We start from the raw sequence: 141,413 nt of genomic DNA, 5'->3' as shown, positions 1-141,413 counted from the left end.
GAATGTAGCCCATCAGCAGTAAGGATAACCAAAGGTGATGTGAAATTAAAAGCAGCTTTCATGAAAGCCACCAAGGGGAAGTGTTTATATCTGTGGGGAGCACATCTGGTCACTACATAACATGGGATAATAACAGTGAAAGAGATTAATGAGTAGGGTTAAATGGGCAAATTATGCTGAGTAGCCTTAGACTGAGCTCTACAAGCAGGTGGGACACATAGTGCCCAGCCCAGAGCACCCCTTCAGCAGCAGGTTGGAAAGCCCTGCTGTATAACTGGGTTTGTGGCACAAGATTTGTGACTGGGTGACCAATCTCCTGTGAGCTGAATGTAATGCTGTTTGGTCCAACAAGAGAACAAAGTGGTAAAAACCAACTAACACCAACAGCGATAAATCCCTATCAATAACTGCACCGGTAGGGTGGTTCTGTATCAGAGAACACAGCAACCAATAATGTTTCCAAAATCTATAGTATGGCACTGCATTAGAACTTTACTTCTGATTAATGTTAAGTGAAAGTGCAGTACATTATTTGTCCTGATAGATTCCGGGGCTCCTGCGAACAAATACCAAGGAAGCTGTGAAGCTGTCACGCTTTGTAAAGGCTACTAAAAGGTTATAGAGTTGGTTGCTACCGTTCTGAGCTCAGTTGTGTTTTTAAGGTGTTTCCTTTCTCTGAGTGATATGTGTTTTAATTGGTGTCTGTAACTTCCTGGTGTTCCATAGAGCACCAGAGCAGGTTCTTACCCACGCTGGTGCCATATTTTACTGTCGAGTCTTGATGGCAGCATCCCATGGAAAACATCTTTAATGCCCCCAGAAGCACAGCAGCTCTGCCACCTGAGCTGCCTCCAGATCGTGAAATACAATGATGGAGGGAGGGCGGAGGGAGTCATCACATTTAACCCATGGCTGCTGCATTTTTCATCCTTACAAGGGCGTTAGATGCAGTAAAATGAGCTCTGGTGGAAGCGTGCATCTCCCTGAAGTGGGCAAATGATAGGCTAAGAGAAAGCGAATGAAAGGTAAGATTAATAGCATTTATCGTGGCAGATAGACTCGCAGTTTGCTAATTAAAGATGTTAGAACATAGAAGCAGCCAAGGATCAGTGGCTTTTAATGAGGATGTTGTAGGGTGATTTAGGTCTAATTTTCTGCCTAATAAGGCTGGTTTAAAAAGTAATTTTGTTGGGATGTGACTCTCCTAAACCTGTTCATTATCAGTGATGGGACTTCACTTCAACACTCCAGGAAATGTTGTGTTTAATTAATATTGTGTCGGCAAGTGGATATGCTGACAGATGAGAAAAAAATTGATGAAGAACTTTCAAGGACATTGACTTCATTACGCAGCTTCATTATAGCCTGAATAACTGGCTAAATATGTCACTGGAAAGATAATGTCCCGCTTTTAACTCTTCTCTGTGTGTTGTTTGTGTGAGGAAGTAGGGCATGCTCTCAAAGTATCTGTTATTGGGGGAAAATGTAATATCAGGGAATCCATTCTGGAATAGTTTCTCATTTTCTTTATTAGATTTCCAACCGATGGTGGAGCATTTAGAGCAAAGTACTGTTGATTAATTACATTAATTTATTAATAATTTTGTTTGACCAGAAGAATTTACCAAGTGACGTTCTTCACCATAGGGTACTTTTGCACGGCACCCCTGAGACAAGGGTAGAAATGAGTTTAAAAGATGTTGTTTCTCAACACAAAATACCATCTTAAGGTACATTGACTGGTCAGAGCATGTGTTAATGGAGATTTATTTACCTCTATCAGGCCACTGTGTCAACAGAAGGGCAATGAATATTTGTCCATTTAAAGCCTGTAGACTTACATACAACAAATGTGCACTAACTTTATACATCTGGGCTTACTGGAGTCAAATTAAGTGCCTGAAAATGTTCTAAATACTTCACCCTGGTACAGAGGAGAGGTCACAGCGGTCTGAGAGCATCATAGCAAAGCTGCATATAGACATGGAATAGTTCCTTACTCCATGATGAAAGAGGAGGTCCTGACTGTTACTTGAGCCAACAAAGATCTTACTATGTCCCATGAAAAACTCAAGTGCCTGAGGAAATGGCAGCTAAATCTTTTCCTCTAGGCTTAGAAGAGGAGCACTAATTCCAGCCCTTACAGAGCAGGCTGACCTGTCGGGCTCCCCTCCTGCAGCATCTTTTGGCTCTTTAAGGATTATCTTTGCAAACAGACTCTCATCTTTGCCATAGCTACAGTGGAGCTGTGAGAAAGTCACCCTAGGAAACAATTTGACGAGGAGAGACTACTAAGTTTAATTAACCTTTGGACCAGGGGCTGCTGTAATAGCAGAAAATACAGCAGCAGGACCCAACTGTGACCTTAGAGAAGTCAGACTGTGATCCACCAATCCGTAATGTGAGATGTGTTGGAGCCAGAAAAAAACCTTCATATCTGATCTTTTAGACAGACTGGGAGAGAAAGGGGGGGGGAAAGCATTGAACACATGGTCTGGAGCAATGTTTACCTGGAGGATACATAAAGGCATTCAAAGGGTGTCTTACTGGCTTTCTCAAGAAAAACAGGTCAAGCAGCAAACCGCTGACTTTGCCTGGGTTTCAATTACTCCTTCTTTGAGAAATAGGAATGGGTAAAGAAGGGGAGGAAGAAAAAGAAAGAGCAACCTTTGAGGCTGAAAACAAAAGCAGGGAAAAAAAGAAGTGTTTTCAGCCCTAATCATTAGGATATCAGCCAAGAGACGCGGGCCAGGCGGGGGAACAGGGAGAGGCGCTGACTGCAGGCGACAGCTGGAGTTTATCTGATGCGTCAGCTCTCTTTAGCACCTCCATTTTGTGGCTGCTGTCACCTTCAGATGACGACTTTTCTGGGATGGGATTCACTAAAGCATCCTGCTATATCAAGGCTTTGTCCCCATTACTATATATGCCTTAACGTCCTTATTCCCCATTGCTACAGGGGGACAGGAGAGTGTCTGTGTGTCCACAGTCCTCGGGCATGTGCTCCACTTGGCCCACACCCAGCACCTTTTGAACTCTACCCACATGGCAGTTACCACTAATAATGACTCATTATTTTTCTACCCTCAGTAATAAGGCAGGCAACACTCAGACCAACTGTTCAATAAAAAGAGTAGCAGATAGCATCCTGTCATCACCACAAATCTGAATGCGCTCTGGCACCTTATGCTGTCTGGAGAAATTCAGTAATATATCCCAGGTTTAGGAAAGAAGAAGGGAAGAATGAGAGCCATCAATCCACGCTTAGGTTTGCCTCGTGTATAATAACCTCCCTAATGGGTTGTGGTGGGATTAGGACCTCACCATTTCAGTATGGCACAGAGTCAGCTGTCAGCGGAGCACAGCCAGGGGGTGGCTGTGGTTAAACACCTGCAGGCACAGTCGTGTGGTCCTCACACATCGCCATGGGAAAATGGCATACAGAGCTCTGTGCATCACCTTCACACACGCCTTGGAATAATGCAGGGATTTTGTTCCTTAGAGACAGCAGGAAATAGCTGGGAGGTGGCACTGTAGGGTGCCATTGGATGTGCCGTTATCACCTGTCAGGGATCTCTGATGGAAACACTGTTGATGGAGTAGCAGCAAGGGCCAAACAGCTGTGAGATGAAAGATCAAGGTCTCACCCACCCTGACCCCCACAGCTTCTCCTCTCTGCTGTTGCAGGGCAGCATCAGGGCCACGTACCTTCAGTAGCAGGAATTTTCTGAATTGCTCATTTTCAGCATTTTAAATGGCATGACAAGCACAAACCCTTAACTGTAGAGGAGACCACCCAGTTCATTCCTTCATACTTAACTCCATTAAAACACTACTTCCCCTTCTGGCTGTCAAAGAGGACTGCACATTTACTTGGGTACCCATTACAGATAATGTAACTCTTCAGCTGGAGGAAAAGTTTATCAGAGGTTTAATGTTAGGCTCATTGCAGGCTGAGAGACACGTAACCTCTGCCCATGTGGACATGTTGATATCAGCTCAGTCTGGCATCACGCGCTGTTTGAACAGTGGGCAGATCCCTGCAGTGTGGGGAGCAGAGCCAAACCTTTGCTCCCATCCTGCTCAGCTGTGGGATGCTCATCTCAGGCACTGCCAGCTCCCATGGGTGGCCAGGACACGGCATTTTGTTCTGCCTTCTCTATTCATGTTCCTGAGCTTGCCACTTAATTATTCTCTGACAAAGGGGCTAATTAATTCATACGCAGGGCAATTAAAACGCATTGTGCGTGATCAGTTTTGCAGACGCGACAATGAGGTAGCACAGAAACCGTCCCTGAGTAGGAGAAAAAGCACATTCCCACTTGCTTTCTGATCTCAGTTCAAACCTGTGGATGGCAAAGAATCTTCAGGGCACATGAAAAGCTCAGACAAAGCTCAGGCTACTTGGAGGAAAACGTATTTTTGTATCTTTATGCCAGCCCTCCAGGGTAAAGGAGCAGATGTGTGTTTGGAGGTGTGCATCTGGAAGTATGGAGGGTAGCAGCACATGTATGTCAGCAGCACTTGCTCCCACCAGCAGCCTGTTGCTCGTTTGTGTGGTTTCTTGAGGATCTCAATTGAGAATTCACCTTCAGGGTTGGAGCAGCACATCAGCTTCATAAATCACTGAGTCCCTCCCTTTATGAGTATCTAGGTGGGCTTTTGGAACCAAATGCCATTAGAAATTTGGTTATTTGTAGCCTCTATTCTGTTGCAATGCAGAATTATATAATTGCCCAGTACCCACAAGCTGAATAATTCGCAACACCAAAATCTAAAGCGTGTTCTGATTAACATCCCAGATGCATGAAGCATTCCAGTAAATAATGGAAGATGCATTTCTTGCTCCAGAGAACACAGTCTTAAAAGTATTAATGTTGATTCTAGACAAACCTGTGTTTGTTTGCTCACTAAAATCTTGTGCTGAATACTTTATAGCACCCACAGAGCTGCAGGGGTACTGTGTGCTGCTCCTCCTGCCATGCCATGCAGCACAGAGCAAGGCTGCATTCAGGGCTCCCCCTCACCCTGCAGCTCAGGAATTGTGGCAGTAACGTTCCTTAACAATGTTCCTTAACAGCATCTCCAACTTTTCCTGCTGGTCCCCAGTGGGTTTCTATCAGGCGAGGGCTCTGGACATTAATACAAATCATATTTTATGTTGCTCACAGGACACAGAGATAATCAGAAAGCTATCTTCATAAACAGAGGGTTATTCATAATCCCTCACATGGCATTTCAATTATCAGTCTGATGACGATGTGACATTATGGATGAGGTTGTGATTAAATTTTCTTGTGTAATGACCCTAAGTAAATCTTTGCAATTTTCATTTTGCTGAGATTTAATATAGATTGGTGGCCGGTTGTTTGGCCCCCGTTTAATCCAAAATCGCTCATTAAATTGGGACCAGTAAACATCTGATGATTGCATTTCATGGGCTGAGCTATGAATTTAGCATATTAAATCTACATTCCAGATGGATATAAGCATCTGTTCTCATTATGGTTATTGGTGTTAATCTGAAACCCTGACCTGTTTCTCCTGACATTACTCGTATTAAATTCAATCCCAAATTCTAACAAATATTGGCACGAGGACACAAGGTAGTTAAAATACCTTCACGTGAACGTAATCCAGGGAAAGGTTAACTGCAGGAATTAGGGGACAGACAACACGAAGCGCTCTCTCATTCTCAGAAGGCGGCTCTGACTGCTGCAGCATGTAAAGCAACTGCTTTTGTTTCCCAGCATAATAACAAAATACCCTGAAAAATCCCAGCAGCCAATTCCATTGGACCGTGCCCTTTGCTAATCACCCTCCTTGAGATGGATCCGTTACCGAGTGGCACATCCCTAGTTAGTAAATCTGATTTGTCACTACATCTCAGCAGAGTTTGACCCAACGTCTTATGAGCACCCGCCTGGCTGCTCCTTCAGAGCCAGTCGGCTGAAAGTCAAATTAATCGGTGACTTCCAAAGACCATTAGGAAGAAGGTATTTGTTACAGGACTGCTGAGAGCTTCTCCGCACTGAATGATTCATGTTTATTGCAGCCCGGGCATTTATTTATTAGATTGCTCAGTGTAATGGGAAATTTAAAATGACACACATTGTATTACAGAGAGGCTTAGCAAAATATTATCTCCCTGTTATTGTAAATCAAACAATTCTCAATGTCAGCTTGGATCACCTCTGCCCAACAGTAGTTTTTTCCAGGGGTTATTTGGTTTCTGAGGCTTTTTATCTTTCCTTTAAGCAAACTCTCTCTCTTCCCAGCCTGGCATGGGGTGCTGGCTGCTCTCCTGAGCTGAGTTAGGTCCATAATCCATATCCCAGCTCCAACAGCTTGATCAGTGCAGAAGACACTGTGTGGTCCCATAGATCCAACCCCACTGCTGCTTTGGAAGAGCTCGCTCCTGCTTGTAAAGAATTCAGCCCTGCAGTCAAACCCACTTCATAATGGGAGGAAAGTCTGATCTCTCGTGTAGCATCTACAATAAGAGAGAGGAGGAAAGGGCTGCAGCATTCAGCAGGTGAAAGTACCAGTCAAGGTGGGTGTTTACAGTCATTCGCAGTTGTAACAGAAGGACGCAAAAAAAAAACCCCACATCCCTGCCATTAGTAATTAAGCTTACATCATTCATAGTAGAGCCAGTGTGTATATGCAATGAGGCCAATTATTTCCAAAGCGGTGTCTAATTTAAAAGAGTTTGATTCATGCCAATGCACAGACGGGCTCACCCTGCTCCCAGCCGGATGGAATGGCTGCAGTCCTGTGGGAACAGGGCTCTGTTCTGAGGTTCCAGGGTTGGTTCTGCTCCTCAGTCACTGCAGGTCCTGGAAGGAGGAAATGCTTCCTGATGTGCTCAGCCTGAATTGCTCCCAGGTGGGAATGTTGATTTTTCACAGCCTTGTTTTTTCACCAGCTTTTTGTATGGGTGCTCCCCATATGGGGCATGGCATCAGTTTGGGTGTGGGGATGGCACTGTGGGGTCACAGCCACCAGCTTTGGAGTGGGGAATGGCTGGGAGGGGGGTCCTGGAGGAGCTTCTCTGGCAGAGAGCAGACTTAGCCATGGAACAAGGCAATATGTGAGTGCTTTTGTCTTTATGTGTAATGGTGCTACTCGCTCGCTGCTGCACAGTGCTGGCAGACCACGACCACAGACTTACACATCAATGTGGATGAAGGCATCTCCCATCTCCTTGAGACTATCACAGCACAGCCATGGGGAATGCAAAGCTAGAGAAGATCAGCACCCATTCACACCATTTAAAAAGGAGGAAGAGACACTGCAGGCCAAGGGGGGCAGTGAATTCCAATCAGCTTCCCAGTGAAAGTTTGCAGAGGGGGTGATACAGGAGGGCAGCTCCAGGAACGATCCCAGCTCTTCCACCACTATGGATCACAGATTTTAATTGTTTGTTAACTACTATAGTCACCCGTAAGTTAGCAAAGCTGGAACCGTCTGACATAAATCACATGTATCAGCCCAATAAATCTTCTCTTGAAATGACAGCTTTGCAGACAGCACTAAATGAGAGCGGCCATCGCACAGACCTGTGCTTACAACTGCCGGCTGCAAACCGGTGACAGATCTGCTGAGACCAAAACACTTGGCATTCTGCTAATGTCTGTCATTACCGTGATGGATACAGCCCCTCTATCACATTCTGCAGTTGTCTACATTTGCAGAGCTTTATTAAATTACTGTGATTCCCAACTGTTATCCGGCATCAGTACAAGTATATGACCAAGAGCAGTCAGGGACAACTTGAAGTTTTCTAGACCTGGGGATGTGGATGGGTTGAGAGCCGGTTTCATTGAATTTTCTAGTTCTGTGCTAGAAAACTTCATGCAGAATCATCACTGATGTCGTTATGTCAATGAATGGGAGGTAGCAGCGTCCCCACATTCAGCAGCAGAGGGGTTTCTCACCCCTGTGCGTGTGAGCACAAGGACGTGTGCCACCGCAATGTGTTCTGCCCCACTGAAAGTCCTGTCTTCATGGAGACCAGGAGGAAGAATATACAGATATATTGTTTCTATAAATCCCCTGATATTATCTTTTATCGGCAGTAATAAATGTCCATATTAATTAACTTAATGGTTTTAACTGCAGTAATGACTTTGTATTAAACTAGTGTGCTTTCATGTCCCACATAAAAGCTGCAAGAATAAAATTCGTCTGCAGGATTTTTTTTTCAGCCTCCGTTGTGCTGAAACAAAGCAAACCCACTGCTGGAATATTCCACACTCCAAAGCAGATAAATCAAGTTTTGTGCCCATCGCTTCCATTCTGAAATAAAAGTATATTTTGAAATTGGAAAGTTTGGGGCAAATTACTGATAAAATGAGACCAAAAGTGGGCAACAGGGTTTTCTTGTCGTTGTTGTTTTCCCTCTATTTTGCCAGTAAGCAAATGAATCTGTACTCAACCCTCTTTCATCTGTTGCTGTGAGTATTCTGATTATTTCCAGAAATATCTGAAATAAATTCACAGGCTTTTGCAGTCATTTTGGAATACATTAGTGCCAAGAAGGTGTTGGCTACCAGTAATAGGGCAGGAAATACTGGGTGCAATTCAAATGGCAAGCAAATATCTATGGAATATCTTCCAAATTTCATTTACATTTTCCAGTCTGAACTTTCTTCATATAAAATGTGAACTTCTACAGCTGGAAAAGTGGAAACTGGTAAATGTCTGGACCAAAAAACCCCTCTAGGGCTCTTAACAGCATCTTTAGGTCTTGACATTTTTGATCCAAGGGCTGAAGTTGGCAGTAACAGGTCACAAAGCCAAGCCCTGTTCACTCTGGGGATATCACTTGGCATGTGAACCATTCCCTGTGGGAGCGCTGGTTATTCCACAAGCTTTATGTAAATATTTGTAAGTAGCACATCTGTCTGAATTACAGCCGTGCCCTCCTGGATTGCTAATTGTAGGTTTTAATTCAGCTCTGCCGACCAGCTTACATAAATTAGGGAGCTGGCAGTAAGCAAGCTTCAAGGAGATGGGATGTGCATCAAGGAGATGGGATGTGCATTCTACCAATCTGGGTAGAAGCATTTTTTCTCCAAAAACTGGCCTTAGGACTTGAATGTCTTTGCCTGACCCTACAGAAATGCCCCCAGAATTACCAGTAAGGAAGAAATTCACAGTGCATGCTCAGTCACCTACCCAATGCTGTATAGGAACATCGTCCTGCAACTATGGAAGTATCACCTGCCACCTGGCATCTGCCACCATAAACACCACAACATTTACTGCAATGTTAGAGGAAGCTCTGAAAGAGAAAGAGAAACCTGTGATAAACAGTGATCTATCTCTGGGCAGCTCTTTAGAAAGGCCAGTGTTCAGGTGGGAAGAGTTAGAACTGGATTTGGTTGAAAGGAAAGAAAGAATATGAGCAGGGGAGACTGGAAATCTGCTGGGATGACCAATCTGTTCATACACACAAGTGCCTAACCTGTAATTATCTAATGAACTCCAATAGTTGCTGGCAGCCTAACTTGTGTGGTGGCTTTGCCTTGTCTCAGACTCCTCAGATCTTCCAGGTGCTTGAGGAATGTGTCACTTCCTTGAAAAACCACAAGTGTTAAATTTGGAGAGTTGGCCATTTGGATCACTCCATCCGAAATGAGACTGCCATCTCCAAGCCTTAAAGCAAGATATTGTCTTAAATCCAAGTATCCAAACCCACCACTGACGCAATGGATCTGAACAGGGCTGCAGCCAGTTGAATTTTTGGCCTTTCTTTCTGAACCGCACGCTAAGGATGATGAGTTCATCCAATTCTGTGATGATTCAGATGCATCCAGGATGGCCGAGAGTCTGTCGAAGTAGCCAGGAGTCTCCCCATTGCTCCACTGCCATCGCTGCTGAAGAGCGTTGGTGGCACATCACTAAATTCAGCAACCAGACTTTCCAGAACAAAAGCTTTAGATTTGTATTTTGTTCTGGCTGGCAGATACTTTTTATGGAATCACTCGAGGGCCAGGTTAGAGTTCTGTATTTGTGCAGGGCTGTCATCCTCATAAATATTAAACACTGCTTCCAAGTGAAACCGCAGCTCCTTTTATTGCACAAAGCAATGGATATCCCAGCTGAAACCATCCTGCTTCCTTGCTGGTGCCTGCTGAAAAGTGACTGGGGTTCAAAATATTTATCAATGCTTTGTTGTATTGGGAGAATGCTCAGTGACAGATGGACACTCTCTTTAAAACCTCAACGTATGCAAATCTCCATACAAAAGAGCCCAGGATGTTTTTAATATCACACACTTGCCTCAGGACATGTTTTTAAATCCCCACTTACCAAGGGCCCTGGCTTTTTATCAGTCGAACGCCTTAAGCACTATGTCAGTGTGGACATCTGGCCGCGTGTTTAAAAAATTCTTTATTTGCTAAAATATTTAGTGATGTGACAGGGGTTTTAACTGGGGACATCAGGTCCAATGGCATATGTTCCAACCCAACTGCTCGGAGAGGAAAAAACTAACAAGGTAGCTGTTCGGAGCAGTCTACCATTTGGAGTGTACAAAGCCAAAAAAAAAAGGAGGCAATGGAGAGGACGTAAACCAGCACCAGTGCAGAAGCAAAGAGAATGGAGGTTAAATACATCAAAATGTCTCGCTGGGATTATCCTGATCCCTCTCCGTCACTCCAACGTGGAAGACTCATAATGATGTGTGAGGATTTTAAGGGCTTCCCCTTCATTCTGAGACCACTGAAATTGGCCAAAGAGGCTGGCTATTCCTATGTGGGAGCCAGAGCAGCCATGACTGGAGGCTGGGATAGATGAGAATGGAAGAAGCACATGTGGGAGAAGATTGCCAAGAAATGAGTGAATGACAAATCACAGGCAGGAAAGTATCACTGGTTTTCTGGGTTTCTTTCAAACTCCTTATATTTAACACTTAGATACTCAGCAAGGGGAATTCCTATGCAACACCACCTCAAGAGCAAGTCTCAATAATTCCCACGGGCTTGGGTGGTCCATCAGAACCCAGTCCATGAAAAGGAACGACAATGCCAGCAATGTCAAGCATTGGCTTTTCTTTGGTCCAGTTATTACTGGAGGTTGCCTTGTTGGGAATTGAACAGAAGGCCCTGAGCACAAACCAACACCCTATTGCTGGGAGTCTTCTGGGGCAATGGGTGCCAGCCCAGCATGGATCTAGAAGCCCGTTTCCTTCCAAGGCATTCATCTTATAGCATTAAAATTTGATATATAGTAGTGATTTCCAGCCTACTATGCATGCACAAGCCATGGTAAGCTTTGTGAAAGCCAGAATGTCAGCTAATTGTTACCTACCTGCTAGCATTATTCTATTCTCAATTAACATCCCTTATTATTAGAAAGTCACCGCATGTGAATTGAAATCTTAGGCATGTTTGCCTTCTGCATGGGCAGCCAGGCAGCCTAAACTGCTTAGAGAAACCCAGGCTTCCTCACCTCAGTGCTGATGCTTAATTCAAGGCTCATCATCTGGCAGTGCCTTAACCCTTTCATTGCTGTCATTTCAAAAGGAGTGGATGTGGCACTGCAGCTGCTACAAAATGATCGTGTGAAGGAAGGAAATGATGTGAGTCATGTCACTGTTGTCATGTTTGATGGCAAGGACTGCAAAACTACTTCATTTGAGGGCAGAAGTTTCCGCTTCCTTCATTCAAGAGGAACAATCAGCCAGTAGAACCAACCCACTCTCTGACCCTTTGTCTTGTGTTGATGTGGTACCTGTGTTTTATGTCACTGCATTATTCATGTTTACATCTGATTAACTAACACCCCTTGGGGTTTACTTGTATTCTATGCAGCTACAGATATGTCAGCATGCTGCAGAGTTTCGGGTCAATATGTTAGAATAGATGAGGCCACTATTTCACAAAATAATGCTGCCTATACTGGCTGGTAAATGTTGCATTCCCTCATTTCTCTTGCAAAATGAATGAGAAAATATGTCCAGTGGTTGAGCTGCATATTGCAATGATGGTGTGATGACGTAAGGCTAATCAACAGCAAAATGAATTTCAACTCATTTATGCAGGAAAGACAAAACTCCATCCATATTGGTATCCCATCTCTGGTGGAGACCAGAACCAGCTGCTCTGAAAAGTCCAATAAGCTGCAAAATGCTGATAAGTCAAGGCTGGGATGAAACCTGAGTACACCACCCCTAAAAGCAGGCTTGATTCCCAGTGCACGAGGCTCTTCTCTCTTCCAAAGCGCAGTCTGTTGGGATCACTGGGGGGGAAAATGTGACTTAAATTGAACATTATTAAAAGAAGGCACATGGCTATTATAGACAAGCCTGAAAGATCTGAGAGGAGATGGCCAGGCCCTTATCCATCACTCTGTGTGACTGCAGAGAAGGTTTCCTGCAGGGATAAGCTGTCTGCAGGCAGACACAGGAGCCAGTCCCCATATCCCCAGGCACTGCGTGGCTCCAGTGTCCCCCCAAGAACTTCCCACCTCTGCACCTGCTGTCTCCTGGCAGGGAAAGGTCTCTGCTTTCCCCATTTTCTTGTATGGAAAGAGACAAAATATCAGGACTAGAACCAAGGCTTATTGAGAGGATGAGACACAGCAGTAAGCACTGGGTGCTGTGCTGGCTTAAGGCTTGTTTTCCAAATGAGAAGGTGATGTAGCTCTCCTAGAGCTCGATCTCTCTTTAACAAACTCCTAAACTGTTTTGTTTTTAAAACGAGAAGTTATTTTCCTCCTGTGTACATGACTGTCTTTGTGTCATGTGTTTGTCTTTGCTGCATTTCTCCTGAGAGCTCTTGGTCACTCTATTTCTATGAAGTATTAATACCCCACCAGTGATATCTATGTGCCCAGATCTTTGTATATACTTTTCTTCTTTTTTTTTTTTTTTTTTTACCTTTAGATGTTCAACAGCATGAATATTCTTATTTTTTATTTAAAACTAATTTGGAGTTCTCTCTCTCCAAGGGGTTTCTAATCACCAAAAAGTGCCCGAGGCTAAAACTGATTGACAGGAAAACGTCGTGGCTTCTGAAAAGTAAATTGGCTATTGACAGAGCGGTATACAAAGGAAAATGCTAAATGCTTATTATTTATGAGCTATTAGGGAAAATGTTATTAGCATCTGTTTCCCACATGGGCAAAAACACCTGTCAGACATCAGGAAACTATAAAACGATGCACAGTTAATAGTTACTTTGTTTAAAAAGTCATTAAAATTGAATGTCAGCTCAAACTTAGGAAAACATTATTCTTCAAACAACTTTTAATCTCGCTGTTCAAAAACAACAGGCACAAAATATAATAAAAAAGACCTTGCCACATTTTAATTTCTGGGAGCAGAGAGGCAGAAAGGAAGACGGTGTTTGATTTGAAAGCCATGAGGCGACGTCTGGTATACAACAAACATGGTGTAGGAGGAGAGAAGAGGGAGAAAGGAATAAGTCGGCTCCATCCCACTGCAGCATGATGTGGGAAGGCAGAGCAAGGTCAGGACGTTGGTGTAGGGGGGGATGTTGGGGTCCCATGTAAACCTGTGCCTAGGTTGCATCCATCTGTCTGCCTGTCCATCTGTCTGTCTGTCTGTAGCCACAATGCTCTGCCCAGGTGGGGCTCAGACACGGAGCAGAGTTGGTTTCACTCCAGAGCATCATGTGGTTGGCCTGTTGTTGGCATCCCACCACAACCGCCTTAATGAGTTGCACCTAACGAGCCAACTATCAGCAAGCTCTTCTCCCTGGGAAACATCAGAGCTGCAGCACAGACATTGCTCATCTTCATTCAGGTCCAAACTGCTCTGTGTGGAGTGGGTCACCTCCTGGCCATTTGGGGCCAAAGAAAGGAAAGCTGTGGCCCAGATGTCCCATGATACCCAACCATGCTCCTCTCCCCCCATCTGCACTGCATTCAAACAGAGATCTGGCTGAATCTTATTGAATTTTATATCTCCAGAGTTGCAAAGAGCTGCATCATTTGTGGCACTGAGGGACGTGGTCAGTGGGCACATTGGTGATGGGTTGAAGGGTTTGGTGATTTTAGTGGTCCTTTCCAACCTTAATGATTTTGTTGTTCTCTGATCCTATGATCTAAAAATGCCTTGAGCATCTCTGAGCCCTGCATCAAATGGGATAAGGGAGAATGCAAGTATTTTGTTCTTCGTGCATTTAGGAGTGGTCTGCCAAAACCAAACCTAAATCAGGATCACTTTTTGTGAGAATTTTGGAAGGAGATTAAAATTCTATTATAGCTTTTTGTTGTTTTTCTCAAGGTGAGTCCTGCCAGCATTACAGATTGGATAACTGGCAAACAAGAGGTTTTGGGTTCTTGTTTTCATACAAAAGCTGCAGCATCTTCTGCTCTTCTATGTGCCGCCAACATTTATTTACCTAAGCAGCCATTTTCCTTTTAGCCATTCCTATCTGATTTTTCAAGCAGCTTTGCTCAGGAGGCAAACCTGGTCTCTGTGCTTTGCACACAGAGGAGCACACCGACAGCATTGCAGCACAGTACAAGCCATGGCGGTGGGACCGAGGGCGATTTCTGATGCAGAGAGGGATGACACTCCTCCCTCCAGCTTGGTCGCAACTTTAGCATGGGTTGTGAAACCAAACCCAGGGGGGTTGGATGGATGTAGAGCTGAAAGGTGAAAATATGCTTCAAATGTACTGTTTGCAGAGCCTAAGCAGCAAAATGTATATATAAGCCTTACTGTGAACTGCAGCATGGTCCATGTTCCCAAGACTGCCCAAATATCTGCTGTTGGAAAAGAAATAAACCTGTTGTGAATGTACAATCCATGTTGTCACTTTAGTGGGAATCTCAAACCTGGAGTCATACTTTGGGAAACATGAGGGGGAAAAAAGGAGGTTGTCTTTAAAATTCCCTTACCCCAAATAGCAGCGGTGGCAAACAAGATCTCCCTGATCCAAGATGCAAGGACAAACCCTGTGTGACACCAGTAAAAATGTCAGAGAGATACCAGGTAAAATACTGCTTGTCCATTTAAATTATTTAATGTTATTAACATTAATTACCATACCCTGAGTGATTCACACGTTTTCCCTCCCCTAGCTTCCCATGCTAAGTTTAAACATCTACATGTCTCCATCTATTCCCTCGCCCACTCCTCATCCCTCATTTCATGATCCCAGAGCACTTTGTCCCAGACCTCATCCCCTGCACCTCTTCCTCTTTTGCACCAGAGCCACCTGGTCTCAGTTCAGCACATAGCTGTGTGTCCCAGCTTCTGGCTGTCCCCACCATGGGGATGTTGGTGGCATCAGCTGAAGTCTGGCCCATGACAAGATGATGATGTCTTGAGGCATGAAACTGGAGGCATCTGACCCTCACTTCATTGTTACTTCCAATGGAACTGCTGTTTATTATGGGTAAGATTAAATGGGATTTCTTCTGGAGCTCAACAATTGAGGCAGCATCTCAACACTGAGGGAAACAGCATCATCACCATGCGATGGACTGAAGGTTCAGGCTGTGTCTGCCGGGTTGGCCATTGTAAAGAACCCAAGACCTAACAGAAATAGCCAAGTAGGGTGGAAGATGCACTTCAGCTGCATAGTTCATTATTAAACTAATTTCTGCAGTTGGTTGATAAGATCATGCCTTTGACCAGCACCTTGTGTGACCCCCTGGGGGGCACAGAGCAGAGAGGCAGGTGGGACATGATGCAGCACAGCCCCATTCAGAGGGGTTTGCCTTCTGGGAACCCCTCAGCTGGAGCACACCGACAGCATCATTAGCTGGGGGAGGCCTGATCCAAACCCAGCTGCCTTCAGAAGGACAGAGGCTCCCTCCTGCCCTTCCCACCTTCTCCTCCAGCACTTTCGGCTGCTTCTGCCTTACCCAGGTCTCCAGGCAGGAGCCCTCCTGGGTGAGGACTTCAATGTCTTTCTCCCACACGTTTGATGTGCCGTTTTCTCTTTGAAATGCAATGTCTCGCTCCTCTAATCCTCATCACATTTGGGAAGCTTCTTTTCAGGCTTTCAGATGGAGATGTCAGGGGAGTCGAGTTTAGAGGCCATTTTGAAGTTTTTGTTTTGAAAATGTAAATGCTTCTCTTTTTTTTTGCTTTTTAAGACACAAAGTAGCCTTTTTGGTTGTTTCTGGTTTTGTTTTGTTTGGGTTTTTTTCCCCTTGAGTTTGGGCTCTTTTCCTTGGGACTGTGTGCATTTCTCTTGCACTCTGGGTCTGTTTGCCTGTTCTTTCCCTCAGTGCTCAATGTAAAGCACGTGTAAACATACAAGTTGTCTGTTTGAGCATTGGGATCACTCCAAAAGAGCTGAACGTTCAGCCAACAGAAACCAAAACTGTGCCCACTAACGTACTAAGGAGTAAACAGTAGCCAGCAAAATATGAGATGACAGAAACCTGCTGTCATTTATATTCATTGAAAGGAACTCTAATTCTTGTGTCTCAGGAGCAATTGGCACTTGCTTGGTGGCACTGAGGGGTGTAGTTTAGTGGGCATGGTGATGATGGGTGGGGGTGGGTTGGGGTTGGACTTGATCTTAGTGATCTTTTCCAACCTTACTGATTCTGTGATTCTGCAGCACTGCTGTGAGGGATGGGAACTTTGTCTGTGCTGTTTCAAAACACAACAACAGCATGGCAATTATTTCCCCAAACCTTAATTTCCAAGCAAGGTATTGGTACGACTTGCTGGACTCAAGACACTGGTGTAAGACATTGGGATCAAAGTGCAAGTCATTGGTGGATGACATTGGTGCAAGGCATGATGCTCAGCCCCAGGAGCCCACCTGGACATGGCAACTGTATGGACTGAACTTGGGAGCTCACACTCAGCTTTTTTCCCCCATCCAACCTTTCCTCCTTCGAGCCCTGAAAGTTTGAAACATCTTTTGTATTCCAGAGGCCAAAGGGCCAAACTTGCCTTTAATTAAAATGCATATTCTTTAATTAAAGGCCCCATAACACATGAAGGGCATTCATTGAAATACGATGTGTGACATAGTCATTACCCTGCTGTTAATTACTAATTAATGAAGCTATTTCAATTAATAGCTTCCCCACTGTCACTCCAGCTTTGACAGGGCTCCGTGCTGAGAAGCTGTGGTGGAATCACAGGCGATCATAACTCCTGGAATGGCACCAAAAGGCATCAGCTGAATATTCATGTCGGCCGGCGTTAACACTTTTCAATTAAACATAATAAAGCAAAATCTCTGTCAAAAGTGTATATCAAACATGCCTTTCCCTCTACCCTGTTCTCTTCCAGCTTGTCAAAAAATAACTAGAAAGAAGGAGAAAAACAACTCTGCTTCTTTTTTGTGTGTGTGTTTTGGTTTGGTTTTTGTTTGCTTGGTTTTGTCCTCTGACACCTCAGGCTGGAGCATGATTTCCCCAGCAGCTCTGGGTGAGGATTTACTGCGTGTCCAGGCTGTGCTTCCAGCACACGCTCTCGTGGCTCATTTCTTCTTAAGGGCTGCGTGTGGCATCACTGCCCCGATTCCTCTCCGTTCCTTCACCAACACTGCTTTGGACATGGGCTGGCTGGCTGGTTTCCCAGCACCATGTTGGGCTGCTCAGGAGCTGCGAGTTTAAAGTCCAGAGGTGGAGGGGTCGTTTCCATTCACAGGTTATAAAGACGGAGCTGTGCCACCGAGGAACGAGGTAGGAAGCACTCGGCCATCAGCAGTCAGTTCTGAGTCCCGAAATAATGCAAAACTCCGCTGGGAACTCTTGGGCGCCACCTGCTTGAAGTTCTTCGTTTGGAAAAGGAGAAAGGAAAAGGAAAAAGGGAAAGGGAAAGGGAGAAGAATAAGGGAAAGGGGAAAGGGAAGAGGGAAAGGGAAAAGAATAAGGGAAAGGTAAAAGGGAAGAAGGAAAAGGGAAGAGGGAAAGGGAGAGGAAAAGGAAAAGGGGAAAGGGAGAGGAAAAAGGAAAGGAAAAAATGAGGAGGGGAAGGGGAAGATAAAAAGGGAAAGGAAAGGGAAAAGGGAAAGGAAAAGGAGAGAGGGAAAGAGAAAGGGGGAAAGGGAAAAGCTCACAAAACGCCCTCCTTACATCTGTATGGGAAATGATGGTGTTACCAAAAGCACTGAAGCTCAAACACTGCGTACATGTGCTCTCTGTTACAGGCATTCTCTACGCTTGCTAAAGTAATAGAGTGTTTCAGGAAATGTTAAGAGAAGTAATGCTTGAGGTGGGGGGTGCCCATGCCTGGAAATGCTAATCCACCCAACGCGGATGAATCTCCTGGAATAATCCTCTCTAATGCACAACCAGGAAATCAATTCTGTGATTTATTCTTTAATCCAGAAATCTCCAAGGAGGAGGAGGAGGAGTGCGAGGACAGATAGACACCAACAAAACAGGATAAAAGTGGCACTGTGTTGCATCGAAGAGAGGAAGGTGGGTCTGTATCAAGAGCGATGCCTTATTCTTGCTACAAGAAAGACATGGAGGTCCTGCAGCGTGTTCAAAGAAAGGCAGTGGAGATTTGATGGTGTTTCTTCTCAGGAAGAGCAGTGACGCAGTGGCACAGCTGCAAAGGGGGGAAGTGGGGTCACCATCCCTGGAATGTTCCAGAACTGTGGAGGTTTGGCACTGAGGGATGTGGGCAGCGGGCACAGTGGGGTGGGCTGGGATTGGACCTGGGGGTCTTAGAGGTCATTTCCATTGTCAGTGACTGAGATACTATGACTCCATACATGGCACTGCAGGGATGGGGGTTTGGGGTGAGCTCTCATTGGTCCAGGTATCTCCCAGCTTTTCCAAAGAGCAATTTTGCCTCAGATGGGCTGAAATGAAGTGAAATAAAAAGAGAAGTAATGATAACGTACTCAGCTGAAGACCTCTTGTCTGTTATCAGCCAATATCCTTGCTGGTGGTACTGTCTACTCAGGGGTTTTATTCTGTGGAATAGCCATAAATATCCAGAGCTTGGGGGTGTCAAAGAAAGCAAACGCTCCATCCTTGGAGCACAAGAATGCACGGGGACCTCATCAGTACCACAAACCCACTGAGCAGATGAGGAGAAGCACAGAACGATGCTCACACCCAGCGCAGGTTCACCCCACACCAGAGAACATTTACATCATGCAGGTACATGGAAGAGGTTATAAATCAGTGGGTCTGGGGAAGACTTGGTAGGGAAAAGGAACAAAAACAAGCAACATAAAACACATGAAAGGAATTTAACAGCTGCAACGAACCCCAGTGGCTGCACAGGAAAATCCCCTGGCAGCTACAAACCGCTCCTATAATGAGCATGCAGGACATGCGCGAGTGGCTTTCTAATTCTCTGTGTAAAATCCTACAGATAATTGCTACACGTGTACCTTCCCTTGTCTCCCATGCAAGGGGTTGTGGTTTTTTTCTTTCTTTCTTTCTTTTCTCTTACGGAGATGGAATTAAAAACAACTTATTAGAGAATAGTTGATGCCGAAGTGCCAGGGGATCACAGCTGGAGTTGCCTTTGGATGAACCAGAGTGAGTCACCAGGATGGGCAGGGCAGGGGAACACAACTGGGGAAGGGATTCAAGGGATCAGCCCAAGCTTTTCTGGCAGCTACTTCTACAGTCACTCCATCGGCTGCTGTTAATCCTTACAAAAATCTGGCAATTTGGAACCAGAATTTTGCAAGTGTTTCAGCGCTGCAGTAGGAGGCCAAATCCTATTACTGGAGAATGGAACTTGGGCCTCTCAGGAGCAAAGGCACTTTGGAAGATGTGGATTTATTGGAGTGGGGGGGTGGGGGGGGGTTGGTTCTTCTCATTTTCTTATTGGATTAAAGCCTTCCCCACCCTTAATCCCACACCACGGGAAGCTCTGTTGGTATGGAAAGGAACTGAAGCACAAAGCCCCATTACTGATGATTTTGGGCTATTCCAGGACTCTCTGTGCCACACGGATCCCATCCCCAGGGATCACCCTGGCCAGAGACACCCCACATCTGCAGGTAAATGATTCTGAAGGAAGAAATAAAACAGAGCACTGGAAAGGGGAGAGTGCATAAAGCTGCCTGATGCCCTCGGCTCTAACTCCTTGCTTCCCCACCCCCCCCCCCCCTCTCCCCACCAAACCCTGCTTCTTAATTACAAGCAGTCAAACTGTAAAGACCTTAATGGACATCTTAATTATCGCATTAAAGTTTGAGATGGAAAATTCCTCATTAGGTGGCATGCAGTAGGTCACGGCTGCAATAAATGGTGGCATTTTGCTTGTGACAGTGCCGAGCTCGGTGCCCTTTGCAGAACAGTGATGCCTTTGGGGCACATCCTGACCCTGGGGAGGTGCCAGGTGGGTGTCAGAGCAGGACTTTGCTGCAAGAGCATCTGCTTGTGTTTTCCATGAGGGATTATCAGTGAGAAGTGCTTTTTGATATCTCTTTTCCCCTCCAAAAAGTGCTGCTTTACTTTACTTTTACTCCTGTGTTTTGCTTTCTGCCTTGCTTGAATGATTACACTGATTTAGTGTTAGGCAAGCTGCAGTACAACAGTGCTCCTTCAGTGCTCTCAGGCCAATGCCAACTACTGAATGTGCCCTACACAACTTAAACACAAACCGACCCAGCAGTTCTAACCCACAACAGCAGTACAATGTGCCTGCAATTAATCAGCACGGCTGCAGACTTCCAGTCCCTTTCACACTGTGATGAGGAATGAGCAGGTTTTGGGGTGATCTGCAGCCACTCAGAGCTCCTCAGGCCAAAAGAGCTGAAGTCTAGCAGAGGTGGTTTGCATCTTTATAAGCAGAGAAGCAGGACTGGAAGGGCTGAAGACAAAACACACGCTATTAAATTGACTTCAGTATCATTTTGATAGCACTGAGTTGCACAGCCTCCTTTCTAAGCACGTGCAGGAGAAAATTAGCAGATCCCACAGTCCTCAAAGACATCTTCTGGACTACGTGGCTCTGCTCTTCAGTGCTCCTCATCCCAGCTCAACCAGCTGTGCCAGCTGTTCCAGGGCCAGGAGCAGCAGCTCTGGGCTGGCAGCAGATCCCACATCCCAAATCTAACAGCTCCCTCTGTTGGCATCTGCTCGAACCTTGAGGATGCACAAAAGTTGGCAATTTGTGCTGGTTTTTTTTTAACACAGACTCCAGCCAGAAGACAGTCTGTGTGCAGGGCATGCACCATCCAACAGCAGACTCAGTTCTCTTGCATTATCACTCCAACAAGTGATACCCTGATCTTCTCCCAGCACGGCCTCCCACCCCCTCCCCAGCCCCCAGGGCTCGGTGACACTGAGTGCACTCAAGCTCTGTCTCATTGAGCATCTCTGCATTACAAGGGCAACCACACAGCGTGCAAACAATTTGCTGCCTTTATTTTTGTAGGTCCTTCCATAACACAGTCTCTGATAGCGAGCTTTGGCAAGGCTGCTTAAACTAGTAATTGTACAGCTATGGAAAAGAGGTTCAATGCTTTGCTGAGAATATCTGAAGGTGGAACCTGGCCTTAGATCTGTACCTTATTGACCAGTTTACAGAGGCAGATAATGCAGACAACCCACCAAAGTGCTGGGTGAGCTGTGAGCGAAGGGTGGAAGAAAAAGCAGTGACTTACTTCAGTGTGAAATACCACATGGAAAATAGACCCTGCAAAAGCAGAAGCTGTAGGCTGGTAAATCCTTCTGCTCTAGAAATCCCGTGGGCTTTGCTGGGAGTACCACAGAAAACAGGCATGCAGAATCAGGCCTCGGATACATAAAATATAGAATTTGGTACTTAAATTTAAAAATATTTATAAATAACTTAAGACATTCAGGCTCAGAGACGTGAACAGCCAAGTATTTCCCCCTGACACAGGGAACAGAATGGATCCACATCCAGCACTATGGCTCCCCAGTGCAGGGATTGGCTTTACACCTCATGCAGATGCTCCCTGGAGTAGGAAGGACACAGCAGGGAGCACAGACCCATAGCACTGCACATGGCCAATTCTTCACATACATTCACAGCATACATTGAAATGGCTTTGCAAGATTCCTCAGCTGCCCCTGTACTATGAGGGCAGCACAGCCTCATGTCCCCCCGATGAGGGGTTTGGGCTTTGAGGTCTCAGCTGGAGCATGGTGAAGGCAGGGTGGATGGGATGTCCTGCCCAGGGCTACCAGCTACAGATCCTCACTTGCTCTGAAGGAAGCCTTGAATCCATCTCACAACCTGTTCTCACATGTACCCAGGTTGGACCTGCAGAGCAGATTGCAAAACGAAGGCACACGAGGGGCAGTTAAGGTCAGAGGTGCATTCTTTTGGATTTTGCTTTTAGTCCAGACAAAAAGCAAAGCATTGGAAATACCCCACGCAGTCCCAGGATGGCCAAGCACGGCCATCCCCACACTATGCGCTTTGTAAGCTGAGAATGCAAATTGCAGCCCCGTCCAGCAGGACAGCCACCTGTACACATACATGGCCCCTGGAAGGGACCAGGGCAAACCAAGGCCACCTTCTCACTATAGACTTTGAGCTGGATGGTCCCACCAACCACCAGCCGTGCCCTGAGCAAAACAGGAACTCTACATTTCTCTTCTGCTGTGGGTTTCATTCGGACCTACTACAAACACGGTCCCAGTCATTGTCATCCCATTAAAACACCCACAAAACAATAGTGTTCTTTGGCATTTGTGCATCAGCGGCACACAAATATGACACACTCCGCTCCTTCGACTCATTGCTACAGGTCAATGTAGGCAGAGTCTGTGTCCACCCTCTGGGCCTCTCCAAACACCAGGAACACACAGAGACCAACACTGTTGACAGCAGCCACCAGGTTGAAAACAGAAATCCAGGAGCCCGTTGTTTCCATCAGATATCCAGCCAGGTACACGCAAACCACACCTGGTCAGAGGGAAGAGATGGAAATGCAGAGGGGCTGCATCCTGCCTGCCCATGGGATGAGCTGCAGGGAGAGCCTTACCTAGCAGAGCTCCGCCTGTATTTCCAACACCTGCAAAGAGAAGAGAGGGGAAATGCCCTTTTGTTTCATCTCACAGGAACTGGGTATTAACAACATGAAGACATGCACATCTTCACCTGGCTTGCCAACCCAACCCATTCGTTCTGTGTGCACAGCAAAATGCCATGCAAATGGTGGGGCCAACCAACACTTCACCTCTCTGCTGGCAGCCATCAGACAAACGAAGCAGCTCAGCTGTGCAGCTCCATGCATGGAAGGGAGCTGAGGCTGAAGGCACAACACCTCAAACCCTGTCTGTCCCCACACGGCCCAGAGGATTCCTTACCAAACAGCAAGCCAGCACAGGACGGGGCCAGGTCTTGAACGTTCACTGAAATGCCACTAGTGAGAAAAAGAGGAGGGAAATGGCAGCTTTAATGGAGCAGGATTTGCTTTGTCATTGTTTGCACTGAGTTCAGCTGGTCCAACCAAAGTAAAGGATCCCAGATAATAGTGGTGAGAGAGGACAAGGAGGGAAGAGGCTGCAAGCAGAGCAACATAGAAGGATTCAGCTCCAAGCGCTCAGAGAGGATGAAATGCAATCCACCTCCTGCTTGGTGCACCCACAAGCTGCTCAGTCCTGCATGCCCCGCAGCACACAGATCAGAGGGCGATGCTCAAGGTTAGCACCAATGGTGGGACAGAAGCAGGCTGTTCACAGAGCCCCACCAGTGTGGGGTGGAAGCTGAGGGGCTGTGGGTACCTGTGGTTAAAGGTCTGAAGCCCAACAGAAGCTGAGGCAAACACTATAGCGTTGCAAAAACTGGATGTCTGGCCCAGGCACAGGGCAAAGACACTTGAGACTCCAGAGCCAATGACCTGGAGAAAGAGAGAAATTAAATACCTCAGTGAGTTTTCCATGAGCGGGTAGTTCAAGCTGCTCCCATGGCTTCAGCTCTCTTACCTGCATGAACTTACGGACGGTGACGGTTCTGTACCCTGGAAGAGAAGGAAGAGGCCAGTTAAGGCAGCTCAAAAGGTGTCCTTGATCCCAGCCAGGAGCACAGAGTGATTTCAGATGGCCAGAACTCATCTCTAGATGGATCTTGTGAGACCAAAGAGAGCTCCAAGAACACAGATGGGGCAGCACTCCCACAGCTGTCATATCAAGACAGCATGTTGTCTGTTTGCCGGGTCTTCTCCTTCCCAATACGCCTCTCTCACTCCTCCTCCCAGTTCCATTCCCACAATAAAACAAGAGCTGAGGAAAAGCCAGAAGGGCTCTTACCCTGATTAATTAAATGATCGGACAGAAATCCACTAAACAAGCTCATTGGAATTGCAACCAGCCAGGGAACTACATTGAACACCCAGCCCTGTAAGACAGCAAAAGACAAGAGAAAGCTGCTGTCAGAGCTTGTCTGCAAATGTTTTGCAAAAGTCTGCAGAAAGAAAACAAATGAAAGGAGCAGGACTTCTTACAGGCTTCTACTGCCTTCCCAGAGCACAGCCCCCAGGTCTGCATTGCCAAGCCAGGCAGCACTGCTATCTCTGTCCCTCTGCACACCCCAGCAGCAAGGACTGAGCATGGCAGTTTGGTGCTCAGCACAGTGATGTGCAGAGCCGGGGAGCTCTGGGAGCTGCGGGTGTAGCTCTGCCCTGCGGGTCAGCATCAAAGCTGCTGGCAGCATTTCCAGCAGTGGCTTCAGCCTCGTTAGCAGCATTAGCAGGGAGCTGAGGGAATGTAGCTGGATTTTGTAATACCAGGATTAGGTAACATTACAGCAATAACATGCCTTGGTCTACTTTCAATTCAGAGAGCTTGTTACATTTGTAATCACAGATGATTGCTGGTCATCTGGATTACTGCTGCTCAGAGGCATTTAGTGCCCAGATCCCACCAGGAGCTGAACTCGCTGTGTATTGGACTGCATTCATCTCAGCTCATCCCCTTTGCTCAGAGCCATACGGACACATCCCACAGCAGCAGAGGGATGCACAGAGGGCTGAGTGCTCCTGGTTTGAGCAATCCTGTTCTGGCTGCTCATGGAAACTGTACCAGGTCCCATCTGCATCTTTCAGCACCACAAATTTAACTTCTTGGTCACTTTCAGAAATGTACCACCATAGGGGCTTGCAGGTCTGTGCACCTTGTAGCAACAGCTGGGGTTACTCAGCACACTCGGTCCCACCACACCAAAGCCATCCTTGTCTCATCCCACTGCCAAAACACTACAGCATCTCCATCCACCCAGGTGGGCGGGGAGTGGGTGAAGGCATCTCACCTGCAGCAGGGGCATCTGACCAGCAGGTGACACAGTTTTACCACGGTAAGGATTATCCTTTAAAATCAAGCCCCGGGTTTATTAAAATATATGAAGCGATTATTGGATGCAGGAGCACTATATGGAGCATCTTACATAAGGGAACCATGCTATAAGGCAGAGCAGATGGTTAAATTACAGCTGCAAGCACATTACAAGAGGTGCACCCAGTCATGGAGTCACTGCAACAGCACAGTGCTATGAGACATGTGCTGCTCATTAGAAAACCACCCCACTCTCTGAAAGCAATGCAGGCAGCCCAGCTCGACCCCCACCCCCCCCCCCAACACCAGCACTGTGCTTACCTTGGACTCAGGGAATGTTTCCTTAAAGAAAGTCGGCAGCCAGGAGAGGAGAGTGAAAAATGTGCTGGCTGTGCACAGCTGTGCGACAATGACAGCCCTGGGAATACACAGCAGGGAGGGGGCAGTGAGCAGCAACGGCGATGCTGGGTGAGAAGGGCCACTCCAGCAGCACAATATTGCAGTTCCTGGTCTGTAAGTAAATCCCTCTGAGTGCTGCAGTTGCTTCCAGAGATCTTTCCATTCGCACCATGCACTCCCACACCCCTCTCTCCATGGCTGGCATCAGAGCACAGTTGTGGGCCAGGTTCACCCACCCTGCTGCAGTAGGTGTCACCGAGGGCTTCCTAAGGCCCTGCCATCAGCAGATGGCCCACAGTTATTCAGGGCAGTGAGATCTTCTGCCCCTGCCTTTAGCAGCCCCTGGGAACCCACTGCTGTGCTCCAGTGAGGCTCAGTGCCTCTCAGTGCCCAATGCACTCTCCCCCTCAAAGAAAAGGGCTGTAAAGAGATGCTTTTCCAACAGTGAGAATGCAGGGTCTTTGCGCTGCACTGCTTAGGAGCCCATTATTACAAGCAGCGTTTCTAACAAGTGTGTTTGGGAATGGTGCTCTGGAGGAGCACAGGACTCACCCAGGGAGCAGCCTGCAAACCTGGTGGTGTTTCCCAAACGTTAAAGGGCAAAGCACAAACACACAGAACAAACAAGCACACCAAGGTGAGAAGCCCTGGCAGGAGGATGCTCTCCAGCCCCACTGCCCTGGTACAGCGCTCAGAGCTCTGCCAGCTGCCTACCATATTGGAGCCTTCTTAAACAGCTGCTTCCAGGGCACTTTGCTCTGCTTTGAGATTGAGATGCTTCTCCTTAAATAGTCTAAGGGGATGATGAGATCTGGAAGGACAGAAACAGCCAAAGGAATGCTCTGATCAGCAATATACTGTGCAAGCCGGACCAGATTTGAAAGAATACTGTACAAGCACTTTAATCTCCTCTAACTCTAATTCTGTTTGCAGTACTGGCACTGGATGCTCATTTTAGGTTCACCAAGATCTTCCACAGCACCCACCCACAGCTCCATCCAGCCACCCTCACCATTTGTTGTATTTCTAGACAACAACTCTTTGGGCACCTCTGGATTCTATGCAGCACCAGGCACAAGGTGAGCTGGGCTCCTGCATCACATGTACACTAACAACACTGTATCCAGGTGTCATCATTTGCCCATGTGTGGATTTACACCCAGAGTTATTTGGAAGAGATATTCAGGATTAACTGGTTTGTAAAAGCTCTATGCATAGATGCTCTTAGTTGGGAATAATATCTTGCCCTGCTTTAGCTTAATCCACTTAGCAGATCAGGCTCTGCGTGGTGTTTTCACCGGTGCTTAAAGGAATGGAAGAGTCAGAGCGGACTCTTGACAGCAACAAAATACAGCATGGGACTGGGAACAGAAACTCAGCAAAGCGAAAGCTCAAAATCTTGTTTCTGGATTCAGCATCTTCAGGCAGACGCTGCCTGAACACAGAGAGACCCAAAGAAAACCCACCATGTAACACACCCTGGGCAATACAGGCTTGCTGAAAGCTGCCACCCAAGGCAGGAGGGCTGATTTTACCTTTCTCTGTCAGCAGGTACTTGCAGGTGCAGTAAACCCAGAGCAAAGTGAGCAAACCAGAGAAGTAGAAAACGCTCTCCCAGCCGTACCAGTCCAGCAACAGAGATCCTGCAGCTCCAATCACCAGCGTCCTGCAAAGCAAACCACAGGCTGGCTCATGTGCCTGCATTTTTTACGCCCTTAAACGAGTGATTAAACACAGCAAAATTGCTGTATGGCTTTTAAGCAGACCTTCCATTTAAAAAGAAAACTAGCAGGGATGGGAAAGTTCTATTATTGTCTGTCAGAGGACAGTGAGCAGTCTCGGGCTGACCCCTGCTCTTCCTACAGGATCAGGCTGCTTCCTATAGGAATGAAATGTTGCAAACGCTCTTCAAAGTCTGTCATGGAGAGAAAGTAAAACAAACAAACAAAAAACCAACACAGAAATCTTTGACATGCTCAAGAGCAAACAGCACACTTCAGAGAACACAAAGTCTTCAGCAGCGCATGCACTGCTGAGAGCACAGACAGCAACTGCCTGAGGCTTCCCCAGCTGCAGGCAGCATCCTCACGGACCCAGGCAACTGCCTGCACTTCAGGCTGGAAGTTTTGCCTCCAACTATTTAATGTCCTTTCATCATCAGGATGTCCTGAGACTGTCACTCACTGCTCAAAGCCATCTGCCTTCTGAACTTACCCGAACTGTGAGCCAGTTCCCACTGTGCTGTATGTGAAGGCTCGCTCGCTCTCCCTCACCCTCTGGGACAGCAGGCTGGCCAGGGATGGGAAGTAGACCCCTGTGAGCAAGGAAAGGGAGCTGTCAGGAAAGGGGGTCTCATAAGCAAACTGAAAGCAAATTTACAGGATCCATCGGGAGCTAAGCACTGAGATAACGAGGCAGGACTTAGGGTGAATTTGTAATAGGGGCATCACATAAACTAAAGGAACCCATCACCATGAAAGGTTTGCTTGTGCCTTCTCCATAATCCCACATCATCATCTCTGGATCAGATGGGTATTAAAGGTCCCTTCTAACACAAATGATTCTTTGAACTTGCACACACTCACTGCCCACGCTCAGGACGTGGCTCTCACCTTGCAGCAGTCCCATGAGGAACCTGGAGCAGGTCATGAAGACAAGGTGTGCTGATGTGATCTGGGTGAGCAGTGGGGTGATGAACGTCAGGAAGCCCCATGCTGATGCCGAGAGGAGGAGGACTTTCTCACCCCCTATTCTAGAAGGAAAAGAACATGTATAGAAAGTGAGCAGTAGGGCAAAGACAAAAGGCAAAGGCCCCCTGCCAATGTTCAAGCCTTCTTCCCAGCTTTGCCAGTTTTTAAAGCAAATTCTCCCCTATGTAGGGAATTGGACTTCCAATTGGGCTGCTGCTTTGCTTTATTTTTATTACCACAGTTACTGAACCAGTGGCAAAAACCATATGAGTCACCACTGGTGGTATAAAGTGGTCTTCACTGTCTAAAGGTGAACAGAAACCACACTGGTCTATGCGTCCACAACCACCATGCTGGTCTATGTGTCCATTAACACACCCACAGGTCTCTATGGCAGCTGTGTGGGATGGTTGGGGCACTCCCTCTGTTTGATGGGGATTATGCCTGTGCAAAGTCCTTTGGTTCATGCTGTACTATAACCATAGAACCGATTTTAAGATCCAGGCATCTGAATAAATAGTCAAAACTGCATGTGTACTTTCTGAATCAGGGCTATAGACCCTGGGCAGGGCTGATAGAGAAACCCATCAAGCCTTTCCCCACAAACAGGCTTCACCCTTTTCTCTGCTACTGTCCCAGTGTGTAAGGTGGAACTACTGAAACTTGAAATGAGAGGTCAAAACCAAGCTCTGTGCTACTGAGAAAGCCCAAACAGGGGAAAATAGAAACGGAAATAATAACAACCGAAATGGAATATGGAACAATGGAATAGCAATATAAATGGAAGTAACTCCCAGTACTGATCACTGATGTGTCCTCCGATGACCTGCGTCAAGCAGTAGCCCCAGAAGAAGCTGCTGAGCACAACTCCTGACTGCTTCTTGTCCCAGCCAAAGTGCGTGCTCAGGGCGACGGCGCAGATGGGCACGGTGACGCGGGCACAGTACAACAGGCACGTCCCCAGCAGCAGCATCGCTGTCCACACGCGGCACTCGAGCCTGAAAGGGGCAAAAAGAAGGTGGGGAAATGGCTGAGTGGATGTGCCTGGCAGAGCTGCCTTTTTCTGCCCCATACATAAGCTCTAGGAACTGTTCTTTCAAGGGTAACAAAGGAGAGGTCAGCACATGACACACCATGTTGGAAGCAAATATTTGCTGTTTGGCACTCCAACCCCATTCCCCAGGGGAGGTGGCACGTTACCCTTTATAAATGTGACACGGATGGAAGAGTGTTCTAGTGAGAGATGGGACACCATGGGGCTGAACAGCACAGAGCAGGGAGCAGAGTAACCCAGCATATAAGCAAGAATGGGTTTGCAGCCCGTGCTCAGTTTTGGTAGGTGAGCACCCAGCCCCAAGGTAAGTAAATGCTCCAGCAGGAAGGGCAGACAGGCTCTTGCCATTCCTGGCTCACTGGAATTCACTGTACTGGGGCACTGACCTCCATGCTTTCCACCCCACTGTCTGCATGGGAAACAACCTGTACCCCTTCTGTACTGAAACAACAACTTGTTCCTCTGTACCAGATTTATGACCAATGTAGGTTAATCCCACACAGCACAAGGCCATTGATAAACCTGTCTGTCAAGGAGGGAGACAAGGAAACAATGGGAAGGAAAGCACTCGGAGCCTCTGTGCTGCTCCAGGTGAATTTATTGCTATTTCCTGACAAGGCAAATAGGCAGCTCTGTGCCAGCCCCAGTGGGAGGAACTGGGAGCTTTGAAGGTTGGACCTGTCCTTAATGTGTTCACACACTACTAAATAGCACAGGAACTAGAAAACCTCACTTGTCTTTGCTGGAAGAATGAGTAGCCAAGGGTTGAGCTGCCTCTGTCATTTGAATCAGGTGACAGACACTCTCTTGCTCTTATGCTCTAAGAAGGATGTGTGCTGTAAGAGGGACATCAGCACTCCATACTCAGCACTGCTGAGGCTTCACCTTGAGTGTTGTGCTCAGTTTCGAGACCCTCACTACAAGAAAGACATGGAGGCCCTGGAGTGTATCCAGAGAAGGGCAGAGGAGCTGTAAGGGCCCGGTGGGAAGGTGGGTTCACTGTCCCTGGAGGTGCTTCAGACCCGTGGGCACAGGGTAGGGGTTGGACTTGGGGTTGTTAGTGGTCTTTCATCCAACCTAAGTGATTCTGTGATTTTATGATTCAATGATCACACTTTAACTTGCAGCAAAAACAAAGGCTGTTTGTTCATCACCTGCAGAGCTGTGGCTCCTATCAAACTCATTCTGCAGCCAGCCTGGAGCCCTAATCTCCCTCTTATCTGCGGTAGCACTATGCCGGTTAATAAGAGTCAATGAACCTGAACAATTGGGGTGACCCAGTAAAGCACCCGCAATAAGTGTCAGTATTTACTATTATTTGGCTGCTGATATAGTGCACATTTTGATCACTGCTCCATCGCATTTATACCCTTTTCCTATATTGTTATCAGTAGATGCTTCCATTCAATACAAGCATGGACCATCACGAGGACTGCAAATTACCACTTGCTCCATAGGCAGCATATCCAGCAAGGAAAATCCACTCTGGAAGTCTGAGTGTGCCCACACCCACCAGAAGCACGGCAAGAATTACTTCTCTCCAAGGACAATGACGTGCTTACATCAGAGGAAAGAGCTCTGTAAACGCATTTTCTCCTAATTATAGTTATCACAGAGGCTGCCGATGAGTCAATGTTCTGCTCAGTGCAAAACAACAACAGCAAAGGTTACAGGAGAAGCCTGGGTGAGCAGAAGGGAGAAGAAATAAAACTCTGCTTTAAGAACTAAGTAATGACAAATCAAGTGTAAGGTTTTGGAGACTACAACTGCCCTCTGAGACATGGAGCTTTACCAGCGTTAGCAAATTTACCTAAATTGCTTCCCTGCAATAATCTTTGCTGGAAATAACCAAACTGTGTAAGACTGAAGCACATCTAAGTCTAAACCTACAGCCTTGCTCTGCAGCTTCCTTCGTGCAAGGAGCAGCACCTGCAGCTGGGACCCAATTTGCAGACAGAGCAGCCATGCAGCTAGAAAACACTTCCTACTTCACAAACCTCCAACCACCACCCAGACAGACTATAATTAGCATGAGGACTGTAATTGAGCTCTAATGACTCTTTCTGGGTAGCTGTCTGTATGGCAGCAGGGCTGTGGTGGAGCAGCCCTGATGTCCAATGGGTCACTGTTTTGCTCAGAGGCACCCAGCAATTCCATGGGGGGTTTGGATCCCACCGTGCCCCATCCAAGGGCACAATGGCTGACAACAGTGTTTAAGGAAAGCCACAGTGGAAGGAGAAGCAGCAGCACAGGATGCCTTTATTTGCAGCCTGTTGTCCTGCTGGAGGAACTACTGCAGTAGGTGCCACAAAGCAAATATTGATTCAACTTTTATTTCTCCCCTCCCTTCCCTCAGCTGCTCTGTTTGCAGGCACTGCAGGTCACTGTTGAAATGAACTCGCTGGAATTCAGGCTATAAGGAGGGACAGACCCAGCTCCCAGCCACACCTCAGGGCCACCAAACCATGGGACAGCATCGCTGGCACCAGCACGGGGCCACATGGCAGGAGGATGACAGCTCCATAGCAAACCTCAGTCCCAGCTCAGCTACCACCAGCTTTGACTGACAGCAATCAACACAATTGCACCTGCCTGCCGTGGTGCAAGGAGATAACACCCAGGTGGTTATTTTGAACTCTGCTCAACAATCCTCTCACTTCTCTTTGTTTTTCCTACCAACATTTCCTCCCTCCCTCCAAAACCCAATACACGTATCCAGGGAATGCTCTTTCTTCCCTCCTCGAGCTGATGTTGTCATGCTGCAGACTGGCTCCACGCTGCTGATTTCTCGCTGTCAAAAGCAGCATTTGGGTTCAGAGGAGGCTTTTTTCCAGCCAGAGCACAGAGGACACAGGGCTTTTTTTACTGGGAAAGCTGCTGATTTCCTGTTCGCCTCCTGTGCACAAACTTCTTCTGCAGAGCCACAGATGGCAACAAAGTGGTGTTCAGCAAACGCAGCTCTCAGTTTATTCCCTCTCTTCATTTCTTGCTTTCGGCAAAAGCAAAGATGAAAACTAGATGTGAGCTGCTCATGAGCTGGAAACTGTTGTTTAGTCCAGGTGGAGGAGGTGGGAAAATGTAATAACAAATCACACACGTGCTTTGCACACTGATACGAGACACACATGGATCAGCTGTAATTGAAATGCACTTCTTACTTACATGTGCCATGTGAAAAGTTCTCAGCAAGGGCACAGTTAAGTGAGGAACCTGGATAATAAAAACAACCAGCAAAGAAAAGAAAGAAGCAATAAAAGCTACAACATGGGGCTGACAAAAGATGAGGGTGCAGAGCTTAGGAACGCAGCGTGATCTCCGGGGCAAGAAGTGCAGTCAGGAGACTGGAGGGCAGCACGTGGTCATGATACAGATCCTTTCATCTGTGAAGCTGAGAGAAACTGCTATAATAGTAATCCCTTGTCTTCAGGTGTAGCCAGAGGCTGTGAAAAGCAGAGTGGTTTCAGGAGCCATTTTCTTCACAGGACACACTGCCTTTTCTGTTCTCTGCTCCACTGCTGGAGGCACCGTACAAAACGTTGTCTCCATGTCACTGGTTGGATTTGCCCATGGCTTTCTTTCTAACTTATGGCTATAAATTTCTCTTCTTGGAGCTTCAGCCTTCCCATCAGTCCAACCAGAAGTCTCTGCTTGGCACGTTAAGATCTCCAGACAAAAAAAACCCGCTATCTAAACACCCAGGTGTGCTACAACTCAAGCAATCTTATCAAGATCCAAACAGATGAGAAAGACAATACAGATGATAACGTGTGATATCACAGCCATTGGAAACTTACCAAAAAGTCTGAGAAGGGCAGCTGGGGAGGTTGGGTGAACCAGGGGGTCCCCACTTGATAAAACCTCACCTCCATGGCAATTAATCGATGTGTGGAAGTGTCAAGAGCTATCATTCAATTGCATATGTTGGTCAAAAACTGTCCTCTACTCTGATTTTTAACCACCTCACCAGCCACGTTCTGCACCTCGACTACCCAGCTGCCAACCTGCCCATATAACCTGGCAGGGCGCTCCTCTCCCACTTGTTTGCTTGAGACCCACAAAGCATTCCCAAATGAGAAGCTATAGGTGTGTGCAGTTCTATATGGTCTGCATTCTCTAAAAACACATCTTTCTTGATAAATACTTCACCAACAGTCATCATCAACCTCCTCTTTTGTTTAAACCCCAACAGCTAAAAGTGGGCACTTTGGCCTAAGAGGAGTGCTGAATATTTTCATAGATATGTAGGATACCCTAAGTTGGAAGGGACCCACAGTGATCAATGAGAGCAGCAAACCCAAAACCCTACAGTGGAGACCAGTGTCCCGGTGCTCCTTGAAGCTGCCAAAAGGAAGGCAGTTAGTAACCACACTGTGTATGCAGAAGTTCATCCAGGTGGGGATGAGGTAGGAGCACGTTGTTGGAATCCTGGTTTAAAACAGGAAAAAACCATAGAAACAGCACGGAGTTTTTGGGTTCTGAAGTGCTGTAAAGTCAGCATGCAGCCCACCAGCACCCAACCTCGTCCTCGATGCCATCGTACCAAGGAGGTTTGGGAAGAGGAAAAGAACAGAAGTAGTTCCGTGCCGGTGAGCTCCTCCTTTTCCAGACTTAATCTTAATTAATCACTATCAGCAACACAAACATGGAACACTTTGATAAACCTCACCATAGTTTCGACGGCACGTTTAAATAACTGACTGCAGGCCAGAAAGATATTAGAGAGATCTTTTTTTTTCCCCTCGTGATTCACAGCAATTCCACACCTCGTCCTTCGGATGCTTTCCTCCATCTCCCACCACCCAACAGCCGCGTGTCCCCGGACCCCCGAGCATCTCCGAAACCACCCGTCCGGATTCCACGCAGCAGGAGCGGCACAGCGAGCTTTACCTGGACCAGTACGGCTCCCCGCCTCCATCCCTCCTCATACCGTCGTGCTGCGGGGTTCGGGTGCCGTGCTCTCCTCCGCACACCGTCACATTCCTAACTCCTCCCGTTGCCATACGGGCAGCTCCTTCCAGCCCCGCCGGCTCACATCGCCCCGGCCGCCGGCTCCCTCCCCCTGCCGAGCCGCGGCCACGTGTCAGCGCCTCCCAGCCGGGCCGTTCCGGGAAGTCCCGCCGCCCTCCACGATGCCGGGGCCGCCCGCAGAGCGCTCGGACCGGGAGGGGTCCCGGTTCCGCATCCAGCCCCAGGGCAGCCCCGAATTCTCGGTGTCCCCTCTGCCGGCGGGCAGCACCGAGCGGGGCTTTGGAGTCTCCATCCCTTACCCTCAAACTTGGTCTTTGTGTTCTTGGTCAATAATTAAGCCTCACTGACAACATCGTGGGGGCTCAACAGAAAGAACTCAAACCATTTCACTTTTGTACACCCATCCTCTCCCTGAGGTGCTGTTTGCACTACTGGTGGGACACCCCCTCGATCCTCTGCCTGTGTGCCCGCAGAAACATCTCCCGCTTTGCTTTTGTAAGACTAGAAATGAATACAATATTCCCACCTTCTTTTAGGAGAAAATGAATAGAAATTGATATTGTTGCAGCTTGATTTAACCCTGCAGGACAGAGCTGCTGCCTTCCTTAAATGTTGGATACGATCAGACTTTCTTATGGAAATAACCATTATTCTAATTATCTATTTATCTCACTTCAAAAGAGTGAGATACACTCGATGTGAGTGTAAACCGAGGGGAACTGCACATAGCAAGCCCAGGGCTCAGCATTCATCGCACTGTCAGCTTTGTTTCACCTGTTTGGTCACAGCTGGAAACCACGCAAGGGAGGTAATTTTATTCCCTCTGCTACTGTGTGTTTCCAGAAGAGGGAGCCACGCCATGAGAAAACGCAGAGAACATCGATAAGTTCCTTTAATTTGTTACTTCCTGGAGGCAAACATCCCATCGGGGTGAATAAACACAAATAGAAACCATTAGGAAGACAGGTGCCGGCTTCAGAAACCAATCAAAAACACAATCTCCTCTCGTTTTGCCTGCATTCACTTTAATCTGCCAAAAGATTAAACGAAACAGAAGATTACTGGGGTAATATCTGAGCTGACATCCACCTGCACTGAATTTCACCCACACAACAGTTGCATTATTTGAAGATCTTATGAAGTTCAGCACAAATTATGACCCAGTTCTGCTTTTGCTTTTTGGAGGATACAAGACAGAGCAATAGGTTCACATGTTCCATAAGAGGCAACTGGCATCTCCTAAAGCGAAACTCCAATTGCAGTTTGTGAACGAACTTGGGACAGAAAATGGTTTGAAATAAGCCGAGCACCACTCAACTACTAGCCAAGGTTGTGGGTGTTTGTATTTTTAAGTGCTTTGAAGCTTAGACTCAAGCATACAAAGCAGAAACGTTATAAATTAAAAGCAATAAAATCATCCTAGGATCATGTAATGGCTTCGCCTATATGTACAAGGAGTGGAAAGGAGACAGAATGATGCCCAGGTAACTTCACACACTTTTAATGCTACATAAGTGCTCTCCACGTTCATTTCAGTGTTTCTTTTAATGCAGGTGGAAGGAGCAGGAAGTGTTTCAATGAAATCACCTCAGGATCAAGAGCTACTTCCCCCAGTTTCAAGCTCTGCGTGTTCAAACGTCTTGAGAGGAAACGCTTTACTTCAAATCCTGCTGTTAGTTTCTGGTTTCAGCAGCCTCTGGTTTTCCAGCTACATAAACAATAAACAGTTCAGTATCTCTTTCCTAGTAAAGCACTGCCAGTAGTTCACCTTCATGGAAACCCACTACCCCCAACCCTTCACAAATGACCCCGTTGTACAACAGAAGCAACCAGTTCAGCTTAGAGGCAGAAAAGGAACACGGTAACAGCCAAGAGACAGCTATTAAGGAGACGATATTGGAGAGGGAATGAGATTTGTAGCCTAATCAAAACGCATTTCATACAAAGGCTTTTGGCAGAGGCAGGTAGGACAAGATATTTTACAACTCAACTTCTTTGTGTTCATAGCATTAATGGAAAGAAAATCTTACTTGCTTTCAGGGGGAAGAATGAGTGCAGTGTACCATGTTTGTTTGCCACCGCTGAGTTTGGAACAAATCTTCATACAAAAGTTATTCTTGTGTTATTCTAAATTAAGTGGGGGAAAAAAAATGTAACAATAATATGTATTTTAATGCTAAAGCAAACTGTTCAAAGTGGCATTTAATAGGATTTGTTAAAGTGGTTATCTAACAAAAATGGGTTAACAAAATCCCATTCATTAGTAGTCACCAAATAAGACATTTCTCATGCATATGACAAAAGTCCATTCGTGTACTGACAGAGGTCTGTTTACTGTGTACAATATTTCCATAAATTATAACGTTTCACAGCCCCTACCATTCAAGAATATTTCAAACAGATTATATATTATATTTGTATATGCAAACTATTTTATATACACTAATATAAAGATCCTTAGAAGTACCATTATGACTACCTTTATGCTCTCTCTAAAATGCATAGCTTTCCAATATTTTCTTGCAGTTACCAAAAAACTTTACAGATTAAAGCTGCTTATCAACGTGGCATGTTCATAAAAACAAAGTGAAATAGTTCTATACTAACTTTATATTAAACCCCTTAAAAAACATGGTGTTTCTTTTTAATGGAAAAAAACCAAGCTAGTGAAAATTCAAGTAAACTATGCTCACTCTTTGCCCAAAATACTATGTGAAATTAACCCTAGAAGTACAGTGAACTTCTCAACCAGGACTGTAATACTGCATTTCTCATGGAGAAAAATGCTTGTCATGCCACAAAACCGCACTGCTTTCCACTTCAGCTGGGAGAAGCTTTAGATGACATTTAGTAGGTAAGCATCAGAACAGAGGAAAAGCCGATCAGTTACGTATGAAGAAATTAGAGCTATTCCAGTTTCGTTTCTGCAGTCTGTTATTAAACCAAGTGACAATAACCAGAGTTTCCCACAAACTAGAAGTCATACATGGTTTGCAGACATCAACCGAATGGGAAAAGGAAAAAAGAACCAACTGTTAAAAGTCTGGTGTTAAAATAACCAGTCTGGGAGAAGGAAAGCCAGACCACTGCTGTAGTTGGGGGCAAGTAATAGCTTGCTTGTTATGCATAAACTTCGAGACCTCCATGCCACAAAATGCCTTAAAAGTGCAGAACAAAACTATCAGCGATAAATGAGAACAACTCATTTTGTTATACCCATCATCTAGCTTTAACTCAGTGCTCTGCATCTCTAATAGCTGCTTAACAAATAATGGATTCCCCTCACAAAAAAAATTGCTACACAAGTAAACAGTGTTCACAGTAATGCAATCAGTAACAGGGTTTGTTTTTGTTTTTTTTTAGTTTCCATAAGTCAGGTGTATCTGCAAAGCTTTATACAGTTTAATGCGTAAGTATTCCAGTAAAATTAAGTGAAAACTAAGTTTCATTCTACAGGGTAATATCTACCATACAAGACTAGATTATGTACAGTATGGGACTGGTATGACAACTGCCAGTGCATCGTGATGTTCAGCTACCTCACCCACCAGATCGGTCTTTGTTCAACAAATCGTTAATAACTTGATATACAGACCTAAAAACCTACAGACTGATTTGGCAAGATTAGTGCTACCACTGGATATATACCAGTGAACAGTGCTGCAAAATTAAGTTGACCTGAACATCCCATACCCACAAGATTACAATTTGTTGACTTGAAAGTCTGGACTTCACACGTAAAACATTAAAACTAGAATCCTAACTGGAGTGAGGGCGGGCAGTAAACAAAGTAATACAGGTGGAGATGAACTGTATCTCTTCAGAAAGGTATGGAAAGAATCGAAAAAAGTTAACATTTCAGCCTTTAAAGACAGCCCTGCTCTGCTCAGCTCAAGGCATAAGAACAGCCCAAGTAGCTCTAAAACTACAATTCTTATTCAGCGTGAGTAAAGGCAGATCCTGCACAAGAAGATGCATCAGAGGCTTCCATAAGTATCTCTCCCCCCACTTCATTGCCTAACACAAGTATGTCTTTCAGCTTACATAAATCCGGTGGCCCTCCAAGCTCTAGTAACCTGCTGGAATCACTGCAGTGTCTGCAGCTGCAAACTCTACATGGAAGGGAAAGGTCCCCTTTAAGAAAAACTCTCAAATGCCTCTGAGGGCCATTTTGGTCATTCATGAAAATTAAGAAAAAAAACTTATTTCCAACAATACTTCTCATGAAAAGATGGGTCACCGATCCATTACGAACATAGCTCTCACCATATAAAGCACCAAAAAGTCAGAAACAAGGAAAAAAAAAAGTTCTTAAATTAAGATTTACAAGTTTGTACACTATTTCCTAGGCAAAAGGTTGACCTTACTGCAAAGTTTATAGGTGAAAACATGACCAGTTACTCTTAAGGGGAATGTATATCTTGCTATAACTTAAAGGTAGAAAATATTCACTGTTCTATATACACATTTCAAACAGGAGACAGTTAAACTTAACTGAATAATTGCCAATGTAACTCCGTATTAACTCACTGACCACTCAACTAAGCATCAGTAGCCAATTAGAAAGCTTGAGTTCTGTACTTTTAAAAACGTGATTTTTCCTGTCCTGTTTAATTGGTTTTCTTTTAAAAATGTATTATAGTGCATAGCCTAAGTCAGACTTTCAAAGAGATACAGCGCCTTTCAATGCAGTTTTTGCAGCATTCAAAAGGGACTTTTCTCCCTTCAAATTAGATGTTCATTGAAAAATCTGAATTGAGTGCTGTACTGTAGTAAAAATATTTCAGTCACAGACTGATATAAATGTATACTGTGCAGTACTATGATTGTTTGATGTCCATCTGCACACATTTTACTTGGGTTCTTCAATTGTCCCCTTGCTGAGGTCTGTCATTTTGGGGTATTTCACTTTCTTCTGGTCTAGCTCATTCTGAGCCCACAGTAGTAGTTTCAGTAATTTTGCCAACTTGGGCGTCGATTCACGATTTTCATAGTCTAGAACAGCTTGATTAACCTCACTCCATACCTGGAAAAGAAATACTGGAGTTTAGTAACAGTTTGCCTATGATTAACACTTGTAATGTCACAGAGACATTGATAACATCACACACAGCTTGTTAACTCCTCAGAATGAGGCCAGGACAAAGCTCCATATACCAACAGCCTAGAGAAACAAAGAAGAAAGTCAAACCGCCTATTATGGCATCATCAGGTTTTAGAATGCTGCTTAAGAAATACTTCTGCTCTTTTGCACAGAGCTATACACATTTCCATATATTTCAAAAATATTTGGACACGGTTTTCACCACACACAAATAAAACACATCGACTTCCTTATGAGCAAAATCTACCTTCTGTCGCTGCATCATGTTCAGCAAGTCTCCAAATGGTGATTCTTCAGGATTATCGAAGGCAAGCAAAGCCAGCGTGCGCTCCATTTCTGTCAGGCATTCCCGGCTCTCCTCGCCTTGTTCTGCTAATTGGGTCTGAGCAAATTCCAGAGCTGCTTCTGTCTCACGCTGCCGAATCAGTTCAATCAAATGCTGCTGCTACATACAAAAATACCACAGTGATATTAGCTAAACAAAGCAGCAAATCTTCAGTATTTCGAGACCATAATCTTCAGTCATTTGTATGTAATTTGAGACAAATACTAATCCATACCATGAAAGTTTAAGGTCATTTCTAAACATCTAAGAAGTAACAGACTTGCCAACAATATTTACTAGAAAAGGCAGTTTGAGGTTTCCAAATAACATGTTTTGAAAATATGTTTCTAAAGGAACCACCAGAAATCCAGATTAATAGTTGGTAAATCACAGATCATTCCCACTATTAAAAGTTTCCAAGTTATTAATTAACATGATATGACAGTTGTCGTACCATGCCACAGATCTTCCCATAACTATTAAATGATATCAAAAACGAACATTTGAAATTGCAATCATGTTCAGCCACAAATCCCTTAACATACTCTTAAACTCACACTTCTTCCAGAGTTTCTTAACAACTTCTAAAACAAAAACGGCCACTTGTCCTTACCTGCAAATGAAAGTAGAGATATCTGTTTGTATCTAACAGTTCTGGATGGAGGCTGTTTATTAATGAAATGGCTTCTTGAATCTGTCCTTTCAGAATCATTTCTCTGATTTTTATTCTTTCATCGAGAGTCTCTAAATCAACGCTGGGTTCAATTCCAGACTCCATTCGAAATTTCTCTGCTGCTTCTTTAAAGCCCTCTGAAATAAAAACGTTTTACCTACAAATCTGTTTCACAAATGGGCTCCTATTTTAAGAATTTGCATTATTTTGTTTCTCCCTCCCATCCCCAACCACATTTATATAGTTTTAATGAGAAAAAACAGGTAAAGAAAACTAACTTTGTTTTTCTAAAACAAATGTAGTTGTTGGTAAAGGTTTTTAATGGCCACCCAGAATCTTAAGCTTTATTTATGTACATGCAAAAATGATTTAGTTTACTTTATTAAGCCACTAAGATGCTCTCCTCTCATCTCAGAAGATCCAGTCGCACACTGATGTAAACAGGGGTGTAGATCAAATATAAATGCCTCCACCCTAGTATAGCTTCCTGTGATGGTATGCATCATAATTGCCAGGGACAATTTCCGAGGGTTTCTGATTGCTCTAAGTATAAAGCCAGGCTATATGCTGAAGGGCTTAATCATTTTGGTCTCAAACTGTTTTGACAAGTGTCCTTTCAGAGTCTACCTTTCTAGACAGTTAAAACTTACTTCTGATAAACGCTCTGCGAAGCTTCATGAGTGCTATTTAAAAACAGCTACATATTTTGAGTTCTTTCTCAATGGCACACAAAAACAAAGATATCATAGAGAAGCAGGGCATTTCTGTTTACAGCAATCCAAAAATACTTTCTTCTATATCTTTTAGTGTAAGAATTAAGGTCACCGTAATTTCTATGTCAGTATATCTGCCGGGTCCCTGTTTTAATCTAATTGATTCTGTGTCCACTGAAGAGAATACAAGAGCACGTGTACCTTACTAGAAGTCAACAGCAATCACCAAATCCTTAAAGTTGTTAATGTCACTCCTTATAGTACCATAGTGTATCCAAAGTGGTTTGCCCCAACAAAGTAAAAGCTTCCTAGCACTACAATGCACCCTTACCTGTGACAAGGTAGTTCATGATAAGGCGGTTCATGTCTGCTCTCTGAATATGCAAGTTATTAAGTTTTTCCATCCATTCATCTTTTGTGATTTCATCAGGTTTTTCTGCATAACTCATCCTGGTCTCTTACTACAAAGACAGAAAAGCATTTCATTTAACACAATTCACTTAAAAGCAAGTTTAGTGTGTGTACACACAGCTCTACTACTATCTCTGTATCTTTCTAATGACATCTCTGAAATTAATATCCCAAAGGACCCTTTTATCTCCAGGCATTATTTTACATTTTCTTTTCCTTCTTCCTGCACTTTCAGCCAGTTTCTAACGCTGCTTTCATCCATCATCCAAATACAAAATTCAAACACCAATATCTTGGACTTGTTAAATCCAGTCCAAATAAAACGTTGTCTAAAAGTCATACAGGACCCACAGCACGACCACGCAGAACAAACGAATCCAAGTTTTACAACTGACTAGAAAATCTGTGACTAATTTCCAAAGCGAAACGTATGTAACCAACATCTGCTTTAAAGTGTTTTAAATAAAAACACTGACTGGATGGCTACGTATGTCACACGGCCACAAAAGAAGGCAGTGAGTGCCCCCACGCACAACCAGCCGGCTTAGAGTGACTGTCACAGGAGCTCCTGCCAATGCTACTAAGTTATTTCCTGTTTGTTTTCATTCTCGGATTTGGAAACAGCGCACTCTGCTAAAACCGAAGCCGGTTATTTGTCCGCTTCTGACAGGGGCAGCGGAAGGGGGAGGAGAGGCGGCAACAACAGCAACAGGCACCGAAACACCGAGCGGCAGCGCACCGCCTGCCTCCCCTTCCCAACAGAACAGCCGGGAGACCACGGCTCCCACCAAAGACGCACCGACCCCAACAGCGCCGGGCAGCGGGGGACAGGACGGGCCCGGAGCTTCGCGAAGAACCGAGCGCTCCCGGCCCGCGCTGCCAATCACAGAATCACAGAATGAGGCGGGTTGGAAGGGACCTCAAGGATCATGTAGTTCCAACCCCCCTGCCTGGCAGGGCCACCAAACATACACCTTTACTACATCAGGTTGCCCAGGGCCCCGTCCAACCTGGCCTTGAACACCTCCAAGGACGGGGCATCCACAACCTCCCTGTGCAGCCTGTTCCAGGCCCTAACCACTCTCCTAGTGAAGAACTTCCCCCTAACATCCAACCTAAATCTTCCCTCTTTTAACTTAAAACCATTTCCCCGTGTCCTGCTATTGTCAGCCCTTTTGAAGAGTTTCCTCCCCTCCTGGGAGTAAGTTCCCTTCAGGTATTGAAAGGCTGCAATGAGGTCACCCCGCAACCTTCTCCAGGCTGAACAAACCCAACTCCCTCAGCCTGTCCTCATAGGGGAGGTGCTCCAGCCCCCTGATCATCTTCCTGTCCCTCCTCTGGACCCTTACGAGAATCTCAATGTCTTTCTTGTACTGAGGGCTCCACACCTGGACACGGTACAACAGATGGGGCCTCACAAGAGCCGAGTAGAGAGGGACAATCACCTCCCTATCCCTGCTGACCACCCCTCTCCTGATGGAGCCCAGGATCCCATTTGCTTTCCGGGCTGCCAGAGCGCACTGCTGGCTCATGTTGAGTCTCTCGTCCATCAGGACCCCCAGGTCTTTCTCTGAACCACGCGGCGTCTCCCAACTGCTCCGGTCCGAGTCCCACTGTGCACCCCGACCTTCCCCCATTGAGCAACACCCCGCTCAGCCCCGGCCTCCAGAGGCGCATCCCCCGACCCGGCCCACCCCGGGCCCAGGCCACACAAGCGCACGGCTCCGTTCCCCACAGGCCCGGTGCCTCCCCACCGTCCACAGCGATCAGCAACGGACCGAGCCGCTAAGCCGAGGCGAGAACCGCGACAGCCCAAGTACCCTGAGGGAAGGAGCGGCCCCGCCGGCGCCATCTTACCGAGCGCGCTGCGATACCGGCTGCAACGCACCAACGCGGACACCTCCGCCGCCTCTGCTAGGCCTCCGGCGCGCAGATCTCGCGAGAACTGCTCTCAGCCAATCGAAGAGAGAAAGCTCAACCATAGAGATGTGCCGCGGGATAGAGCGTACGTCGTGTACATACACACACACACACATCCAGCGGGGCGCTGGTACCATAGAGATGAGGCGCTCGGCCTCTCTGTAGCGCTCAATTGAGGCCGGTCCCGCCGGGAGGACCACGGAGTCAGTAGCACAGAGTGAGGGCGGCTGAGGGCAGGCTACAAAATGGCCGCCGTGCCACCTACTGTAGATGGGACGGGCAAGTGGCGCTGGGTCTTGTCTCTTCTATGGCTCCATCGTGTCCCAGCTGCAGGGCACAGTACTCCCTGTCTCATCCTCCTGATCTCTAAGGTCCCTTCCAACCCACACGAGACTGTGATACTGTGATATAATAAACTTGCCACAATTAGATCCAAAAAGGCTTGTGAATCAAGGCACAAAGGCAACAAAACTGCTCTATTTGTGTATTGAAACGAGAGCAGGGCTTATGAGGTATATTTGCATATGAAGTATGGCAAATGATACTAATTGAGAACATATAATTTCACTTCTACTGAGTGGGAATATGGATACAATTACTCGTTTTTCACTCCTAGTTTTGTAGCTACCACAACAGATTTGTTGCTTAGGAAAAGACACAACCTTCCAATTCTATTCCTTATACATCTCAACCTTCAGGCTTGTGAATCTTCCCTTTAGATTCTCGTCCCTGATTCTTGTCAGCTCCTCCCCCAGAAGGTGGAGTTTCTTAGGAGACTTCCATAAAGACAGAGGGAATAGGAGAATTTCCCTCTCTAGAAGGGTTTCCTGAGCTTACTATTGAGGGAAGTGCACCCTGAGTAAAGCGGAGACACTTGAGAGCACCTCAAGCTTTTGTTTGAGAGAAAAGGCTTTGTAGCAACCTAAATTGTAAGCTGCATGGTTCTTCTATGGTAAGCTTCACAAATAAGAATAGCCCTTGGTAAAGTGTTTCTCTGTTCATCCAGAGATACGCTGGGAGCCTTGTATAACCAAGTACCTGGAGGATACGCTGCCTTAACACCTGGTGTATCTGTGGTGTGCAGGACTCTGGGGATACAAGCCTTATTCTGCACATCAAAAAAGGTAAAGCTGGGGCACAGCCAACAAGGATTAGTCTCTTCTGACTTGAAGTGATCAATATTTATATTGAAAAGCAATGGAACAGGGATAAGAACTTGCTTGTTAGCTTTCATCCCTAGTCTATTATTGGGCTAACCCTGTCTCTAGTTTTTACCTGTTGTTGTTTTCTCATTCTTGATAAATACAAATACAAATAGAGAAACCCCAGGGATAATCAAGCACAGATATATTACCTGCAGAAGAAAGTCTCACTGACTTTCTTGACTCAGTCTCTCTGTATTGACTGCCTAATAGTAGACGAGATCTGAGAAAGCAATGGGAAAAGGATTTAAGGTTTTATTTTAAAAGAATTTAAAAGAATTTATTTTATTTTTTAAAAGGTTTTAAGGAGAGTAGTGCTGATGGCTTGGTAGATATCCTGGCATAAGCTTTTCTGGTACTTTAGATGCATAAGGTGCTTATTAAACTGTTTTAGAAGCCAATTGATATGTATTAATCTTGTACTTTTGTATAGGAGTCTGTTTCTCACATATTGGTGTTTCTCTGTGGAGTAAGTATTAATACAGTCCTGCTTTACAGGTGGAGACGGTGCCTATGTTGAAAAGCTAATAGTAATTTTAATGCCATCACCCTTAGCTTTTACCCTCAGGAGTCTCATACTGTGCCTATTTGGCTCCTAAGTGTGTTTTTAGGGGCCCAGGCATTTTATAATGATGTTTATTGGGATATAAGGGTCTCTTTAGGGCTGATAGCACTAAGGGGCCGCTCGTTTCCCGCCCAACTCCCAGCTGTGAGGAAGCGCGCGGGCTGCTGGGCCGGGGGGGCGGAGCTTGTATCGGCCGAAGTCCTCCGGGAGCCGTGCGCAAAGCGAGGCGCGGTGGGCGTTCTAGCCTACGGTTGGCCGCCATATCCGTCTCTATGGTAGCGCGGGGAGGAGCGGCTCCGCCCAGCGCTTTGGAGCCGTTGCGAGAAGGAAATGGCGGCGCGGCGCGGCTGAGACCTTCGTGGCGTCGGAGAGATCCCGCACCCACTGACCGCGGTGAGTGAGGGAAGCGGTGGGAGAAGCACCGGGGAGAGGAGGAGATCGAGAACCGGGCAGCCGCTGCGAAGGAGGAGGGGAGGCGGAAAAGCAGACGGCCGCCACCTCAGGCCTCGGGGCTCGATGAGAAAATGGAGGCGGGCGGTGTGGGCCGGGAAGGCCGCAAGGCTGAGGGGAGGGATTGGGGGGGGGGGAGGATGGCGAGGCCTGTTTTCAGGGAACCATCGGTGTGGCTGCGGACCCAGGGCACGTCGGAGGCCTGGCACGTCGAAGGCCACACATTGCGGGGGCCCCGGAGGAAGCCCCGAGCCGCCGCCCCGTGAGCTCTTAACGTGGTTGGGCCGCGGAGGAGAGGACGGCCTCTGCAGGAAGGCGGGCTCCTCCATCTTGGGGGGAGAGAGAAGGAGAAGGACGGGCGTGAGCTGAGCCCAGCGACGTCACGGGTCAAGCTGACGGCGGCGAGCTTCCCTGTGACGCTGCAACCGACATTAACCGCCTTTTCGGTCCCGTTCAACGTATCCCGCTGCCGGATGAGGGTTTCTCCGCCTCGGGCCTATTAAGTGGTGGGATGCGGGCAGAGAGTTCCTCCTCAGCATCAAGGGCTCGGGGTGGGTCCTGTCACGAGGTTATGGGGCTTTGAGCTGGGTGATGGAGACGGCTCCTCAGTGGTGAGTTCAACAGGAAAAGTAGTTTTAGCATGTGCTCTTGTCTTGTAGAGGAGGGAGAAGGGGTTGCATCATTAGTTAATGCCAATATGTATTGAGTATTTATACTAGTCAATGTCTGGTACTGTCTACCTTTCTCCCTCCCTATTAATGTATTTCTGTACTGTCCCTTGTGCCTTGCACAAAGCTGTGCTTTGAACGTGACCAAATTCTGTTTCATACATTTATCCGAGCAGTAACTGCATTTTAGTAGTGGATAACATCCTGTCATCTTAGCTTGTCATTTTCAACTCAGAAAGAACACTTCATATTGTTTAATAAACTGAATAATGTGTATGGATTACACTCACATATACTCAGTACTTAAAACCAGTGTAATGGTCTTGTCTTGTTGCACTGGTTTTGTTCCCTTTTTTTTCCCCTGGGAACTTCAGGAAGGGAAAAAATGATGATTCCTTTTATTTAATGGGCAAGTTTTGTGCAGCATTAAGATCCTTTTTAGAAATTATTAATGTTTTAGACTCCAAATAATCTTTTTGAGGCTGCAAGAGTAGTTCATTTCAGTGCTTAATCATCACAGCCTTGTTGAAGTATATTATGTGGCAGTTGGTATTCAACTGTATTTTAATTTTATTAAAACTTTTCCACTTAAAACTATTTATATAAGAGCTTCTTTAGAAGTGGTAATGTCAAGAGGTATAGCTTAAACTATGTCTTGTTGATACACTTATAAATGAAATTTAGCAGCCATTCAAGCAGTTAGATTGCTGGTCAGTGATCACTGTCAATATGTAGTTAGTTACTGTACAAGTGTAGTATTTACTGTGCTAATTTAATAGAGATTTTAGGTTGTGCTTTGCCTTTATATGCCAATTGCTTGTTATTGTTCTTTGACACTTCAAACTTTCTATAGGAGTAAAATAGCAAACAAAATTGAGTGTGTTTCTCAGTGTTTGATGGACTCAGCAGAAGATGGTGGCTCTATTTAATTCTGTTTTAAGATTTTTCTCTGGGAGTAGATGATATGATTTAATTTCAGTTTCAGATTCCGTCTGTAGAGTTTTAACTGTGTGCTTTTAGTTCTGCAGAACCTGAACTTCAGCCAGAAGTCTTAAGTGGAGAAGGGAAGGGGAAGGATTATAAGGATTAGGCTGGAAGATTATGGAATGTAACTGATAGAAATGGGAAGAGACAGGACTGTACTAAGCTAAGAGTAAGATTAGATGGTTTCTTGTTGACAGAAGTGCTAATGTCTGTCTGTGTTAGTTTTACACTGAGCTTTTTCTGCCTAATATCACCTATAATGTTTCAACCAGTAGGACAGCGGTAGAAGTACAACTGATTTTACCCAGTTGATGCAGGAATTGCTCTCAGTCCTCCTCCTTAGGACTGTTTTAGATCCACTGTCAAGTATACTTTGAACATATTGCTTTAAAGGTTGTATTACTGTTATGTTTTTATATAATACAACTTTGGAAAGAAGTTAATAGAATAGTGAGTTTTAGTAGAGTTACTGTTAAAAGCATTGATAGACTTCAAGGTTAACAAGTAACTTAAAATTCCCACTAGGGAAGAGACAGAAATTAAATGCATATTATACGTGTTCTTGTGGTAAACCCTAATTGCAATTGGTATTTGAACTGTTGACTGTGTAGTAACGTAATCAGTATGCTGTAATCACTTGACTGTATTCTGAAGGAAGATCTTATGTTTTTTATGTCATATACTGACCCCTTTTTGATGGCGTGAGAATGAAATTGCTCACTGGTTTCAGATGTATTTATAGCTCTCTTTCTATTTCACATTGAAAAGGGAAAAAGGTGTAACAGCAAAGCGTGGTGTTTTTTCCAGCAGCTGGGCTGGTAGGATCAGAAACTGTAATCCTGCAGTTGCTCTGAGTCTATTTCTGTACACTTAGTTCTGCTGACAACCAGGATTAGACATGCCAGAGGATACAGAGAGATACATGTAAAACTAAGATAGATACATTGTAGGAAGTGTAACTAGTTTATGTATCATAGTGCCAATTGACAAAAAGCCTGCCCAGCTTTACTAGATAGTACAAAGCTATTGAAGGAGTAGAGGGAATTTTAAGTAGTGTGAACATTCAAGCTGAAACTTGACAATTCTATACTTTCAATATAGTTGTATGTTTAAAAATAAAGAAGCAATGGGATCTTGAAGAATTAAACTGTTTGTGTTCACTTTACATCCCACTATTTGTAAGTCACAATAAAGAACTGGTACTTCAGTGGAGGAATATCAGATGGTGTGAATCAGTTTTCCAAAGCTCTTTGTTTCCTTTGCAGTTGCTGGCAGTATATTATCAGTGGTGCTGAAGAGGTCAGGTTTTGTAGAAGAAGCTGAATGAACAAAAAATGTAGTGTATATTTGTGAAATATTTCCATCCAAAGTGGTACAAAAGGAATGGTAAAGATAATTGTATAGTGAGTAATAACCAATGGCAGTCTAAGTTTGTAGTTGCTATCTGTTTGCTAAACGTAGGACTGTGGCTTACGAAATTGGCTTCATGATTTTGAAGCCATAAGGAGACAGTTTTTTCTTGGAATACAAGCTTTTGACCACAGAAAAGTGCTTCCCCCCCCTCCCTTTTTTATCTAAAAGGGGAAAAAAGGGCAGAACTGTCTGTGCTGCTTGGGATTGTGCTTGCAGTGGTTCTTAATGTTCTTTTTGCCGTGTCATTTTTGCTTGTATTATTCTTACCTTGAGAGGGGAGGTAAACCTGAGGAAAAATTATACATTTGTTTTTGTTGCTTTGGGTAAACTCTTCTGGTTTAGAGTAGATCTGGGGTTACCTTGTGTAACTGAATGTGGAGAAAAGCTTTTGATGGTGTTACAGGAGCACTAAGAAAGCTTGATAGTAAGCCATTGAAGTCTCTGCCTCATGTGAAGCTCTGGGGTAGAGAATACCAATCATATCTCTATAGTATTTTGTTCTTAAAATTAGTAACTGTATCCTTACATTAGAAACTCTTAAGTATCATTTCTGTTGGACTCTGATGTAGCTTTATTCATCCAGAGAATGTGTGAACTTTCAAAGTCTTGCTTCTTCCTGAGGTGAACCCATTCTTTACATAGAAGCTCCTGTTCTAATGTGTTGGTAGAGCCTTCAAATTCAGTGTGCGGCTGCACTGATGAAACTGTATTGCACTGAAATGGTGCATAGCTGCCACCCCACCCTGTAAAGACAGCATACAGGTGAAAGTACAGTTTTAATGGTGCCATTACCTCTATGTGAGGAACGTACACCACTGCTCTGTTGATTAGGAACTGTGCCCCTGAATGTTTCTGGCTTGTGTAATTGTGACGGTGAAGGCCTATAGTATAACCAGGGAGCTGCCTGAACCACTTGTTTTAGTTGGGTAGCTGTATTATACTCTGCAGCTGTTCATTATCATTTTGGGGTCTCACTGTTGACTGGAGTCCACTGTGTGTTTGTGGCAATGTGGTTTTGTGCTTACACATTAAATTCAATGCCTCCAGAGGTGCCACATTCACTGCCTGTGTGCAGGGCTGTTGTCCCATTTGTGGCAATGGCTTTCTTAGGCTCGTGTAAGGTAAGTGAGTAACATGACAGAAATCATGGGAGGGATGGGATGATGGTGTAGACACTCTGTAGAGGGACTTATTAAAATAATGAGTGACTGAAGGTTCTTTTTTACAGGAGTGAACACCATATGAAGATGTGTTCTTGTAATAAATCTGTTTTCGTAATTTATTTAAATTGCCAAATTGGTTTCATTTGCTAGTGGGTTTTGTTCTCTGATTCTTGATACCTTTCCTAAGTGGAGAAACTGATTTTCCAAGGGTTCTCCTGTATCCTGCAGTGCATCGGTTTCTGTCTTGAGTCAGCATAATCTCATAATAGTCATGTTTGTTATCTCCCATGGCTTTTGTTAGGGATTTAGATGAGGTGCTACACAACACTTTCCAGTTACCTTGACTGGGCTTTGTGAGTATTGTTGCCTGTCTTTGTAAAGGTGGGTGGGCAGGTGAGGCAGAAGCAGGAGCTCATGGTGGAAGGATGTAGTAGGAGACTTGTAGATGCTATTGCTGCCATCTCTGACAAATATCATGTCTTGTATTTGGGACTGAAATACTTCTGTGGTAGTAAATGCTACCTTGAAAGTAGATCTTGATGCTTTGTGCTGTTGTGTGCAGAGTTCATATTTGCCTGGATATACTACAGCTTCATGCAGCCTAAATTCCTTCTTTAAGAAGGGTCTGTTCTTCATTTTATTAGTGTGGGGGTATTTATGAGGAATATGGCTGTATTACTTGAATATGCATTGTTGAAATCACAAAGTATGTTAATGTTAATTTTTTTAACGTGAAATAACGTATTGTCTCTGGAATAGGAAGAAGTTAACTTTAAAGCTGTTAGTACTGCAGTAGATTTTTGCAGCATTACTTTTGGTTGCTTTTTGTACTCTTCTTCACTGCTTATTATTAGATATAACTCTCAAGCAAATTGTGTTTTTAACCACTTTCAAATGTGGAGGTTTTACTGGTAAAAAATGTATTTGCTGGGAATGTCTGAGCTTCTGACCTTGAGCCGCAATGTATCTGTAGCAGTCAAACAGTGGGATAGTAAATTATTCATGAAGTGGAGTTGGGCAATATAACTCCAATCAGTTTCTGTACATCTGGAGTTAAGCATTATGGTCGCTGCCTTTCTGACTTGTTTACTGCATATCTTCTGTTTCAGTGTTCCCACCTCGCAGCTTTAGGAAAGGTAATTTCCTTTTTTCAGAAGGAAGGTATCAGAATTAGTAACCAGAAGGTACATTCCATATGAAAGCGGACTATATGGAAGTTGAACATAGGGGAAAAGCTTTCTTAGCAGAGGTGTATCTGTTTTCATGGATCTTGACATACACCCGCAAATGTCAAGGGCTCTTATCAGCCTTGAGGTAGGTGTGGACTGTGCGAGTCCTCAGAGAAGTGGCAGAACACCTCACATTGACAATCAGTATCTGTAGTTTCTCAGTTAAGTGTTCTGCTCTTGGCACTTTCCTGAAGGAGCAGGCGGAGGGAACTGCACCATCGCCATGTGTGCACAGCCTTTTCCATTGCTAGTGCTGAACTTATTTCCTGCTGTTCTTAGGGATCAGTGACTTTTACCTTTCCTCTACTTTCTGGATAAAACTTCTGATCTATGTATGGGGTAGGCTTTGCCCTATTGACTTTCTCTGAGCTGCTTTTGTGATGCTTGTTGATGCAAAGGATTAATTTCGCTAATGTTAATTAGAGTACAAGTTTCCTGGATGTGATCTTTGACAAGTTGGGGATAAAAATTAATTTTCAATGGAATCAGTCATCTAACTGAGAGCAACATCAACTAAACTATACCAGCAGTTGTTTTATTTGCATCAGAAATGATGTCCTTATTTGACTTCTCAGCCAATCATGTAATATGATGTGATAATAATAATGGCCCAGACTTCTTCTGTCTGGGTATGGAGTTGAAATTGGTCACTGATTAATGGTACTTGCTTTTAATAGCCTTTGTTAAAAGCAAGACTTTTATTGTACTTTAATTTTCATTGTGGGTGCAAATACCTTTCTGTATTGTCAATAACTGAAAGTTGCTGACCCTTCTGTTGAACATTGTGATTACTGGAGATCTCTGGCCCGTGTTTGGGCCCTAACATTGAGTACTGACAATGTATCTGAAGCAGTAACTGTTGTTTTAGTGGACTTGGCAAAGCAGCAAAGCCTGTGTCGTCTTGTTAGAGCAGAAGTAAGCCCCCATTGTTAAGTACCAGGGCCCAATGAATCAAGACCTGAAGGTGCTAAAGTCTGTAATATGTCTGAGTCTGCAGTTAACTTTGCTTTCTGTGTTTATATGGGGATGTGTTACATGTGAGACATTGCAAAATCAAATACCTTTTTGTATGGAGATATAAAGGCACATAAAGAGATGAGAATCAATCAGCAGGGTGTCATTGTTTGGACCTAAACACTTGTGCAGGGTATTTGTATAGCCTGTAAATTAGCAGGTTCAGGAACTTGTACAGATTACAGCATATTGTCTGGCATAAAAGATTAGCTCTTATAGAAGAACATGCAGTAAGGTGCAGGATATTTTAAGTGAAGCCATTAACAGGGACTAGCACTAATGAGAAGATAAAGAACATTATTCTTAATAAATAAATGAATTCCTAAGGAAGTAGATAGCTGGGAAGCTGAAATTGGAGAATTTACCCTGAATTTTACCTATACTTTTTGTTTGTACCCAAGTCCTCAGATGTAGGAGAAGCTCTCTTGGTTGCTCTTAATTCAGTTTAAAGGTAATAATACTAAGTTGACTTTCAATATCTCTTTTTCATGTGAGATCTTCCCAGTTAATTAAGACAGGAAATTCATCATGCAATTAAAATAAAAGTTCTGAAAAAGACAAGATTTTTATGCAGTCTGTGGACACACTGAATGCTTATTACCTCTGAATTGGAGATAATTAATTTGTTAAATGAACCGTTGTCTAAAAAGCAGAAACATGAAAAAGACAGGGAAATGTGGCTGTTCTTTGATAAGTTCATTCTGTCCTTTTCATGGTTGTGATGACAGTTATATTGAGGCATCTAGAACAGCTTAATTAAATTCGCCTTCTGCAAGTACGGGTATCTTCAGGCTGCCTGTCCTGCAGTTATCATCTCCCAACCACAGGTAACTTGTAGCTGAGCTCTCCCTTTTTTGTGTGATGTTTGTGAACTGTTTGGTTACAAAAATGGCAGTGCACAGTAGTACACTAAGGAGGTTTTGTCTGAATGTGGGAATTATAGTGGATTTACAGGTAAGAAAGGGCAGATAAGAGACTTCCTTATTTGGTCCATTTAGTAATGTGGACAGTGTGTGAGCAACTGCTGTCGTAGCAGCAGGATTTGGAATTTGGGAATTTCTTTTCTTCCTCCTGTTAAATCAGTTGCTGATGACTTGTAGACTGAATGATACAGGGCTGCATCTAGACGGATGCTGAATGTGAGTGCTGGCTTCGCACTCCTCACTTCTTGAGTGCAGTTGATCACATTGGAACTGTAAACTTCTATCAGATAAAGGCTATAATACCATAAGGACTTCAGAAGTTTTACTGTCTTTTCCTTCAGCTGAAAACTATCTAAGCTTAGGATTTTGTGTGCTTTGTTTAGTGGCAGTTCTGTGTGTGTGTTTTTTGTTTAAACGAGGTTATTTATTGTTGTAGTGCTTAGGATAATTTGGTTGCTTCTGAAATTAAGGTCCACATTGAATTCAAGTGCCTGACTTTTTCAGGGGAAATACGAGTGTTTTCCTGCAAAGCAGTACATAAGTAAATGTTTTCTTGACCAAATATTATTTATCAAGATACTGTGTCAGCTTTTTGCTCTACTTCTAGACAAGCAGCTGTTGTTTTATTGGAATGCTCACACTGGTTTGCAAGCTTGATACATTGATCAGAGTTTGAAAAGGAAATCTCGGCTGAGGGGGGCAGTGGGGAGGTACAGCTGGTTGAAGTGTGATGAGCTCTTGCATCTCATCTTGCAGCTGAGCTGTTGTTGCTGCTTGAAAGGGCTTTTGTGCTCTCGTATGTCTTTGCACTACTTTTGAGACTAATTTTTCATCCTTTCACTCATTGGGTTTTTTTTTTTGCTGGATTCATAAACCTGGTCTAGTTACCATGAATTCAGGGGGACGTTCCTGTGGTGAGGATGGATGTGTGTGTGGTATAGGCCACGTGTAAGTGAATTGCAACCAAGGGGGCAGGGGATTGGTGGGGCTAAGGCAGAATAACAGCCCAAGTAATGTTAGCATTGCACACTGTTCATCATGCTCCATAACTGTGAATTTATTCAGTTATTCAGCATTTGAATCCTTGAGTTGTTTAATGAGGAACTATTTTATGTTACCATTTTAATCTGTAAACCTTCATGTTCTATTGTCAAGGCTTACTTCATCTGTGAAAGATCTATTGCCTTTTAAAGAAATTCATAACTTGTCTAACTTTATTTATAGGTAGCCTTAAAGGCTTAAGTATTCTCAAAATGAGGATTGTTTACTACATAAGTTCCTAAGTTAAGCCAAAAAAAAAAAAGACCAACAAAGCATTTATTATTAATAGCACTTTGTTCTGCCCGGTCTTTTTAAAAGATGGTCTAAAGTTTTCTACAGGCAGGTGGGATCCCTTTGAAAGGAGCTGTGGGGGAAAGACAGGATTGTGTTTTAATCGAAAACCAAGCATTTTCATAGCAAATGTAGAGGGATAGTTTAAATATATTAAATTCTTAAACCTTCCACCTTGAAATTATTTTAAAATTCTAGTTCTGTTAAAGAGTTTTTTCATCTGAGAAACAGAATAATATGTAATAGAGGTAATAATATCGTGTCTTCATTTAAAACAAAAAACCTCACCCACATTATTATTGCATAGAATTTCTTTATTTAACATTGTGTTTAAAAGTGTTATGTTAAACTGTTAACTGTGTGTGTACTGTACAGCCTTACTGCTGGGTGGGGTATGGCTGTCAGACTGCAACACGTGTTGTGTTCAGAGAGCCAGAATATCTCTGCAGAAGGAGCTGATTCCACTTGGAGAACAAGTTGGTGATTTCAGCTCTGTGGCTCAAAACAAGAATTACAAAGAGCGTGTTGCTCAAACAGCCCTTTATACACCACAGTGTAACTGTAGAATGTGAAGGTAGTAATCTATGTAGACAGTTCGTTAGTGTATATTGGATAGAATATTCAAATTATATGCACTTCTAAAGTGTTTAAGAAATATAGTTTGTTTTCATAGCTTAACATTACAGTTGAACAAGAAGTGATTAGCTGACTTTCCCTCTTCCTTTAGGATTATCACTTAAAAATTACGTGATGTGTGATGAGTTGGAGATTCTGAACAGGGAGATTGAAAGGTTATTACAGAGCAGCAGCGTGGAAGGAAGCACTTTGAGTAACTCAGACTGTCTTCAGACATCACTGACAGACTCTGGAGCCAAATACGAATTAGAGCAGGTATTCAATGCCATGAGATACAGTACTAGGGTCTCTAAAGCTAGGTTATTCTCCTGTCTTTTTTCTATTTTTTTTTTTAAACTTGTTTGGGAATGGTTGACACAATGTATGTAATATATGTAGCCCTCTGTAGGGAAAGTGTAGAGGCAAGAGATGCTGATGTGAATATAGCTATATAATATAGCTCCATTCCTTCACCCTACCCCAGAATTCTACTTTCCCACAGTTGTGCAGATTATGAAATTGACTGTTCATTAAATAATAGTGGTCCACTAAGAATCACATTTTGGGATGGGTTCTTTTTTCCCCTGTCACTGGTGTTCACCTAGAGATAATAATTGTTTATGAAGAGAGCTTCTAAACAGCAAATTGTTACCAGAATCTGTTTGTATCGCTTTGAAGCAATTATTAGTGTATTAGTGATATCCTACAACTAGTGTGGCTGCTCCCCTCTATTTAATTGCAGAATCCTAACATGCAGAATCTGGCCCTTATCGTTGTGCTTTAAAGGCCAGTTGAAAAGTGCATTTTTATTTATTTATTTTTATCCCTTTCATCAGGTCCTACTTCCCACACTCTGTTCTAGTGTTGCTTTAGAGTAGTGGAAACCATATAAATACATATTTTTCCTTCAGATTTTTCAGCCTACTTAACTCAGATACAAACAGTCAGTGTTTGTGTTCCATATTTTTTTTAATGTAAACCCTTGGACAAAACATTGGTCTTGTTTTGGTACTGTAAATGAATGCCTTGATTCCGAAATGTTTTTCTGGGTCATTTTTGGGGGGGGATAAAAAAATGTGATTATTAATGTCACCTTCTGCTCTCTGAAGCTTCTGAACTGCTGTGCATTGCAAACCTCTTTAGCAAAAGGGACAATGGTAGGGAACACTCCTTAATTCTTCAGTGATGAATTTCACAAACTGGTTAATCCTCACTGCTGGTAAACCTTGGTGTACTGACACAGTTTTCTGTGTTTTCATTGCATAATATATATTCAGTAAATTTAACTCTCAAAATACTTCTAAAATAGTGGAAATGAGTCTTGATGGGCTCCTCCGTGAATTAATGAGTCTCATCCATTGGTAAGTGTGGAGGTAGTATTGCTTTACTTAAACTTTTCATTCTTGTTTCAATGTCTTTCTGAAAATGAAGAGCTGACAAAAAGATGAAGTAAGAAGTTGGTTTATAATGGATTCCAATTCCAAGATGAAGTATTTGGTGGTTTAAAAAAACAACAACAACAAAAACCTTCATAAATACATTTCTGTTTTTTTCATTTCTTTTTTCTTTTCTTTTTTTTCCAGGAGTCATCTGAAAAAGAATTGTTGGTATTTGCTCCTGCTGACAACTCAGAGGGTCAGTCTGGTGCTTCTGAATCGGGAAATTCAGCATGCGTTGGAAGGATAATGCTGAATGACTCTGATCCTTTGCTGCCCTCTTCTGGATCTCCTTTTAATTCAGCTCAACAGAGAGAATCTCTTCAAACCTCTAATGCTGTGTCAGGTAAAGCACATTTTGAAGAGGCTTATTTCTTCTTGTTTTATTTGAAGTTTAAATCTTGATTTAGATAACCTCGGCCTGTAATTTCTAGCATGTCTTCACTTTCCAAAGTAAACAAAGATGTGAATTTTAATTGTTTCATCTTGTTCTGCTCTTGCTTCCATGGCTGCCTTTTTCTGATGTGGGTCTAATTTTAGTGTTGCCTTAAAAAACAGAACAAGGAGCTATAGCTACAGGTTTTTTTGGTAAGGGATCAGGATTTAAGGATTCAAAGGGATTTTGTTTTTCCATACTACAGGCTGAAAGTTCTTTGTTTTCTAATGGGAATATTCAAACTAATCAGTTAATGTTTAAGTTGATGATCTGTAATTCTCTATCTTTATAGCTAAATTTCTAGTATTTCACTGAATGGCTTGAGTTGCAATTCAAATATTACATTTTTAACATAAAAATGGGCTTTAAAATTCTCCATCTTTACTGTTTGCCTAGCAGTGATAGTTAACCTTCTGTTTTAACACTGTATTAAATATAATAATAGAAAGCAAGAATTACACCGTAGAGAGATCGTATGTGATAGTGGATCAGTTGCATTACTGTTGTGCTGTGTGTGAAATAAGGAGGTGTTTATCACCAAGATACACTGCAGTGCTGGAAACAGATTGAAAAGTTTAATATGCAATGCTCTGAAAACTTGCAACTGTAATATATACAGCTTTGATGCTTTCAGTATTTACCGTTATGTTGAGAATTCTTTAAAGTGCCCATTGAGGTTTACTGAGCAACCCTTGTGCCAGGAAAATATAGATACCTGCCCCAGAAACATGCCTGGGAGATGGTCAGCTTTTCTTCTTAGTGCTTTGAAAATGCTGTTTCTGTTAATCCATTTCATTTTGGTATACTTAGTACTGCATGTTATAATCTTACATGAGTAACATAATTGCAGTGACTGCAAAATACAGTTGCTGAATTCTAGGAGGGCAGTTTGCAGGGCATACAATTCATTTAAGATGTGATGCTGTGGTATAATACTAACTTAAACTTATTCAAACGATTCAAACTTATTCCTGAACGCTCAAAATGTAGCCTCAGACTTGTTTTATTTATTCCTGCCACTTGCTTCTCCAGTAGGAGAGTCATTTAACTAAAACGCTGTGGGAAACTTGGAGGCTTTTGTGCCTCTTCTCTCCCTCCCATTCTGGTAGATCATGTAGACTAAATACCTTCTTGCAAATAATGAAACAGTGAACAACCTTTCTCAATTATCATTCAAATGATTATTTTTTTCCTCTGAAAAATTCTTCTGAAGATCTTGATTTTTATTTTATTTTTTTTGTACTGTTTCTTATAATTTCATCTAGCAAATAAACCTTACTGGAGAAGTAGTGAAGGCTGTATATATTTTTTTAATCTAAGTTTTGAACCTTATGTTTGTCCTTAGTGTTTCAAGGTGGGGAGAGTGGTGTCTATACTATGGAACAAGCTGTAAGCTTACAGCCAGTGTCTGTGGAGTCTGAATCTAATACTGACAACATGGAAAACAGTTCCCCCGGTAAGATTTCTTCTTAAATTGGGCAGAAAGTAAGTTGATTTGTCATATGTAAATATATATATTTAAATAACACAAGAGACCATAGCATTTGGGCTATTGTGGCACAGTGTATAGTGATATAAGTAACTGCCACTGCTGCGACAGTTCACAGGGAAATATTCATCAGTTTTCAGGGCCATAAAATGAGGTGGAGGTGTGTTCATCTGTTACTACAAAGAAAATAATACTGTGTTGTTGGGAGAAAAGTTAGGGAAAATGTTCTTCACCTCTACTAATTCAGTGACTTTTCTCTTGGTTTTTAGCATCAGCTTTGGATGAAAAAGGTGAGCAAAGCAATGAGGAGGAACAAAAATCTATCAAGCCTACAAGCAAAGAGTTCAGGAAAACCTGGGGGTTTCGAAGGACTACAATTGCCAAGAGAGAAGGTGCTGGAGACATTGATATGGACTCTAGTGAACAGCCACAACAGCAGCAACAAAGCTTAAATCTCAGGCGTAGTGGGCGACAACCAAAGAGAACAGAAAGAGTGGAAGAATTTCTCACAACAGTAAGGCGCAGGGGGAGGAGAAATGCTCCTATTGCTTTGGAAGATTCAAGTGAACCTGCATCTTGTCCAGCTACAGATGCTGAAACTGCGTCAGAAGATAGTGTTGAAAGTGCTTCAGATATAAAGCCTGCAACTCGCAGGACCAGCACTAGGAGTAAGGATCAGAAAGGCTCTAAAAGCAGACGCACAAAAGAAGAAGAGGAGGAGGAAGAGGATGAAGAGGAAGAGGAGGAAGATACTTCTGACAGTGACAGTGATGGCTTAACACTGAAGGAACTGCAGAACCGACTAAGAAACAAACGTGTTGAACAGAAACCTACACAACTGACACTGAAAGAAATACAGAGTCGCTTGAGAAAAAGAACTTCAGAGCAAGATACTGCAGAAACAGATAATGCTCAGACTGAGCAACCAGTTAAGACTGAATTATCTGTCAAACAGGAGCCTGAGATTGTAGATAACATTGAGATTGCAAGTCAGGTTGTTGTATCTGAAGAAAACACTGAAGATCTTCAGGTTCAAAAGGAGATCAAACCTACTGCTGGAGCAAAAGGAATTGCAGATGAAGAACCTGAAGAATTGCCCAAAAGCAAACCAGAGTCGGAGATTTATGACCCCAATGCACTGTATTGTATTTGTCGTCAGCCTCATAACAACAGGTAGGCAAAACTTTCAGTTAAAAATGCAGTGCTAGTAGCTGGAAGTTTTTTGTGATGGAGAAAATAAACCAGTTGCTATGGCTTACTTTTTGGGTATATGTAAATAAGCTACTGGGTTTATTTGAAGTTCTGGGGGGATTTTATAATAAATATTCAAGGAGATATATTAATGAAAACAAGTGAACGACTAGGCAAAACAGTACATTGATAACATAGCAGGAAAATTAATATCTACTGTGTAAAAAGAATCAAGTTTCAGCTGTAGTCTTATTTTTCTCGTGCTTTACTGTTGCTTTTCTTCTTTTCCAGGTTCATGATTTGTTGTGATAGATGTGAGGAATGGTTTCATGGTGACTGTGTGGGTATTTCTGAGGCTCGAGGGCGGCTGTTGGAAAGGAATGGTGAGGACTATATCTGTCCAAACTGCACCATTCTACAGGGACAGGATGAGTCTATTTCAGAAACAGACCAGCAGGAAACTAAAGCAGGGCAAGTAAATGTGGATGGTACAGAATTCACAAGCATAGGAACAATTGAACAAAAGTCTGTTGAGGACCAAGGCATCAAGGGTAGGATTGAAAAAGCTGCGAATCCAAGTGGGAAGAAAAAGCTCAAGATATTTCAACCTGTAAGTATTTCAGGTTCTCAGTATTTTTTGTATTTTGTGGTGTACATTGAAGCAATAGCTTATTTGTATAGCAGTAAATTCAATTTTGCTTATTAAAGTTAAGTATAAATTTGTCCAACTCTCTAAATGTTACTGTAGTTTATCTGTAGTTCTATCAGTGTAGGAGCTAACTAAAAACAAAACGTTTATGGAAGAGGTGATGTAAAACATTTATTTATGTGTAAGGAAATGCCGCACAGTGTAGTCTGTGTTATTTAAGTTCTATTCTGGAAATCAAAGATCAGAATTCTAGACCATCTTATTCTAGCTTTAAAATCTCAATTTTTTTACATTTTCAGTGATAATGGAAGTTTGTACTTAATGTTGGCAGGTGTCTGTGTTGGAGTTAGTACTAGCTGTTACTGTTACCTCTGTACTTCCAGTTGAAGCTCTGGTATTTATTATCATGATGCTTCTTTAAGTTACTAGCATATAGGCAAAGGTTTTATATTGCCTTTTGAGAGAGTAATATAAGGATGTGCATTTAAAATTACTGTGAGTTCTGATATGAAATACAGAATAAGCTTGAATTTTGTAATAGCAGGTTCCATGCTCAAGTCAAAATAGAGCTAAACAAGATGCTTTAGCTCAAGGCCATGCGGATTTAAAACTTTGTGCTGCATTGATCATAATTGCATTACTGAAGCTGCCATAGTAATGCCAGTGGTTTTCTCTTACTATGCCTTGAAGACCACTTTTAGTGTATTTATTATGAGAAGGCTGCAGCTGATCAGATTCGTGTGATTTTGTGATAGTCTTTGAATTTTGGTGTCACGCCAATGAATCAGTCCAATGACTTGGATTATACGCTGCTCTTAGGAGGAATCTTCCTGTTGTAGAAAATTTTCCTGCAAAATATTTATGAAAAAAATACTCAGCAATTTAAATATCAGAACTACTAATATCAGTACAGTGAACTTAAGCATAGATGAAAGCAGTGGGATCTTAGTGCATGTTTAATACTCTTTTTAAGGTGAATGTGTTAAACATTTACTCAAATGTTTGCAAACAATTTCAGCTATGTTGAATGTGCACTTGTACATACTGGTACAGAAACAGTTCAAAGGTTGACTGCTGCTGTCTACATTTCTCTGACAGCAGTAGTATTAATTTTAAGTACTACTTCTGCTTACCTTTGGTATTAATGTGCTAACGTGTTACCTGAATGGGTTGGACATCTTTTAGTGAAAGAAGAAGATAATTATAATTGGGCTTGTATGGAAAAACTACTAACATTTTAGATACTCTTCTGGCATTTTGAAAAAGAATGGAACTGTTCCATTCATGATTAACAGATGGCTCTGCATCTGAGATCACAAACTGGACAGTCAAGTCTCTTTTTTATCCCATTCTGTCCCTCATACGTTAGTGAGGAACTCTATGTATGGAAGCAAGCAACCCATTCTCTGTGCACAATTCCCTGCTCATCCTAGGGAAAGAATTCATTGCTATTTCATATTTTGATGGGCTGAAGCCACTCAGTTATGTCTGACAGTTACTGTGTTCTCACACCAGCATTCTAAGCACTTCACAGAAGACTCGTTTATGTTGCTGTCCATAAATACGTATTACTTAAGAACTAGTTTGTGATTGAAACTCCTAGGAATTCTATAAGTAGAAACATCAGTGATGAAAGTTTTGTCATTATCCGAGTAATATTCTTTAACAGTTAATGGTGGCTGTTACCTGGAGTTTGAGGTGCTTCCTAGGGAAATTTCACCCTTTTTTTTCTTTAACATCTCCGTTAAGTGAATGCACGATGGAAAAGAATAGGAAACATAGTATCAATTTTTACGGGAAAAATCCCAAACTCAGCTTTCATCAGACCACAGCAACTAACTGGTCTTTGACTTTGGGAGGAAAAAAGATGTTAAGCTATATAAAGGTTATTTGTTCTAGTGGAAATATTGCTTAGAAACTGTAACTTAGAAATAGCAGTTTATGGAGGAGGAGGAGAGACTGTCCCCATCCACAGCAGTTTTGAGTATTAGGTCAGTTGTATAAATGTCATTGTATAATATTTTTGAGTGATCTAGTAGATGGAACAAGTGATACTGACCTTATATATTGTGTTTTTGAGGTATGTGCTGTACTTTAAATCTTAACACTGAGGAGGAAGTGATGTTGAAAGTAGTGTAAAGAAAATGTAGGTGTTATATGTGAACTTTTAAATATGCAAAAAATAAGACAAAATTCTGTAGGAGAATGGCTGTGTTTATGCCAGATGAAGACTTCTGATATTAAAATTTGTAAGCCTCTTGAGCAAGAATTACCTGTTATGCTGCATGTGGCTGGTTGAAGACAGGTGCTGGTAGTGGAATACAAGCATAATGTGTTTTAGAAATCTTTATCTTTTGAAAACAGCTCTGTGCTGTTAGGGAAGTTCCTCATGTTATGTGGAGGATCAGAGCAAAAGCATTTCTGTTTGTGGGATCTGAAAATCAGTGTCCATTACTTAGCTGCCAGCAGGACAACCAGTGCAACACATCCTAAAAATACTGTTGCAAGAATGAAATCTTTTTAATTTGTATGGGTTGTTTATGGCATCTCAAGGATGAAAACTATTCTTATGTAGGTAATTGCTAAGGTCACTGTCAGGTCACTGTCATAGCTGTAGTCTGAGCTTTTGTAAATTCTTCATGTTGTAAAGGTGTGTTTCTGATGATTCATTTTTGATCTTTGAACTTGTTCTACTTCAATCTTCAGGTAGTTGATGCTCCTGGTGTGTCAAAGTGCATTGGGCCTGGCTGTTTCAATGTGGCTCAGCCTGATTCTGTGTATTGCAGCAATGACTGCATTCTCAAACATGCTGCAGCCACCATGAAGTATCTGAGTACAGGCAAAGATACAAAACCAAAACCTAAAGAGAAGACCAAACCAAAATCTGAAAAACCTGGTGTGACAAAATCTCATCTCCAGGTAAGTTTATATTTGTGGTCTGAAAAAGCTGCGTTGAAGAACAGTTTGTGTGCTCTCCTTCTGTTTCCTGCTTGTCTCTGTGCTATCCTTTTTGAGACAGACAAAATTACTAAGTTGTACATTAAAGAGACACATCCTTTTTGTTTGTTTGTTTCCTATCCTGTTTTCTGTTCCTTTTGTTCTTATAAATTACTCTTCTGAAAATTATTTTAATAGGTGGGTAGAATTTCTGCAAAAAACTTTCCAGACAGGAACACTGTCTATATACTTTAATTTTAAAAAAAGATACCATTTTATCCTAAGATTAATTGCAATTTCTCCTTTTTTATTTAATTTCCATTTAAATTCCAATTTTTTGTTTAATTACTGGATTGGACAATAATTTGGAATAACTATAAATTGTGAATTAACTTCTTATTATATGTGTGGTTCGGAAAGCAAAAACAGTGAAATTAAGGCCTCTTTACTTTTGAAACAGCTGTAGAGTAACAAGTAGCTTTTAAAACAAAGGAAAGAACACAGTTATGAGGTTTCTATTAATCATTCCCTGCTCCTGAGTTACAGTTGCTCCTAAAGACTTGGATTTGAGATTGTGTAATGTCAGTTGTATTTACAGGAGCTCACTTATACAGTAAATTTGCTTACCTGTATGTAACTGTAGCACAGCTTGTTTGTGAAATACAGTATATTTGATGAGGATTAGTAATGAAGCTTCTCTCAACCATTACAGGCAGGCGCTAAGCCTCTTTCAAACCAGAAGAGACAAGTTCCTGAGAAAAAAGAAACGAATGTGAAGACTGTTTTGTCAGCTGCCAAGACTGAGGCAAATGCTCAACCTATTGCTAGAGAGCCAGCAACAGAAAACACCACACCATCATGGGCAAGCGATCATAATTACAATGCTGTAAAGCCTGAAAAGACTGCTGCCATATCATCTTCACTGTTGTTCAAATGTATGTATCGCATAGGGATATTCATGAATAACCACGTTTTCTTTGAATACCCATCCATTCTTGGCTCTGCAAGACTAGGGAGTTTAGGGTTAGGGGATGTTTGTTTAATGTGGCACAAAGCTTTTCTTCACCTTCAAAGATTCACACGCAGAGATAAATGGAGACAATAGCAGAAGTTTCATTTGTATTGTGGGACAGTTGTATGATTAAGAGCTGATTTGTGAATGCAAACATCATGATCAAGCTTCAAATTTTTCCCATAAAGACAATACCTGTTTATAATGTAGAAAAGGTAAGTATTGCAGCATTTTTAAAGTCTTAACAAAACGGTCGCACAGTCTGCAGCTTGAATCAGCAACTGACTGTACTGCTTTGAATTGTATTTTTGTGATTTAGGTTTCTCACCTGTCTCTTAGGTCTTACATTTTCACTGTTAGTGACGAAAATGAAGTCTTTGACGTGGTATCCATCAGCACTTTTACACTTCTGCAAACAGCTTTTAACTGTCAAGTATATTCAAACTCTTCCTACTGCTTTTCTTCCTTACATGAAATAATTTAAGGGCCATTCTTTTAAGTTTGGGGGGGAGGAAGTACTTTTTTTTTTTTACCTTCCTATTTATATGTCCATAATTCACACATTATCCACACACACAGGAACACATCTTAAGTGGTTATTAGGCAGAAATATTACATATTTTTGCAGGTTTTGAATAGCATCCTTGTAACACACAAAGGTAAGTAAATACTGCTTTGTAGCCTAAACAGGTCTTCTTGCTAATTTTCTCTTAATCAAACTGAGTAGTTTTGTGATGCAGTGATGGAACTTCAAATGAAATCTTACATAGCACATTTATAAAACACATGACTTAGCATCTAATATTTTCCCACTTGAAAATTAACGAGCTCAGAAGTTGAGTGTTCTCAGCTTTCTTAACCACACTTCAGCCAACTTTTATATTTAGAAAAAAACATAGTTATTAAACCCTTACATTGTATAGAAATGAACTGTTAAGTTCACAAATTTTTGAAGTCTTAATTTTTGAACACAAGGGAGCACTGTGTGCCTTATGTTGCTCCATTCTACTATGGCAGTTACTAGGTGCATTTTAATTTTGTTTACCCAAATGGAAGATCTAAAGGGTTATAATTTTTCCTTGCATATTTTTGTACTGTTGATTGATAAAATGCCCTGTGCCTTTTTCTATAATGAAGTCTTAAAATTATGTTTTGAGTTTCTTCTAAAGAAACTTGCTTTTTAATCATAAACTAGCATTGCAAATAGAACTGGTAATTTGGAGAGGCCTAAACAAACCTACAAGGGCCTTTTTGCATGCAAATCCATATCGCACCCTCTATCTCAGTGTAATTGCAAGTGCTGATATAACCACAGTACTTAAAATGCTCTTTTTGCTATAGTTCTATTTTCCTTAGAGACAGGAATACAGATCTTGAGAAAAGGGATTTTTTTTTAAAATAATTTTTAAGAGTATTGCTCTTAAACTTTACAACACAGAAGTTACACAGATTGAACCAATTCCAGTAGAAGACAGGACTCCCTTAGCTAAGATGTTAAATTAGTGCAAAAAAACCTGTGTTTATACCAGACTTCAGTTATGAAAACAACCTAGTCCGTGTGATGACAAGCTGTCATATCAAATGCAGTGAAGAACTTCACATTGCTGTTACTAAGGTAAGCTGTGCTAATATGTGGACACCGTGGCATTACTAAAATACCAGGTAAATTGTATGTTTGGAGAAGGATTGTCCTGCTTTTTGATCGGACTGGTGTAATCTGTCATCATCTTCATGAGAAGCTGCTGTTGCATCTTCAAAAATATTTGTTGTGGTTTAACCCGGCACTGAATGATACCAGTACTTATATTCCATAGAGCTGTTAATGAGTGGGACTCTCTGGGGAGATCTTCCATTAAGAAGATCAAAGTACACTAACTGTGGTACACCTGTCCTGTTTTACAGCAGTGGTTTAGGGAAGAGACAAATGAATGCTGCCCCATTCTGGGATAGCAAGGTTTTCAAAGCACCAGCTTTGGTGAATTTTAAAAAAGCAAACGACAGAAAAAAAAACCACTTTACTTTTGTTGTCCCCTCTCAGTTTTCTTCATCTTTTTGTGCAGTTCATCTTTTCTACTTCTAAGAACTAATCACAGTCTGAATGGTGCTTGCTTGTATAACTTACAGTGCCACATTCAAAGAACACCTGGACTGCCTTGTTCCTGTCCACCTCCAGCAAAACATGGAGACTGTCAGGGCAATACAGTAATACTAGGATCCGATAATCTGATAATGAAAATGTGATTTTTGTAATGCTGTGTCAAAGCAGGAAACGTGCCATTTATAATACATTTCCTCCCCATAATCTATATTCAAGACCAGAGGAGCTATCACTCAGGTGGCAGAATTAATGTTGGAGTATATAAATATCACTGTGGAAAGAAAAAACAAGGCCATTTCTGCACAGACTGCTGCCTATGCAGATAGGTTTGTACCTGCTTATGTTGTGACTCTGCAGTTGAGTGCTTAGATACATTGGTATGGTTCAGCTTAAATGATAGGAAAGTATTTTTACTTAAGTCATAAGTATGTTGGACTGCAAGGTCTGCACTATTGTTAAATCTGATGCTTTTATTTTTGATACGAGTGCTCCCTTATGAGATTATACAGTAGCCTGGGCCAGGTTCCATACCATTAACAACTAAACTACTTCAGAGATACCTCTGTTAAGACCTTGAAAGCTAAGGTATCTTTGCTTAATGCTACATTATTTTGCAAAACAGGCCTGTTCTGAGAGGTGTTAATAATTGAACTTCAATAAGAAGAGCTCCTACTTCTCTGTTACTAGCAGTTTCCTAGGATGTGGTTGCTGTATACATGGTCTGGACTTAACCCTTTGTAACTAAAGAGTTTTCAGAAAGGCTGCTGAGGGATCAAATAATGATTTGGATACTTAACAATGAATCTGCCAGAACTGCTGATAAATTCATGTTGGAGTTGGCTTTGGGAAGATTATAGTGCAGAAGCATCTGGTGTAGCACAGCTCCAGTGCCAAACTTGCATCATGAGTGTGGTGGGGGCTGTGCTGGCACAGGGGCTGCTGGCCAATGTGAACCCTGGCTCTGGAGTGAGGCAGACCATTATTGGCTGCTGAAGCCAACATCCCCTGGGACTCAGCCTGTTAAAAGGAGCAGTGATATCCTTGGGGAGCAATTATCATCTCCTGCCTGTGAACTCCTGGAGCTCCCCTTCTCTGCTCTACCAGGTATGTCACATCTGTTCTGTGGTTGTCAGCCACTTGAAGATTTTTGCCATGTGTCTTACGTTAGGAAGGCTGTTCCCTGCTGCTAGCGTATTTTCCGTTGTGCCTTTCAAGCACCCAACATCCCTGTGGCACTTGGATGACAGAATGCAGCAGAACTGCCATAATGGGTGCTTGGTTTCAGTGTGAGGAGCTCTCACAGGAGGGAAGGGTTGGGATGGGGGAGACACATGGTACAACATACAGATGCACTATGACTATCAGGGTGGTTTACCTCTTGTCACCAAAACAGAAAGTGATGCAAGTTTGATTAAAAAACACCTCACCACCCTCTATTGCTGTTTTGCGTTCTTTTACTAATATTGCTTTAGTTCTCTGAAGTTAACTTGATTGACTGGAGAGCTGGTGAAAAGGATCTTCCTCTGATAGTCCTTGAATAAAAGGGTTTTATCGAGACCATCTCCATGCACTTTGAAGTCAAGTATTGCTGCTGATACTGGTGCTGATGGTTTGCTGTGCTGATCTCTGTACTGAACTTGGAACCTGAAGATGGCCAGTCCCTACAACGAGTGATGGTGCTGATCCAGAAAAGGTTCTTGAAAACAAGGAGATCTCTTCTTTTTAGCAGTGGGTGGTGCCTCTCTTTCTCTCAGGAGCTGACATAGTTAAGAGGTTGTCTAGTATAAATCATAATGTCGATTAAAACAAAGCATTGCATGTCTTAAGTTACAGATTTGCATGAAGATAGCTATGGTACTAGCTTCAGTACAAACAAATCACCACGTCAAAAAAGCCTCTCAGTTTCATGAATCAATCAGTTTTAATGGCAGATTCACTTTGTGTGCCTGAATGTGGAGGCTTGGCAGAGAAAACCAGTTTGATTATGATCTGCTTGTGTGGATCAGAATGGGCAAATGGGTAAATCTCCTTCAAAAAATTGAAGGAGAAACAACAACAACAACAAAAAGGCACAGCTTAAATGCTAGTTTTTGGTAATAAGGTTTGATTTGATCTTAAAAGTGAAAACAGACAGAGTTCTCCACGCTGCTTCAGAGGCAGTTAACAGTGGAAACTAACACCCGAACCTGTGTGAGAATAGTTCAGCTCTTCTGAATGACTTGAAACTAATGCTGAGCTATCTGAGAGAAATGACAAGGCCAAAAACAACAACAAAAAGCAGACCTGAAAAAGCCCCAGGCTTCAGGAGAGCAGCAATTGCACGGCCGTGCAATAGGAGCTGTTATAAGCTACACCTCACCTTCACAGCCTTGAGCATTGAGTGCTCAGTGCCACAAGAGGGTGCTTCAGTGGCACCTAACAGGATTGACTCTTCGACAAGTTTCTGAGGCTCAGATGTCAGGCATGCATCCCAGCAGTGTGACTGCAAAGGCTGCACGTGAGGAGCGCTTCTTCACTGGTAAGTGACTTCCCGTTGTAGAGTGCTTTATTACTGACATCTAAAGCACCAGCTCACCCATGTATCTTGTCCAGTTTCTAGTTAGGTAATGCATCAAAAGATCTCACCTAAGCTCATGGGTTAAAGCTCTGTAACAGCCACTGCACTGGAGTGCAGAGCAGACGTTCTGCTCTGCTAAGGTTATCTCTGTCACTAGTCATTCAGGAAGGGGTCAGTCATACCACAGCTGCATGAAACAAGTTTCAGCAGTTCATGGGCTGAAGGATGAAGAGAAGCTGCTGAGAAAGCAGTAGTTCCAAATTTGGCTGGGGAGGTTTTTTTCCCATCTTCCATTTCAGCATTTTAGGGAGGTAAACTTGCTGTTCCTGAACTCTTCAATATTGATAAATAGGGATGAGATGCTTAAATCGCTGAGCCACATTCAGACTGGACAGCTGCAGTATAGGAATGACAGGATAAAAATCAATGGTTTTTGTTGTTGTTTATTATATACTACTTTTGACAACTGAATTTCTGTCAAACGTTTAAGCTGTGGTTAATGCAAGTGCTGTTCCAGTCCTTAGAGATAATATGTAATTACTTGGCTCAGGGTTATCTTTACACAGGTTTTCAGAGAATACATTCTGATAGATAATCTTGCTTCATTAACTGCAAAACTACACTAATATTGTGAACTTGCTATAATTATTATTATTTTCTGAAAAGGATGCCAAATCCTTTTGGGTATAATAACCAATCCGCTTCAAAAGGTGCATCTCAAGTAGCTGTGCACTTTTTTCTTAACTCCTTTATTTTGGTGGGCAGAGAGAATGGAGGGTATCCATAAAAACCATGGATGCTCCAGCAGTCTCTGTGCTGTGGGTACATACCAGCTCACTGATCTGCAAGGCAGTGTTGGGTTAGTAGTCCTGCTCACTTGTCAATGTGTTGTGACAGTACAAAGTTATAAGCAAGCTGATTGAGGTGCACCCCTCATCCCATCCTCCCTAGACATTTTTTGGGGGGGAACTCATTATGGAAGAGGGGAAAGAACCCAAAGCATGAGTGTAGGCAGGGGAGGAGGGAGAGCACAGCTAATGTTAGACAGTATTAGGTGGTAAAGGCAGCAGTTCTGTGCGTGAGCGACCTTGAGCCGAGGTTTTCAATTCTGTAGCAAATAACTTCCATGACTGCAAGATGCTTTTCACAAACCAGAACTTCAGTAGTATTCTGGGCTGCTGGTTGTGATGCTTTGTTATTGTGAGGTTTTGTTGTAAATCTAAGCCTTACAAACTCATTGCAAAACACTTTTCAGTCACTTGTGGTTCATCTAAAGCATAGCTTACAACTCGAATGAGAAATTTGGCAACCTTTAAAGAGCTGTGATCCAGTTAATGTTCAAACATAGCACACTTCTCCAGATGTTTAAATACTGGAGTAACTGGATGTCTCCAGCAAAATAACGTGCTGCAAATGAGATAATTTAAATAGAAGCTGTGAGGGGGTGGTGGGTATCTTGAAGTGGCTTCCTAAAGCTGCTGTTCCAAAGACTGGGAGGAGAAGGGAGACTTACAATAGGCTCAAGGTCTGTCTCTGCAGGAAAATACTGAAGGGACTGGGGGAAGACCAAAGTTTCCTGTGGGTAGATTTTGTGGTGGTGGTGCCAACTTCCCCATGCAGGTGAGGGGTTACAGCACAAATGTATCCTGCAAATCCTTCATGGAAAATTACTGGTGCTACTTTGTGGAAATCATTCTTGAATTGGACCTAACCCATGTTATGATGCTGAAACATCAATGCTGAACATGAGAAGTATACTTGAACATCTGACTTTCAACAGGCTCAGCTGTAACACAGCAGATAATGTGGCAGTTATGCACTGCTTAAAGGAGTTTCATTCTTAGCTACGTGTTAATATATTTGGCTTAGCTTTAACAGGAATTTCCTTAGGGGAGGTGTTCTGTATCTGATGACATCTAGTGGGGGGAGATGATAGTAATGTCTGTAGTTAAGATAACAGTAATGCTGTTTCATAAGCCTTAAAAACAACAAAAAGAAACGAAACACCTTTCTAGGTTTTTTCTCATTGGGTCTCACTGGCAATGAGCCGACTCATTAGCTCCATCTGTACCTCAGTCTTTTTTAGCCCACGCCTCTTTGGTCAGTAATAATCCTGTTGCTGTGTATGTGGTTCACAAGGCAGAATGGATAGGATGGGAATTTGTTGGGGGGAAAGGGGGGAGTTGTTTTGTTTCAAGTATCTTCTAACATCAAGTCCAGGGATTCAGAAGTGTTGGATGGAAGAGTCACCAGATGCTTCCTTCTGGCACTGATCTTTTGTCTGGTGAAACCCTATTCAGGCTGGATAAGCTGATGTTCTGTAGTAGTCTTCATTTTAAAATTGGTTTAAGAGCATTTATTGTAGGTATGCTGGAGCTGCTGATTAAAAAAGGACTGAGAACATCACAGTACAAAGCACAGCAGCCCCTGTGTGTAGTAGGCATTGACTGTGTCTTCAAGCTGTTCGTGATCCGCAAGGCGAAGTGATTTGAAACTCGCGGTCTGAGCAAATACCCGGTTGTTATGGTTTCATCAGTTTTGCTGAACAACAGTGACATCTGTTCAGAAATTCAATTCCACGAGTGTTAAAATACTGCTCACCAGGAAGAGTACACATTTCTGTACACGTTTCCCAAACATGCTCTTGCCATAGTAGCACAGGTCTTGGGGCTGTGCTGACATTGTGACTAAGCCAGTAGGGCAGTGAGCTGCTGGCAGAAGAGGCGGTCCTGCTCCTTCCCTGCACTCAGCTGTGGCTCCTGGACACTGACTGCAAGACCTGTCCAAGGGCAGAGGGAGTTGGTGCTGCTGGACTGTGCAAGTGGAACTGAAACCTGGATAGGTCAAACTTGCTTTCTCAAAGTCAATGTGGGATATGAGTTTCTTTTTAAGATGAGGTTCGTTTGCTGCCATTGCAGGTTATTAGCATATAAAGGATTTAAGTACCCATGTTTTGTTGTCAATGCACACATTAGTAACCTTCAAATACAGTGAGGTGTCCGCTGAATCAGTACCATCAAGTACTGTTAGGCAGACAGTGTTGGTATAAGATAATACTTTGGCTTGTGAAACCATTAGATTTTCATGGAGTGGAAAAAACAGCATATGTGCTGGAACCCTTTTCAGTGCGTCTGTTTCTGCTGTCCCGGGGAACTTCAATCTACCTTTGCACTGGTACCACTTATTTTATGTTACATGAATGTTATTCTTACCCATAGTGCAGTTATTTGGAACATAAGGAAGGTTTGGAGTATGGATGTATTTTTTAACATATACAACATCAGATTAACACATCTTGGCTATGCTGTAGTTATCTTTATCAGCATGTTTCTCGTTAACCAATCTGAACAAATGACTGGAGAGCATAGGGTATTAAATATAATTTCAGTATTTAATGGTTTGTAATTATGCTGTGCACAACTAAAGCTCTTAGCGCTGCAGACTGGATTGTACTGTGGTCATTTTGTGGAAACCTGAGCTGTGTTGTACTGCCTTCTGTAGTGCATCACAGAAAGGTGCTGCTATCCCACTTGACTGAAGAGATGCAAGTCCATGCAGAAGATGCAGTAAGCCCGGAAATGGAGAAAATCCTGCAGTCTTATCATACACACATTCTGGATATTCATCTTATCTCTTTTCAATACCATTAATATCGGCTTTTTACCTCTTTTAGCTCCGGATGCCTCATTTGACCAAACCAAACCCATCAGCAATAGCTTCTAATCCCTCTTGGGATGGCTGAAGACCTCCTGATAAATACTGGTGGGGTTGGTGGGTTAGGCTTTTTGGGAGGAACATCACTGAAGTGGGTCCTGCTGAGGCTCTCAGCTCCATGGTCAGTCTGACAGCGAGTGAGACAGACTAGGGAATAGCATGAGAATTACAATCTACTTCAGAGTAAGATCTGCACGTTCTTTGAAAGGTTTCAGTGTATTTTGGCAGCTGTCTCATTTTAGACCTCAGATAAATTTCACTGAAAAACTGAAATAATACACTTCTCCCAAACAAAAACTCACTAAAAAGAAAACAGGGTAAATGATGCTTCTGAGTCTTCCAGCTTCTTTGCTTTGTGTTCTAATTTAGACACACTTCTGTACTTTGCCTAATGGAAGTTCAGGTGCAGTGTTTATTTTTAGTTGACCTGAACCACCAGTTTCTGTATTTGTGGTGAAACTGTGATGATAAGAGCCAGCGTAACAAAGCTGTTAGAAGCATTCTTTCTGCTGGAGGAGTGTACAAGTGTTCAGGGTCAATTAGAACTGAGCTGGAGAGGACAGCCAGGAGTCAGGCAGTTACATCCAGGGTTTCATTCACAAAGGGAGTATTTGCATTATGTTTCTTTAGCAATCCAAGCCTTCTCCTTTTGTGGCTGTATTTCCATTCAAAATTTATGCTGTTCTGAGGTTTCTTAGATCAGGCTTTGTGGCTGTATTTCCACCTTTGTTCATTTCAAGTCTATTTTAGAATGCATGAAAGTTGGATGCATCAGATCCTTCCTGATGATTTCTGCTCTTGTAGCAGATGGAGGCAAAGAGGGACCTATTTGGTCTTTGGTGAAGTTATCTTAAGTTCCTGAATCCTTTGCAGAGAGCGTACAGCTCTATGTATCCAGGGCTTCAGGGCTAATTCTTCTGCTGACAAACCCTAACTAGTTGAAAGCATCAGATAAAAATGTGTTAATTGGTTGGTAGTTAACTGCAGGTTTGTGAAAGGGGAAAAAAAAAAAGACTTGGGAGAGTAAGTTTGGCTCTTCTAATTGGAAGTGTTGTATTTCAGTAGGTAGGTTCACTCAGAGCCCGTCGCTGTTTGAACTGCTGTGATATGTGCGTTAGTGCTGGCCCACTGTAACCATAAGATTTCAAAATGATATTTCTGGTAATCTGGGGTGGAACAAATCTTGTTTGCTGTACCAGGGGTTGTTTTGGGGTTATTTTGTTATTCTGGGTAGTTCCTGCTGATGGTAGAAGGTGGGTGGATGAAAAAGCAACTGAAGGAATGGTTGGCTTTGTGTCCCACACAAGTCTAACGTAACCTGAGATTATGTCTATTAATCTGTTTAGTAACGGTAGAAAAAATATAATTAGTTTAAACAGCAATCTTGGGTATTGTGAATGAAATGATGGGATTTAGATGGCCACACTGAGCAATGGTTTTTGTGTTTCAATTCTGTAGATCTAGAGTTTAACTGGAAACTGAAACAAGGGGATCTAATTATAGTTTATAGTTGTGGTAGTGACCGAGTAGATGGAGAATGCAGTTAAAACTTGAAGCAACTTCTGTGTTATGTAACTTGGTTCACTTCTCTTGCTCCTTAAATAGTCTGGAGAATGGATTTCTTAAGCTTCAAGGGTACGAATTCAGTCACAAACTGGTAGAATCTATTCAAGTCAACCTCTGCAATAAAAAAATTCTGCAAGTTACTATGAGAATCTTTCCAATCTAAATATATGATGACATTGACTTTATGGAAGTGTGGGTTTTTTTTGAAGCTTGATCATGAAATCCAGGAAATGAAATGAAACTCAGAATCTTTGAAGGTGGTGCCTTTTTCAGTTGTTTTGCAGTGTGTGATTTTCAGTCTGTACAGCTGAAGTGGAACTGTTAAACTCTTCAGTCTGACAAGATAAATTCTTCTGCATTCAAGGGAAAGTTCTTCCTCCAAAATGTGTTTCCTTGGTAGTTATTCTCCAGAGGTGTTATTTCACAGACTTGTTTCTAGATTGATAAATGGTCCTTGTAAATAGCAAGTTACAAATGTAAGCATTTAGTATTGCATTGTTCTTGTTTGTTTTGACAGCTCAAAAGGGAGAGAAAAAGAAGGAAGACAAAGCAGCAGAGCACACAGTGGCATCGAAGAGAACTGTTGCTTCAACATCTGTTGCAGAGAAACAGACATCTTCCCTCACTAAAAACGTTCTTCCCAAGAAGGCCTCAACCTTCTCTAGCTTGTCACTAACTAAACAGCCACTGAAGTCTTCTACTGGGGGTTTCAAAGGCGTAATTCCCAAGAAGACTTGGCCTTCATCGGACAGTGTTCATTCAAAGCCTTCAGCTCATCCTCCTGCCTCATCGCTTCCTAAAAAGCCAGTTGCATCTTCCAGTTTGGGTGCAGGACTCAAAAGGCCTGCTCCATCTTCCGTTCCTACTGCAGCTGGAAGTAGTCAAGTGAAAGTATCGGCTGTCCCCATCCAGTCACAGCCCAACTCTCAGATTCGACAAAATATTCGGCGGTCCCTAAAAGAAATTTTATGGAAGAGGTGGGAATTCAGAGCACTTATTTTGTTTAGGAAGCTATTGTTTAGCCTGCAGTTTTGTTTCTTGATAAGCAAAATGGAGAGATTTAACTTTATATTAGAAGTTGGTGAAAACACATTTGGTGTTTCAGGTTTATTAAAAATAAAATCAGGATTTAAAATCAGTGTGAATGTGAAAAAGCTCTTAAGAGAACCCCACGAAGCTGCTATCCCAGTTGTGATGAGGCAGTGGCATCTCGACAATTAACTGCAGCATGGAAGCATTTGAGGTGCCGGTGATCTGAAGCTAAAGCCTGGCAATGGCGGTGTTAGCAGATATAGATGTGGTGCAAAAATAGCATTGGGAATGTGACAGTGAAAATTTAGTAACTGTAGCACTTATAAATAAAATCAGAAAAAGAATGCTGAAACATTGTCCCACAAGTGCTGTTAAAGCTGTGGTCAGCTGTCAAAGCTTACACCACTGCAGTCTGGTAGTCTCTGAATTAGAAATGTTGTTCACAGTGGGAAGTCTTGAGTTTCAAACTGGAGAGCTCAGGCTTCCTCTGCAGCTCATGATGGAAAGCCACGTTTTGATGCCAGGAGCAGTCACAGAGGCTGACCTCAGCTCATTCAGACTGTCTTTCATGCCTTCTGTAGACAGAGGCAGCAGAAGATTGCTGTATGTCACGTGTCCTGAGATAGACTTTGGTTTTGAGATGTCTTTTAAAGTAGGCTTGAGTCCCTTCTAGGTGTGGAGGAGCTCAGGTTAGCTCCTTCCTCTGCAAGGCTATTTTTAAATGAATGCTACCTGAAGATTCGTGCCTAATGTAAATGCACAAATGCTTTCTTGTTTTTCACAGAGTCAACGATAGTGATGATCTGGTCATGACAGAGAGTGAAGTAGGGAAAGTAGCTCTCAATATTGAGAAGGAGATGTTTAATTTGTTTCAAGTTACAGACAACCGATACAAGAGTAAATACCGTAGCATCATGTTCAATCTCAAGGACCCCAAAAATCAGGTTTGGAATTTCCTCTCACAGTAAATGTATTGAAATATATTATTATTAGTTTGGGCCTTTGGGGTGGAGTATTCACTGAATGGCATTCTTAAGTATGGACTTCATTCTTCCTCCTGTGACATTCTGTAATGAATATCAGATACTACTTCTGTATGTGATCGTTTCTCTTTTAATAGGGGAAAAAAAAACCTTTTCCAGATGGAAATATTGACTGGACAACACTTTAAACTTTGTGGGTTTCCTTTCTCTAATTTGTGCAATAGATGTAAAACAGAAGTGGCCATTCAACTTCTGAAATGACTGTTCAGCTAAATTGACTTTTTTATGATAATTAGGAAAATTTGTACTAGATGTTTATTTCACCCTTGTTTTCTGGTTGCTGAACCCTTCCCACTTTTCTTATAATTAATTAATATTTTTAATAGGGAATTAATAAATCCAAGCATTTTGATGGTTCAACACTACATATCTTTTTGTTATCTTACTGCTCTCTTCAGCATAGCAACAGTGTGTTTTGTTTTGTTTTTAGGGACTTTTTCATCGCGTTCTCCATGGGGAAATCTCTCTGTCAAAACTTGTGAGGATGAAACCAGAAGAACTTTTATCTAAAGAACTGTCTGTATGGAAAGAGAAGCCAGCCAAAGCAGTAAGTGATGTACAGTTTTCTACTGTGTCCTTAAGTATGAATTTAAATCAAGTTCACCAGCCCTTAGCGCTCCTATTACTGTTTTCTTCCTAACAAAGTAGGAATAGTTATAAGTTTCAGCAGGCCTTTTCCACTAGCTAACTAATAAGAAAGTACAGAATGCAATTATAAAGTAAATATGCTGTCATCTCATTGAAGTGGTTTTATTTCTCTTAGGTGGTGGAGTCAAGAAAAAAGTCACATGAGGTCAAGAAAGTAACCGTGAAACGGGAACATGCACCTGATCTCAATATGGAAGACTCTCCACCAGTGTCTGATTCTGACGTAAGTATTAGCTGTTCCTTTAGCATGGGGACATCAAAGGAGATCAGTGGTAACTAACTAGGGCCTCAGGTTTTTCCTCTGAAATATGAACTGTTTCCATGAGCTGTAAGAATATTACCTTGTAGGTGTGCTGTATTTCTTTGTAGTTGCAATTGCTCAACCAGAATGTTTGTTTTTGTTTGTTCGTTTTTAGGAGCAGCAAGAGTCAGCACGAAGCATACCAAAATCAAACAGTGCTCCTTCTTTGGATGTTTTTAGCAGTATGTTGAAGGATACAACAAGTCAGCACCGAGCCCATCTTTTTGATCTAAACTGCAAAATCTGTACAGGTATCTACATGTTGACTTTGTGTGATGTTAAAAGAATTCTTAAGAGCTTTGTTTGCATGTTTGTTTTTCTTTTCCAACGTTTTCAGCATCAAATAGTAACCTAAAGCACTTAAAATGAATTCATAGGTCAGATTTCAGCATCCGAAGATGAAGTACCAGCTAAGAAGTCAAAGTCAGTGTCTTCTGTTAAAAAGGTGGAGACAAAATCCAAACCAGAAGTTCAGCCAAAGTACGAAAGTTCTGCACCGACAGCAGCAGCAGAGCCTGCCAAAGAGGCAGCATCTGAAGATGCAATGGAAACCGATGCTGAGCCTGCAGCAGAAGTGGTTTCCCAGTCAAACACAGAAAGATCTTATGTTCCTACAACTCAAGTCCAGGACAATACTGACTCTTCTATCCCTGAAGAAACTTCAGCTTTTCCTGCTGTTTGTGCTGGTGGGGTTGTCACAACTGTAACAGTTTCTGGTAGAGATCCAAGGACAGCCTCGGGCAGCTCCTCTGGCACTGCAGCAACAGCCTCACGTTCTGGTCCTGCAGCTGAGAAAGTTTCAATGGGAGAATCAAAGCAGGAAACATCAAAACCGGTTACGACTGTCCCCAAATCAATATTAACAAAACCATCGTCTTCACCAGATCCAAGATATTTAGCTGTTCCTCAGTTACCCAGCATCAAGTGCGTATATTTAATAGCAAATTATGGGGTTGAATCTTTAGCCTAGTTATCTTCAAAGTTGGTTTATTCTTCTCTTCCTCCCGCTCCCCTCTGAAAAGACACATTCAGCTTTGAAAGTTCAAATAACTTGATTCAGAATTTTAATTCATAATCTCCTCATTCACCTTATCTGGTTGGTGAATTTTTTCTGAGCATCAGTGAATACTGACAGCAAAGATTCTATGGCGTGCTTTAACAGAGAAGTAAAACTTAAAAGTATTTAATGTTAAAATCTCCATATAAATTTAAGTGTAGAAAGAGTGTATTTGAGAGATGGTTGGAAGGTACTTCAGATTTTCATCTTCTATTAAAAAAAGTATATGAAAATAAGATACTCTTACATCTGACTTTCTGAATATAAATTAAAATTAACCAATTGATCAGCATGAAAGGCAGGACATTGTTTATGTGTTCTGAATATATATTTAATATTTAATAGAAAAAAATAGTATTGCTAAGGATATGCTCATGGAACTGCAGTTTAAATAGTTTTGTTCGTAGCCACTTCCTATACATGAGATTCTCTTTCAGATGCACGTTATTGTCTCATTTAGTGGAAGTTGCATATTTCAAATTAGTTGTTATGTGCTTGGGATCACAATACTGATACTAACCCTGATTCTGTAAACATCATATCTTTCAGCATAATTTTGCTTGTATGTAGCTACAAGGATATTTTCAATTATTCCTCGCATTTCCCATTAATACCTAGTTAATGGAAAGCATTAACAAAACCATTACAAAGAATTCTGTTATTTAGGAGGAGGCAAGAAAAGAAAAAGGAAAGGAGCATTGTTACTGTGATCCGTAACTTTTCTGTTTTGGATTTGTTTTACAGCACTGCAGAGCCACGCTCACCTCAAGACAGCGACACTTCCCTCTTCCTCTCCCGTCTCAACACCATTTGGAAGGGATTTATTAACATGCAAAGTGTGGCCAAATTTGTCACTAAAGCATATCCTGTCTCCGGGTGCTTTGATTATCTTAGTGAGGTTAGCACTGACGTGTTTATGTGTTTAGAATATGTTGCAATTCTAGTTGCTAGGAAAGCTGAGGTCACTGTGGATATTCTATTGAAAGTCTGACAGCGGTAGATGGGCATCCCTTTGGAAGTAGGAGCAGTAGCTTAAGGAAAGGAAAAAACCTTTTAAAAATTCCTCACAAATTTGTGAAGAATTCTCATATCTTTTAATAAATGTATATATGTATATGTGTATGTGAGCACCTACCATGGAATAATAGCTTTGTTTCAGGTTGAGGTTTTGAAAAGAAGTTTTATAGCCTGCATTATAAAATAGGTGCCTCCTTCCGCTCACAGTCAGGTGGATCACTGGTGTTATCTGTTAAAAATATTTCTTTAGCCATTTATTAAAAACACTGTCCTTAATTTATTAACTTTTATAAAGTGGAAGTGTGGAGAAAACCTATATTACAAATGACAGCTTTCCTGTAAGTCAAAGCTGAGAAATAGCTGATGGGTGAATAAAAGTACTCGGCCTTCCACTGCTGTTGTTGTTTGGCAACATGCCGTAATTAACACCTTGAAATGTGGAAATGAGCTGTTTGAAATCAGAAATGTACACTTGGGAATTCACTAAAATATAATGGTGCATTATCGTCTGGGCTGCTGGGATGGGGCAATCTGCACTGTGTTAAAGCTGAAGTCTCTTGGCTTATACTACCATGTAATACTTCTTGTTTAGGATTTACCAGATACAATTCATATTGGTGGGAGGATCTCACCGAAGACAGTCTGGGATTATGTTGGCAAACTCAAATCTTCGCTTTCTAAGGTATTCACTTAAAATCCTTTGCAAAGTACAGAAGAAATATGCAGCAATGAGAAATGCCAATTTTTGATAATATAAGTTAATAATCAGGAAATGCTGGCACAGGTCAAGTCTAGAAAACTACTGTCACCACTTATTACTTTGAAATGTTTGATTTATTGAAGAAGCAGTTTTGCTTATTGAGCTGCTGATCATCTTTCCCCTACATAGCAGTTAAATCTTCATACGACTTCCTGTTTTTTAATGATGAACTGTAAACAATTACATACTCAATATCAAAGGCAGAAATTCAAATGTTAAGAACTAGGACATTATCATTAAGTGTATGTATTTAGTTTTACTACTAAAACCACTTCAGAAGTGGTAAAAATGAAGCACAGCCTGTAGATATAGTTATGAAACTATAAGACTTTCCCGTTTCTTTCATAATTGAGTATTCAGAACCTCAGGAGGTTCTGACGTGAGATACAAAAGTAACTGGGATTTCTGAAAACGACAAGCCTGATTCTGTTTTAATTTTGCTAATTGGACAACCACTTTCTCTTAGAGTATCCCTTGAAAAAATAGTGGATCAATAAGTACACAACTTATTTTTAACCCTGGAATTTGCCATTTACCTTTTTATTTGTTGATATGCTCCAGGTTGAATTTTTCTGCTTTGCTTTTGTATTACAGGAACTGTGTTTGATTCGTTTCCATCCTGCCACAGAAGAAGAAGAAGTGGCCTATATCTCTCTCTACTCCTATTTTAGCAGTCGTGGTCGTTTTGGTGTTGTAGCTAATAACAACAGACATGTCAAGGATCTCTACCTGATCCCACTGAGTTCTAAGGACCCAATACCTTCCAAACTCTTGCCCTTTGAGGGACCAGGTAAGCACAAAAAATAGGGGAGATTAAACACTAGGTAAAATCACAAAAGAAGAATCAGCAACAAGCTGTTAAATGTTTAACATGTTATTAAAAGTATATCTTTCATATAAAAACAGTTTTACAGATTAAATAGGGAAAAGTTGCAGTCAATCGTCTCAAAGTAAAATAGCCTGAGACTCATCTAGCCTTTCTACCAAGTTGCATACGTGCTATTAGGAGGATGTTTTTGCTATAAAATTGACTGGGTAGAACAGCCACATCAAACAAACAACCCAAACAAAGAAAGCAATGAACCCACCCTACTTTCAGCAACCCATAAATCTACAAAGCCTTAAGACCCTACAAGTGGTGCACTGCCACTTACATCAAGCAGGAAACTCTCAGCCTTCAGAGGAGTCGAAGTCTGTGAAGACAAAGGTAATATTTACAGTGGTTTCACTATACTGGCCACTAGGCTGCTCTGCATTGTGCTTCATGCAACACGTGCACAAGCTGCTTGAAGTGTTCCACGTGTGGTAGAGCCAGCTATATGAATCACTGACTTCAGAACGTCGGTTTGTTGCAAGTGGGGATATCATATTCCTTCGGATAGGTGGTAGGCAGCAGTTGGTGTGGGTGAGTTACATTACGTGCTTCTATTTATAGTTAAAATTATTGGAAGTAATGTTTGGCTTCAGTGTTCTGTGTTTGAGGCAAATATAATTCCACATTTGTTCGGCAAAGTGTGTTAAAGCACCACAATAGATGCAAGGTTCCAAAGGTACAGACATCTTTAATTAATGGAAGGCCCATTTAGACTTCAGGAGGCTTTACCTCATAGTTGTGCTAAGATGCATTCGTGTTTTAAAACCAGAGTCCAGTATATAAGGGAAAAACATATCAGGTAAGCTGTTTTTGCTTTTTGTGTATGTATTCAAACCGTAGCTTAAAATCCATGTAATCCGTACTCTTTAATGACATCTAATGGAATTCAGCTTATTTATTTATTTATTTTTAAAATACTCAATAAAAACATTTTATACAAAGTGGTCATCGTCTCCTTAAATTTAATCGTGTGCCTTCCAACAGAAGACTTTAAGGACTTAAAAAGCATTATGCTGTAGGCAGTGTAAGATGTGTTGATTAGTATGGCTGGAGGGGGGAGGAGGGAGAGGACAGTCAAACCCTGTTGCTCCAGAAGTCCTGGTTAGTAGATATTCCTGCTGTCTCAGCCAGTTCCATCAGGCACATACAGATGATGAATTTCTCCTGTTCTCTGATGAACTGGATTTGGAACGCAACTGAGGACCTCTGAACTGCTATAGTACATAGAAGATCTCCAAAAACATTGACATGGGTGACTGGAAAACAGGAAAACAGAAGAAAATTCACATTTATTTACATCATTTCAAGTATATTACCGGGTGTAATGCAAGTTTGGGATACTCTGCATTGAGGGATGGTTTCCTGTATGTGAATTTACTTTTCTGTTTCACATACACACTTCAGTTATTTAGCACTTTTCATGTGTGGATGTCAAAGCAACTTGTGAAAGAAAAAAAGAACAATTTTAGTTATCAGTAGAAAGAGTGATTTATTGAGGGCTCTGTTGGCAATAGTGGAAATCTGGCACTTAGGAGTAGACATATTGTAATAAGAACCTTTTTCTCGGCAAAGGAGATTCCACAAATGTTGGTATCTCTCCTGACAGTTTAGAACTGGAAGTGTGTGTTCTCTTACAGAAAGAAGGCCTGAAATACCTTCATGCTATTTAGAATACTCTTAAAATTGCAACAAATTGGGAAAAAAAACTAGATAGAATATTTGGCTGTTATACATACAAATGTGGCAGAATCTTATGAAAAATGTATTTAGGGGAAAGAGAAGCAGATGTATGTCCAGTGCTGATATTTAATGTATCATTTTTAATGGCTGTAGTTAGAATAAAACCAAATGTGGACTTCAAATCAGAAAGAGTTAAATATTCGATAAATAATTTAGCACTGAAAGCTCTGCCAACTTAACTTGCAGCACTTAAAATGCTGGCTTGTGAGAGGGAGCCTCCAAATACCACCCAGTAACTTCAGCCAACATTTGCATTATGACCTAAAATTAGGTGCTTAGCCTATTTATGGATCATGAAACCTGTTTATGGAGGTGGAGATACAGGTAGATCAGCGTTCTGCTCTGTATTTCCATCCAAAATAAGCTCTTCCTTCACTTTGGAATGAACCAATTTAGGTAGTGGGTTGTGCCAAACTTTTGATATTCATGTAAAATTACAGTACTAGAACTTTAAAGAGTGATTTTTTTTCTCTGATAAAACAAAACAGATGAAGTTGGAGCTGTTATTAACATAGCACTGGAATTTGTCTTGAACTTGTGCTTAAATTTTACCCTATTTAGTGACGTTCTCTGATTCTTAGTGGGATTCAGAAATGATTTTTTTTTGTTTATTTTAGAGAGATGATCTGATGGATTTTTTGAAACCTGCCTGCTTTAATAATTTAGTGTTTGAGATGCGTGTTGCGATCAGTTGTGTAAATCACAAGTCTCTATATAAAAGTAAATAAGCGATATATTAATGACAGAAGAAAAATGAATGCCTGCTAGGAATTTTGGGAAGAAGATTTGTGAGCTACTCTGCAGTGGTCAGTGCTGACCAAATGTGGAGTCATTACTCACGTACTGATCAAAAGCATAAAGCAGATTCACTCAGTGTGAACTGCACCTCACTGCTGAGTCCATTCAGGCTGTACATTCTGGATGGTCTTTTTCCCACCAAAGATGTCTTTTGAACTATGCCTTGAGGTTAAACGTTAATGTGTATGTAATGTATTGTGATCAGAATGGCTGGAGCTGATTCTAGGCAAAGGATGCAAATGAATTTTGTGATTGGATGAACCAAGATTTCATACAGTGCTTTTCAGATAATCTTGGATTCACTGGAGATAACTGTTTTGTTCCTGTCCTGCCTGTTTTCATTGTTCATCTCACCATCCCTGCCTCACTTCTGAGAGAATATACTGCAGATTGGAAATTATTACAGAAAGCAGCACGTCCAACACCCTCTCAGCCACAGAACTACATCAAACTCAGACGCTGAACTGCGAAATCAACTATGGATATCTAGAATACATTCAATTGAATTTCATTATTCTTCTTTCTCATTGTACTTAAAATGAGAGCTATTTCTGATGGGAAATCTTGATCAAAATTTAGATTGGCCTCCATTTGTTTCTGGCCTGTTGTAAAGAGAAATTCTAGTGCCTGTCCAGCTTTAGCTGCTCTCCCCATCACATGAGTAAAACAGACTCACTGTGATATTACCAGTTACCATCAGAAGAACATAGTTTCAGAGGAGAGATTGTTCCTTGGTTCTGAAGAGGTCTCATAAGACTTTCAAGTTAGTTTACTTTACTTGAAATAATTATGGTCCTTGTTAATTACAGTTACATTTTTGGAGAGTAAGGTTTAAATGGAATAAGAATGGAGGATGAGAAATGCAAGCATTGATGATGATGGGGGTGAGGTTTTGTTAACAGAAATTAAGCCTTAATGAAATATGTAGCAAATGTTGCCAATAGTAGGTTTTAAAGCAGTGGTAGTTTTGCAGTGTTATTGTGGCAGACCATAAATAGTTCTTGCAGTGAAAATTTTTACAGAAGAAGAAATTTTAACTTCCCTGGTCAAAATGTAGCTCAGGTTTATCTGTATGTGATGGTATCTTCTCACCTAGAAAGCTGCAGTTAGAAATAAGCTTATCTCATTTTACTGGTTTCTGAGTTTAATCTTAGCAACCATAACTTAGAGAAGATGAATAGAAATTCAGCTACATAAATGAGAACAGCTGATACAATGGTCTAATTAGTGAATATAGGAGCTTAAAGCTTTGCATTGGGTTGTTTCATCTCAAGTGTGTACTTAATGACTATTGTTCACAAATAGAATTTATCTGCATCAATGGGATTTCTACTACTTTATATACTGCTGTTATCTAGGAGCTTTCGGTGGTATAAACTGTCCCTTAGTGAGCAGAGGGTTTTGTTTAGTAAGAGCAACAAAAGATATATGTATATTAGTATCTTATGCTTTTAAAACTCCTACAGGTTCATGAGTGGAAGGAGCAGTGTAGGTTTTTGATTCCTTGCTGTTTAACCACACTGAATATTATGTTACTGGACCATTTGTTTTGTGTTCTTGTATTTCTCCTTCCTAGCTGGTTGTAGATACTAGTTAATGTGGACCCTAGAAAGGATTCTTTGAAGTCATTAAATCCAGAAGTTAAGCCTTTCTTCATACAGTTTTTCTACATTTGCCTTTACACGTATGTTAAAGGATTCATTCCCTGCCCTTTATTTTGGTCATGTTTATTTTCCACAAGTGCCAGTGGGAATTGTGAATGTAAGAGGAAGAAACACAATAACATGAAACAGGCGCATGGATGTTTGTGTTTTCCCTCTTTCCAGAAACTTTCTGGTCATTTTTGGATAAACGTTTCCAAAGATTCAAGTCAGAAGCTTTCACAGTGGAGCAGTTCTGCTCACAGTGCCTGTGGCATCAAACTGAATCCTACAACAGAGGGTTAAAAAACAGCTTGTTAAATTGCCAGACATACCAAATTCACACCCAACTAAATGCTTTCTTGGAGAGAAAGCAAACATACCCGGTGTCCCTTTCTCCCACTTGCTAAACACGTATCTGCTTAAACTCTCATGTGCTGGTTTAGTATGTTACTTATCAGTTTCTCTACTTCTTAATGTATGTTAAAAATGGTATCTAGCTGGGGAAAAAAGAATAACCAGAGTCAGTTATGAGCTTTAATATTGTTTCCAAACACAGTTTGTTTAAGGTTGCTGTTGTTATGAATTTTAATAGTGCCAAGTGGTTTATCTGTAAGAAAAAAAAAGGAAGGTTTTCTAATAGCATTAGAGTTTTCTTTTCTTCAGCTATGCTTCTTAAATTCCAGCTTAGCCCTACAGAAAGGTAGATGGCTTGTCCAACATCTCTGTGTGTACAACATTATGACAAACTATTTTACAGGAACTGTTTGAGTCGGGAGCAGACAAGAATAAAATAATAATACAAAGATGAAAACTTTCTTTAATACGGTGTTAAAGAAATCTTAAGAAAGGGGTTGAGATATTTCTTCTCACATACAAATGCATATATAAATAGTAAAGAAATGTGGATATGTATATGTGTGGACTAATAGAATTGCTAATAAGTCATCACATGAAATTCAGAAGAACTTATTGTTACGACATTTGTAGCTACCGGTATATAATGTAATAAGTTTCTATTGAAAGTATTGATACAAATGTTTTTTACATATACAATCTTTGTGTTCTCTTTCAGGTCTTGAATCATCACGTCCAAATTTAATTCTTGGATTGGTCATCTGTCAGAAAGGGAAACGTCTTGCTACTGGCATGGAAGCAGACAAAATAGAGGAAAAGCGAAGTCGGATTCAATTGCAAGAGGAAGCAGAACCATCTCAGTTCCTGAAGGGGCCAGCAACTTCTTTCCAAGAAAAGAAAACTCCAAAATACACACTTTATTCTGGAGACTCAGCTGTAAGTACAACACCACCTGGGTCTCCTCCACCGCCGCCTCCACCCCCACTTCCCGTTCCGGAAAGCTCAACAGTTACACCTTCGGTATTAAAGATACTGTCCTCGATTAAAAGCGGAACCACAACTACTGCACCACCACCACCACCACCACCAGTTTCAGCTACTGCTTCTCCAAGTGGTGCTGCTACACATTCTTCATCTTCAAAAACGGCCACTCCTCTTGAGCACATCCTGCAGACACTTTTTGGAAAGAAGAAATCTTTTGAACCTGTTGCCAAGGATTCTGAAACTGCCCAGCCTTCAAATCAGAAAGCTCAGGCAGCTGCTGAGGGAGGTGTGACGGCTGTTCCTTTGTTAGATCCCATTGTACAACAGTTTGGCCAGATGTCAAAAGACAAAGCTATAGAAGAGGAGGAAGACGACAGACCATATGATCCCGAGGAAGAATATGATCCAGAGAAAGCTTTTGAAATGCAGACAGGTGAAAGTGAGAAACTCTATAATGTGGAAAAGCCGAGTAATACAGCAATACTAGAGGATGAGGCCTATGATCCAGAAGATGAAACTATCTTGGAAGAAGCAAAAGTTGCTGTTGATGATTTACCAAACAAAATGTATACGGATACTAAAAGCAGTGCTGCAGAAACATCTGCTCCATACGTACCCGACTTATCTGCGTCCTCATCCTTAGTGGAACAGCAAAAAATGCTGGAAGAGTTAAACAAACAAATAGAAGAACAGAAAAGGCAACTAGAGGAGCAAGAAGAAGCCCTCAGACAACAAAGAGCAGCTGTTGGTGTTTCAATGGCTCATTTTTCAGTGTCTGATGCTTTAATGTCACCACCACCAAAATCTTCCCTATTAAAGACTGAATTGTTCCAACAGGGCCAGCAAGGTTTACAAAAAGTAGATTTACCTTCATCTGCAAATCAACAAGCACAAGTTTTAACCCAGGGCTCTGACCCACGGCAGACTAGAGATCCTCGCCAAGCCAGAAGAATGGCAACAGAAATAAATGACAATGCTGATGCTCGAATAAAGCCCCAGGCAGTACAGAATGAAACACCTGCAAGAGAAATTCTTTCAGCAAGTTTTCCAAGTGCTTTGTCAGCTCCACTTGCTAAGGAAGATAATACATTAATGTCTGCTCCTCAGCTTAGTTATACTGCTGATAACTGGGCTTCAAGTGAACAGTCTTCTACAGTGCCTCAGAGTGAGGCGTCTAGTAGCACATTTGAAAACACTGCTCAAGTTAATTTGGAGAACATAAGTCAAACAGTTCCTGGTGAACCCTCTACATCCAAACCCTTACGTAAAGTGCTGCTTCCAACACCTCCAACTACGTGCTTTCAACCTAATTTCTCCACTTCAAATGACGGTCAGTCTTTGCAAGATATGCATCAAGTATCGTGGTCCAATGAGCCAAAGGATGCAATAGGAAGAGATTCTTTTTCAAATGCAATGTTTACTTCTCAGGAAAACACAGGTGGTCACTATGAACCAGAGAGAGGTCTGTCTTCACTGCAGTATGAAGAACAAAGAAACCCTCTGCCTCATCAGTTTGTAGAACAAGCTGAGTCTACATCAATTCAGGGCGAGGGTGGCCCTCTCCCACAGCACTTTGATGAAAACAGACTTCCATATTCTTTGTCTGGGCAGAAAGGAGGACCTCCACAACCACCAATACATAATGCACCTGGAGGACCTCATGGACCTAATTTTAGAGGGCCGGCACCACAGTTCTCAGAAGAGCACGGTTCTCCAAATAGTGATGGGCAAAGAGGACCTGCCCCCGGAAGATTTGGAGGTCAGAAGGGTCCCATCCCTCCCTTGTTTTCTTCGCAGCATGGATCTCCGCTTTTTGGTGATAACAGGGGCCCTGCCCCATCTTATGGTGTTCCAAGAGGAATGTCGCCATCTCAGTTTGAAGATCATATGGAACCTCACATGGAACAAAGGGAATTCTCAGATCCCCAATACAATGAAATGATTAGGCCTCCAGGACAATTTGATGGATCAGATCAATCTCAGTTTATGGGAAACAGAGGACCTTTTCCTTTTGGAGGTCAAAGACGACCTCCACCAGCTCAGTTTAAGGGACAGAGAGGAGGCCCTCAGTTTGGAGGGCCAAGAGGTCCAGCCCCTAGTCATTTTGGGGGACCAAGAGGGCCTCACACCAATCAATTTGAAGGGCAAAGAGGTCCAGCTCCTAATCATGGACCTGGACCAAGAGGACTTTTGCCACAGCCATTTGAAGAACGGAGAGGGAGTCCCCCGCCCAGATTTGCCAACCAGAGGGGTCCAGCACCACCTCAGTATGGAGGACCAAGAGGACCCTCGCCTGCTATGTTTCCAGAGCAAAACGAACCTCCTTCTAGATTTCATTTCCAAGGTCAGTCACAACAAAGCATGAAGTCATCCCCAAGACCACTCCTAGACCTTCCAGGCCATCTATCAGGCCACAGAAAAGAGATGTGGGAGGAGGCCGGACCATCTGCATCTCTTTCCAATGTTTCTGGACAAGGGCATGAGTCAGAAGGACAGTGGTCAGCATCTGACTTCCGAGAAGGCAAAAATACTGAATATAGAGGCCAGACATTCGAAGGGAGACAGAGAGAGAGATATGAGGGAGGAAATAAAGACAAGGGTTTAGATCAGCCAGAGCCTCAGCAAGGTGATAATCGACAAGGTAGACCCTTTGAGGAAAGACGAAGGGATCGTGAACATGGCAGACCTTGGGAAAGAGACCGTGGCAGAAACTGGAACAGAGACAGGGACTGGGAGAGACACAGGGACAAGGAATGGGATAAAAACAGAGACAGAAACCAAAACAAAGACAGAGAGAAAGATTCCGAGCATGCTAAAGACTGGGAAAGAAGCAGAGACCGAGACAGAGCCAGAAATAGAGACAGAGAATCCTACAGAAGACGTGACAGGGAGCGATCGAGAAGCAGAGACAGAGATCGTGACAGAGATAAAGACAGAGACCGGGATCGAAGCAGGGAGAAAGAAAGAGATCGAGAGAGAGACCGGGATCGCGAAAGAGGGAAAGATCGGAAAGATCGGAGCAAACCCAGGGAAACTGCTAAAGAGGTGAAACCAGAAACACCTAAGGAGACTCAGAAACCGACAGAGACAGAAGCTTCATCTTCCACTAATCAGTCATAGAAATATGACTGCTATTTTCCATAAATAAGATACTTTTACAACATAGCAAGGACCTGACTCAGTGTCTTCTGTACATACTGTATATTTTCACCTTTACAAAAGTGCTGTTGTAAATCTAGCCTTATAAAATGTACTGACAAATGAGTAATTTTTGAGCAACTGTGAATGAGAACACTCAGACAGCAAGAACAAACTGGACTTTCACTTGCTGCATTTTGTGCATAACGTTTTTATTATAAGGATTCACAGTGTTACCTGTTGGGAAGATTTGTTTTTGTTTTTGTTTTTTTTCTACTTGCATCTTTATCTTTAAAATTTCCATTTACGGTACAGAAATGGGAAAAGTCAAAGAAGAGCATATTGCTTTTTAAAAATTATAAAGTTATGTTTTCCAGTAACTTGAATTGTAATTTTATAAGAGAATTTAATGGAAACCTTAGGAGCCATACCTTTACATCTCATCTATTTTCATGTCCCAAGTTGTTCCTGCAAGGATAAAGGAACAAGGAGTCCACTATCGCCATCTTTCTTTCTGATGGTGTGTTTAGGAAAAGGCTGCGGAAGAACAGTGTTATTATTTGACAGAGGATTGGGAAGCTGAATATTATAAGCTTAAAGTGCACTACCTTCCTTTCTCCATGCAGTTATTTTGTGTTAATCCATCTGTTAACAAAGGACAACAACGAAACAATTTGTACTTGTGTTGTTTTTTTTTTTTTCACCAGGGTGAGGAGTTTTAATCCCACATATTTACAAACCTGTAATTAAAGAGCATTAAGAGCAGCACCTTTATAACCAGCAGCACTTAAAAATGTCAGATATCAATTGGCAAAGAGTGAAGTCTACAAAAGAACAGAGATACCGACGGAATGGAAAAGAATTGCATTAAACAGCCCATCCCGTCCGGTCCTTTAAACAATGTCTTTTAAAGTCCTTATACATCACGGATGGTCCTTTAAACGGTGTCTTTTAAAGTCTTCATCCATCATGGATTTGCTGGTTGGAATGATTGCAATATGAACCTGCAACCAACACATTAACAGTGCAGAGGGGTGTTATTAAATACAGACATCTACTACGGTGTAAGATTTTTGTTCCTAACGAGACGTTTCTAATTTAAAAGACATACACAAACGTATGCAAAAAGGCAAAAAGTGTGTTTGCTTTGGGTTTACTTGATAGAGATTTCTGTACATTGTATTTTATATGGCAAAAAAAAATATATAGCACTGTACATTAAGATACGGGAGCTCACAGGTTTTTTGTTACTGTAAGTAGAATAAACACCTGCAGTTCAATTCGGGCTGTTTCTTTGCTGTGTCTTATTACTTGCTATTATATATGATAGTATGATATGATATATATAGATATAGTATGATATATTTGATATGATATATATAGATTTAGTATGATAGTGTGATATGATATATAAAGATATAGTATGACATATTATATGATATACTATATCTATATGTCTCATATATATGGTGTTATATAGATATAGTATGATATGATATATATAGATATAGTATGATAGTGTGATATGATATATATTGGTATAGTATATGATATGAGATATATAGATATAGTATATGATATATATAGTATGATATATGATATATATATATAGTATGATATATGATATATATAGATATAGTGCACGATATATATAGATACAGTTTGATATATATATTATATATATATATAGTATGATATATGATATGATACATAGATATATGATATATGATATGGTATATGTAGATATAGTATGATAGTGTGATATATATTGATATAGTATATGATATGAGATATATAGATATAGTATATGATATATATAGTATGATATATATTATATATATATAGTATGATATATGATATATATAGATATAGTGTATGATATATATAGATACTGTTTGTTATATATGATATATATAGTATGATATATGATATGATATATAGATATATGATATATGATATGATATATATAGATATAGTGTGATAGTGTGATATGATATATATGATATATATAGATATAGTATGATATATGATATACATATAGTATGATATCATATACTATATCTATATCATATGCTATATCTATACGATATCTATATCTATAGATATATATAGTATATATCTATATGATATATACTATATCATATACTATATCTATATCATATATATCTATATCTATATTTATATCTATATCTATATATATAGCATGATATATATAGATATAGTATATGACATATATAGATATAGTATGATATATGATACATATAGATAGATCTATGCGCCCCCCCAATGACTGAACGCCGCAGTTAGCAGGCGGTTGGCGGGGCGCAGCGCGCATGCGCGAGGCGGGCGGTTAGCGCGCGGCGGTTGGCGGGGGCGCGTGCCGCGCGTGCACGGCGGGCGGGTTTGTCCGCTGAGCGATAGGGGCGGGCGGGGGGGGGGGGCGGAGAGCGGAGACCCGCGTCCCTACAGAGCGCTGTGGGGTGAGGGAGCCGCTCCCCTTCAGCTGTGCTCAGCTCCGCACACCCACATCCGCACTCCCCCTGAGGGAGCCGAGCGGAGCAGAGCAGGTGAAGGCCGTTTCCCGGTGTGTGGGAGGGGAGGGCCGAGCCTCCGCCGCATCGTGTGGTGAGGGAGCGGCGGGGCCGCGCGATGTGCCGGGCATTGCCGTGACCGAGTCGGGTTTGGTGGTTGAGACCCGTGTGCGTGGTGCCATAAGGTGCCATAAGGCGCATTAAGGCCATGGCTGGGCCCCCCCCTCAGTCCGGCCCTTCTCCAGCTGCCGCCGCCGCCGTCCCGCCCGGTGCGGACGCGTCGTTCGGCGAGCAGAGCCTCGGCTTCAGCTCGGCGGATCTGAGCCTGGTGGAGATGACGGACATAGAGTACAGCCAGCTGCAGCACGACGAAGGCTGCTCTTCATGCGGCCCAACCGGCCCGGCCGCATTTCCCGGCCTATGCCAGGCGGCAGCGACCGCCGATGGAGGCGTGGTGCCGGTATCCAACCCCTGCGTGGGCCACGCGGACTTCCAGGAGCTCAGGATGATGTTGCTCAGTGAGGTGAACCCTCCCCCTGGCGGCCAAGCAGATAAAACACCCAAGGGTAGCACTGCGGATGTGTCGGGGCACGGCTTGGTGAGGGCGAAACACGGTGAGAGCTTTGCAGGGTCGAACAAAGGGAGCGTAGTGGTTGAGCATGTGGCGATGGCACCCGAACCCAGATCGAAATCTGCAGTTAGAGTTCGATTGGAGGACAGATTCAACAGCATCCCGACTGAAAACCCCAGATGCCAAGAACCCCAAGAATCTGGAGTGACCCTGAACAAGTGTGTTGTGCTTCATTTCAGTTTCTGTCGTTAAGCTATGTGTTTTCATAGACTTCAAACTGGTTTGCTAAGTACTTTAATATGTGTCATAAGATGGGCTTTTCTAAGCGGTACCACTCACATGGCTGCACTCTGCCCTCCTTTATCTGACATCAACGGCACAGAATAGCATCACAGAATTTATTACCTTACTACTTTATTACTGATAACAACCTGTAATTTAAGTAAAGGTGAAAGGAGAACGTTACAAAAAGCAGGGCAGCTTCTTAATCCTAACTAAATAACGTGGGGCAGTTGATTATTGTAATGAATGATACAACTTAGAGACTTGGCTATGAGTGGAAGTTGGCTGATACAATGTAAACCCCACAGCTGAGTCAGCATTCTGCTAAAGCATTTCCTTGAGGCTGTTAGTGCACTGAATAAAACACATTCTAAACTGATAGATTATTTATTTATTGCAATAAGTGAATGTGGTTTCTTAATGATAACTACCAAAGGATGTCTAGCTGTGATTCTTTTCAGTGCTCCTCATCTGCAACTGCTCACCTTAGTGTGTTTCTTTGTGTTGTTGTGTAGCTTAGTCACATTGATTCGGCAGCCGTCGGAGCTGGTTGGGGTCCCCCTTCATCAGAGTCAGAACAAGTGTGCGGCGGTGGTGAAAAACAGGAGCGCCCCCACCACACCATCTCCACAGTTCACACATCCACTGTTCACCATGAGCGCGTGTTCTGCTGCTGGAACTGCTAATTCCTCACAGGCCCAGGTAGATCATACGACCTCCATTAATTGTATTCTGCGAATGTCAAACGCTGGTAATGTTAATCTCTCGGGTGTAGTAGGGTTGTGAAGGTTTGTGTTAAAGCGTGGCCTGGTTTAGACTGACATGAGTATACGACTGTAGCTTGTTCGTCTGTTAAGGTTATCAACGTTATTCAACCAGTTGTGTAGCAGTTCAGTCATGCAATAATGTGCACGAGGTGATGATCAGTGCACTGTTAGATGTGGCAGAAGTGCTGAGTCACAGCTTGAAGCAGTGATGGAGCACCTGGTGGGAAGGCAGGGCCAACCCAGGGGAGCTCAGCTGCATGCAGTGTACTGAGTGACTGGAAGGGGTGGAGCCAGGATCCACTCCTGGCCCCTATTTAAGGGTTGACAGTGGAGGTGAGTGTATCTCACTGGAGATCCCTACATACCTGAGGCCTTCCAAAGGTAAACAGCTTTATTTGTTTGTTTCTGCATCTGCTGCTGCACTTGGGCTTATCTCACTTGCTGCAACCTGGGGCTCTGCCACTCCACTGCCATTGCTGTGTTTCCCATCGCAGTATAGCTTATTATAGCTTATTATAGCTTATAGGTGTCCTAGGATAAATATATCTGTGTCTATATTTTTCTGTTGTATCACTTACTCTGTACAAGAGCAGGAGGAGATATTCAACAAATAAGATTTCCTTTTGTTTGTTCATTTTCTAATTCATTTTGATGAGGCATGTGATGTTTTGTTTTTACTTCTTTTTCCTTGTAATCTCTGAAGTAAGAAAGGTAACGTGGCACTCAGGGAAGGCCAGAACTGTATTAAAGAGGTAGAACTAAAAATACAGCAGACTGTTAAAATGCCAATGTTGTGGTGTGCAGAAGTAATTAAGATTTATTTTCATTCAACATGTTGACTAATGGAGCTGAAATTTAAGGTCTTCATATGAAGATAATGAAAACTGCCTCCTTTTAATGTATATAATTTTCCTAAATATTCCATTTTTTATTTTCACAGGCCTCTGGAACATCTTGCACTATTTTGGAATCTGCCAAACATCAAGAGATTGGGATTCCCAGAACATTCTCTTTCTGTTACCATCAGGAAATGGAATCCACAAAACAGACAGTAGGTGCCATGAATAAAGCTTTGCCTGAGGAAGTTTGGATTAAAGTTGGAGGTAAACCATCTATCTTCATTTAGCTTTCTCTGTCCTTCAGATCCTTTTCAGTGTGTACATGTTCTGCAATGAATATTAGTGCAGTGAATCATATGAGGTGTGGTCTTTGAGATACACTGTGGGCAATATGGAACTAGATTAAAGGAAAAAGTTCCCTATGATTTTAGTTAAATTTATGGAAACATTTAGCTCTTCAGGCTTAAAGTGAGAAAACCTGAGGCTATAAAGTATCTTTAAATTCTGGGTCTAGAGTAAGTAACTGGTTTCTTTCTACATTTTTTGACCCAAAAGTCAATAGAGCAGATCCAGTTATCAAATTGAAGAACGTTTAAAGGACTTCTTCAAATGCTAATTAAAGGTAGGCACGATTTCTGTTAGTTCTCTGAGCAAATGGAATCTAGGTGGATTTTGAATCAGCAAGCGGTGCCTTTGGGTTTAGGACACGTATTGCTGTGAGAGTCAATCTAGATTGGCCATAAGGCTTCATAAAGCATAAAACTTTCAACATAAAGTTTTATGTTGTTCCACATAAAACAACAATAAATAAATTTTCTCTGCTCAGTGTTTTCCGTGACCAGTAGGAGGATTATCAATAGGTTCTTTTCCTCTTTGTTTTGCAAAGAAGACACCCTATGCAAGCAAGCGATAAACAAAAGAAGTTGCAGCCGAATAAGCCCAATGGATGCAAACATAGATCGCAAACCTCTTAGTGAAATACAAAATATGCGAGATAGCCAGAGTACTGCATCTGCCCAGGGCCCCTGGCAGTCAGCACAGTCACATTCAAGTGTGCAGGTACAGAGTGGTACGCAGGAAGGAGTTACTCAGCGAAGAGAAAGACATAACCGCATGGAGAGAGACAGAAGGTAATTTTTCTATGAGGAGCTGCAATGCAAAGTTTTTGAAGCTTAAGATACTGATACTCTAACAGTCCCGTTGTTTTCCAGAGTAGAAGGTAAACATGAATGTATTATGTTTTAGTTGCGAGAAAAAGCAGAGCAGGTGGTGAGGGTTCAGTGTTTATTAGAAGGAAGTGCATGTGCTTAACTGCAGGCTGCTCTAGAAAGGTGAGGTAACTAACTTGTTTGTAACACGACTAATATACAAACTCAGAGATATAGATTGTAGCAAACTACAGATAGATAGTTTAAAACAAAAAGCAGTCTCCAAAGGTCATGGCTTGTATCAGATGTAATTGTCCCCTAAATATTATTATAATTACTTTTTTTCCCCCTCTCTTCCATCTTGATAACCTTTTGTATTTGTTTGTAGGCGCAGGATCCGGATTTGTTGCGATGAACTGAATCTTCTGGTTCCGTTCTGCACTGCTGATACTGATAAAGCCACAACCTTACAGTGGACAACTGCATTTCTGAAGTACATCCAGGAGAAACACGGCGATTCTCTGAAACAGGTTCACATCTGATTTCATTTTTGTTCTCAATCAAATACTGATACAGTTTTAAAGCTGTCATAATGTAGCTAAAGTGTATGGAATGGTTCTTCTGGGTGCTGTTGGTGAAGGACCGCTGTGTCATTGAGCTGTCCTTATAAAGCTGTTTTATTTGACCAGCTCTCCTTGTGACAGTTTCAGTTCAGTAGTGTGGTGTCACAGCTTGTCTTCAGGTAGAATTTTCAGATTGGGTTTATTTTTTATTTTAACTAATTATTTTTTTAAGTTAGCATCATACTCAGGAATGGGGCTGTCTGTAGAATTAAGGCCTTCTTTAGTCATTCCTATTCCTCTCCCTTCTTCTTTTCACTATTCCCCACTTATTCACAGAGATGTCTCTAGCTGGCTGCTATGAGCCAGTGGTTACATGATGGAATTCTGGGCTCCATATATGCCCATACTATCATTATATTGAAGCGATTAAGAGTATTAAAGGGTTGTATGCCCCATAAGCTCCCACACTAACACAGCCCTACTTGCAGCCCAAGAGCAATTCTGTCTCAGCTAAAGGTCTCATAGGAGAACAGATGCAGCACAGTCCCTTGGTGCTTACTGTGAAAAGTCCATCAGTTTTCTTCAAGACATCAGTGAAACAAAAACATACATCTCAAGTAAATTCCCATCAAACTTTATTGTTGTTTCTTTTTCTATTTTGACTTTTAGGAATTCGAGACTGTGTTCTGTGGCAAAACAGGCAGGAGACTGAAAGTGCCCAGGTCGGATTCGTTTGTAACGTGTCCAGTTCAGGACAACGTGCAGCATGGCTATGGAGACCAAGTAGCCTTGAATTGTCTGAGTGTGGATAAATAAGGAATGACCCAAACTGTATTTTTCTCTGTTTACATGCAGGGCATTGGCTTATTGTGATTAATTTATTTGATAAGCCCTGGGAGTGACTTGCAGAACTATAGCTTGTAAAAACACATAAATAGAGCTTTAAAGAAAACATTCATCGTTCAAATGGAAATGTAAATTGACTGCCAGCAGTATAAATCACTGTTCTGTTAGTGGAGCTTTGGGACTAGAGGAAACAAGAAAATGCCTTGGCAGCTATTAATTATTCTTCTCCTTTTGCTCTTTTTCTGTTTGTGGTTCTGCATTGGATTTTTTTTCCCCTTTTTCCTTTAAGGTGATACAGTACAGTTAAGAATTGTTGTAAAACATCACCCTATTCTGTTGTTTTAATAACTACATGCAACTATATCCTTTAAGTGTAAAAAGAACTGCAAGGTACTATATTAAAATGCCCATTTTTCCTCATTAATAGTTAAAAAGTTACGTGGGTTAATTGAATAAGTGCATAGTTTCTAAATTGTACTCTTATGGAGTTTGTTTGCTGCACTTTAACATATTTGGCCCCAAAGATTAATACAAAGCTATTAGCATTGGTTTTAGAGTGGTGCGTTATTTTAATGTATTTCACACGACTGTCCAACAGTTTCTTGTATTGTTTAGTCCAAGAATGGCATATTGTAAACAGCAAATTATTTAAATGTACAGACTATTTTAATATTTAAAGGCTAATATGGCTCTAGTGTTGATAGGCTTCAGCATTTAGGGCTAGGAGTAGAATAGTGTCTGAGCTTTATTAATTTCAGTCATAATAGATGATGCCAGCAGGTTTTGAAGTACAAAAAAGGTCTCCCAAAGTCAATACTGTTTGAAATCACGGATACTGACAATTTTGCAGCAATTTATTTCCAAAGAATCCTAGGAAAAAGAAAACAGTTTTGGAAGATAAGAGTTAATTTCACGTGGATCGTAACATTTAGAACATCACAAAGAAAGGGTTAGAAAACAAAACTCCTTTTATTTTTACAACAGTTCATACAAGTCTTTTGGGTTTTTTTTTGGCTGAACTTTAGAAGAGCATCCTTGGGGCTTCTTTCATGCTGACTGTGCAAATAGCTTAAGTTGAGGTCATGAAAATGCTGTTGTTTCCTTTGATATCATATGGAAATACAAAAACTCTCCCCTGTGAATTAAAATATATACATTACACCTTTTGCACAATTTGATTGCAAGAGGCTCAGTAACGACTAGGCTGGGCAAACGTTTGATGTGCAGTCTGAATATTGATAATAGGCAGCATATATTACCTAAGCTATGGTCTTAACCCAGAGCCTGAAGGTGTTAAAGTACCGGATGCTTAAATGCCTTATTTCCACTGCTGTAAGCAGCAGCTTGGAGCCTGAAACCTGAATGCTGTTGGTGCACAAACCTGCATGACTGAAGTCAGTGGGAGCAGCACGGAGGAATTCAATTGCCAAAGGATCAAACATTGATACAGAAAAGCTGCGCTAGTACAGCTTGGGAGATGATGGTAGAAAGGAACACTTCCTCTTGCAGATCTCTTCAACATAAGGAGGCAGGGAAGGTGAGGTGATTTAGCAGTAAAAATTCTGGATAAGAATTGGGGGAGGAGGAAAAATGCTCGTAAAGCATCTTTGGTTACGGGTTTCATCTGATGCTTTCTTTTTCATTGAACTGAATGATTGTGTCAATGTCTCCGCTTATAATAGAAGGAACATCTGTCCATTTATCACTAGGAAGATGGTCTGTTTTCTTACAATGCACTGTTTATTTAAATATTCAGTCACTTCTCCACTTCTTGTACTGTTTTATGACTTTTTGGAAGTCGATGCTCCTACAGCTCCCATACAAGCTGATGTGTCACAAATGCCTGGAGTTCCCTGAGCCCCAACAGCACCAGGAGTCCCAGGATCCCCTGGAAGACCAGGTTCACCCTGAGCACCATCCCGACCGTTCTTAGTAATTCCAGGTACACCAGGAAGTCCTAAACAAGAAGGGGGAAAACATTACATGAAATATTTTCTGACTTTCATTTAATATATATATAATTTCATTTAATATATATATAATTTCATTTTATAAATATATATATATAACTTTGCAAGTTCTTATAATACTTTATCTGTATATCAGACTTGTTACAACTTGTTGGATACGAGATGTTGAATAAATTTTACCCTAAGTTTGCAGTACCTGTGTTGGTTTGTTGGAATTACCCGAGTGTAGTTAAAGGTGGGTGTTTAATATTACGCTGCACATTTAATATTGTTTATTGTATGGGTCAGTTTGGACTTTTTGCTGACCTGGATTCCTCACTGCTACTTCCCTTAGTCCATGAAGGACAAGGGTAAATTTGTACCCACGTTTATTCTGCAGGGTCCCTGAATAGTTTTGCTTGCTAACCAAGCTCCACCCCTACCCTCCTGCTCCCCACATCCCTCCTTAGTGGGAGGCAGTGGCATTCAGCTGCTTCAACTCACTGCACGTCCCAAAGTCTGATCGTGATTAAGCATCCTACATGCTTTAGAAAACATTCATGTATCAATGGAAACTATTTTACGTAAGTATGTGAGAGACAATGGCATATAAATATTCTTATTAATGAAAGTATGTGGATGCACAGCTGTCCTTCTTAGCTTTTGCTTTAGTTATGACTCATTACATTGTTTGCACATTCTTACCTTGCGGCCCTTGATCACCATCAGGCCCATCAATTCCCTGCCCGGCTGGTCCTTTATCTCCCTTTTCACCAGTGTCACCTTGAATCATAAACAAACAATGTCAGTGTTTCTAAAAGCAACGAGGTGTAAAACCAAAAAGCCTCAGCTCAGTGCTAAGTTCTTTGCTTCTATCTTTTAGGATGCTGTGCAAGCAAAACCATCCTCTAGAACTGTCTGTACAAAGACTGATCTATTCCCCTTTACTGCTGAAGTCAGTACCAAGTTGGTCATTTATTTCAGTGGGTGTAAGACAGAAACTGCTCGGCTCAGTCTCACCTCTGGGGCCAGGATCACCCAGCTCTCCTGTTGGCCCTCTGTATCCAGGGGGACCACGAGCACCAGGATGGCCAATGCTGCCTGTTGCTCCTGGAGGACCCGGTGGACCAGCAGGACCAGGGCGCCCCGTCATCCCAGGAGATAAGGGCTTCCTCAGGTTAGCAGCTAACTGTGCAATTTGATCTGAAAAACAAAACCACAACAACAGCACCCTACATCAAAAACTGCACGTCCAACATTTGCACTCTTGGCTATTTGGTCAGAAACCTGCCTGGTGCTTTATGCTATTTTCTATTTCCTAAACCACCTTGAAACAGGGGCAAGTACTCTGGAAAATAAGCTCTAAAGGTAAAGCAGTGACGTCAAGGAAAGAAAGACACTCGCTTGGAGCTGGCATGAGGACTGGGATGTGCCATGATGGGAAAGGTAGGAGCTGACACAGGTTCTCAGTGACACAGGTGAGGAGGTATCAGCACTGCTGGCAGCACACTGTATTGCCCCAAGGAATCATTAAAGAAATACTCAATTCAGTAACATGAAGGACATCCCAAACAACCATTTCCTGCAGAATTTCCTTCCGTTAACAGCCAATGTGTTTTTCTTACTAAAGATAAAAAGGAACAAATCTCAGCAGACATCTCGTGTTCAAGATCAGCCAAATAACAGTAAGTGAAGTTTGTTTTCTCCCAGCAAAACTCACCACTGATCATTTCCCCACAGAGTTCTCTTATATGTTGTTCGCTGGCCTCTTTGCCCTGCAATGAACAGAGAAGTCGTGCTTTATGCAAACCACGTTATTGATAACAATCACTGACAGATGCATCTTGACTTGAAATTCACTTCCAGCAGCTCAATAAGCAGCACAGGATCCTGCCTGAAAATGAGATAGATCTTTTTCCCCCTCTTCAGAAGGGCTTCAAGTTAGAAGCTGTGCCACAATATAAATGGCAGAGATTAACACCAGCATTTCAGGGCAGGTTTAGAGTCTGGGCCTCACTTAAGTGCCAAAACATGAGCCTGGACCAAGAGAGAGCCCTGACATCTGGAGTAGGAGCTGTCTGCAACCCTTCCATTATTCAGTGCAGTGAACAAATGTACCACAGAAACAGACAATACTTACAGGAGGCCCCGGTTTGCCTGTGATGCCAGGTACGCCCTGCTCCCCCTGATGGCCCATAGGCCCTGGGTGTCCTGGGATCCCTGGAGCTCCAGCTGTCCCATTGGGTCCTTGAGCACCCTTTGGACCCAGTTCTCCTCTTTTTCCTGGCTATAATAAAGACAAATAATGCAGCACTTAAAGGTCAAGGAAATACATCACTGAAAAATAGAGTAAGCATGTTTATAACTAAATGTTATGAGGCACGAGTCCGCAGTGCCTGACACATACCTCTCCTTTTTGGCCAGGAGGACCAAAGGGACCCTGTTAGAAAGATAACAAAAACATGAAAGATCCTATGGAAAATGTCCATTTAAAGTCCTTTCTCCCACTCTGCAAGGTCTGGGAAGCAGCGTTGATGTGCACATGGCAGGCAGTGGCCACTCTAGTAAAGGGGCCAGGAAAAATAATGGGATATTGCAGACCAGATCCAGGCCTGGCACCAATGAACTTGCCTTGCCCCCCCCCCAGCACTCTTACTGCAGCCAGTGGTGCACTGACGGCATTTGGAGCACTTGCATTTGTACTTCTTGTATTTGTAGTTCTGTACATTGCTCTACTGTTCACAATTCAATTCTACTGAACTTAAGGACACCTACCAGTTCTCCTTTGTCACCTGGGAGACCGTCTGCTCCAGCAATGCCCTGAAAGCAGATGGTAGAATTAACACAGCACCTAACAACGCACACAGGTTACTCTGAGACCCTAACAACCTCAGCTCCTAATGGAGATGGGGGCACTTAACAGCTTATTATCCATCACCCCCAGGAGGAAGCTCTACCCAGGAGCTGCCCTGCTTAGTGCAGTGTGTGGTGCAGGCAGCTTGCACAAGGACAAAGAGATGCCCCTTGCCACGTCTTGGCACTTGGATGCCTGATGGAAAGAGCTGGAGGCAACACAAATCATTGCACACGGCTGCTCTGGCACCACTCCACGTGCTGTGCAGCAAAGCTTGCTTATTGCACGGCAATTAGAGCAGATAATAACACTGTTCTGGTGACTGTATGGCTGGAGAGAGAAACTCAATTCAAGACAAACAGAGGACAAGTTGGCTTTTCCCTTAGCAACAAAACAGAGACCACACAGACACTGAAACTGGGAAACAGAACAAGCAACGATTGCTGGAAAATCACTTCTGCAGGAACAGAGTCAAACACCGACCTGATCTACATATTCAATGTAAATTACATGAAGCTCATCACAGAAAGAACAGCCCTCACTTACCTGGTTACCTTTGGCACCAATAACACCAGTAGGACCCTGAGAATAAGTAAAAGAAAGGCCATGAGCTCACACACACACACAGCAGTGAGTCAGCCTAACTGCCAGGCAGGAGGGATCAATGCTCATTCACATTTCTCAGACATAGGAAGAGAATTAAAGCCTCTCTGCTGCTCTTACAGCACACTGCAGCCTGCAGCCCAGGCATTTTATACCCTAAGAGCAACAGGATGCATTTCAAGTCTTCAGAGCATCAACAGCTCTCAGAGATTTAGAGTTACATGCTCCTCACGTGGAGCTTCAGGGAAGGACACAGGAATAAAATACATCCCAATGATGCACCATTTTGCCCTTCAGATCAGGTTTCTACAGCACATTTGGCACCTGGAAGCTGATTGTTCTTTAATAACCCTATAGTAACCAGACCTGCAGACGGCTCGGCAGGAGGAACCCGAGATGCAGACAGGAGCAGAATAAGGACCTGTCATTTTGCTCAAGTCAAGCACTGAACACACTCCTAAAAGAAGGGGGAGGATTTCTGCTAAGGAAGAAATAATTCTTGGCACAACAGACAATAGCACGTGGAAATGCAGGAGCTGCTATAGCTGTAACTCCTGTCTTATGCCTGCCCATGCCAAAGGCAATATATTCCTTCTTGAACATCACCACCTTGACCTATACCTCCAACTTTTTGGACCCCTGAGGCAAGTGGCAGCTGTGCACACAGAGGTGGTGGGGTTACCCAGCCCTGACATGGCAGATTCTCCTGGGGAAAACTGTTAATGAGCTGCAGGGGTTAAGAAATAATCAACAATTACATCTCAGAGCGACCACGTTTAACTTCAGAGCCAGAATTAAAACCTTGGGGTTGTTTTTTTTTCTCCTCCTTTTTGCTTTAAACATAACTTGTCCCCCTGAGCGGCTCTGCAGATAACACTGCTCTGTGCAGGGCCTCTTTCCCCTCTGGAACACACGTTTCTCATGGCAGCAAAGCCCTGAATACGGGCAGAGCCACAATGCTGCTCCTGTCTCACACCTCAGGCTGCACTGAGGGCCTTCTTTAAACACACACAGAGGAGCCTTTGTGAAATGCACCGTTGACACAGAAAGTTCACCTTAATGCTGGAGTCAGGGCAGCTGCCCAACTCACGGCTGCTGCTTTCCTACAGGCCCTGAGCAAATGTTGTCTGCTCTGCCCTGCTGCCTTCTTTTAAACGAGAAGGAATTCATTTACATTAAAAAGTTGGATTTGCTCTGAGGCGTGGGGCCCTGCGGTGCTTTCAGAAAGGAATCACAGAGCAAACTATAATTAGAAATAAAATCCTGAAACCCTAATCAAGGCATGTGAGTGACAGGGTGAATCAGCTCTCCTGTGCTGGGGGAGGGTGGGTGGGAAGGTTGGAGTGACATAAAAAACAGTTGTCTATTCTGGCTTAGATAGGATCCCATCCTGCCTGGAACTACCAGGAGCTCCTGCACTGGAAGGGAAATGGGCAGGAATAGGAGCTGAGGAAGAAAAGAGGCAGATGTATGAATCCTGCTGCCCGCTTGGGGCATGCAGGACAGGGGGGGCATCTCATGTGCCAACCTGCTACTGAGTCTGCATCCACTTGCTGTGACGACATCAGCTGTGCTGTGCTGGGGGGACCAGCTAAGCTCTAATTTCACATCTCCCAAACAGGAAGGAGTTACAAACATTGTCTTTTCCTTACCCTGTCACCAGACTCTCCACGAATTCCAGTTGGACCAGGAAGGCCAGGTTCCCCACTGGCACCTTTGGGACCCTGTTAGGAAAACAGCAAAGAAAAGAGAGCTACAGATTAGAGGAAAAGGGAACCCTGCATAACATCCCCAGAGCTCATCACGTTTGAAAGCACTGCCTTGGATTTCCTCTCTCGTTTGTTCCCCAGGGACCATTTGCTTGCTGTTGGCATGGCTTTTTCTGACTGCTCAGTCAGTACAGCCTGCTCTCATTTCTGGTCAAGCACATTGACCAGGTGCTTCATTGCTACTAAAACCCCATCCCAGGAGCTGGCAGCACACACCTGGGGACAGAGAATGGTTGTAAACCAAGGAGGGAGAGGTAGAAAGAAGATGCGTCCTCTGTACTGCAGAAGGGAAAATGAGCTCGCTGATGACACCAGGTGTCCAGGCAAAGGAGGAAGCAATGGGGTCCATACTCAAACCCTCCTGATACAAACACTGAGCATCAGTTCTAGCAGGCAGCTTGTCCACCCTGATGTTCTTTCTATTGCACTGTGTTCATGACGGTGTTAACCCAGTCCTGGCAAGTGGAAGGACATTGTTTCCCCTCATTTGCTGCCATCACACAATGCAGAACACAGCAGCCGACCAGAACATGATGTGTGTGAAGTGACCCTTGTCTGTACACTGACCTGGAAGCCTCGGACACCAGGGGCTCCAATGGGGCCTGGGAGACCAACAGGACCCTGAAAACATAAGGAGATGATTCAGGCTCAGGTAGCTCACCTGTATCATTAAATGGCTCCATCTAACAGAGAAAACACGCAGTTTCATGCTGCAGAGCACTCACTCATCCCAGTGGCAATGCTGCCTAACAGCCATCACAGTGCTGCCTGTTTGTGTTTGTACTGACACTTGTTGATACTGTTACTATCAATAAAAATGCTTATTTCTATACATTTGTGGTTAAGAACGCATCACACTCATGAATGGTACAGATTGGTGACAGCAAAAGATGAAAGTACACAGCCTGTCCTCTCACCCAGAATAGCCCAGGCTTGAGGACACTGTGTAAGTTAGAACTCTAAGAACACAAGTCAGAATTAGAAACCACTATTAAAAATAAGCACGGGTTCAACTTCTATTGCATCCACGCCATAAGTCTGCAGCGATGTAATTACCTGAAATGCACTTTCTCTTCAGCTACAACAACACGATACCTTTTGTGGTACTGGCAATTCTGATGAAGAATTGCAGACATAAAAGCAAATATTATGAATAGAGTTCATTTCTAAGGCAGATTTCCCTCTCTTTGGGCATCTAAAGAGCAACTGCATACAAACAATAAATCATTATCCTGCTCAACTTCTTCCAAGTGGCACATACCAGAAACCATGTCAGACTTGCTGCAGGCTTCTGGATTTCAAAATGAGATTAATGGATAAAAAGAAAACTAAAAAGCCCATAAGAACCACTAGAAGGTCAGGTTCAACTACAGTGGTAGCACTAGGTAGGGAATAAGAGAATAAATGGTGTCCTATGCAGCAGGACCTCAGTTCTCTTCAGCCCAAAGTTTCACAGAGCTGTCAGTGCAGAAAGCAGAATGTGGCCATTTGTGATTAGTCTCTGCCTCAAACATGTCCTGAGCTCTCCCTTGGTATCTGGTTCATCAGCAGCACAGTACTTACAGTTGCTCCTCTGGGTCCCGGCAGACCTCTATCACCAGGAATACCAACATCGCCCTGAAACAACACCAAAGTCATCCCTGGCACTCAAGAGCATCAAATCCTCCCTCCCCAGCATCAAATCCTCCTTCCCCAGCCCTGCTGAGCCACTCCGCCCATCTGTCTTATTTCTGAAATCTTTCCTTGTGCAGGGAAGCAGCACATCAGCTCCAGCTTCACAGTTTGGTTTAAAGCACCCTCAGCAGAGCTCACAATAAAGGTAAATGATAGGGATACGTACGGGGATACCTGGCTCTCCAGAGGGACCTGCCTCTCCCATCTCTCCAGGACTGCCCTGCAGAGGAAAAAGCAAACACTCCATTAAGGAACAGTTTCAGAGAGCCATCTCTGTCCTAACTAGAGAAACAAGCTGGAAAACAGAGAAAATAAGAACAGCTTTAAGCTTTTACAGTTTCAGGACAAAGAAGAGAAGGACACTTAAAGAATGGGGGAAGGAAAGATGAGATAATACTGCTAGGAAACACTCAGTCCTTCTGTTCTCAAAGATGAACCTCACTCTCAGGACCTTGACACAAAGGGGCAAGCTTCTCTTCCGAGCTTCTGTAAATGACTGGTGAGACTCCTGTGTATCTGGTACATGTTCAGTGAGCCAGATACAACAGCTGTCTCAGCAAGAGCAACCTCTGTTGTTTTACCTCCTCAGTGGCAGGACACAGCCTGGGCAGGAACACTGACACCCTCACTGAGGGTCAGCCCTCCCCCTGGGTGCACCTGAAGGCACCGAACCTCTTTGCTGTGCAGGTTAATGGCTTCCCCACCAGAGCCCACCATTAGACAGACTGACTCACTTACTGGTTCACCTTTAGAGCCTTTAATCCCTGCTCTTCCAGGCAGTCCCTGGAAAAGAAAGAAAGAAAGAAAAAAAGCAGTGTAAGAAGAAATCAAGCAACTAAATGTATTATTCTAGTCTGATTTGTCACACGTGCAATAATGCAACAGCAACGTTTCGTGCGGTGGAAACCTCCCTCCTGGGGTGTCAAAAATATTTTGTAAGACAGGAAGAAAGAAATGCTTTATCTCTATGTAAACAGTTATAAGACTGGAGACATAAAACAGTTTGACAATGAATACCCGGTAGGGCAAGGATCAACACGCTTCTGAATCACAGTCATAAGGGATGCTCATCAATAGGATAGAGAAGAGAAAAACCCACTCTGATCTAGATTTTAAGTAAGGCCAAAGGGCCAGAAGCCAGGGCTTTACTATGCAATTATTCGGTGCTAATCCAGATGTTTCCCATCCTGTCTTGTACATCACTCCCTGTCTGTATAGTGGGGAGAACACACTTCCCCTAGCATCAAATGGGTCCCTTTGTGTGCACAGAATGAAGCTCCCCTCTCCCAGCCACGCTGCTTTGATGCCTTGGAGGTGAGCAGTCAATGCTGCCATACTCACAGGAAGTCCATTTGGCCCCTTCTCTCCAGGAACACCCATACGAGCTGCGTCACCCTGTGGATACCAAGAGGTTACGAGAGACCTTCTGCTACTGGAAAATGGTCTGACACAAGGAGATGACACATTCCCTAATAGGCATATGCAGTCTTCTCCCTCCCCACATGTGCAGGACCAAGAGCCTGTTTTATCTACAGGAGGCCCACTGGACACAAGGGCTGTTGGGTGCTTCCAAAGATCCCTTGCAGCTCCCAACCTTCACAGTCCAATAATTTACATCCATTGGCAGCACATGGTGCACACTGCTGCTGTGGGATCACTATTCAAAAACCAGGCAGCGAGTACCTGACAGCACTTTGTCTACAGGCAATTAAAACAAACAGATATCTCTGTCAGCAGCTCTGAAGAGGCATCTCTGAAGGCCTAGAGTCAGCCAGTAGGAACCACAGAGCACAGGGACACAGTTTAGATCATACGTGCATGGCCCTTACTGTGCATCTTCCTTCTTTAGGGAATTTCCTTGGGATTAATTAATATAAGTAACTTCACTCCTCTTCACTAGTCACACTGTTGGATAACTCTAAAGGCAAAAGCTTTCCAGCAGTGCTTTTTCCTTGACAAGAATCAGAAGCTTTGCAACACCCATAGGACAGTAACAAAGTCTTTCCTGCACAGTGTGTAAGTAGGGCTTTACAAACCTTCTCACCATCGAGTCCAGGAGCTCCATCCCGTCCATCCTTGCCAGGTATGCCCTGCAATCACATACAGAGCTGGTTACAAGGCAGACATTGGGGTCGCAAAACACATTTGCAACAAAGAACCTTTGGGCAATGAGATTTCCAGTCATATTTAGGAAACCAGGGGGAAAAAAGTGAAGAGCAGTGCTACTAGAGCCTGGTCCAACCAGGATGACACTGAAGGTTATGCAGATTCACAGAGCAGAGGGGCTTGAAAACAAAGAATTTAAGATGCAAGATCTCTGCTATCATGTTTTATCTTGTCATCTGCAAGACAAAGAGACTTACATCCTATTTAATTGACTTACAGGTTCTCCTATGAGCCCACGAGCTCCTGGGTTTCCTTTTGGTCCAGGTCTACCCTAGAAATCAACAATAAATCCTGTGTTATCCAGGACACAACCCTTACGTACAATCAATAAACCACAGCGATATTCAGACTCTGTGAGGACATTTCATTCAGTTTGCACCAACTCTTGTCCTGTTCATACAGTCACGGTGTTTCCTTTAGCAAGCACCAGAAACACGAGCCAGTGCTGGCTGCAGTGCAAGATCAGATCCCTCCCATTAATTCACAGTGCCTGCAGTACTTTAGAAGAGTGCATAAGAACAACTATTATCCCCTTTTTAAAGGAATAATTAATCATCAGAAAACACACAGCACTGAGAGCAAAACCTTCTCCAAGGCAGGACGGCCAGTTAGCCCCCGACACTGCCACCTCCCTGCAACAGAGCTCAGCCAGTAATAAACAGGTCCTCAAATTCTGCTGTGCTTTAGAAACGGACAGTGCAAAGTGCTAAAAAAAACACAAACCAAGGGGGACAAGCCATAATAAAGCTGTCAGACAGACTGCTCTGAATGTCACATCCAATGCTGGAGCAGATGGAGGTCTTACTGCACTTACAGTATCGCCTTTGGGCCCTCTGAATCCTTGAGGTCCTTTGTTTCCTTGGTCTCCCTAAGACAAAAGGGGAAAAGCCATTAAGTATTTTCATCGCTCTCAAAGACTAATGCTTCCAGAGTGTAAATGATGAAGGGTTTTTTGTGCTGTTTGCCAGCATTAGCAGAGGCGTGAGTGTACACACTCCCTTAGGAGCTGGGCTGTACTTTCTGTTACACTCTGTAATTCCTGAGACACAGATGAATTGCAGCAAGGACTTTGCAAGCAATCCCTCAGGGCAGAGACAGTCTTTCCCTTCATCTACTGAAACATTTTCTTTCACCAGAAACAGCGGAGGAAGAAAAACTAATGGAAAATGCTCTCAGAGAGACCATAAATCTGCAGATGCAGATGTAGCCTTTCATTTGGGCATGCAAAGGAGGGTACAGGGGTCCTTCCACAGGCAAGTCTACAGGCATGGAGCACAACGGAAGGAAAGACACTGTGAGATGTGGGTCAGGTGAGATGGCATTGCTTTAACTGGAGGGAAAAAGGTGATGGGAATAATTTGCTGGAGCTGGTATATCTCCTTCCTGCTCATTGGCAGTGGAGCGGCAGTGCTCAGAAAGGATAAACATTAGGCTTTGGCTAAGGAAGGCAGGCCACAAAGCAGCACATACAGCTTTCCCCGGAGGTCCTGGGATTCCAGGTGGCCCTCTGAAACCAATGTCACCCTGCAAAGAAAAACACATCGTTCTAATGCTGCTGTTGGCAGAGGGTAAGTAACAACATACCTACCTCATCCCACAGCCTCAGAAAACACACAAAACCCCGGAAAGCTACTTCATATCTCTTATTAGTTTGTAAAACAGACTTGCAAAAAGATCCCCCTCTGAACAAGCAAGTTTTCACTCCAGATCTCCCCACCATTATGTTTGCAACACACTGATATCATTCACAGCCTCGATATCTTGCTCTCGTTCCTAAATCAATGCATGATTTTATCAGACTCAAAACCATTCAGTCTCTAAGGTCAAGGGACTCCGGCAAACTTCCAAAGCCATGATGAGACATTGACCCCATTCTCATTGAAGAGACACCAGGCCTGATCCTACCAGTCCCTCAGGTATGCAAACTCATTCTGCCCTTGGAAGGTTGTTTTGTTCAGTGGCTGTACCCTGTTCCCCAGTTGTTGTCATTCATGATAATGAACACCTGCCATATGGACTTCACATAGCAAAAATCAATGGTGGAGGGAGAGAAATCAGAAGGTTTTTCTTACTCTGTCACCAGCTGGACCCATTGGACCAGGGAGTCCTCTCAGTCCTCTTGGGCCCTAATTAAGAAAACAAATCAGTTAAAACCCTATCGCTGTTAAAACACAAAATGATAAAACAGAATATCACGGCCATTCACCAACACACAAAACCTTCAGAAAAAACAGGGAATGGCAGAAAGCTCAGTCTCCTGTTGCACAGAAATGACCCTTCCCCCTTTGGTGATGACTTCAAATTGACACTTGTGAAGATACTCCATGTAGTCAAGCTTTCAGACTTTCTGCAGCCCGACTGCCAGGCTGTCAAGCCATCTCAGCACTCAGCATCAGAAAGGGGCAAAACATCCAGGGCTCCATCAGAGTCCCAGGATAGAGTCTATTGTTTGAATGTTTCATCCAAGACGAGGCGCCAACACCAAGACCTGAACAAAAGCTTTGTCCATCTAATATGATTTTACTTCTTTTTTCCCACCCCTTTCACCTCCTATCAGCATCAATTTTCTCACGTGTTTTTACAGAGAGGCAAGAGTTGCCCCTATAGTATGAAGTGGTCATTGGCAGCATTCAGTTTCAGAGCAAAAAGGTAATGGGAATCAGTCTGAAGAGCAGGTGTTACCTGCAGGCCAACGCTGCCAGGGATGCCTGGAGGACCTGGAGGGCCAGGGCTGCCCTGGAAGAAAGAAATGAATTAGGAAGAGCAGAGGTAGCAGGAACCTGCCCCCCAAAGCCAATACCTTCCCATCTTATTCCTTCCTGAGCTCCCTCCCATCCGCATTTCTGCTGCAGTTTTTGCTTCTACATCATCTTTGATTTCTCTGATCTTAACATGATGATTGTTGGGAAGATGAATTTCCTTGAAGTAGCAGCACACAGACATACATGCAGAGTAACAGAAGCAATCAGACTTCAGACATGACTTCCCTTTGCTGTTCAGCTCACTGCTTTACTCCCCTTGCCTTCTCATTAAAACTACTTGCTGTGGTGCTTTTAAATATCAAAGTCCCTCCCCACCCCTTAGATTAAAGTTTACCTTCTCTCCTTCTTTGCCTATTTCCCCAGGCTCTCCTTTGTGACCAGTGTGTCCCTAGAAATAAGAGCTCGAGTTACCCCATTTCCAGCACAGTCTTATTACAGAACTTACATTTTATCAGATAACTGCAAGACCCAAATCCACATGATGGAAATAATGTGAGAAATAATCTATACATGTAATACACAGATAGAAAACAGATCAATAATCTATACATGTACAGCACAGAAAGAGAGGTTTCCTGTGGGCTGCAACTTAGAATGTAGGTACCACAACCAAGTAAACAGAAAGCTGCCCAGGGTTCACAGTGACATCAGTTTCGGGAGACACCTCTGTCCCTGCAGATAGCATTTTTCTTACCTTGAAACCTGGCATTCCTGGAGGACCAGGAGGACCTGGTGGGCACAGAGCTGGGCACTGCAAGAAACAGGAGCACTCTGAGTTAGTGAATACACACAGTGCATCCGTGGAAGTGGGTTTCATTACTAAAGGAAGGGAAAAGGCCACGTCTGGAAGCACGTGTGGGTTGTGGCTCTAAACCCACTAATTCACTCATACCGTAACACGTTCAGTGACACTTCCCTATGGGAAAGAGGTCCTAAAATAGGTTCACAGGCCCACAGCAACCCACAAAATAATGATTTCTGCTTGGTCAGCTTCACTTAGAGCATGATTGCATGGACTGTGAGGAATTCTGAAGGCTGACAGCTGTTCACAGCCCAGAAATAATGGAGAAGCACAGATCGTCAGCAAAGCAGCTCAGATACCTTCATTAGGAACATTTCTACACATGCATTGACCCCTATTGATTTCCATGGGGCACCTCACCTAACTGAAACAAGGGCAAACATTAAAGCTTATCAGAAGGGGATGTATAGAAAATTAATCCCAATACCAACAAGCTGGTGCCTGCAGGTGTACAGGGCTGGCTGAGCCCATGGTGGGGGGACTCTAGCTGGAGTGGGAATGAATCAGAGCATGGATATAAGTTTAATGGGGGTTCCAAAAGCCTTTCTCTAAGAGCTGTGTAGATAAGAAGAGTATTTTCTTCTGCAGCTTACACTTAATTATTTTTTCTTTTAATAAAACTTCAGGCTACATCTATGTGACAAGAATTTAGTTTTCTGGTACATTCCACAGTGTAACTTAAATTAAAACTGCAGAAATAGTATCCTTTCCTATTAACTTCCACGTGACTTGCCATAAGGTAGTCTAAACTGACTCTGAGTTTTTTGGGGCACTCCAATTAGAAAACCAGAGATGCTGTCACAACAACAGCTGTGAAATCTGGAAATGTCACTTCTTCCATCGCTCATGGGCTTCACAGTCCCTTCATTCCCTTGAAAGAAAGGAATCAAGGCGTTCTCATAAAGAAGAAAGTCTAAACAAAGCATATGCCCACAGGAGCTCCATGCCATCGTCCATAGAAATAAACAGTGCAACACGCACAACCTTTTCTCTTGCAAAGCAGGATTGGAAACAGATGCATCAAAATCTGTTGCCACTTGCCAAATGCTAAAGTAGTTTTGTAGAGGAAGAGTGTGTGCAAAACCTGCATTCGGGAAGCAAACTGGAAAGCAAAGATCATGCGTAAAAAAAATCAGCATTAATATATCCACCTCCTTGCAAGAACATTTCAGTCTTCCAAACACCTACTCATTCAACACTTATGCTTCCTGTAATATGGCAGCATGCTAGACCTATGTCTGCAGGTCTGAATGGCACACGTTGACCTTCCTCCAAGTATCTCACTCAATGAAAATATTCTTATGCTACATCAGGAGAAACTTACCTGAAGGTCCCCACCGCCTTCCGGAATGACGCCTGCAAGACCCTGAAATTCATAAGAAATGGCCTTTAAGAATATCTAGGCAAGCAAAAGGAAGAAACTTTATCTCCAGAAAATGTACCTTACAATCCCAGCTCAGCTGAATTAGCACAGGGCAGATACAATGCCACATGGCATGAAACAGCCCCTGAGCCTAGAGGGTTACTTATGAGCTGCAATGGTCCTCAAAATGGACATGGCAGACTTGAACTGGAGATGCACAGATTAGCATGGGAAAGGTCCTTGAGCCTTAGGCCATGAAGGCAGCAGTTTCAGGGGAGCAGCTGTGCTTGACCCTCTTTAGGTATTAGGGGAAGGCCCTCCTGGGACCTATCTGACCTTCTAAAGAAACTCAGCAAGCAGTAAATAGAACAAATAATAAACAAACAGGAGATGATGATCCACACACTGAAGAGCAGCCAGTGAAGTCACTGCTCTCCTCGGAGCTCAGTGTTTAGAGGCTGCTGAAACTCAGCCCAGAGAGGGAGTGCTCACAGTAATTGCAGCAAATAAAACACATGCGTTCTGGCAGCGAGATGAAAATTCTAGACTCCCCATGGGAAGTTTCTCACATTCATTCACAAATCTCAACTTACGGGAGGTCCAGGTGGTCCAGGAGGCCCTGGGAATCCTGGCAGACCAGAAGGCCCCTAAAAAGAGATAAAAAAAAATATAAAGAATTTCTCTTCTTAACTATTTGGATGAAAACATGAAGAGAGAGGAAGGATAGCTACCAAATGCCACTGCATATTTGTGAGTGTGAGGCAAAATATCTCCAACTAGACTAAATGGCACCTTTCTGCCTGCAGAGGATTCTAGTGCCGTCAAGAGAATAACAGATCCATGTGCAAGTACAGGGAGTAGAATGGAAGAATATATGCTGTACCTACATCCCTGCTTCTACTGGCTCCGTATCTCTCCAGTGGAGCTGCGGGCATCCAGAAATGATTGCATGCTTCTACAGAATGGGCTCCCTCCAATCAGGCTCTTTCTGCTCTCACTGAGGGTGTTGAAAGCACATGCCAGTGGGGACAGATCTCTCTTCTCCTGACACTGACTGCTCTTTTGCTGTTATTCATCATTGGTAAAAGATCTGTCTGCAAGAAGTTGCGCACCAAAGCACTGCAGTGGTCGACAAAGGAGACCCTACACAAGCTGATACAAGGGATAGCATTGCCCACAGGCATTTGTAGAGCTTGCAGTGCCTCGTGCATCACACCTCCAGAACAGAATAAGAAAACAGAAATGAATTTTGCTCTTCTGTGGTCGTGGTATGTTTGATAAGTGTGAAAAACTCACCGGAGGACCCCGAAATCCATTTCCACCTGGAAGTCCACTGGGTCCTGGAGGCCCCTGTTGAACAGAGAAAAAAGCCTTACACCTCAGTGACCCCACATAGCTGCCAAAGTCCAGGAGCAAACAGTCTGGCTGTATTCATCTGCCTAATCACTCAGAGATGCCCAGCCCCAGACAACTGCTTTGCCAACGCACTTCTTACTTCTTGCTTCACCTTCCCATGGAGTCTGCTATCTGCACTGCCACACATTGCCAATATCTGCCCCACACTGACTCAGCTCTGAGGCACCCCGAGAGCCTGATGAATGAAAGCTGCTGCTCCAGACATGGCTACCTCCAGCAATTACAAGGCTGCCCTGCCTTGAATCAACAGCAGTGACAGGCTGCACTGGGGTAAGGATACACAAGAATGGACCACAAAGCTGCCAACCTGCAGGACTCCAAATCCTGCTGTCCAGCACAAGGAAGGAATCCAGATTAAAAAACAAACAAAACCAACACAAAAACCCATCCCTTACATAGTCATTTAAACCTCTTTGGGATAAAGAATCTCTTTACTTACTGGAGGTCCTGGCAGTCCTTTACCCTGGAAACAACATTTAAAAAGATCACTTAAAAAATGAACATACGACAGGAGGAGCAGCACCTCTGAAAATACTGCTTCATTTTAACTTTCCTTTCAGTTCTCATAACACTCTCCTGCCCACACTTACTGTAATTTGCAATGAGAACGCAGAGTCTTAATGAATCCTTTCATTGCCTCTAATAATTTGTATTCCCTTTACATCCTTGTTACCTACGAGATATCTCTAAATAAAGCCATATACGGTGGTGACGCGGTAGTGGAACAGGGACATTTATGAAGAACACGTTCTAATTTATTCATCTGCTTTCCCTGTCTTCAAACATTTGTTTGCTTCCTGAAACCTCATCTCAGCTGACACCCACTGGCTGTCCTGCAACGCGAGATCCAGACCTGGTTCAGTGAAGTGGGGGTACTGAGTTAGCTGTGGCCATCCAACAAAGTGAGCACCTATATATGTCGTGCTGTCACGTTTGGGAAGGGCATTCAAATCATCTGCTCATGGCATTTGAACCAGCATAGCAAGCTCTGCAGTTGAGCTCAGCTTCATGAAGAAACAGAAATACTAATAATTGCTGGGGAAGGCTGCTAAGTTGTTTAGCATTAACTGAATGTCTTTCTAGATGCAGCAGCAGCTGTATTCAGAAACCCTTAGGCTTGATGCTAAATATGGATATACAGTTACCACTTGATTTGATGGAAAAGATTTAAGGGGGCTTTCTTTACAGAGACATCACTTCTGGTTGTTATGAGCTTAGCATGGCTCTTCTATTACTCCGTCAGTATAGACATTAAAGCTAAATATGACTTTCCAGTACATAATGAGATGCTTAACATAGCAATATGGATTTCAAAATGAGCACAGAATGACCAGGGATGTTAGTGCAGCAAAATAGCTCAATATGTGAAAGTCTGTTTCATTTACTTATACAATACAAAAGACATTATCCGATAGAAGGAAGGTTTGATACATCAGTCTTCATCCCAAGCTTGGTGACTTTATAACATCTCTGAGACCAAGAAGCAGCTCCACATCACGAGAACAGTTCAAACATAGATACTTAAGCACCTAAAATGATATTTTCACTCATTCATGTTTAAATCTCTTGATCTGGGATACAAGGCTTCCCCTGTTCTCCTGGGGCAGGCTCTGGCACCCAATGACACACCACCCTTACACGTGCAAATCTGGGAGTTACTTACAGCTGGTCCAGGTGGCCCAGAAGGTCCTAATGCACCCTACAGGAATAAAACAACAGAGTGCAAATTAGCAGGTCAATCAGAAACTCCCACATAGTAAGACATCAGCATCTGCTCTGTTTGGAAACTCCAACAGTGTCTGAAAGAAACAGCACACAGCTGGGGATGCTTGGTCAAACTTACAAATACAAGGACAGAAACCTATGGGTAATGATGATCCTGTTGTTATAAATTACTTGATTGAACAACACTGTAAGACAGTAGGGAGCTTAGCTCTGAACCGGCCCCAGCAAATTCTTCCCCCATTTGTTGGCTATGAATATCTAAACATTCACAAACTGTAGTCTCATTCAGTTGAAATATTCTCATTCATTGTACTTGCACGATGTAGATCCAGTGATGAAATTATCTGGAACCATTTACATGATCTGGATTTGTTCTAGTGTGTATTATCACTTCACGCATCTCCCTGCAGGCAGAGGTTGTGATGGGGCAGCTTCTGCCTTCTCATTTGTTTCTTTGGCAAATCAATTCCCAATCTCCTTTTCTCCATTTGCATTCTATCTCTTAAGATCACCAAACTCTAGTCAAGCTTACATCTTAGACTCAAATCGTTCTTGAAATTGCTGAAACAAAATTTGCTTAATTAAAGATAAGCTACCCTGCTTACTCTCAACCCCTCTGCTGCACTGCAAAGCCTTCCTCAGCCTCTCACCAGCTGGACTGACTAAACCTGCTCTCCAAAAGTTCTCAGGATTCTCTACCAAAAACATCCTGAGTTGGAAATAAGTCACATCCATCCCCAGGACCACAGGGACAATGCAGATGGGCAGACCAAGAAGGCAGACCAAGAAGCATCCCAGCACACGGCTGCTCACTGTGATCCTGAGGATGACCGCAGCCTTTCTTCACCAAACGAGATTAGAAATGTTTTCCCTTATTAAGTCTAAAGAGAAAGATACCTAGGGCCCAAGTGCCTCATTAAGAATAGCCTTGTGAGGGAAGGACTGTAATCCAATCAAAATCAGCTCTGCTGAAGATGTCAGCTCATTCATTTTTCTTGCTGCTGGTTACTCTGGTTTTCATCTGGTTGCTTTTATCTTTAGGCTGAAGTCTTTATACACCATTGCCTACGGGATGAGCTGAGATCTCTCCTTGTAGAAAACACAGAATTTCCAGCATCTACTGATTTACACCCTTAATCCTGCTCCCACAAATACAAAAAAAGCTGGATAGGCCCCTTCCATTATGTCACTGTACTCAGATTACCAAGTGCTGGTCCTTTCCCCTCCGTAATATTGAGGGTGTGGGGTGGAGCACTCAGGAGTGAACATTTTTGGTACAGTCATGGATCACCGAGTCCCTGAGCAAGCTGGTGTGACTCCATTAAATCCAAATGAAAAACTCTAATTTATACCTCTACTTTAATAACACTGACTCAACTCATTCTCCTGATAACAATGTTCTTTCTCTATTGAAAACAGTCTTAGCATAATTTTCCATTTTAAAGCCATATGCTTTATGAGTATACAACTATTGAGAGCAGGAAATACTTGATTAATATGGCATTATGAGCTCATAAATAAATAATGCATAGCTAAAAAACAGCCTTCTGGGAGCCCATTTCCATTTGCCAAACACCTTCACTCTCAGGCACTTCAGAAATACATGTCTATTCATCACAAGGCACAGTGTGTCTTCACGCATGTCTTCAATCTCACAGCAGTCAATGGACATCTGCTGCTTTCAGTGCTTCCCACAGGACCCAACTGCCTTCTTAAACTCGTGCAAAAGAAAGTCAGGATAACCACGCTGCCCTTTTAGAGTGATAGAGCTTTTAGAGCTTCTTTTCTTTTTCCAGGCTTTTATTAGTCCAATTAAAATGATTTTCTAGACAGATCACTGACCTCAAAAAAAAAAAAACACCACAAACCTCCCATAAATGACAACATGCCCCAAGTTTGCCCCGTGCTGACAGACTGAGTTAAGAGACAGGGGAAATCATGTCAAGTCAGAACACAAAGTTACGGTAACTCTGTGTGCTAGAACGCTGTTTGTGCGTTGAAAGGGGAAGTTCTTGTGCCCAGGAATTATCTGCTCCATTACCCCGCTAACTCAGACCTTGTACGCTAAAGTAGGCATGGGCAAATGTTACCACTGAACATAAAACAGAAGCACAGAACTTCTCAGTTTTCTGCGTGGTCCATAACATTTCTGTTGTAAAAATCAAAGTTCTGTTTCCCAAAGGTGCTGCAGTCTCATCACAGTCTGTGAGCTGTTGGGGTTTTGTAGCCCAGAGATCTGTGTTGACCCATCACTGCAGCCCCAAGTTCAACAGAACTGTGGACCAGCTCTGGATGCAACCTGTAATGATTTGTGATAGAAGAGAGGAGGATGGCCATGCTGAGTAAAATCTGTGCTGAACGGCAGCACACTCACCTACACTTTGTTCCCAGTGTCATAACAGAGGCCTATGTATTTTTCTGTCCAGTTACAGATGACCTGAAGGACATCTATAGCATCATAGGCAGTCATTTCTTCCTGTGGTGTCCCTCAGCAGAGCCATAATACTTAGGAAGTAAGAGACCGAGGCTCAAAATAAAGACCAAAATAGCTTCACTTTGATCAACGTTTTAATTAAGTCTATGGATTGCTTTTTCAGATGCTCAGAATACCACAAGAGCTGTTCTGCACTGCTATCTGCACTAAAGCTATCCAAAACACACTCAAAATCATGTGAAAGAAAGCTGGATCCCATGCCTTGCACCTACAGAAAAACTATTTGGGTCTTCATTTGAAAGGTTTAAGCATTCTGCAAGGGTTCACGGATAAATAACCTGCCATCATCAATACCCCAGTGTCACCAGTTCACAAAGGTAGGAGGAGTCACCAGTGTAAGCAATGACAAAGTTCCATTTCAAGGCACTGGAGACACAACGTGGTACTCACACGGTCTCCTGGAGGCCCATTTGGGCCAGGTGGGCCATCAGTTCCCGTTAAACCCTGTGGAAATACAAGAATAAATGTAAAGACAGAGAAACACAGAAACAAGAGCTGTAGGAATCCACTGTCACTGTCACATACTACCCGCATGTCAGACTTCCAGGAAAACCTAACCTCTTCAAATCTCTGTAGTTAAACAGGAGAAAACCAGAAGCAAATTACCTGTACTGTTCCCTATGCATTTTAAGTACAGAAGAACAGACACCAAGACAGCATTCATGCATATGAAATGCTTAAACAGATAAGCAAATACTCACATCTACTCCGGGAAGGCCAGGCAGCCCAGCTTCACCAGCTGCTCCGGGCTTTCCTGGTGCACCCTTTGGTCCCTATATCAGAAAACAGGCAATTCTTTATAATGTAACAAATGAAATGCGGCACGTAGTCTTCATCAGCACAAGACTCAAACTGATGCCAAAAACAAACACGTATATACAACAAGGTGCCAGTTTTGGTTGCACTGGCAATGGGTGAGCTGTATTTCAGGTACAGAACCATAGGATAGCCTGAGTTGAAAAGGAACATAACGATCATCCTGTTTCAACCCCCATGCATGCGTGTCCTCCTCTAGCAACAAAACAAGGGAATTTGTTTCTCCATAGAACCAGTGCTGAGTTAACTTATGGAAATTCTGCTGCAGATCAAAACGAAAGCCATAAGACTTAGCTCCTGTGCACTGCTTCTTCCTAAGAGAACAAACAAGGTGACAGCAGCCAGGTAATACTTACTGATGGGCCTGGCAAACCAGGAGGGCCCGGCTCACCCTGAGTAAAGAAAAAGACATCAGCGTTAGTGATGAACATCTCCTTTCTGTTGTCTTCTTCTGACAGCAGTACACACAACAGCCACAGTGCTCACACCTCCCTCCATGCTCACACTAAGATTTACCGTGCTCAGGATGAAGAAGGTAATGCTGTGGGACCCTGTTACCTCCTAAAGCAAGTTGAACCTGGATAATCCTTTTCACATTACCAGTAGCAGACAGGAAGCCTGAGCATGTGGGTATCACAAGGGAGAACTGAAGTGTCCTGAACCACCCCCATCACCTGCTTTTCTTTCCACATACGCTTAGGAACTATTTACACTTTGACTTAGCAGCAAGCGAGGCATGGAGGAAGCTGGATGGCTACTGTAATTTTCAAATACCTTCCATGGTAAAACAGAGATGCTATGAGATCCAGATATCCAGGGCACACTATGTAACAGTGCTGCTACCACAAGTTTGGGACTAACAGAAAGGAAAGAACAGTCTCCAGCCATTTTCTTCATATGACTAAACCTGGACAGGAAAAGCAAATGAACAAAAGGCCCAGCTGATTTCAATCTCCTTTCAGCTCAGCCAGCCACAGGGGCATTCAGGAGCTCACACAGACCCCAGACAACAAGATGTTGGTGCTTTATTGTCAGTCCCTGTGAAAAAACAATTGTCTGCAAAAGCCAGGAGCTTGTTGAAACTTGACAGTCTCAGTTCAGTTCCTTGTTTTGTCCGCAGGCAAATCGCTTCGCTCCTGCACGTCCCATTTTAGGTCCCTGGATGAGGACCTCGACTCCTGGCTTCAGGGTAAGTACACTAATAGTGTGAGCAGATTGTTTCTTGTGGGTGAGGAGGGGGCACAGGGCACATTGATATCCCGGAAGAGGAGAATCCAGATGGAAAAAGAGTGCTTGCTAACTGAGCAAGGTTGGTCTGATAATTAGGGGTTATTAGGCAGTAAACAAAGGCATGCAATTTATAGCACCGTTCTGCATTTACTGCATCAGCAGCTGTGAATTCCCTGGGCTGTCCCATAGACTGGTGGCTTTGATTTGCTGAGCCATGGGTTGACACACTGCGCTGGTGGCTGATCAGTGCTCAGACCAGAGGGACGTTACACAGAGGTGGCATTGTGCTCTGGCTTGATGAAGAAACTCTTTTGCCGTTCATTACCCACAGGCTTCCCATAAATAGTTATCGTGATCATAGGTGGGGAAGGTCCCTTGCCAAAGGAATGAAAGGAGCAGTTCTTCTGCAATGAATGGCTTGGAAGGGCAGCATCCCTCCTTCACCACACTACATTTCCAACCCCTTTTTCCCCCCCCCTCTCTCCTGTGATGGCAATACATCCAGCAAGGTCACAGCACTTGCAAACGCTATTTGGGACCATCTTAGACCTTTATCCTGCCATCGAGGACCCCTGTGGGACTCTGCAGGAGCTCCAGAACTTCAGTCAGATGAATCAAAGGCCTAATAAGTGTTTACACCCTTAATGCCAGATCACTGGGAATTAGTGGCAAAGGTTGTCAGCAAAAGGAAGTGCTCCCCTGGGTGCTTCATGAGAAGGAAGTCAGTTTTCTCTTTCTTAGTAAGCCTGCATTAAAGTCAAGCCATGAGGTGAAAAGTGGAGGGGGCCGGGGGGAGAAAATAGAGCTTGATTTTTGATCAGCAACAATCTCTTATTAGCAATTTGGGGAATTACATTCCTAGAAATAATTCACAGGAACTTGGCACTAATTCTTTTGATCACAACATGCTGTTCCTATTCTTGGGAGGGAGATTTGGTTTGGTGCTGCGTATGAAATGTGAAGCATGTTAAAGGCTGTAATTATAAAGATTTCAGAGGAACTGAATGCTGCAGCTTCCAGAGAAAGGCAGAAACAAAAGCAGCAGCTTCTAGAAATGGTACTTACGGGGCTCATTCTGAGATATTCCAAGTAACTCAGCTGCATCTTGAGCACGTGGCTCAGGGCCTATGGTAAGGGACCACTGAGCACTTCGGCACCACTCATCAGTCTCAAAGCGACTCTTCCCACACAGCATCCATCTAAAGCCATCTATGAAGCCAATGCAGGTGGTGTGGCCTACAGATAGGGTCCAGAAGAGTTCTATCTGTGCTTTAAAAGAAGTTGCACCACTGCAGAGAAACAATGAAGTGCCTTCATTCCTTACAGAACTGACAATATTACTCAGGCTCCACCCATTGCTGCATTTTATATGGCATAACTTTTTGGGTGCTGCCAGAAAAACAGTAGCCCTTCAACTGGAATGCTGCATGAGCATCCTCAACACCAGCCACGGCCACAAGTTTCTTCTTTTGTGCAGGTCTTTAAAGGTCTGACTGCCTGATTGAACTACAGAAGCTATCTCTGAACAGCTGGTTTCATCTCATGTTAACAGGGCACAACCTGCATCTGGATGAGGGTTGTAGTTTGAGCCTGTTTGAATGGCAGATTGCTCCCATTGCAGTCAGAACTCCATGTCTGAAGGTGGGACTGCAAGACTTAGCACTTCAAACACTTTAATCAGCAGTTTGATTTTTTAGGACTGGGCTCTTCACAATAACTAGATATTATTTAGTCCTGTCCCACTTTCTGAAGTTAGCAGTGGATAAAAGGTGTAGATTCACACTATAAGTGCTTCCCCAGGTTCCCATTTCCAACAGCCACCACAAGCAATGCTGATGAAGCTCCTGAATAAGGTGCAAAATACGCTGTAGAAAGGGGCAGAACAGCAGGATCACAGGGATTTGTTTCCTTCCAAACACTGTTGCCTAGAAGCTGGTTACAACCTGAAGTCTGAAGGGTTTTGTCCCTTCCCAAATTCCTCTTTATAGAGAATTCCTCTGCATATAAAACCAGTCCCTATTCCACAAAGCCTGCTGGCCACAGACTCCATGGGCTCCCTGCAGCTGCAAGGAATGTGTTTCCTTTGCCCTCCTCCCCATAGGCCTTTTATCACAAAGAACAGCAGGGAGATACCAGCTCTGAACTTCACATGCTACAAAACCAGAGTGAGATTTCCAGCAAAACAGACTCTTTTAGATGAAAGGACGCTTCAGAGGGAATAGCTGCAAATGAGTGAGGTTTTCTCTTCAGACCAGCATTGCTCACACAGCCTCTACGGAAGCTCAGCAAACAAAAAGGCTCCTTGTTCACCTCTTACCAGGGAGCTAACATATATCTTTTCCCCTTTACATTCTTATCCAAAAGAAAATGACCTGCAGGGAGTGAATAGAGTTTTTCAAGGCTGCTGAAAGGCTCAATTGCAATCAACTTACTTCGGATGTGTTTTAAAATAACCCACCGTAGAATATTATCAGCTTACAGAGACAAGCACTACTCAAAAGGAGCAACAAAACAGGAAACTGCTCCTCTGTATTTGATACCACCTTGCTGAACGTTTATCTGACACTAACCCATTGCCGCCTGCAGAGTAAATACAGCTCTTCTCCAACAGACTCACAGAAGCAACATTTAATTTCTATAGAGACAGCTATCAAAGGCAATAGGACAAGTTATTTTTCTCCTCTCTGACATCTCCTGGGGTACACAGCCTTCTACCTATACAGGACATGGGCACACCTATGGAACTGCCCCCTATAACAAAAGGTTGGGGTTTATTTGCTGTTTGTGCCATTAAAGGCAACTTATATCTGAAAAGCAGGGGGGCATATTCTGACTTTGCACGTCAGCGTAGATTGGAGATTCCGCACTGACTCTGTTGAAATAAAACACAAGAGCAGCATTCATGTTGAGTTTCTTCAGGCTCCACATGAAAGTGGATGCTCTGAAACATCACAAGCCCCTCTCAGAGCTACAGAACATGCAGTAACAATGACCTGCAACATATTCACGCACTCAACCTTCCACATTTTGTTCCCCCTCCTCTACAGACAGCAAAAGAGCAAAGCACAGCTCTGCAGGCACAGCTGTGAATCCTTTCTCACAAACTACCTTCATCCTGAACTTTACTGAGATAGGATATAGATCCTGCAGTGAATGAGGGCACTCAGTGTCTCCATTCTCTATCCTAACCACTGTAGGACAAGATCCTGTAGGTTCTCCATACCCATTCAACTCTGCAGCACAGCCCAAAGGCTCAGGAGGACAAGCAGCACTTCTCTGCTCGGCTCACTCTGCCTCTGCTCCACCCCCTCCCTCCCTTCCTCTGCTATGTGGCACTCACATCTATGCCGTCCTTGCCAGATGGTCCAGGGGGTCCTCGGGGTCCAGGAGGGCCTCGTGGTCCTACTCTCTGAGAGTGTTGGGGGGGGGGATGAAGAGGAAGAGAGAGATTATTTTTCCATCAGAATAAACACACAAGCTAAATAAGAAAGCAATTGTTGAGTTCCACAGCTACTTCACCTCATGGGGCCTCACAGCATCCTGGGCAAACTTGGAGGAGCTCAAAACAAGGCTCTTTGGAAAATACTTTTGAGTACAGCCTCAGCATCCTCAGCCACTTTAATAGATGGGGAAGGAGAGATGGAAAGCAAAGGGGTTTGGTTGTACAGGTTGTGTTCCTCACTGCCCGTAGAAATGAACCTTATGGGGCAGAGGGTGAAATGTAGGGTCCATGGAAAATAGGTGATAGCACGTAGCATTAAAAATGCATTCAGTCCCCAGCCTGATGGGGCTGATGGAGACAGACAGACACTGCTGAAGTCAGGATAGGAAAAGGAAAAAAAATCTCCTCTCTGAGCAGGGTGTCATTTGAAAACCTGGGCTGTTGGATGTGTAAGGTTGGGGGAAGGAAAGAAAGGTCTGAGAAATGACTTCTGTATTGAGAGGACTCCAGAGAGCAACTTGCTTTAGCATTGGCAAAACAAAGGTTTCATTGTGGAAGCAGCTCTGCTCGCAGCAGATGAGGGCAGCTCTGAATTTCCAAACCCAGACTGTAAAAATTCCTTACTGGCACAACAAAAAAAAAAAAAAAACAACCTCACTGAGGAGTTATTTCCCCAGGCAAAAAATATTAACACCATGCAGAGAAGTTTAATATAACCTCACAAATGAAGGGAATAAGGATTAAATGTGTTCTTTTATAAATGTGAAGCTTTAAAAATTCAGAGGGAAAGAATAAAACATTCTCTGACTCATGGAGAACCAGATCAGGAGATCCCGGGCACCTCATTGCTTCACCATGTAAGAAAACTGTTTCTCTTATAACAACAGCTCTTCCTTTCCTGGGGTTTTATCTCTTGCAGCTCTAATTGGAAAAGAAAAACCACAAACAAAACTTGCACAGAAAGTGTAAAGCAGCAATTGCTGCACACAAGGACACAAAGTAAAAGCCTATTGATGCAGGTATGAAACAGCTCCTTGCTCTAGGCACGGAGAGTACAAGCTTTAAAACAACTTTTGACTAATGACCTGCTATTTCCACATTTCATCCTGTAGTTACAACATACACACATGGTAATGTACCTTTCCCTTCTGCACTCATTTCTTGAACATAAAACCAATGTGAAAATTCTTACCTGAGCTGATGTTGTGGCTAATAGCTGACAAAGGAAGAGAAGCCCAAGAGTGGGGAATACAGTCATCGTGCCCAGGCTCTGTCTCTCCTTTTTACTCCTGGGCAGCCAAACTGTTTCTCTCCCCCTGGATCTTGGCTTACAAATGAGGCTCCTCGCCTCCAGATAAACCTGCAGCTCCCAGTGGAGGGGCAGAGCTCAGGAGCACAGGCAAGAGGGGCTGAGCCCAGAGGAAAGAGAAGGCTTTGCAAGGAGGTGGGAGCAGGAGGGGGAGCAGCAGGCAGTCATGAAGAGAGGCTCTCATTCATGCCCTGCTGGGCAGCCCCAGCAAGCAGGGAAGGAACATAAGGAACAGCTGAACTACAGACACGTACAGGAGAAAATTCTGCATCTCCAGCTGGAAATACGTTGTTCCTTTGGTCTCAGCTGAGGCATTTCTCAAAATGCATCATCACTTCAGGACTGGACAGATGAAAAAGTGACAGTCATTCACTGCTTGAGGCTACTTGAAAAAACTAATATACATGTAACGAGTGCAAGAATTATAGAGAAGTGCACTTACTGCTTGGTGAGATGGTTTGTTAGCTCTGCCATAACTGCTTTTTGTTTTTCCTTGAATGAGACCCAAAGAACAGCAGGGTTATTTCTTGATGAATCCTGACCAGAGAACAGATGATCACAGAGACACAAGCGGGAAGAAATGAGGAAAAATACTTGGAATTAAAAGGAACTAAAGAAGAACTGCCTCTGATATACTTGCAAGGATGGAACGGTGCAACAGTTGCCAAATTGATCCCCAAAAGGTGAACCTGAACAGCAGCCTGTTCACAAAGAAGCAGATTTTTAAGCAGCCCCAACCCCACTGCATCCACAGGAACTGCACAGCTGCCACCTCCTCCTTCACAGAGACCAATGGATGACAAAGCAAATCCAGCTTTCCCCAGCTCCTCTCAACAGCCACGGCATGCATTTGTTGAGCAAGATAAGGGAAGGATGACAGCTCAGAAAGGGTTTATTGAAAAAGGGTTTTAACTTGTGTCCCAAAGGGAGAGGACCTACAGCTAAAGCTTCCATATGCATGCTGGAAAACTGCTCAAGAGGGAAGTCCTGGTTTATGATGAAGAGCATCGCAGTAGCTTTCCACCATGTACACTTGGGAGGTTCCAAAGCAACAGCAGATGGTTACAGGATGGGCTGGTAGACCAGATCCATGGTCACATCCTGCCCTCAAAGATGAAAAACGTAAGTGGAAACTGGTATGCATTAAATACATGCTTTAATAGGTGACGTTAATTCAACAGACCATCATACAGCTCTGAGTGCTGAAAATACAACCTGTGAACTCACTGCAAACACCTACAGCCGAAACTCTAAACTGAAAACAACAGGGAACAGTTTGCTTTGAGCACTCCAGACCAGGGCTTACAGTGAAATCCCATTAAACAGAAGACAAACTGTACATCACCATACAAGATTTATGATTTACGCCCCATCTGAGCATACACTCACAATGAAAATGTCATTAAATAATAAAAATACTACAAATCTGTACAAAAAAACCCCATGATTAACAACTCTTTATGAACCTTTTATATGAAAGAATTTTTACTCAATATCTTCAATTTTTTTAATATATCTGCAGAACTAAGTGCATTCTTATTGGCTATTTAACACCACTTTCCCATAAGAAAATATTTTAAAAACATTGAAGCCTTTTTCCAGCACGTGTGTGTGACCATCACCATTAAATACTAAGCTTGCAGACTTCTGTTCCCACACATGAGGACACAATGTGCTGAAGCAGGGCCTGCAGCCTGAGGAGGAAAATCACAGATCAAATTCTTTAATAGATGAAGCTTCTAACAAATAAAGAGCTTTAGCAGAGAGGCCAAACACTTGGGCTGCTGCATGTGCTCTCTGGTGAGGTGGGCAGCCCATAGCTGTCTCCTACACAAACACTGCCTAAAAACCCCCAAAGTAAAGGAAAATCTGAGCAAACAGCATGTCGGACTTCTCTGTTCAACAGCTGGTGAAAGTATTTCCTCTGCTTCATGAAACGGGTCCTCTGCTGTAAATCTCCCTGAGCAGAAGTGCTAAATTGTTTAATATTCCCTCAGACTCAATTGGACCCTGTACAGGTCAGGCAGAACAGCTAGCAGAGAGGTCAGTAGCATAAAGGCAGGAGAACAGTGGGCCAGGTCTGAAAGTAAATTGTTGATGGCTGTAAATGAATGAAGCAGACAAGCATATCCCCTCTAATTAAAGCTTCAATTAACTGCCCCACAACAAAGCTCCAGCAGTTACCAGACATGCTGCACTCAAGCACGACCTCACAGTCTGACAAGCTGATCATTAATGGTAGAATGATCCTGCCACAACTAGGACGCAGGTTAGAGCTCAGACATGTAGCTTCATCCAGCAGGCCAGCAGAAAAGAGCCCCTCAGGTCGTTTAAATAGCAACAAATTCAGAGGAAACACAATGATAGAAATACTTGTTCCATTTTAGCAATCAAGGACAAAAGGGCTTTGCATCAGCAGTGGGTAAGCTTATGTGGAAGACTACCAAGCTCCTGAACACAGTGGAAAAGCTGGGGAAGAGGAGCTCCAAGCAGCTTTATGAGAAGTCCGAAGGTTTTTTTTTCCCCCTTAGAAACCCGTAGACAATTTGTATTCTCAATAAACTCAACAAGCACTATGAAACAACCGCAGAGGAGCAAGAAAACAAGTAATCCAATGTTTTTGCACCATGGAGAACGTTATCTGTACACAAAGGTCAAAGACACACTACGGTTACACATTTTAACCTGGTCTTAATTCAAACTTGTTTTCTTACAGGAGAGGCAACAACAACACTCTTACATGATACAAAATGAATAAGTCTTCTGGGAAGGTTCTGCCTTCCAAAACAACCAAGAATTTATATGATAATAGAAAGGTCTGGCAAATTAGATCATGCTATCTTACATTAAAATCCATGGATTTATTAAATACTTCATTTGTTCAAACAAGGAAACTGATTAACGTTCTCCTTCTTTAAAAAGGGACATACCAGAACCAAAGCAAAGTGCAAAAATCCCTGTTGCTCCAAGAGAATTCTGAAGATTAGATAAAAAAAATAGGAACACAAGACAACACAGCTTGTTGAGGAAGATGACTAACTTAAAGTTCCCCTTTGTAGGGTAATCAAGTGCTGGTTCTCAGCAAAGTCATTACTGATGATCTTATCAAAGTGAGGAAGGGTGAAAATGAGACAGGGGTTAGCCTGAATCAGTCCAGTCAAAGTTTATTTTCTCCATAGCGTACAGCTGATGGAAGTTGGCTCTCAGCAGTCAAGCAGAGCACTTGCTTGAGTGCTCACCGTGCTGACCACAAGCTCTCACGCTGTTGCTATGTGCTCTTCCCCAGGCTCTGCCACACACTCAGAGCTATCCGTTCTTTGTATTGCAATCTCAGCGCGGTCTTTTTTGGCACAAGAGAATGCAACACCCTGCTCAGGACTCCCTGGAGTTTGTTTGTTGCCAGCAGCTTTTGCATCTTCTTTTTCACTCACATTTGCTGTGTTTTTATGCTGCTCTACCCCATCTGCCTCACTGTTGCTTTCCAGGAGGGTGGTGTTGCAGTGGTGCTCATCGCTCTTTGCTGCAACTTGATCTGCACTTGACTCCGTGCCATCCCTCAATGGAGAAGTCTGAGCAGCATTGGGAAGCACAGAGGCAGCCGAGGAACTCGAACCATCTGCATTACCCTCAGTCTTCTCACTTATCACCTCTACAGCTGCCTTTTTCTCACCAACTTTTTCATCCTCAGTCTTAGTGTTTGGAACAGACGGGTTTGACTGGGCACTGCGTGCGGGTGGTGCCATGTTCAGATTTATGGCCAAGTTGAATGTTCTTTGTGTTCTTTTATCAACTTTCCTCCTTTTTACAACAGCATCACCAGTCTCTGGCACTGTTAAGTCTTTGGTGCCTGTATTTTCTTCTTTCGGTGTTTCTTGGTCCTGTCCTGTTTGTAAGGGTGGATCTGAGGGGATTTCTGCATCAATTGCACATTCTTCCAGATTACTGGAGATTTTTTCTATATCAGAAGGGTTTTTCAGCACTCCACTCTTTATGGCGTCTGCTACATTTGCATCCAGTTTTCTCTTCTTGCTCTCCTTTGCACAGTCATTCTCTGCTGCATCTTGCACTTCAGCCTCACTGTTGCAATGCTCTTCCTGCTGGGCAAATGAAGTCTTTTTCTCCTCCTCCTCATCCTCTCCTTTTGAAACACATTCACTTATCTCCTCCCTCGTGTCCTCTTCATCCGCTTCAGTTTGCAAGTTCTCACTACCTCCATCCTTCTGTTCCTCCACCAGAGACTGGTTCTGACCCTCTTCCACTGAATCATCAACCTTTTTATTAGGAGTTTCCTCTTTGCTTTCAGCCTTTTTGTGCAGATTTGACTTGGTGGAGCAGGGTCTGTACTTCAAGAGTTTGTCATGGGGCCCCCACACGAAGCTGCCTTGAGGTTTGTAGTGTTGCCAAGCGTAGTGGACCAGTTCTCTTCTCTTCCGCTTGCTTCTGATGGTGAACAGGAAGTAATCCAAGGCACTTCTCTTGACATTTGGTAATGTCTCATTAACAAGAGTTTCTGTTAGGAAAAACTTAACCAAGTGCACTTGATAGTGTTCATATCCCATCTCTCCCAGGCACTTCAGGATGCGAGTAATCCGTAAATTGTTGTGGCTAAACCTGAGACAAACAGACAATCAAAGTTAAGTGAAACCCTTACAATCCTGAAGTTATAACAAACCTCTGGGGCACCTGCAGAACGTTTAGTGTACTGTTGACAGTGATCTGTAAAAGACCGTTTCACAACACAGATGAAAATACAGGCTTATTCTACTTTTAATGCACTTACTGCAACTACATTCAGCAGTACCTTCCTAACCCTACTTGGAATTCACTCAATTGCTTGGAAACTTTTTGACTTTCTGCATCAAAAAATTCTGCTGTAGAAAACAGCCACCATATTGGGTCATACATACAAGACCACACAGCCCAATATCCTGCCCCTGACTGTGGTAAGCCTTGTGTCAACAAGGCCTTGATTTGTCAGGTATGGAAGATCTTCTTGACTTTGACTTTTTGCTTCTCAAGTGCTGTAGGTAAATGATCAGTAGTACAACCAAAGACTCACCGGTTCAAGTTTACAAATCTTTCATTCCAATTCTCTGCTCTCTCAAGTTCTCCAGTTTCCTGGTTCACTAGAATTATTCCATAGAATCTCAGCATGAGCCGATAAGCACGTATAAACCTTTCCATAACTTCCTCTGACTTCTTCAAGGCCTGAAAAAGAGAAAGCAATGAATACAAGTTGCAATTCCCCTAGTAACCTGTTCACACCAGGGCCCCGAGAAAGCAAAGGGGTTGGATTGGAGGAAGCCCTATGCTTTACCAAAAGCACATAAGCTTTAAATACCTCAATTTCTAGACACGTGAGTGGCTTCGCACGAAAATTCATCCCATGTTCACGTAAAGGAAATAGCCTAAGAAGAAAGAAGTTTTCAGCCCAGATGAGCAAAGATGATATCCAACCCAGGAAACCCACTTTCTTAAAACTCAAATGATTCCAGAAATTGTGAGATCACAGGAATCTCACGAAGAGTTCATATTCCTATGAACACAGAAATAGTTAATTAGAAGACAAATCCCTTCCATAATAGAACTGTACACAAAGGTGATAAATAACAGCATGCTTTACTTATTTCCATCCCTTGCTCCGGTAAAACTTTGTTCTGCAGTATGTTAGAAGACCATGCATTACGGAGACCTATTACCACAGCTGTGCTGGGAACCTCTGTCTTCAGGATTTCCAAAGCATTGCTTCCAAAGGTACAGGGAGGAAAAAAAATTGGCAAGTTTCACTTGGGAGTAATTCTAGTCTTTGTGAGAAGGTGAATTCAACAGCACGTATACAAGTGACTGAAGAGGCACAATAATCACACAGGTATTTTACCACTGTATGTATGAATGGTTTTCTTCCAGAACTTCATAGTTGTCCCACCAAGATTCAAGCAGATTTTCAATATGCAAACCTGAAGAGAAAATATAAGACAATATGAGACAAGAATAATGGACACCAAATGAAAACTGAAGTTAGCCAGTCACCCGAGACAGTTCATTACCCATAGACAGGGGTTAGCATTCAGGCACTGGTTTATCTACTGGACAACTATACTGAGGAGTCAGGATCGTTAAAAAAGAACATGTATTTTTTTCAAACTAGCAAACAGAAAGTTAAGGAAAATGCAACAGGAAAAAAAGACATTGTAAATGGAAATTGTAGAGAATTTTTTCATTTGGTTTTTGCTTTAATGGTTGTTCCACGCTACACTGACATCAACTCCAACAGCTGCAGTAGAGATGCACGGAGAAGTTGCCAAGCAAGGGACTCACCGTGGGGCATAAAAGCAATCTCATTTTTGTAGAAGCTCAAGTTCCACATATCTTCTTCCTCATCATCAGTTTCTGACTCTATCAAATCCTGCAAATGAGAACAAGAAATCAACAAGCAGCAATAACGCAGTACTCACCTCAGCACTTCTCCTTCCCTCACGTGGGGAACACAGGCTAAGTCCTTGAAACCCCTGGGAAACAACAGCTTGTTTTTGATGCACCCACACGCACGTTATCCCTTCCCCTCGTAAATTAATCCTTTAAAGCTATGAGCCTCAATGTAAAGATAAAGGGGCATATTCAAACCCACAACACATTCCTAAACTTAGCATGCAATGAGGAAAAGCCACAAGAGCAGGTGCATTATCACGAAGTCCATACCGGGTAACGATGCCTGTATCTCTGCAAGTCTCTTGCTGCATTCCAGTTGCGCCTGCCTGAGAACTAGAGAAAAGTGGCAGATCAGACACCCAGAATCATGAGGTCTTCTGAAAACAAAAACCCAGCCTGAACTCAGCACCTCTCACACATGTTCCCCTGTGCCCACCAGTCTACAGCTCCAGCACCCCATGAACCACCAGTTCTTCAATACAGTCACACTACATATTTATTTTGTTCCCATAGTAATCATCATTTTCATTGCTGCTCATGTCTCCAAGTAACCCAACTATGTGCCAAACCTACCTTAAAACTCCTCTGAAACAATGGTGATGAATTGGATTTCCTTGGTCCCTACAAAGAGAAGGTGTTTAGAAGGAAACACACTGAAACAGAACAAAATAATACAATAATAACAAATGAAGATACCCACAGCAGTAACTCACACGATCACTATTAGTTGCCAAGTGACAGATTTAAATAGTTACAACTGAATTAACATGGCTTTATTAGTAATTGAAATTACTATAGAAAAAAAGCTTGTGCTGCCACATTCACCTGACAGCAAGGGATCAGACTACACATGTTTGCTGGATTCATTATACTAATAATGAGTACAAAGAAATCACAAAGTACACTATTTCTTCTGAACTTCGTGGAAGTGAAAGTTGCAAGCAATGTCATTTACAAAAAGTATATTTACATTTAAGTGGATCACCTCCATGGTAAGAGATTTTTGCTACAACTCATAAGCAGCAGAGGCTGAATCCTGCTGAGCGCCCCACCATCTTGTCTCAAACCAGGACAACACTGAAAAGCTTTTGTGAACAGAGATGAAGCGGGCAGAATCTTGCAAAATAAACCTAAGAAACCTAAGAGGAAAGCAGCAGCAACTGGTCTCCCATCTGAAAGCTTCATAAGCTTCATTTGCTACCACTTAACTTCCTTTGCCTGGAGAAAAATAAAAGGAAAACCACTTTGTATCGAGCAGAAAACACCCGTAAGTGGTTCCAACACCTCCTTGTAACAAAGTGATCCCTCCAACTGTAATGTCCACTGTCAGCACTGGAAATCAGAAGCAGGCACAGCAATGGGGAGCTGATCACTGAAGAATTTTTAAAGCTACATTTAAATATACATTTACACACGATGGTCCCCATCCATTTGGGTGACGGGAACTAAAAACAACCTCCAGGTTTGTGTGGTTTTGTTGTTGGCTTTTTTTAATGTAACAAACTGTGATGTGACCTAAAATAATGCCTGTCTGCATTACAGTACATTTCCCATAGCCACACACTTTGCACAGGATTAGAAATCAAGCGCTGGTATCCCTTTGCTGCAAGCTCACCTGCCAATAGGGCAGCTAGAGAAGCATGAAACTAGAAGAAGCTGTGCAATGCAGTTAATATTTGGAAAATAAATGTGGCTGCAAACAGAAGTCTGAGATATCTACACAGCCAAAGCAGATCAATATCATTCTTTCATTCAAGATGTAAGCGCTAAGATTTAGAGCTCTGAGACTCATCAGTGCTTTTAACTGTAAGATTTGAGCTCCACAGATTAAATCTTGAGACATGAGGTACTAGTGAAAACTTTACTGCCAAATACAGAGGAATTGACTTCAGATGTTCTTCACACTTCAGAATCAAAACCAATATCCTTTAACACAGTTAGCTGGGCTGGATTAACAGGAAAATAGTTTTAAGTCTGAAAAATGACTGGTTTGCTGACGAATAAGCATAAATACAGAGACAGACACGACACAGCAGTGTAAGGTGCTATTGGGCTGCTTCAGAAAGAAGCTGGGTCAAGGAAGCAAGCAGGCTGGAGCACAACATGAGGATAAAACAATATGGAGAAGCAAAGAGCAAGAACTCAGCCCTCTGCCCATGGAGGTGTTGTTCCTGGATCTCTATGGACATCAGTTCAAGCCACACAGAAACGTGACCTTCACTTCCTTTCCAGATTAGGGAGACAAACTTGTACGCTTAAAAATCAAACCTTATTCCTCACAACACCCATAAACAACTTTAGGTGGGCTTCCACCTCCAGCACTGCTGGAGCATCAATCAGAACTGTTTCATGAAGAGCACGAGGATAGCAGAGAACAAAGCTGGAGAGGGTAAACACATCAAATCCAACTGAAAGGGCTGAAAGAATGCATAGATTATCAACAAGAAAGAAAACACTCTTAGAGAAGAGATAGAAGCCTTCCATTTGGGGACAGTTAGGAGACGGCAGAGCTTGTTACATGGCTCTGAGCAATGAAGCACAAACCCCATGCGCTACAGGAAATGAAGAGATAATCTTTGAAGATGAGCATAAGCCCCCAGGATGTTCTGTGGTCACTCATAAAAGAAGCTTAAAGCACTGGAATGCAAAAGAGTTAGAAAGACACCTGCAGAAATATTTAATTACAGATATGGGGTATTTGCAGTGAAACAAGTAGCATGCAAGCATCAAAGAATTTGAAGGTTTTGAAAGCGTGTAGTGTAAATAATAAGATAAACCTCTAACCTCAGTATTGAAAAAACACATTAGCAGCTTCTGGAATATAGTATACCATCTAGGCTGGGGGGAGAAGAATTAGAGTTAGTGTAATACAAGCAGAAGTAGAAATTTATTTTGGAAACTGACTCGTGGCTTTGGCAAGCTGCAAAGGCACAGACTTATACTAGAAGATGCACTGCTCCTTTTTGTACCCATTCTCACTCCTTTTAAAAAGGAATCAGGCACTGTAAGATGGAGGTGACTACACATCCATCACCAATGGAAGAGCTCCACTTTAAAGATGAAGAACAATATTCCATGTCCCAGAGACAACATCCTCCTCAATGCAAAGTGGAGAAAAAAACGGTCCTTGCTTTTACTGTTGTCACAATCCAGAAGTTGCTCTAAGAAAATAAAACATCTGAAGAACAAACATCAAAAAGCACAATCTGAAAGTTCAAGGAAATTTTATCAGGCATTAAAACTTGCAAACAAAACCAGAGATCCAATTGAGAGCAACAGATAACTGACCACGTGCCATCAAACAATGCACACCACGTAAAGGGACAGGCAAGGATCTTCCACTCCACATCAAACACCTGTGACCTCATAAAGATCTATGTAAATTGCTAAGGCCTCCCTACATCCCCACAAAGATGTATGTGCCCATCTGCTCTATTTATACTTGGATAAGTAAGGAATAGAGGATTTTGTACTAAGCCACTGGCATTTGGGATATTGTGTTGCATAAAATTTATATATTTTGTAAAAAATAGGGTTTCCTATTTTATTCACTTAGTGTTTTTAGAAGGAAAAAGATTAAAGTTTAGCACTAAACTCCTTTAAAGGTATATTAGAAAGTTTTATCTGTTTGCTCCCACCTGAGGATAAAGCTGTAACCCTGAAATGAAACTAGAAGCAAAAGATCAGTTTTCATTTCCCCAAAAGGGGAGGAATTAACAGACAACAGTGTTTCTGCTGATCCATAAAAAGCTGAAGAAGAGTTTTGCATTTGCAAAGCAACACTGTATTAGAAATGACTGACACCCACTGTCCAGTAAGAACACTGATGCTAAAGATAGGAGCCTCAGATGAGACAGGCTCCTCATAAAATAATGTTGAATCCATATATGAAAATGGAGACAAGTGTTAACATATTTGCAGAATACAACTGCAGTTCTGAGAACATCAATGGATCTTTTTGGAATTGCTATATAATATCTCCCATAAGGAGAAAAAAAAGGCTAAAGAAAACTTACAGCTCATCTTAGTAAATGAACAGGTCTGATGGTTCTCAATGGCACAAAAGAGAAAGGACACTGTAAAGGGCATTAACGTAAAGCAAGGGTCTGATGAGGACACCGTGTTATTGTGCCAAAATAGCATCCATAAGAAATGGAGTAAACATGCTGGCACCACGTAAAGATAAAATGTTATTTATGGGGCAAAGCAGCCATATAATGGCAAAGAAAATATGAGAATCCTGCACATGGCAGCCTAGTGAAAGTTAGGCAGTTATAAACCTCCAACGTACCTCTGCCACTGCTATCTGAGCTGCAAAAACATCATTTCAAAATGGGCCTCAACACTGTCTCTTCTCTTCGAAGTCAGAAATTGGCTTTATCGAGATGAGGACAGAATTACGTGCTAACGATTGCCGCCAGGACATACAAACCTTCTGACTTACTTTAAGTGCTTCAAGCTGCTCCAGTCCCCATCTGTAAATCGGGATAGGAGGGAAAAGGGGCCCAAATATACAAGCAATACGGAAAGCAACTGGACCAGGAAGAAGACAGAGCAGACACGTTGAGGAGCTGGACGAGGGGCTCGGGGCAGGTACACACAGAGCTCCGCCCCACCCGGCCCGGCCCCCGGCAACGAGGGGGCTGAGGATCCATCCCCGCTGGATCCCACCGGACCTGCCGGCACCCACCTGGGCCTGCCGGGATTCCTGCCGACAGCTCAGCGCCGATTTCTCCGCATCCTCCGGCTCCTCCCCGGCGGCCTCCTCCGCTCTTTCGTGCTGGCCTTCATCGCCATCCTCATCATCGTCATCTTCCTCCCAGGTGGAATCATACCTCCAGAAGCTCGCCTCGTCCCCTTCCTCGTCCTCCTCCGTCCTGAAACTGAACCAGGCCGCCATGGAAAGCCGGGAAGGGGAAAAGGAAAGCGAAAGGAACGCCGGGTCGACCCGCACAAAGCCGGAGCACGTGGGTCCGGGAGGGGGAGGAGGAAGCCAGGCAAACCCCGCCCCCTTCCTGCGGTCCTAGAGCCCACCCGCCGCCATCCCAGGGTCAGCCCATCATCCCTTTAAAACTATTAGTGTGGATATTGAATTTAGGACACGATATTGAGTTTAGGACACTTGTTAACAGCCCTCCCTACAGCTGTGGTCATTTTCCCTTCAGTGATGGTATAAAAGCTTAGCATGATTGAAATCTGTTACATAAGGTAAAAGGAGACTTTCCTCCAGCAAACAGTGTGAAATAAGATACCTCAGCACAGCAGTTGTATTTAAAAGGATCTTGGTTTTACTGAACCAACGCGTTCAGATGTCTGATACAAATGCTACGTTTGGATAAACGGCCAAACAAACCCACAGAGGGGCTGTAACGTTCAAAGACAGCAACCAAAGGCGAAAACAACCAATTCAAAATGTACAGATATAACCCCTGTTAGTCACAAGTCGAGGCTCTGTGCTTCACTGAACACTTCTTTCAGCTGTTCCAACACGGCCTGTGCTACTTGGAAATACAAACCCTCCCTGCCGCCAGCTTTCTCCCTGAGCAGGTTGCCACCATCCAGCTACTCGGTGCCACAGCACAAACAGGTCAGAGAAGGGCAGGCACAAAGTCCTGTGCTCATAAAGGCAACGCGCAGGTTCTTCAAATACCTGGCTCAGATATCACTTCCTTTGTGAGAAACATTCATGTAACGACAATCTTAATATCTGCTTTCAATATTCCCTCCTCATATTCCATAGTCAGTTGCTTCTGTTGTTTGCAGCTTTATGTTCTGCGTCGCTTCGCAGCGCTGGGGCTGGAAGGGTTGCTGTTGGCATTTAACACTTTGTCAGTGACTCTGTTACGCTTCCTCTTATCAGATCCTTCTTTGGACCCAGAATCTGATGAAGTCTTCTCCTTTTCTTTGCTGCTCGGCTTCTCACTTGTTTTTCCTAAACTTCCAGAGGGTGCAAAAACTGAAATAGGATCAAAGTAATGATTCCAGATCAGACTCACGCACATAGCAAACAAGAACTGACATAAAATCTCTTTGTATTATATGAAGCCTTTCAAATAAATACATTCTCAGCACCTTTAAAGATCCTCCAAACACAGACATAACCCAACCCCACTCTGTTCTCCTTCCCACATAAGTATCTCATGTTTTGATTTATTGACCTTAATTTCTCATAAAGAAACCAAACACAGACAAGGCCACCAACCTCCATATCTGATACCAGACCAGGCTGCCCAGGGCTCCATCCAATCTGGCCTTGAACACCTCCAGGGGCATCCACAGCATCTCCAGGCAGCTGTTCCAGCACCTCACCACTCTCATAGTAAAGAGCTTCCCCTGACATCCAACCTAAATCTCCCCTCCCTCACCTTAAAACCATTTCTCCTTGTCCTGTTTTCTACCCTTTCAAAGAGTTGACTCCCCTCCTGTTCACAGGCTCCTTTTAGGTAGTGAAAAGCTGCAGTTAGAAGCTATATAACTCCATACATGAATTAGGAGCAAGGCAGGAATCTCCATTAGAATCAGATACTGGCAACTGCTTATTCCGTGCATTCTTAAGTTACTTTAGTTCTTTATAACAAGCATATGCTCAGTCTGAGCAGAAATCACAGAGTACACCATATATGATATTTACATTTTAACATTAATATTTCAGAATTACAGTTTTTTAATCTCATTATGCTGCAGAGAGTTACAAATTTACCTTCTTCTGGACCTGCGTGTGTTTCCATCTCCTCTTTTATCTCCTCTTTCACTTCTTCTTCCATCATCACTTTTCCTATGGGAATAATCATTAAACAATGGTCAGATGGTTTTGAAGAAGGAGGGTTTCTCCATTAGCAGCCTCAGCATTATGTGCACAGACATCAGGCGTAACTGCAACGCCCTTAGAATTAAAACATATAAACTATACTAAAAATAAGCACATCCTAACAATAAAAACACATTGGTTATACCAGCAACAGGTATTTGCTACAAGTCCAAATGTCTACCCCCAGAAGCTGAATCTACATGGTATAAACAGAACCTATGTGTGTGCCATACTAGCATTCATGTATATCAGATTTAAGAATACAAGGAATACCGTGTGGAACTTGACCAAGGGTCTGTACTGTCCACTAGTTTCCTTTCTACAGTGGAGAATCAAAGAGGCTGATAAATGGGGAATACGAACAAAACCAGCAAGGTGATCCTTTCCCTGATTACTTCCTTCAGCCAGCACATTCAAGAGATCTATCTGTTCTCTTCTAACACACCAGTCTGAAAGAACAGCCATGTATTTATGTTAATGGGGTACATTGTTATGTTCTTTTCTGGGTGTTCTGTTAAGCTGTTCGTTCTGTGATGGGCCTAGAGCAACAAAAGAAATAAAAGACTTCTATCACATCTTACCTTCTCTCACTTCTTGAATCAGCTCATCAGGAAGAATAAAATTCTTCTCTATATTTGGAAATGGAAGAATCTCAGACTCATGCTTAGGGAGAAAATAGAGATTTTTATGATTGTAAAGATTAAAATATACATATAGAATAGAAATGCAATATCAAGCTCTATTTTAAGTGCACTCAGTAGCCAAATAATTAACAAGATATTCAGGCAGCAGAGAGTAAAGATGCTCCTGACGTCAAACTGGTTCCTAAGTTAATTGAGATCACAACTCATTGTGATATGAGTGATATAATGACCATTAGAGATCATTTCTGGAACCAAACTGTAGCAAATTCTTAAATATACACAAGTTGTCTGTTTGGTACCTAAGTACCTACATAAATGTTTGCTGGATCAGCTCTTAGGCAACTACAAATGGAATAAAGACACTGAAAAGTCAGAACTCAGTATGGCAAAAAAGAAAACGCAAACCAAAACAGTGTAAGTTTTATTGTCTCCCACCTAATGCACTTTCATACAGGAAAACTTCATCACCTCGCTGAAAACATACATCATGTTCTGTCACTTGACAGCTGTCAGGTTCCAGGGACAATGACCAATCACAGCTCCTGAACGACAGGAAATTAAGTGCTCAATCTCCACTCCTTTATACTCACAAGAGCCTGCATGTCGTACATGGTGCTCAGATGGTCCCAAATCACTTTGGATGAAATCTGCCGTCCGATATTCTGACTGAATTTATCACGGATACAAATCATGTGAAAATGGCGATTCACACCTGGGGGGGAGACAGTGTAATTAATATCACCAACAGCTTGATTTGTGCAGCAAAATAATATGAATCGTTAAAAACAAGCAAGCAAACAACCCATAATCACAGGGGAAATCATAGAGAGAGATCATACAGGGAGATGAATGGGCAGCCCTGCCTGGCTGGGCAGCACCGAGTGCTGCCCAGTCCCGCAGGCCGCTGGGGGCAGCAGCCCCACTCAGTGCCCGCAGCCCGCTACTCCAACCCGGCCAACGCCGCTACTCGAGGCCGAGGCTCGGCGCGGCCTGCTCTCACCTACGGGCTTGTGGCCCAGCATGGCGTGGAACAGGCAAACCTCCACTTCGGGGCTCCATACCACCACCGCCTCCTCTGCCGGCACGCCGGGCTCCGGGGCGGAGGCAGCCGCGGCAGCGGCGGCAGCAACAGCAGCGGCGGCGGCAGCGACAGCGGCGGCGGTACCGGGGCCGGCTGCGGGTAACGGTGGTTTCTCCACGGCAGCGGCCGCGCCGCCCTCCGCCTCCCCCATGGCCGCTCCGAGCCGGGCCGAGCCGAGCCGCCTCGCGGCGCCCTCTGCCGTTCCCGCAGCGGCTCCTGGCGGCCGGAGGGGCGGGCTGTGCAGAACATAGGGCTACCTCTGAAAGTACAATAGTATATGAATATCAATATCACTTAATTACCCACTATTATGTTGAATTATCTACGATATCATGGAGATTTTGTTAAGGGTCCAGAGGAGGGACAGGAAGATGATCAGGGGGCTGGAGCACCTCCCCTATGAGGACAGGCTGAGGGAGTTGGGTTTGTTCAGCCTGGAGAAGAGAAGGTTGCGGGGTGACCTCATTGCAGCCTTTCAATACCTGAAGGGAACTTACTGCCAGGAGGGGAGGAAACTCTTGGAAAGGGCTGATAATAGCAGGACACGGGGAAATAGTTTTAAGTTAAAAGAGGGAAGATTTAGGTTGGATGTTAGGGGGAAATTCTTCACTAGGAGAGTGGTTAGGCTCTGGAACAGGCTGCACAGGGAGGTTGTGGATGCCCCGTCCTTGGAGGTGTTCAAGACCAGGTTGGACAGGGCCCTGGGCAACCTGATCTAGTAAAGGTGTATGTTTGGTGGCCCTGCCAGGCAGGGGGGTTGGAACTACATGATCCTTGAGGTCCCTTCCAACCCGGCTCATTCTGTGATTCTGTGATATGATGCCAGTTTTCATGACATACATAGATTTCTACATGCCCAAATGCATGCATTTGAGGCCCAGTCCTGCACCAAATCGCTCAGTAGCCAGTAAACCCTCATACAAGAAAAATAACCTCGGTGCCTTGGCATCTTTCAATGTTTCTCAGTAAAATATTCTTCCTGATAAGGACCTCCTGAAGAGTGCTGATCTGATTTGTGAGCTTTTCCCGTACTTTCAATCTGTTATTTTGGTGTGAAAT

General features: G+C 43.0%; 7 protein-coding genes across 17 annotated transcripts; 2 read left to right on the top strand and 5 right to left on the bottom strand.

Annotated features, from left to right (window-relative positions):
• Nucleotides 1-21,282: 21,282 nt before the first annotated feature.
• SLC17A9 (solute carrier family 17 member 9) lies at nt 21,283-34,482 on the bottom strand. 3 transcript variants are annotated; one of them, XM_015881661.3, is made up of 13 exons: nt 34,213-34,482; nt 29,072-29,269; nt 28,194-28,333; nt 27,796-27,895; nt 27,117-27,247; nt 26,296-26,392; nt 25,504-25,600; nt 24,163-24,250; nt 23,839-23,873; nt 23,638-23,753; nt 23,221-23,276; nt 22,896-22,925; nt 21,283-22,816 (listed from the first exon to the last, which is right to left on the bottom strand). In XM_015881661.3, the coding sequence occupies exons 1-13, from the start codon at nt 34,323-34,325 to the stop codon at nt 22,653-22,655; spliced, it is 1,365 nt and encodes a 454-aa protein (XP_015737147.3). In that variant the 5' UTR covers nt 34,326-34,482; the 3' UTR covers nt 21,283-22,652. The 3 variants fall into 3 exon arrangements, with proteins under 3 accessions (XP_015737147.3, XP_085376527.1, XP_085376528.1); XM_085520401.1 differs by lacking the exons at nt 21,283-22,816; nt 22,896-22,925 and having other exon boundaries at nt 23,226-23,416; nt 34,213-34,454; XM_085520402.1 differs by lacking the exons at nt 21,283-22,816; nt 22,896-22,925; nt 23,221-23,276; ... (1 more) ...; nt 23,839-23,873; nt 24,163-24,250 and having other exon boundaries at nt 25,562-25,693; nt 34,213-34,455.
• Nucleotides 34,483-35,778: 1,296 nt separating this feature from the next.
• Nucleotides 35,779-43,450, bottom strand: GID8 (GID complex subunit 8 homolog). The gene is made up of 5 exons (XM_015881662.3): nt 43,377-43,450; nt 41,440-41,569; nt 40,336-40,532; nt 39,645-39,842; nt 35,779-39,319 (listed from the first exon to the last, which is right to left on the bottom strand). Exons 2-5 carry the CDS (start codon nt 41,555-41,557, stop codon nt 39,146-39,148), a joined length of 687 nt encoding a protein of 228 aa, XP_015737148.1. The 5' UTR covers nt 41,558-41,569; nt 43,377-43,450; the 3' UTR covers nt 35,779-39,145.
• Nucleotides 43,451-45,522: 2,072 nt separating this feature from the next.
• On the top strand, nt 45,523-90,756 carry DIDO1 (death inducer-obliterator 1). Of its 4 annotated transcripts, none has more exons than XM_015881543.3 (18): nt 45,523-45,599; nt 55,110-55,273; nt 56,581-56,779; nt 58,215-58,325; nt 58,628-59,531; nt 59,841-60,159; nt 62,905-63,117; nt 63,848-64,070; nt 74,600-75,059; nt 75,899-76,058; nt 76,588-76,704; nt 76,921-77,028; nt 77,222-77,357; nt 77,484-78,030; nt 78,908-79,061; nt 79,773-79,862; nt 80,535-80,730; nt 86,068-90,756. In XM_015881543.3, exons 2-18 carry the CDS (start codon nt 55,133-55,135, stop codon nt 89,451-89,453), a joined length of 7,464 nt encoding a protein of 2,487 aa, XP_015737029.2. In that variant the 5' UTR covers nt 45,523-45,599; nt 55,110-55,132; the 3' UTR covers nt 89,454-90,756. The 4 variants fall into 4 exon arrangements, with proteins under 4 accessions (XP_015737029.2, XP_015737032.2, XP_015737030.2 ...); XM_015881544.3 differs by lacking the exon at nt 45,523-45,599 and adding an exon at nt 46,136-46,267; XM_015881546.2 differs by lacking the exon at nt 55,110-55,273.
• A 1,065-nt stretch (nt 90,757-91,821) lies between these two features.
• On the top strand, nt 91,822-99,180 carry TCFL5 (transcription factor like 5). Of its 3 annotated transcripts, none has more exons than XM_015881599.3 (6): nt 91,822-92,791; nt 93,371-93,557; nt 94,563-94,725; nt 95,351-95,591; nt 95,998-96,139; nt 96,842-99,180. In XM_015881599.3, the coding sequence occupies exons 1-6, from the start codon at nt 92,211-92,213 to the stop codon at nt 96,986-96,988; spliced, it is 1,461 nt and encodes a 486-aa protein (XP_015737085.2). In that variant the 5' UTR covers nt 91,822-92,210; the 3' UTR covers nt 96,989-99,180. The 3 variants fall into 3 exon arrangements, 2 of the variants coding, with proteins under 2 accessions (XP_015737085.2, XP_015737084.2); XM_015881598.3 differs by having other exon boundaries at nt 95,348-95,591; XR_014935983.1 differs by lacking the exon at nt 95,351-95,591.
• On the bottom strand, nt 97,969-125,422 carry COL9A3 (collagen type IX alpha 3 chain). The gene is made up of 32 exons (XM_015881597.3): nt 125,276-125,422; nt 123,982-124,050; nt 119,768-119,803; nt 119,297-119,368; nt 118,986-119,039; nt 116,040-116,075; nt 114,816-114,839; nt 114,257-114,310; nt 113,554-113,607; nt 112,922-112,963; nt 111,490-111,546; nt 111,130-111,183; nt 110,716-110,769; nt 110,106-110,159; nt 109,504-109,557; nt 108,848-108,901; nt 108,251-108,304; nt 107,904-107,957; nt 107,209-107,262; nt 106,606-106,650; nt 106,034-106,087; nt 105,757-105,810; nt 104,761-104,814; nt 104,077-104,148; nt 102,368-102,403; nt 101,743-101,787; nt 101,375-101,407; nt 101,108-101,254; nt 100,688-100,742; nt 99,988-100,170; nt 99,673-99,750; nt 97,969-98,975 (listed from the first exon to the last, which is right to left on the bottom strand). Exons 1-32 carry the CDS (start codon nt 125,339-125,341, stop codon nt 98,800-98,802), a joined length of 2,028 nt encoding a protein of 675 aa, XP_015737083.2. The 5' UTR covers nt 125,342-125,422; the 3' UTR covers nt 97,969-98,799.
• Nucleotides 125,423-126,531: 1,109 nt separating this feature from the next.
• OGFR (opioid growth factor receptor) lies at nt 126,532-136,781 on the bottom strand. 3 transcript variants are annotated; one of them, XM_015881594.3, is made up of 9 exons: nt 136,512-136,781; nt 134,606-134,659; nt 132,395-132,442; nt 132,092-132,154; nt 131,711-131,798; nt 131,271-131,349; nt 130,734-130,800; nt 130,452-130,600; nt 126,532-130,003 (listed from the first exon to the last, which is right to left on the bottom strand). In XM_015881594.3, the coding sequence occupies exons 1-9, from the start codon at nt 136,719-136,721 to the stop codon at nt 128,650-128,652; spliced, it is 2,112 nt and encodes a 703-aa protein (XP_015737080.2). In that variant the 5' UTR covers nt 136,722-136,781; the 3' UTR covers nt 126,532-128,649. The 3 variants fall into 3 exon arrangements, with proteins under 3 accessions (XP_015737080.2, XP_015737081.2, XP_085376513.1); XM_015881595.3 differs by lacking the exon at nt 134,606-134,659; XM_085520387.1 differs by lacking the exons at nt 130,734-130,800; nt 131,711-131,798; nt 132,092-132,154; ... (1 more) ...; nt 134,606-134,659; nt 136,512-136,781.
• Nucleotides 136,782-137,086: 305 nt separating this feature from the next.
• MRGBP (MRG domain binding protein) lies at nt 137,087-140,524 on the bottom strand. Of its 2 annotated transcripts, XM_085520405.1 has the most exons (6): nt 140,274-140,524; nt 139,864-139,985; nt 139,211-139,292; nt 138,522-138,596; nt 138,187-138,257; nt 137,087-137,777 (listed from the first exon to the last, which is right to left on the bottom strand). In XM_085520405.1, exons 1-6 carry the CDS (start codon nt 140,503-140,505, stop codon nt 137,754-137,756), a joined length of 606 nt encoding a protein of 201 aa, XP_085376531.1. In that variant the 5' UTR covers nt 140,506-140,524; the 3' UTR covers nt 137,087-137,753. The 2 variants fall into 2 exon arrangements, with proteins under 2 accessions (XP_085376531.1, XP_015737086.1); XM_015881600.3 differs by lacking the exon at nt 138,187-138,257.
• Nucleotides 140,525-141,413: the final 889 nt, after the last annotated feature.

The sequence above is a fragment of the Coturnix japonica genome, chromosome 19 (genome assembly GCF_054131305.1).
Source record: "Coturnix japonica strain WE chromosome 19, WE-NBRP24, whole genome shotgun sequence".
NCBI classification, from domain to species: Eukaryota; Metazoa; Chordata; class Aves; order Galliformes; family Phasianidae; genus Coturnix; species Coturnix japonica.
The sequence above is the reverse complement of the archived record's forward strand: the minus strand, read 5'-3'. Positions and strand labels throughout refer to the sequence as shown.

Coding starts and splice junctions, on each gene's coding strand:
- SLC17A9 (XM_015881661.3), bottom strand. CDS start 34,325: ATGGCAACGGGAGGAGTTAGGAATGTGACGGTGTGCGGAGGAGAGCAC. Junction 27,896..28,193: donor CCTCATGGGACTGCTGCAAG/GTGAGAGCCACG, acceptor CCTTGCTCACAG/GGGTCTACTTCCCATCCCTG. Junction 23,874..24,162: donor CGATCATTTAATTAATCAGG/GTAAGAGCCCTT, acceptor CTTCTCTTCCAG/GGTACAGAACCGTCACCGTC.
- GID8 (XM_015881662.3), bottom strand. CDS start 41,557: ATGAGTTATGCAGAAAAACCTGATGAAATCACAAAAGATGAATGGATG. Junction 39,843..40,335: donor ATCTCTACTTTCATTTGCAG/GTAAGGACAAGT, acceptor TTTTGTATGTAG/CAGCAGCATTTGATTGAACT. Junction 39,320..39,644: donor ACATGATGCAGCGACAGAAG/GTAGATTTTGCT, acceptor TTTCTTTTCCAG/GTATGGAGTGAGGTTAATCA.
- DIDO1 (XM_015881543.3), top strand. CDS start 55,133: ATGTGTGATGAGTTGGAGATTCTGAACAGGGAGATTGAAAGGTTATTA. Junction 55,274..56,580: donor CCAAATACGAATTAGAGCAG/GTATTCAATGCC, acceptor TTTTTTTTCCAG/GAGTCATCTGAAAAAGAATT. Junction 78,031..78,907: donor CCTCAGTTACCCAGCATCAA/GTGCGTATATTT, acceptor TTTGTTTTACAG/CACTGCAGAGCCACGCTCAC.
- TCFL5 (XM_015881598.3), top strand. CDS start 92,211: ATGGCTGGGCCCCCCCCTCAGTCCGGCCCTTCTCCAGCTGCCGCCGCC. Junction 92,792..93,370: donor TCTGGAGTGACCCTGAACAA/GTGTGTTGTGCT, acceptor GTTGTTGTGTAG/CTTAGTCACATTGATTCGGC. Junction 95,592..95,997: donor CGCATGGAGAGAGACAGAAG/GTAATTTTTCTA, acceptor ATTTGTTTGTAG/GCGCAGGATCCGGATTTGTT.
- COL9A3 (XM_015881597.3), bottom strand. CDS start 125,341: ATGACTGTATTCCCCACTCTTGGGCTTCTCTTCCTTTGTCAGCTATTA. Junction 116,076..118,985: donor ATGGGCCTCCAGGAGACCGT/GTGAGTACCACG, acceptor TTATTCCTGTAG/GGTGCATTAGGACCTTCTGG. Junction 109,558..110,105: donor TGGGTCCAGCTGGTGACAGA/GTAAGAAAAACC, acceptor TTTTCTTTGCAG/GGTGACATTGGTTTCAGAGG.
- OGFR (XM_015881594.3), bottom strand. CDS start 136,721: ATGGCGGCCTGGTTCAGTTTCAGGACGGAGGAGGACGAGGAAGGGGAC. Junction 131,799..132,091: donor GATACAGGCATCGTTACCCG/GTATGGACTTCG, acceptor TCTCATTTGCAG/GATTTGATAGAGTCAGAAAC. Junction 130,601..130,733: donor TCACGTGTCTAGAAATTGAG/GTATTTAAAGCT, acceptor TCTCTTTTTCAG/GCCTTGAAGAAGTCAGAGGA.
- MRGBP (XM_015881600.3), bottom strand. CDS start 140,505: ATGGGGGAGGCGGAGGGCGGCGCGGCCGCTGCCGTGGAGAAACCACCG. Junction 138,597..139,210: donor GATTCAAGAAGTGAGAGAAG/GTAAGATGTGAT, acceptor TTATTCCCATAG/GAAAAGTGATGATGGAAGAA. Junction 137,778..138,521: donor ACACGCAGGTCCAGAAGAAG/GTAAATTTGTAA, acceptor ATCCTATTTCAG/TTTTTGCACCCTCTGGAAGT.